General features: G+C 37.2%; 2 protein-coding genes and 1 pseudogene across 3 annotated transcripts; 1 reads left to right on the top strand and 2 right to left on the bottom strand.

Annotated features, from left to right (window-relative positions):
- Window positions 1-43,753: 43,753 nt before the first annotated feature.
- LOC308278884 (fatty-acid amide hydrolase 2-like) lies at window positions 43,754-105,266 on the bottom strand (the record flags this gene model as incomplete). The annotated part of the gene is made up of 7 exons (XM_080718881.1): window positions 43,754-43,929; window positions 50,272-50,466; window positions 52,710-52,821; window positions 58,870-58,989; window positions 60,790-60,907; window positions 62,989-63,124; window positions 105,248-105,266. The coding sequence occupies 7 exons, from the start codon at window positions 105,264-105,266 to the stop codon at window positions 43,754-43,756; spliced, it is 876 nt and encodes a 291-aa protein (XP_080575007.1).
- Window positions 105,267-116,634: 11,368 nt separating this feature from the next.
- Window positions 116,635-117,414, bottom strand: LOC308278883 (spindlin-2; the record flags this gene model as incomplete). Its single annotated transcript, XM_080718880.1, has 1 exon — window positions 116,635-117,414. The coding sequence occupies one exon, from the start codon at window positions 117,412-117,414 to the stop codon at window positions 116,635-116,637; it is 780 nt and encodes a 259-aa protein (XP_080575006.1).
- Window positions 117,415-119,563: 2,149 nt separating this feature from the next.
- On the top strand, window positions 119,564-122,254 carry LOC308278635 (general transcription factor 3C polypeptide 2-like; annotated as a pseudogene). Its single transcript has one exon. The product of its transcript is annotated as a general transcription factor 3C polypeptide 2-like (transcript).
- The last annotated feature ends 21,925 nt before the right edge of the window (window positions 122,255-144,179 follow it).

Genomic DNA, 144,179 nt, shown 5'->3' with positions numbered 1-144,179 from the left:
ATATATTAATCTCACTACAATGTATAATTATAATGCACCAATAAAATTAAAAATAAACATGGGTATACATGTGTCTCTAAAATGTGGTGACTTTAATTCTTCTGAATAAATGCAAAAACATAGTACATTTGGATCATATGATAGTTCTATTTTTAGATTCTTGAGGTACCCCATGGTGATTTCTATAGTGGCTGCATTAATTTATATTCTCACTAAGAGTTTATAAGTATTTATTTTCCTCCTTATCTTTTCTGACATTTATTTTTATTTGTATTCTTGATGATTACCATTCTGAATGTGGTTAAATAAAGTGTCAAAGTATTTTTCCAATATTTGAATTTCACCCATATCTAAAGACATTAAATTTTAATATATTGTTGGCCATTTGTAATTTCTCATTTGAGTACCTCTTATCAAACAGAGATTTTATTTTGTTTTGTTTTGTGGTGTTGGGGTTTTATTATTTATGTAGTCTGGATATTTTAATCTTTTGTTTGAAAAGTAGCTGGAAAATATTTTATGCCATTCTGTAGGCTATCTGCACAGTGCTCAGTTTTTCCTTTGTGGTGCAGAATGATAGTGTGTCACTTAGTAATTTTGTCTATTATTTGCTGAATTCTAGTAAATTAATATCTCAGGCAGCTACTATTCAGGCAATTACTTACTGTGTCTATATGTTAAAATGTTTCCCTGCATTTTCTTCTAGAAGTTTCAAGGATTCTGGTTTTATTCTTAGGTCTTTTATCCATTTAGAATTGATGCTTTTACAGGGTGCTAGAAAGGTATTCTAATTTCATCCTTCTACATATGTATATACAGGTTTCTCACCAAAGAGACTGATATTCTCCAAGGTATATATGTTTTGCAACTTTGTCAAGAATCAGATGGATATAGCTGTATGCATTTTTCTCTGTATCTTAGTCCATTTCACTAAAAAGCATGTCTGTTTTTATGCCAGTACCATTCTGTTTGTTACTATGGCTCTGTACTATAATTTCACATTGAGTAATGCGATGCTGCCACACAGACACGGTGAGCAGATGGAAAGGGGCAGTTCAGGGGACCACGCTCATAGGTGAAGGTCTCACTGATGCTTGTCCACAGCTTTTATTCTCATTAAAAGCAGGAAGGATACATTTGGACACTGCTGCATATGGGCAGAGAGTCCTGGGGATAATGCTTAACAAGTAAATTGCAGAGAGTCTTTGAGGTAATGATTAATGGATAAATTGCAGAATTAATGTTGAGAGTTCTAGAGATAATGGTGAACATTTAAACTGCTGAAGATGTGAAAAAGATCCTTGAGACAATGGTTAACAAGTGGAATATTCCGGAGTTTGTACCAGCAAGAAAGGAATGTTTACTTTAGAGAAACAGGCTACTTTCAGTAAGTTCAAAAGTTCAATCATGGTTTTCCATGACTCTTAGACCTTTTCAAGGCAAATGTTAACCAGCCTCTGGTACTCATGTTCTCTACATCATCTCTTCTCTTTTTCTTTTAGAAGTTGTTTTACCAGCCAAACTTTACATAGATGTTGTTAATTTAAGGTTTTGGAGAGGCATCATCGAACTGCACAAAGTAAACATAAAACAATGCTTAATAATATAGTGGTGCAATTAAAGTCCAAGGTAAGCCATTGTAAGACTTTATATAAATGTTTGAGCAAATCAGTGTTCTTATCTTGCTGCTGTATCATTGATAATGTTTTCAAATTTTGATTATGAAGACAGGCTATGTCTAAGTTACTATGGCTATGAGTAGTCATTAATAATGTTTTTAGTGTTTTTCCAAGTATGCTGTGTACTGTTCCATGGATCAGGAGTCACACAAATATTGAAAACTTTCAGTCACAGATGAGAATCTAATTTTTTAGTATTTAGATGCAGCCACACCTGATTTTTAGGTTATAAACAGTGAGAGTTATGGCCCATATACAGTGTAAGTATAGTAGCTTCAGAAGACACATTTTGTAGAGACAATTTTTGGGATAAATATTGGTCATTAGCTAAAATTTCTTCTGGTATTTTTAAGCCTCTTACCCCTGGTTTTGAAATATAGGGAACACAGCATGCCATGTAATAGGTCCCCATAATGGGAGTTCCATTACAAAAGCCAATGCACCTCAGCATTTACCCCAAGGCTGTCCAAGCAGGTGATAGCTGCCAGAATTGCTAAGAATAATGTTTCAGGACCTGAGCTTAGCCAGTCATAGCCATCACCATCTCAGCTCTAAGAGTCACCCTCTTAATCATTCCTCAGGTGAGTCTGGGGCATTCTGAATTCAGGGAAGCTCCAGGGGCACTCCCACTGTTGGAAGTGTGAATGTGGATGACTCCTTGGGGGCTTAGCTCCTTCAATTCCATTTGTTCCATTCTTGAAGCCAGGTCCCCAGCCATGGTAAGGTTTACATACACTCTTTCAGCAGCCAACAAGGTTGTTCCTATTACTAAAACACATCCATAAGCCCATCCCCATGCTAACAGTACCACTCCCATGATCCCCCCATAACATCTTTTTACCAAACCAGGGAAGTAGGCTGTATAGGTCACTTGTTTGCCAATGTCTTTGAATGGTCATGAATATATTCTCTGATAAACTAAAAAACAATGAAGTTTATAGGGGCAGTATTTATTCTATCAATAGGGGAATGTCTACCTCCTGGTATTTCCCCTTTGTTTTGTTTAATACCATAAATTTTAAAATGCCATGAGCTCACTTAATAATGCCTTGTCCTTGTGGTTTATAGGAAATTTCTATAACATGCTTTATGTTCCATGTACTATAGAAGAGTTGGAATGTTTTATTAATATACGCTGGCCAGTTATCTGTTTTTATAATGGTATATCCAAGTATATCCAAGGTAGCAAAAGCTTTTAAATAATGTTGAATGGCATGTTGAGCTGTTTTATTTTTTAAGGGGGTGGCATTTGAGTAAGTAAGAAAAGAAGACAAATATCCGTGAATAATATTTAAAGCCCAAGTATCATTAGTATTATTTATGATATAATTGGAGCTTAAGACTAATGCATAAGGCTGATGAACACATACCATAACACAGTCATTAATATTACATATAAAGGTTATGTTATAATTGACAGAATAATTTTTAAGAAAGGACAGATGACATGACATTTATTAAAGGACATGTTACAATGCTACACTTGTTAGGAAAAGAGATTAGAGTTCAAATAATAGCAAATATATAAATAAAAGGAAAATTAAGACTGTAGTTTACAAATGCTTGAATTAACCATGCACTATGCATTTAGAAAATGTTTTAATATTTTATCTTCTCTTTGCATTTATAATACAATTCACTTCAACCATCACAGAATTATTTTTTCAAATATCACAAATTATATTACAAATGACAGAACAATTTTTATGTGAAATATTTCTAGGAAACCATGGAAGTCCAAGCCTCCAAACCTATAGCGCCAGAGGCCTTTTTGTACTTTTCTGTTAATTTGAGTATGGGCCCTGTAAATCCACATATAAAGAAACTATAAATAAATTTTCTGATGTGTAGAGAGCTCTTGGTTTGTCGAGAGTCTCCTTGTTAGTGTGGTAATACATAAGTTGAACTGAGGCATTCATGGTAGCTGGTGGTTTCTAATCTGTAGGTACTGCATATGAGGGATCAGGTTGGCCCGTTGATTTTTTTTGGCTCATAGTGAGGTTTGACTCATTTGGCAGGCAGCCAGAGTATTCCATTTTCTGAGGAGAAATAAATATAGCTTCATTCTAAGGTTAGCAAGGAAGCAGGATAATGCTATTTTTTATCATGTGGATCTTTGTAAAGGACCTTAGGAAAAAGTCCTTGAAATAAATATTTTTTAAAATGTTTATAGATAGGGAATGTGATGGTACAAAGCAAAAATAAATTAATAGTATATAGAACCTTTTATATAATGTTTTTAGCTTATGACCCCTGACTCCCATCTTTTTAAATTATGGTAAGATATATCCTGTTTTTTGTAAAATTTGTAAGCTGAAAAGCAGTTTTAAAGATTGAGAGTCATGAACGTATTTAATTTGAGCTACTTTAATATTTTTAAAGTAGTTACCACAAATCTTAATTAGCCACTATATTTAATGATTGATTAGAGAGTTGTTGTGGGCAAAGGAATGGCTATAGCTGATTTTTGCTTTTGGGTAGAGGGATGAGTTTTGGAAGTTGGGAATTCCACTGGTCAGTAAACCAGGTCTTATATGACAGTAAAAACAAGAAATTATCTTAATAAAACATAATCCTTTTTAGCTATGTTTTAAGAAATGTTAAGAATGTAAATTCATATTGTTTTAACTATAAAGAACATAGGAAATTTTCTTAAGATGAAAAAAATTTTGTTCATTAAATTCTTTTTTGTAAAATTATGCCAATTGAGATTAATATTTTATAAAAACCTAATTGTTTCAATCATAGAGTTAACTCATTAAATGTGACCTTTAGAAAACCCTTTAAATAATTTTATAACTATTACACATACAAAAATTTGTATAAGCCTATCATTTAAAATCATTTGCAACTTCCTCAAACCCTCTGCAACTTGCTTAACCTTTTCATTTTTGTTCTTACCTTTCTTTTTCCTTATGGGATATCTCAGTCAGTCATTTAGGACAAAATATTGCCATATAAAAATCCTTTTAAATTTAAAAGTGCTTTCCTCTTCTAACTTTCTAATTAAAATACCTCCTCTTATCTATAAATATCTTCTATTATTTATTGGGTTTTCTTTTGTCTTATCAATTTTTAGACTTAAAACAATCCTTATAAAAATCTTCCAATTTAGATAAATTACTTTATTTAGGTCAGATAAAATATTTTATATTCTTAATAGTTATTTCTTAAAATACAGCCTAAATATTTAGCCTTATATATGTGAATATATATATATATGTATATATATAATATGTATTAAATGAAATTTAACTCTTAGTAATTAATGTTTAATGTACAAAAGAAGGTAATATTAAATTGATTTTGACATATATAAAAACAAATTTTATGGACTTCAGTATAATTTCTTTAGCTGATGTTAAGAAGTAAACAGAACTTTATATTTAGAAATTAAGTTTAGCTTTTTTGTGGGTCTGGAAATTGAACTTAGGGGCATTCAACCCCCAAGCTACACCTCCTGTCCTATTTTTTATTCTTTTATTTATACACAATTTAAAATTTTAAGACTAAGATTTTAAAAACCTTATGCCATTTATATTTATTTACCCATTTTAATAGTTATTTTAAAATATCCATGAAAATCAAGACACTAAACAATAATAATTAGCATTTTAAGCTATCTTTTCTGAAAGAAAAAGACTAAAGAAAAATGGTCATTATACTTTAAAAATCTAAGAAAAGTAGATATAATTCAGACTGGTAAGCATCTTGGAAAAGATACATGATAATAATTTTTAATAACATCTTTTACTATATTTTATTTTTGTGGTACTGAGGATGGAAACCAGGGGCATCCTAACTTCAAGCTACATCCCCAGCATTATTTTTTCATTCTTTTTAAAAAATTTTTTATTGGTGCATTCTATTCATACATTATATTGGGGTAAAAAACTTGTATCTACATACATGTAGACTTCACTGATTTAACCCCTACCCAATTCCCACACCATTCCCTCCCAGTCCCTCCTTCCCTTGCTTGGCTTAGTGGTTTACTTCGATATGTTTAAGTACATTGTGTGTTTTAGAGATTTTCCTCTTCCCCCCTCCTTTCTCCTCCTTTAGGTTGTCTTGTTTGCTCCTCTATAGGATTTCCTCTTTCCAGAGTTCCTCCTATGACCCATGTTTCCCTAACTCTCACATATTAGGGAAAGCATCAGATTTCTTATTTTTTGTGACTGACTAATCTCACTTAGCATAATGTCCTCCAGTTCCATCCATTTCCCTGAAAATGATGTAATTGAGTTTTTTTAATGGCTGAGTAAAATTCCATTGTGTACATATCCCACAGTTTTGTAATCCATTCATCTGTTGATGGACATCCTGGCTGTTTCCATAGTTTGGCTATGGTGAATTGTGCAGCTATGAACATAGATACACATGTATTAGTTTGGTAGTTTGGTTTACTTTCTTTTGGGTAGATACCCAGAAGTGGTATTGCTGCATCAAATGGTAGATTTGTTCCCATTCTTCTGAGGATTCTCCATACTGTTTTCCAAAGTGGTTGCACTAATTTGCAATCCCACCAACAATGTCTTAGAGTTCCCACTTCTCCACATCCTCACCAGCATCTGTTGTTGTTTGTGTTTTGAATGATTGCCATTCTAGTTGGAATTAAGTGAAACCTCAGGGTAGTTTTGATTTGCATCTCTCTGATTGCCAGTAATGTTGAGCATTTTTTCATGCATTTATTGGCCATTGAATTTCTTCTTTTCTGAAGTGTCTATTTAGATCGTTTGCCCATTTTGTTATTCGATGCTTTGTTTTCTTAGTGTTGAGTTTCTTGAGTTCTCTGTATATTCTATACATTAGTCCTGTATCAGAGGGGTAGGTGGCAAAAATCTCCCATTCTGTTGGCTCTCGGTTGAGGTTCTTGATAGTTTCCTTTGCTGAACAGAAGCTCTTCAGTTTCATGCAATCCCACGTATTGATTCACCTTTCAATTTGTTGTGCCTTTGGGGTCTTGTTGAAAAAGTGTTTATCTGTGCCTATGTGTTGCAGTGTTGGACCTATGCTCTCCTCAAGGAGCTTCAAGGTCTCTGGTTTGATTTCTAAGTCTTTGATCCATCTTGAATTGACATTTGTACAGGGTGAGAAAGTGGGATTAATTTCCAATTTTCTGCATATGGTTAACCAGTTTTGCCAACACCATTTGCTGAACAGGCTATCTTTTCTCCAGCATATGTTTTTGGCCCCTTTGTCAAAAATCAATTGGCTGAAAGTGTGTGGACTTGTTTCTGGGTCTTCTATTCTGCTCCATTGGTCTATGTATCTGTTTTTGTGCCAGTACCATGCTGTTTTTATTACAATTGCTTTATAGTATAGTTTAAAGGCAGATATTGTGATTCCCCCTGCATGGTTTTTGTTGCTGAGAACTACCTTGGCTATTCTGGGATTTTTGTTATTCCAGATAAATTTAAGGACTAATTTTTCTATGTCTGTGAGGAATGATCTTGGTAGTTTAATGGGCATCGCATTAAATCTGTAGATCACTTTTGGAAGGATGGCCATTTTAATGATATTTATTCTGCCAATCCATGAACATGGAAGATCTTTTCATCTTTTAAGATTTTTTCTATTTCTTTTTTCAGTGTTTTATAATTTTCTTTGTAAAGATATTTTTACCTCCTTGGTCAAGTTTATTCCTAAGTATTTTATTTTTTGTGGGAGATCCTGAGTGGAAGTGTTTTCTGAATTTCTTTTTCAGTGGATTTATGGTTGGTGTACAGAAAAGCTTCTGATCTTTTAAGATTAATTTTGTATCCAGATACTTTGCTGAATTTGTTGATCAGTTATATAAGTCTTTTGGTTGAGTTTGCTGGGTTTTCTAAATATAGTATCATGTCATCTGCAAATAGTGAAAGTTTGAGTTCTTCTTTTCCTATTTGTACTCCTTTGATTTCCTTTTCTTGCCTTATTGCTCTGGCTAGAGTCTCTAGTACTATATTGAAGAGAAGTGGTGATAATGGACATCCTTGTCTCGTTCCTGTTTTTAGGGGGAATTCTTGAAGTTTTTCCTCATTTAATATGATGTTGCTGGTGGGCTTTTTGTAGATTGTCTTAATACTGTTGTGATATGTTCCTTCTATTCCAATTCTCTGCAGTGTTTTTATCATAAATGGACATTGGATTTTATCAAATGCTTTTTCAGCATCTATTGAAATGATCATGTGATTTTTGTCCTTGATTCTGTTTATATGGTGAATTATATGGATTGATTTTTATATATTGAACCAGCCTTGCATCCCCGGGATGAACCCTACCTGGCTGGAAGTTGTTTTCTTTCAGAGTTTGGAATATGTTACTCCACACCCTTCTGGCTTTCATGACTTGGTTTGGGAAGTCTGGAGTGATTCTAATTGTTTTGCCTCTGAATGTCACTTGGCCTTTTGTTTTTGTTGCCTTTCAGATTCTCTCCTTGGCTTCCACATTAGTCATTTTGACAATTATGTGGCATGGGGATCCTCTTCTCTGATCCTGTCTAAAGGGAATTCTATAAGTTTTCTGGACCTGTGTATCGATCTCTTGTTCTATGTTTGGAAATTTTTCTGCTATTACTTCTTTGAAGAGATTATTGATCCCTTTGGTTTCACCTTCTTTTCCCTCCTCTATTCTAATTACTCTTAGGTTAGCTCTCTTAAAATGTGCCCGTATTTCTTCAATGTCAAATTCCTGCTGCCAGATTTTTTTTCTAAATTAGAGACTATGCATTCATTTTTGGAGTGATCATCTTCTAGGAGTGAGATTCTATTCTCCATGTGGTCTAATCGTTTTTTTTATACTTTGAATTGAGGCCTTTACTTCTATGATTGCATCCTTTATCTCTTTTTGACTCTTTCTGAATTATTTTCGAAGGTCCTGTTATTTCTACAGTTATTTTCCTGATTTGATCTTCTAGAGATCTCTGAATTTCTGTGTTATCAGGTTCTGATGTTGTGGGGTTGTGGGCATTCATTGCTCCATTATTATTCCTCTTTCCCATGATTTCAGAAGTTTGTGCCTTCTCTGGGTTCTTCCCTGGGTCACTACAACTTCACTTAAGGTGCTCCGGATCTCGAGTCTGTGGTATCTCAATCACCACTACTCCTTTACTGGTGTATCGCAAAGTCTCAGACCCAGGGAGTCAGTCGAGGCTGCTTTAGACCATGGGGGTGCCAGGCTGGTTGTTCTCCCATGGGGAGCTGCTACTATGGTGTGATATCTCTGGCACTGCCACTCCCCCTCTGGGTTGGACTGCACAAATCTCTGACCCAGGGAGACTATCTGCGCAAGTCCCTGGGAGTGCAGTACTGGGATTTCTCCTCTAGGGGTCAATTTTGACTCATGGTTGTTGAGTGCACTTATGGGGCTGTAGTGGACTTGGTGAATTTGCTGCTGCCGCCGCTGGCAATATGCCATTGCTGCCACGCCCTCAGCCGCGAGGATGGCGTATTTCTTCTCTGGTTTTGAGCTCTGTTCTGAGTCCCTGCAGGGTGTGCTGAGCCAGGCCCCTGGGAGCTTTAGACATTCCTTGCACCGAAAAAACTGCTGAATTACACCCGGCTGTTCTGCAGCTGCTCACCTCAGCTTGCTGTCTACCCCTCCTCTCTGGAGCCTGGTGGCTTGTTGCTGGAGCTGTCTGGTGAACTCGCTGCTTCCGCTGGCAGTATGGCACTGCTGCTGCATCCTCGGCCATGAGGCTGGCATATCTGCTCTCTGGTTTTGAGCTCTGTTCTGAGTCCCCCTCCTTTCTGGAGCCTGGTGCTGCGAGGGAAAATGGTGCAGGCTGGTTTCTTTCTGGTGTCTGGTTGTTCTTGCAGCCCTCTTTTTCTCTGTCACTTGTATTTACAGTTTTTATTTCTCTGCTGATGGTGTTTTCTGGCTATGAGAGGTGCTGATTTTGTGGTAATAGAGATCGATTGTTAGCGAAACTCGTAAGCACCACTTTTCTCTCTCATTCTTTATTTTAAAACAAAGTTTCACTTATTTACAGAGGGCCTTACTAAGTAGCTGAAGCTGTCCAAAAACCCTGTTCCTCCTATCTCAGTCTCCTATATTGGGATTACAAATTTAAATTAGCCTATTTATTAAAGATTTAAGTCAAATGTAGTAAGGGGTATTTGAATCCATCTTCGTTGTTGTTATCATTGTTTGTCTTATGATGGCTCATTAATTTATATAAGCCAATTTTGGTACCATATAGACAATAGACAATACACTTATGGATGAATACATAAAAATAAACAGCAAACAAATATACCTTTAATTTGTCAGGAATTGTATTTCCACAAATAGGGGACAAGAAAGTTATAGATATTTACTAAACATAGTGCCAGATTTAATGTTCTAAATATTAAAGCAACTTACTACAAACATCTGTTTTGTTACAATAAGTAATACATTATGAATAGAAAGTACAAATATGAAAGCCTATATACCGGAGGATATCTGAGACAGGGTACACTGATAGGAATGACAGTGAAATGAGCAATTTTAAGTGGCTACTTGTTACCATAAGGCAGAATCTACATCAGACCTTACCACTGTTTATTTTTTAGAGAGGAAAACCCAAATACTTAGGTCTCTGGTTGTTTTTTCATTCTATTTGTAGAACAAAACTTAAAAAAAATTAACATTAGGGCCAAGATGAGTAACAAAAATTACTGTTTTTTTTCTAACTTCTTTGTCCTTTGTTTAACATGTACCCAAGGGATATGTTTTTTAGGGATAGCATGATTTTAATTTTTTAAAATTTGAGGCATTCATCTCTCATTATATTTTAAAATCCATATACTATGTTGACTGTGAGTGAGCAGAGAGTGGGCAAAGGCTTTCAAATAAAAGGAGTTAATTTATAGCTGAATGACATAGTTTTAAGGATTTATATAATAAGCTATGAACCAAAAAAGCCATTTTTGCTATGTTTTGTTTTAACTCTGTAAATATGTGAAAGGGCAAAGACACATATCTTTGATTTTGCCTTTGAGCACTGATGACAAGAAATGTACATATGTATCCAGTGATAGCAGTATCTCATAAGAAAGTTTGTATCTTTCAGAAGTCTCTATATGGGAGAGTGGGTAGATGGCCAAGCCAGTGGAGGTGGCAAAAACATTTTCTACCTGGTCAAACAGGAGCCTGACTCTATAGGAGGAGGAGAGGAGGAGGAACAAGAGAAGAAGGAGAAGGAAGCAAATCACCCTCTAATGCACACTGTTGAGTTGGCAGCCATGCTGGGTGTGTAGAAAACTCCTCATTCTCTGAGTTTAACTCTAATAAAGCTCCATGGATCAGACCCCAAGTGATGATAGTTTACACTGGAACCTTTTAAAGTTCTTACTTTATCTCATATTTTTACATCTATGGTACCTCTGTCTGGAAACCAAGGATTTATGTCTAATACTACTTGTAATAATTTGAGCATCTGATCTTTGCTGACTGTGACACCTATTACTTTTATGATGTTTTGGAATATACTCCCTATGCTCTGTTGTCAAAGTTTGCTCTATTGTTACCCTAACCTGCAAAGTCCCAAGGACAAGCAAATCCCACATTTACTTACGGATCTTGTGGTGCAGGACTCCCAACCACTTTTGATCTTCCTCAGTTGCCATGACTTATTTTTACTGTCCCATTTCAAGGGTTCTTGTTCGTGCACCACTTGTCAATAACATTCAACACATCTGAGGGGAAAATAATGACACAGTCATGGTGAGCAGACTGAATGGGGCAAGCCAGGGGATCACACTCATAGGTGAAGGTCCCAGTGGATGCTTGCCCACATCTTTTAGTCTCATTCTAAACAGGAAGGTTATGTTTGGACACTGCTGCATATGTGCAGAAAGGTCTTGAGGTAATAGTTAGCAGGTAAATTGAAGAGTCCTTGAGGTATTATTTAATGGATAAATTGCAGAATATGTGCAGAATGTCCTTGAGATAATAATTATAACAATTAAACCACTGTGGATATGCAGAATATCTTGAGACAATGGTTGACAAGCAGAATATTCAGGAGTTTTCACCAGCAAGAAACACAGGAGCATTTACCTTGGAGGAGCAGGCTGATTTCTCAAGTTCAAAAGTCCAGCCATGACTTTCCATGACCCTTAGACTTTTCCAAGGTAAATGTTAATCTGCTTTTGTCAGTCATGTTCTCTACATGAGGCCTCCAAAATTGTTCTTTCTGCTCAGTATTTGGGGATAGTCTGGGTCTGTTATTATTCCACAGAAATATTTCTTCTAGCTATGTGAAGAATTCATTGATATTTTTATAGGGACTGCATTGAATCTGTACATTGCAGAGTAGAATGACCATTTTAGTGATCTTAAGTCTATCAAAAGATGAATGTGAAAGTTCTTTCCATATTTTGGTGTCTTCTTCAATTTCTTTTTTCAGTGTTCTTTAATTTGCTTGTAAAGATCTTTGACCTACTCAATTAATTTTTGTTTCTAGGATTGTTTAAGCTGTTGTGAAAGAAATTGATTTTTACTTTTCTCAGTGGTTTCAGTATTGATATATAAAAACTTGTTTTATTTCTACATGTTGACTTTGAATTCTGCTACTTTGATGAATTTGTTTATCAGATCTAGAAGGTTTTTGGTAGAACCTTATAATGGTTTGGATATGGGATGTCCCCCAGAAAAGCTCTGGTTTTGCCAATGCAATAGTATTCAGAGATAAAACAATTGAATAAGGACTCTAACCTCATCAGTGAATAAATCCATTAATGGATCAATAATTTGAATTTATTTAGGTTTAACCATTCTTCAATTCCTGAGTAGAAGTAATGTAATTATGATATGTTATCATTTTAGGGTGTTGTTGAATTAATTTGGATAGGAATTGTTTCATTAAGTAATTTGTACCCATGTATTGACTATTAAATTATATATAAAAATGTTAACATGACTAGAAGTCAGGAAAATGCAAATCAAAACTACATTGAGATTCCATATAACTCTAGTTAGAATGGTTTTATAGAGATACAAATAATAAATTCCAATACCCATTCATGTTAAAAAGCACTGCAAAAAATTTGAAATAGAAGGAACATATTTTAACATCACTAAGGCAATACACTAAACCCAAAGCCAATATCATATTGAATGGAGAAAAACTGCAAGAATTTCCTCTAAAATCAGGAACAAGATGAGGATGCCCACTATCACCACTCCTTTTCAATATAGTTCTTGAGACTCTTGCCACAGCAATAAGACAAGAGAAGGAAATAAAAGAAATTTATGTAGGAAGAGAGGAATTAAAGCTCTCCTTGTTTGCAGATGACATGATCCTTTATCTAGAAGACCCAAAGAAGTCCACCAAAAGACTACTGGAGCTTATATAAGATACCTAGGAATAAACCTAACCAAAGATATAAAGGACCTCTACAAGGTAAACTATAAAATATGAAAAAAAGAATTTTAAGAAAACCTTGGAAGATGGAAAGATCTCTTTTGCTCATGAATAGGCAGAATAAATATCATCAAAATGACCATTCTACCAAAAGTGATCTACAGATTCAGAACAATTTCTAACAGAATACAAAAGACATTCTCTATAGACCTAGGGAAAAAACAGTCATGAATTTTATAGGGAGAAAAGAAAGATCCAGAATAGCCAAAGCAGTCCTCAGCAATAAAAACCAGGAAGGAGATATCACAATCTCTGACTTCAACTTATACTATAGAGCAACAGTAGTAAAAAGAGCATGGCATTGTCACAACAACAGGCATAGAGACCAATGGAACAGAATAGAAGACACAGAAACAAACCCACACACTTATATCTTTGACAAAGGGGCTAAAATCACATGCTGGAGAAAAGACAGTCTTTTCAACAAATGCTGCTGGGAGAACTGGATATTTGTAGAAAGATGGAACTAAATCTTTACCCCTCAACGTGCACAAGAATCAATTTGAGATGGATCACAGACATAGAAATTAGACCAGAGACTTGAAGTTATTAGAGGAGGGCATAGGCTCAACACTCCAACATATAGGCACAGGCAGTAACTTTCACAACAAGACTTCCAAAGCACAGAAAATTAAAACAAGAATTAACAAGTGGGATGTCATCAAATTAAAAAGTTTCTGCTCATTAAAGGAAATCATCAACAACCTACAGAGAAAGCCTACAGAATGGGAGAAGATCTTTACCAGCCACCACTCTGATAGGGGGCTAATATCCAGAATATACAAAGAGCTCAAAAGACTCTACACTAGCAAAACAACTCAGTGAAGAAATGGGCAACTGAACTGAATAGACACTTCACAAAAGAAGAGATACAAATAGCCAATAGATACTTGAAAAGATGTTCAACATCATTAGGCATCAGGGAGATGCAAATCAAAACAGTGCTAAGATTTCATCTAACCCCAAACATATTGGCAAGCATAAAGAAATCAAATAACAACAAATGCTGGCAAGGATGTGGGGGGAAAGGAACTCTTTTACACTGTTGGTGGGAGTGCAAACTAGTTCAGTTGCTATGAAGATTAGTGGGGAGATTCAATTATACCACTCCTCAGTATCTTTCCAAAGGGGTTGAAATCAGAGAACTAGAGTAACATATGCATATCCATGTTCACAGCAGCACAATTCGTAATAGCTAAAATATGGAACCAACTTAGGTCTCCATCAACAGATTAATGGATTGCAAAATTATGGGAAATACATATAATGGAATTCTACTCAGCAATAACGAAGAACAAAATCATGTCATTCACAAGAAGTTGGAAAACCTGAAGAACATTATGTTAAGTAAAATCAGCCAAGCACAGAAAGAGAAGGGACATGTTTTCTATAATATGCCCAAACTAAGGAGTATTAGGAATGCCAGAGGGACTCCAGATAATGGAGGGGAAACCTCAGCAAAGCTAAAATGGAAGGATAGGAGAGGAAGAAGACCGAGGTTGATTAATGGAGGAGCTACATCCGAATATGTGTAAAAGTATGAATGTAGTATGATTAACCTGAACACTCATTGTTGGGAAGGGAGAACGGGAAGGGGAGAGGGCACCAAGAACAATCTGAATATGTATGCCATTTTCAATATGTTCCACATAAAAATTTAAAAATAAATTAAAAATAAATAAATATAATAGTCCCTAATTATTCTAATTATTTCAGTGGTGGCTGTTTTAATATCCCTTTTTTGTTTCTAATTTTATTAATTTGAGTCTTCTTCTTTTAGTTAGTTTGGAAAAGAATGTACCTATCTTGTTTGTTCTATTAAAGAACAAAGTGTTTAGTTATTTTACCCATTATATTGTTCTTTTATTCTCTGTTTCATTAATGTCAGTTCTGATATGTATTATTTCTTTCGTTTTCTTTTTTCAGGATTTATTTAAGCCAGGCATGGTGGTGCACTCTTTTAATCCCAGTGCTTGGGAGGCTGAGACAGGAGGATTGCGCAGATTTGAAGCCAGCCTCAGCTACTTAGTGAGGCTCTCAGCAACTTAGTGAGACCTGTTTCCAAATAAAATGGAAAATAGGTCTGTGAGTATAGCCCAGAGGTAGAAAGCCCCTGGATTCCACCCCCAGTACTACAAAAACAAATACATACATACATACATACATACATACATACATACATACATACTAAAAGTAATAGTCCTGGGGGTGTAGCTCAGAGGTACAATGCCCCTGGGTTCCATACACAATACCAAAAAAAAGATTTATTTATTCTTCATTTTCTATGAGTTTGAGCTGCATCATTGTTTTCTTCATGTGATATTTCTCTAAATTTCTTTCTTTTTTCCAGTGCTAGAGATTGAACCCAGGGGCATTCTACCTCTGAGCTACACCATCAACCCTATTTATTATTCTTTATTTTGAAACATGGTCTCACTAAGTTGCAAAAGTCCTCACTATTATCTGATTGTCTTTATGTAGGCATTCACAGCTATATATTTCAATCTTAAATATATACTTCATACATAACAGAGATTCTGGAATATTGTGTTTCTATATTTATTTAATTCTAAAATGTTTTTAAAAATCTCATCTTACCCATTCATGATAGACCCCAAAACAATAAAATACCCAGGAGTAATCCTAATCAAGTAGGTAAAACACCTCATACAATGAAAACTATAAAATACTAAAGAAAGAAATTTAAGGAAACCTTAGAAGATGGAGAGATTTTCCACACTCTTGGATGAGAAGAAATATAATAAAAATGGCCATTCTAACAAAAGTGATCTATAGATTGAATGCAATTCTTACTAAAGTACACTAGGCTTTCTTCACAGACCTTGAAGAATTAGTTCTAAAATTCATGTAGAATAACAAAAGACCCAGAATAACCAAAATAGTTCTCAGCAATAAGATCCATTCTGAAAGCATCACTGGTAAAGTCTGTTTCTTTTATTAATTTCTTATTATTCTAAAAATTAATATTTCTTGGTTTTGCCTGGTCATTGACTTTCAAGTTGCATGACAGTGCTTTCCTACACATCTATCTCATCATGTAGCCAAATGCATATTGATTTGATTCAATCTTGGCATAATCATATGATTTTTATCTTTCATTCTGTGTATGCATTGTATTACATTTATTGATTTGTTATTTATTATTTGTTATTTATTGATTTGTTATTGAATATGTTAAAACATTATTGCATCCTTAGAATAAAACCATCTAGACCTTAGTGTATAAACTTTTTATGTTCTAAGGAACTTGGTTTGGCAGTATTATAGTAAGTATTTTTGCATATATATTTATCAGGTATATGCATCTAAAGTCTTGTTTGTTGTGTCTTTGGAAAATTTTGGAAGCTGTAATGCTGGCCTCATAGAATGAGTTTGGAAAAGTTCTTTCACTTTCAAATATTTGTGAATGTACATCATGAGCATTAGGGTGCTTTCTTTTTCCCCTTCCCATGTCCCTCACTTAGGTCAACTTATTTACTCATCTAAGGATGCTCCTATTTGTCTAGAGTCTTTCCTATGTCCCATTTTCTACCTTCCAAATATTATGAGGAACATCCAAATTTGCATTTTTGTGAATGATTAATCTCATTTAGCACAATATTCTCCAGTTCCATCCATTTCCTTGAAAATGAAATAATTTTGTTCTTTGTAGCTGAGTAAAATTTCACTGTGTTTCTATGCCATAATTTTGTAATCCATTTATCTGTTGATGGACATCTGGACTGGTTCCATACATTGGCAATTGTAAATTTTGCAACTATAAACATAGGTCACATGCATTAATCTGGTAGTTTAGTTTATATTTTTTAGGGTGGATACCCAGAAATAATAGTGCTTAATCATATGGTAGGTTAATTTCCATTCTTCTGAGGATACTCTATACTGTTTTCCAAAGTAGTTGCAGTAACTTGCAATACCAACAACTATGTATTAGAGCTCCCACTTCTCCAGACTCTCAGTAGCATTTGTTGTTTGTGTTTTTAATGATTTCCTAAAATGGAAAAATCTCAGGGTAGTTTTGATTTGTATTTCTCTGATGGCTAAATATGTTGAACATTTTTTCACGTATTTATTGGCCATTGGTATTTTTGTGTGTGAAGTGTCTATTTAGTTCATTGCCCATTTTTTATTGGGTTATCTGCTTGCTTATGGATGAGTTTCTTGAGTTCTCTTTATATTCTAGATAGTCGTCCTCTATCATAGGAGTAGCTGGAAAAAATTTTCTCCTATTGGTTCTCTGTTGAGGTTCTTGATAGTTTTCTTTGCTGCACAGAAGCTTTTCAGTTCAATTCAATTCCACATATTGATTCCTCTTTTAATTTATTTTGCCTTTGGGTCTTGTTGAGAAAGTTTTTACCTGTGTCTTTGCGTGGAAGTGTTGAACGTATGCCCTCTTCAAGGAGCTGCAAATTCTCTGGTCTAATTTCCATTTCTTTGATACATCTTGAATTGACTCTTGTGCATGGTAAGAAAATGAGATTTATTTACATTTTTCTGCATATGGTTAAATAGTTTTATCAACACTGATTGTTGAAGCAGCTATGTTTTTTCCAATGTGTGTTTTGGCTTTTTTTGTCAAAAATCAAATGGCTGTATGTTTATGGATATGGTTTTGAGTCTTCTATTCTGCTACATTGGTCTATGTGCCTACTTTTGTTTTTGCAGGTCTGGGGATGGAAGCCAGGGGCATTTGACCTCTGAGCTACACCCCCTGCCCTATTTTTTTTACTCTTTATAGTTGCAGAGGCCCTAAGTAGCTGAGGTTGTCCAAAAACCACAATCCTCTGGTCTCAGCCTCACAAATGCTGGAATTACAAGTGTGTGCCACCACACCCGACTTAAGTGCCTACTTTTGTGTCAAAATAATTCCATTTTTATTACTGTGGCTTTTTTGTCTTCTTTTTTATTTTTTATTGGTGCATTATATTCATACATCATATTGGGGTAACAACTTGTGTCTACATACATGTACACATCACTGATTTAACCCCTACCCAATTCCCACACCATTCCCTCCCAGTCCCTCCTTCCCTTGCTTGGCTTAGTCGTTGACTTTGATATGTTTAAGTACATTGTGTGTTTTAGAGAATTTCCTTCTTCCCCTCTCTCATCCCCTCATTTAGATTGTCTTGTTTGCTCCTCTGTAGGATTTCCTTTTTCATCTAGAGTTCCTCCTATGACCCATTTCTCCCTAGCTCTCACATATTAGGGAAAGCATCTGATTTCTTATTTTTTGTGACTGATTAATGTCACTTAGCATAATGTCCACCAGTTCCATCCATTTCCCTGAAAATGATGTAATTGAGTTTTTTTAAATGGCTGAGTAAAATTCCATTGTGTATATATCCCACAGTGTTGTAATCCATTCATCTGTTGATGGACATCTTGACTGATTCCATAGTTTGGGTATCTACTGTGGCTTTTAGTATAGTTTGAAGTCACATATTGTGATGTCTTCTACATGGTTCTTGTTGAAAGAACTACTTTCATTATTCTGAGTTTTTTGTTGCTCCAAATGAATTGAAGTATTAATTTTTTCTATGCTTGTGAACAATGGCCTTGTTAATTTAGTGGGTATTGCATTTAATCTGTAGATCATGTTTGGAAGAATGGCCATTTTTATATTCATTCTGCCTATCCAAGAGCATGAAAGGTCTTTCCATCATCTTCTAAGATCTTATTTGATTTCTTGTTTCAATGTTTTATAATTTATCTTCTACATTTACTCCCTTGGTTTGATTTTTTCCTAAGTATCTTATTTTGGGGGGATATATTGTAAGTGGAGTGTTTTATGAGTTTCTTTTCCAGTGAATTTATGGTTTGTATATAGGAAAGCTTCTTATTTTGTATTTTCTTATTGGTGCACTGTATTCATACATCATAGTGGGATAAAAAAATATTTTGTAGACATACATGCACACATCGCCCAGTAAGCCTCTACCCGATTTTTAAGATTTATTTTGTATCTAGACACATTTTCTGAATTTATTGAACAGTTCTGTAAGCCTTAGCCCATAAAACTAACACTTAGTTTGTTGGTTTGTTGAGTCTTCTAAGTATAATAATTTTTTGAGTTGTCTAAGTATATTATCATGTATCCAAATAGGAAAATTATAGAGGATTGGAAGATGGTGGAGGCCGAGGTCACACTGGTGACCACAGCCACTAACAAGGACATGCATTCCTCGGAGAAGCCCTGGACACCAGATTTTGGTTTAATATCTGAGTGGGATGACTTAAAGAGACATTTCCAGCCATAACTTCCTATCTAGAATACAGAGAGGGAGTGGATAATGGCAGAATTAGAAGCAAGATGACAAGGAGGCACCTGCCACACAAGAAAAGTGATTTTTGGAAGAACATCCCAGAAGAGATTAGAAAAAGACCACTTCAGCCACACATGCTGGGGAACTCTTAACAACATACCTTGTAAGAAAAATTATCCGGGCACGGTGGAGGGAGCCCAGCAGTGCCAGGTGGAAAGCCCAGCCATGCATCTCAAGGAACTTAGTGCACCTGACTGCCACGCTCCTCTATCCTGTATTGGGGGCCATCATGCACTCAAAACAGCAGATCCTGCTCTACGTGGTGAGGCTGTGGGCCTCTACTCTTGGAGGGGAGAAAATTCATTGCTGCTGAGTGCTTGATCTTACAACCTCTTCAAAACACACATACTGTCTTCTCTTATTAAAAAAAATATTGGAGAGAGGCCAAGATGGTGGTGGCAGCAGCCAGGATTCAGGAGATGCAGGCAAATCCTATTCAATCCACCTTGAACTTTTGGAAAAAAATCTCTGCGAAGGGGGACTGCTCCTGCCACACATGGTTAAGAATTCTGGACATCATACCATTTAAAGAAGGAGCTCAGCGGAGAACCATGTGGAAGGCAGCAGCAGCAGAGGCAGAGGAGGCCAATATTTGGGAGAGACAGAGATCCAATCCACCTTGATTTTTCGAAGAAATTGCCCCACAGGTAGGCTGCTATGGCCACGCATGGTTAAGAATTCTGGACATCTTGCTGTATGGGAAAAGCGTTTGGAAGAGAACTGAGATGGTGGTAGTGGCAGCAGCGGTGGTGGTGGTAGCTAGTATTGGGGAGAGGCAGAGATCTGATCCAATCTGCCTTGATCTTTTGAGGAAATTGTCCCAAAGGTAGAATGCTACCACCTCACATGCTCGGGAATTTGGGAAAACATGCTGTGTAAATAAGGTGCTCAGAAGAGAAGTGAGATGGGTGTGGCAGCGGCAGCTGTGGTAAGTATTTGGTAGAGGCAGACAACCAATCCAACCCACGTTAAAATTTTAAAGAAATGTCCTCAAAGGTAGATTGCTACTGCCGCACATGCTCAGGAATTCTGGAAAACATACTGTGTGGGAAAAGTGTTCAGGAGAGAACTGAGATGGTGGTAGCAGCAGCTGCAGTGGTGGTGACCAGTATTTGGAGGGGTAGGCAGATCCAGTCGAATCTACCTTGAACTTTTGAGGAAATCACCCCAAATGTAGACTGCTCCTGCCACACATGCTCGGGAATTCTGGACAACAGGCTAAGTAAAAGGGTTTGGAGGGTATCAGAGGGAGCTCCGCATAGCTGGGGTGGCCTGCCATGCTGTGTGTTCTGGGAAACATCTGCCCTCATGGCCACCATGCTCCTCTGCACAGAGCTGGAGGCCAGGGTGCATGTGAAGCAGCAGAACCTGCTCTCTGAAGTGAAACTATGGACCTCTGCCTTTGGAGGGAAGATAAAATTCATTGCCCTAGGTATTTGTGGTCCCAGTTTTTGCAAAGGACATGTACTGCTTTCTCATATTAAAAAAAATGGAAGAACGCCAGGCATGGTGCCTCACACTTGTAATCCCTGTGCTTGGGAGGCAGAGACAGTAGGATAGCATAGGTTCAAAGCCAGCCTCGCTGGATTGATAGACTCTGTTTCCAAATAAAAATATAAAAAAATAGGTCCCCGGGAGTGTAGCCCGGAGGTAAAAGGGTTTCCAGGAACCCCAGTACCACCAAAAGAAATGGAAGATATAAAGTAACATCTGTAGACAACCTGCTCATAGTGACAGAGACCAGAGCCCGATGCATAGCAAGGCCAGTGCCCAGGCCTCTGAGGCCAGGATAGGAGCCTGCTGGGCAGCAAGGCCGGTGCCAGGGCCAGTGAGTCTGGGATAGAAGCCTGCCTTAAGGAAAGGCCGGTGCCAGGGCCAGCAAGGCCAGGATCAAAGCCTGCGGAGGGGTGAGGCCAATGCTGGGGCCAGCAAGGCAGGGAATGGAGCCTGCCATGAGGCAAGGCTGGTGCTTGGGCCTCCAAGGCAGGGATTGGAACATGCTGTGAGGCAAGGCCAGTGCTGGGGCCTCCAAGGCCAGGAATGTTGACTGCTAAAGGGTGAGGCCAGTGCCGGGGCCAGCGAGGCCAGGATCAGAGCCTGCCGTGAGGCAAGGCTAGTGCTTGGACTTCTAAGGCCGGTACTGGAGCCTGCCAAGGGGTGAGGCCGGTGCTGGGGCCAGCAAGGCCGTGAACAGAGCCTGCCGTCAGGCACGGTCGGTGTTGGGACCTTCGAGGCCAGGACCAGAGCCTTCCAAGGGGTGAGGCCTGTGTCGGAACCAGCGAGGCAAGGATCGGAGCCTGCCATGAGGCAAGACCAGTGCTGAGGCCTCTGGGCCAGGATCAGAGCCTGCCCTTTGGGGAGGCCGGTGCTGGGGTCAGCGAGGCCAGTATCGGAGCCTGCCATGTGATGTGGTCATTGCTGAAGCCAGCGAAGCCAGAATAGAAGCCTGCTGGGTGGCCAGGCCGGTACTAGGGCTTTCAAGAGTGTTATCAGAATCTGCAATGCAGCATACACAGAGAAATACCACAGAAAATAAAAAATCAGATGCTTTCCCTAATATGCAAAAAACTAGGAAGAAATGGGTAATAGGAGGAAATCTAGTTGAAGAAAGGGCCCTAGGGTGGAGCAATTAAGGTAACCTGTCAGAGGGGATTGGATGGGGGAAGATGGAATCTCTTTAAAGCATATGATATACTTGAGCCGGGCATGGTGGTGCACGCTTGTAATCCCAGCATTTGGGAGGCTGAGACCGGAGGATCGCGGTTCGCGGACAGCCTCAGCTACTTAGTGAGGCCCTCTGCAACTCAGTGAGAGCTGGTTTCAAAATAAAGAATAAAAAATAGGGCAGGGGCGTAGCTCAGAGGTCGAATGTCCCTGGATTCCATCCCCAGAACCACACATACAAAAAAAAGCACATGATGGACTTAAACAAATATATTAAAGTTAATCACTAAATCAAGCATGAGATAGAGGGTGGGGGAGGGAATGGGATGGGGAATGGATAAAGGCTAATTGGATGATGTGTGCTTGTATATCCTCACAAGTCTTGTATTCCATTGAGATGTTTGACTACAATGCACCAATAAAAATATTTTAAATTAAAAAAAAGAAAATTATAGTTCTTTTTTTCTATCTGTACTCCTTTTATTTCCTTCTCTTTCTTTGTTGCTCTGGCTAGAGTCTCAAGTACTATATTGAAAAGGAGTGATGATAATGAACATCCTTGCCTTGTTCCTATGTTTACAATGAACACTCACAGTTTTCTCCCAGTTAATATGATGTTGGCTATGGGCTTATTGTATACTACCTTTATGATGTTGAGGTATGATCCTTCTGTTCTGATTCTCTTCAGTGCTTTTAGCATTTATGGGTGTTGAATTTTGTCTAATTCTTTTACAGCATCTATTGTGATTTTTCTCTTTAGTTCTGCATATGTAATGAATTTATATATTGTTTTTTCTATGTTCTACCAGCCTTGTATCTTTGCGACGAACATATCTTGGTCATGGTGCATGATTTTCCTCATATGGTTTTGAATGCACATTGCTAGTATTTTGTTTAGCAGTTTTTCAACTAAGTTTATCAGTGGTATATGCAAATAATTTTATTTTCTTTTTTTGGTTTTGGTATTAATGTGATGTTAGTTTCATGTAATGTATTTGGGAGAGTCCCATTTCTTTCCACTTCATGGAATAAATTGAGGAATATTGGGATTAGGTTTTCTATAAAGACTATAAAATTCACTGGGGAAACCATCTTGTCCTGGGCTTTTTTTTACAGTAGACTCTTTTTTGTTGCTTTAATATCTTTGATTGCTATTGGTTGGCTTAAATTTTCTATTTTTTTTTACTCACTTTAGGAAGGTTGTATGTATCTAGAAAGTTGTCAATTTCTTCGACGTTTTCCATTTTGTTTTAATATAGTTTTCCAAAATGCTTCCTGATAATCCTCTGGAAATCAGTGCTGTCAATTGTAATGTCACCTTTTTCATCTCTTATCTTTGTAATTTGGGTTGATTATCTTTCTTTTGGTTAAGATGGCTACAGCATTTAGTTTCATTATTTTTTGTATTTATTTTATTCTCTACTTCATTGATTTACACTCTGATTTTAATAATTATTTGTCTTCTACTGGCTTTGGGGTTAGACTATTCCTAATTTTCAAAGGCTTTGAGGTGTGTCATTATTTATTTGGTGATTTTCTATTCTTCTTATGTAAGTACTCAATGCTATGAATTTTCTCTTACTATTGCTTTCAAGGTACATCAGAGATTTTGATATGCTGTGTCTCTGTTTTTATGTTTCTAGGAATTTCTTAACGTCTCCCTTTATTTCTTCTATGACACATACCTCATACAGCAGTGTGATGCTCTGTTTCCATGTTTTTATGTGGTTTCTCTGGGTATTCTCATAGTTGCTTTTTAGTTTCATTCCAATGTTATCTGAACTGACACAGGGGAATATGTCACTTTTTTTAATCTTCTAGAGCTCATTTTGTGGCCCAAGATGTGGTCTATTTTGGATAAGATTCCATGAGAAATTGAAAAAAGTAACTTTAGTTCTGTTTGGGTGGAATATTCTGTATGTATCTTACTGACCTATTTGGTTTATGGTGTTCTTTAGATTTGAGGTATCTTTACTGACCTTCTATATAGAATATCAGTTTAGTGGTGTGAGAAGAGTGTTAAAGTGTCCCAGTATTATTGTATTCCCATCTATGTGTGGTTTAATGTCATGAAGACTTTGTTTTATGAAAGTGGCTGCACATATGTTTGGGGCATAAATGTTGAGTATTGTTATATCCTCTTGCTGGATTGTTACTTTTACCTATAAAAAATGACCTGCCTTTTTCTTCTGATAAGTTTAGCCTTGAAGTCTAATTCTCCTGACATCATAGTTGCTACTGCTGCTTGTCTTTGAGCTTCATTAGCATGGGTTGCATTGCTCAGCTTTTCACATTTAGTTTGTGATTATCTTTACTTGTATGACATGTTTCTTGTAGGCAGAATATAGATTTTTCTTTTTTTTCTTTTCTATTTTTTTGCAGTACTGAGGATGGAACCCAGGCACATTTTACCTTTGAACTATACCCCCAGCCCATTTTTTATTGTTTATTTTGAAATAAGGTCTCACTAAGTTGTGGATGGCCTCAATAAGTATCTGAGGCTGTCTATGCACTGTGATCCTCCCATCTAAGCCTTCCAAATGCTGGTATTACAAGCATGCACCACCTCACCCGGCTAAATTCTGGTATTCAATTCATTTTGCCACCTTATGTCTTTTTATTTGGGAGTTGAGGCCATTTATATTCAACATGATTATTGAGAGATGATATTTAATTCTTAACATTTTGAGTTTTAATTTCTGTTTGAGGTAGTTTTTGTTCTTTGTTTAATTGTTTGATGGATATCATTGTTTCTTTTATTCTGGAATTTATTAATTTTTTGTTGTAATTAATAATCTCTGAGTATTTTTTCTAATGGTTGTTTGTAAAACATAAGTTCTTTCAGTTTCTGTTTGTCATGGAAGGTTTTTATTTTGCCATCAAAATTGAGGGATATTTTTCATGGGTAGAATAGTCTTGGCTGAAAGATTTTGTCTTTCAGAATTTGGAATATGTTGCTCCAGGTCCTCCTGGCTTTCATGACTTTGTTTGAGAAGTCTGAAGTGATTCTTATCTGTTTGCCTCTGAATATCATTTGGTCTTTTACTTTTGTTGCCTTTAAGATTTTCTTCTTGGCCTCCACATTAGTTGATTTGATTATTATATGATGTGGTGAACCTTTTTTCTGATCTTGTCTACTGGGAGTTCTATATGTCTCTTGTACCTGTGTGTTAGCCTATTTTTCTGTATTTGGAAATTTTTCTGATATAACTTCTCTAAAAAGATTATTGATTCCTTTGGTTCCTGACATCACTTATTTAAATGTTTTGTAAAATTCAACAGTGAAGCCATTAAATCCTGAGCTTTTCTCTCTTAGGAGAGTTTATATTACTTATTAAACCTCATTACTCATTACTGGTCTATTCACATTTTTATACTCTCTTGGGTAAATTTTGTTATGTCACATGTGCTATCAGTTTTTCCATTTTTTTCTGCATTGTACAAATGTGTTAGCATATAATTTTTCAAAATAATACTTAAAAATTTTTGCATTTCTCTGTTATTTGCTGTAAAGTCATCTTTCTCATATCTCGAGTCTTCTCTCTTTTTCCCTGATTAGTGTAACTAAATGTTAGTCAATTGTGTTTACCTTTTCAAGGAATCATCTGTTTCACAGAGCTTTTGAATAGCTTTTGTAGTTTCTATTTTATTTATTTCTGCCCTGATATTTATTACTTCTTTTTATGTGCTAATCTTGTATTCATATTCCTTGCTCTCTACGTTCTTGAAATACATTATAAGGTTGATATTTAAAATATTTCTACTTTTTATGTAGATATACCTTGCTATAAACTTCTCCCTATCACTGCTTTCATTACATTCCCCAGGTTTTATATGCTATGTTTTCATTTTCATTTTCTTTTGTTTTATTAATATTTTAAGTCTCATTTACACTTTCTCAATGACACAGTGTTTCTGTTTGACAAAAATTATTGTTCAATCTCCATGTATTTGCATATTTAAATTTTATTTTGTTGTAAACTTGTAGTTTTGCTCCATTGTAAGTAGGAAAGTTATGGAGCATATTTGAATTTTTAATAATTTGGTAAAACTCTTCTTGTGGCATAATATATGATCAATTTCAGAGAACATTTCATTGCAGGTATGGAAGTACATGCCTGTAATTTCAGTACTTGTAAGGCTGGGACAGGTGAATCACAGGTTTGAGGCCAGCTTCAGCAAATTAGCAAGACCCTCATCAGCCTAGGAGGACTCTGTTTCCAAATAAAAAATAAAAAGAGCTAGAGATGTATCTTGGAAGTAGAATTCCATGGTGTTATATCCAGAGTACCAAAAAAGAAAGAAAGAGAAAAAAGATCTATGATATAATAAATAGAATGTTATGTTTATTCTATAGCTGTTGGTTGGAATAGATATTTTGTAAATATCTATTCACTCAATTTGATTTATAGTATAGTTTAACTCTGATGCTCTGTTGATTTTGTATCTGGTGACAGTAGGGTAGAATTTTGGAAAGTTGGTGACTGAGGGTAGCAGCACATTTCAGTCCTGATGACACTGATTTTCTATAACCATAAAAACAGTATCTTGACAAGACAAAAAAACTAGGAATTAATGGAACAAAGCAACAAAATTTGAAAGGCAACAGAAAAAAAAGTTAGAAGACAGAATAAAGGGCAGAAAAGTACCCCACACACCTTCAATAGCTGCAGCCACAGGGGCCTGGTCAGTGCCTAACTGCACTGGGATTACTGGCACTGCAGTCTCCAGAGATCCACAGGAAAAAAAAAAAAAAAGCCAACAACTGAATGTGAAGTAAGTAGCTGCATCTCATCAGAATTGTAAGCAGTGGGATCCTTGTTCAACAGAGATCCTACTCACTGGCCAGCTGGATAGATCCTGTAGCAGCAGAGGCTAAAATCACTCATTCCTCTAGAATTACAGAGCAGGTTTAACAACAATATAAGTGAACCAGAGATCCATGCAGGATACTGTCCAGTACAGCCACAGGGACTCATACAGAAAGGGATAGACTCCCAAGATATGATACTTTGTAGTTCACCCTGGTGAAGGTGGGGGTGGATTCAGCTGTCAGACCCAGAAGAGACATGGATTAGCAGACAGCCCCCAGGGCCAAGTGGGCAAGGAGGCCTACAGGCCAACCTAATGAAAAGAAAAAGAGAATCAATCCAACACTGAAGCATGGCAATTCAGATTATTATCAGAAACTACTTTGAAAAACTATACTCCAACAAATGGAAAACTAGAAGAAATTGACAAGTTTTAGACACATACAACTTTTCTAAATTAAACCAAGAAGATAAAATTGAAACTGACCAATAACAAAGAGATTGAAGCAGCAATAGAAAGCATACCATCAAACAAAAACTCAGGATCACATGGTTTCCCAAGTGAGTTTTACAAAATCTTTATAGAAGAATACTATAATATTATTAGAATACTGTAACATTCCCAATACTCCTCAATTTTTCCATGAAATAAAAAGAAGATACTCCCAAATACATTCTATGAAGCAAATATCACATTAATATCAAAACCAAATAAAGATAACTCAAGAAAATAAAACTACATGCCTATATTATTGATGAACTTAAATGCAAAACTGCTAAATAAAATACTAGAAAAATGCATTCAAAATCACATCAAGAAAATCATTCATGATAACCAAGAAGGGTTCATCTAAGTGATGCAGGGCTGGTTCAACACACAGAAAACAATACATGAAATTCATCATATAAACAAAACTAAAGACAAAAATCACATGATCATTTCAATAAGTGCTTAAAATGCATTTGACAAAATCCGACACCCATTTAGGCTAAAGGACTGCAGAGAATCAAAACAGAACATACCTCAACATCATAAAGGTAATCTACAATAGGCCCACAGCCAAAATCATATTATGTGGGGAAAAACTGCAAAAATTCCCCCTAAAAACAGAAACAAGACAAGTATGTCCATTACCACCACTTATTTCAGTATACTACTTGAGACTCTATCAAAAACAGTAAGGCAAAAAAGGAAATCAAAGGAGTACAAATAAAAAGAAGAAGAACTAAAACTATTCCTACTTGCAGATGACATACTAACAAAAAGGCTAACATACTGATCAACAAATTTAGCAGTGTCCAGATACAAAATCAATCTTAAAAAATCAGAAGCTTTCCTGTATGCCAACCATATGTCTGCCAAAAAAGAAATCCAGAAAACACTTTCACTCAGAATATCTCACAAAAAGTATAAAATTCTTAGGAATAAACCTAACCTAGAAGGTAAAAGACCTCTACACAGAATATGATAAAACACTGAAAAAAAATCAAAGAAGACCATAGGAGATGGAAAGATCTTCCATGTTCTTGGATAGGCAGAATAAATATAATCAAAATGGCCATTCTTTCAAAAGTGATCTAAAATGCAATACCCATTAAATTAACAAGGTCATTCCTAATAGACATAGACAATACAGTCCTTCAGTTCATTTGGAACAACAAAAAAAAAAAAAAAACCAGAAAAGCCAAAGTAATTCTCAGCAAGAAGAACCACACAAGAGGCATCACAATGCCTGTCTTCAAACTATACTATAAAGCCATAGTAATAAGAACAGCATAGTACTGACACAAAAACAGATACATGGAACAGAAGACTGAAGCAGAAGAGAAAACACAAAAAAATCCACACATTTACAGTCAATTAATATTTGACAAAGGGATAATAAATATACACTAGAAAAATGATAGCCTCTTCAAAATATTGTGTTGGCAAAACTATTTAAACATATAAAAATAGAAACAAACCCCATTTTCTTACCTTGAACAAGAGTCAATTCAAGATGGATCAAAGACTTTGAAATCAGACCAGAGACCTGAGGCTCTTTGAAGAAGGCACAGGTAAAAACTTTCTCAACAAGAACCCAGAGGCACAGGGAACTAAAGGCAGATCAATATGTGGGATTTCATAAAATGAAGAGCTTCTGTATAGCAAAGAAAACTATCAAGAACCTTAACAGAGAGCCTACAGAATGAGATAACATATTTGCCAACTATTCCTCTGATAGAGGACTAATATATAGAATATACAGAGAACTCAAGAAACGCAGCACTAAGAAAACAAATAACCTAATAAAAATGGGCAAGTGAACGAAAGAGACACTTCACAAAAGAAGAAATTCAAGTGGCCAATAAATGTATGAAAAAATATCCAACATCATTAGCAATCAGTGAAATGCAAATCAAAACTACCTTGATTAGGATTTCTAGTTGGAATATTAATATACCTTCAGATATAGCATTTGGAAATATTTTATCCCATTCTATCAATAACTTTTAACTCTGTTTACATTGTCTTTGGATATACAATATTTTTTTATTTTTAGGGAGTTTGTTTACCCTTCTGTTTTCTGTGCCATTGAAATCATATCCAAGAAATCACTGCCAATTTCAATGTTGTGAGGTTTTATGACCCAGATTTTCTTCTAAAAGTTTATAGTCTTAAGATTTATATTTAGGTCTTTTATCTATTTTGAGTTAATATTTGTATATGGGATTAAGTAAGGGTCCAATTTTATTCTTTTTCATGTAATTATTATTTTTCAACAATATTTAGTTAAAAGATTAGTATTTCCTCCACCAAATGTTCGTAGAAACCTTGTCAAAATAACCTGACAATATATGGAAGAATTTAGCTCTAGGCTTTTATTTAACTCCACTGGTTTATATATATGCCTTTAGAACAGTACTACACTGTTTCAATTATTGTAGCTTTATATGGTTTGAAATCAGAAAATATACATCTTCTAGCTTTGTTCTTTTTCGAGATCATTTTGGGTATCTAGAGTCCATATTCCATATTAGGATAGATTTTTTTCTGAAAAATAAATATATAAATATATCATAGTTTCACCAAAAAAAAGAAAAAATATTCTCTGGTAAGAAAGAAAGCAAAAAGAAATATTGAAATGTTATATTTAAGTCATCAAAAGCTTGGTATCAGACAAATGAAACTGTTATGTGAGATTATCATTTTTAATTTTGGATAAATTGCTATAATACTAGATGTCAACCACTAAGCCAAGCATGGGAAGGAGGGATGGGGAGGGAATGGGGTGGGGGTCGGGTGGTGGTTGACTGGCGATGTGTGCATGTATGTCTACAAAAGATTTTTGTATCCCACTATGATGTATGAATACAGTGCACCAATAAAAAATTTAAAAATAAAAAAAAATAAAAAAAAAAACTACCTTGAGATTTCACCTAACTCCAACTAGAATGGCAATCACTAAACACACAAATAACAAATTCTGGAGAGGATATGGAGAAGTGGGAACTCTAAAACATTGTTGGTAGGATTGCAAGTTTATGCAACCACTTTGGAAAGCAGTATGGAGAATTCTCAGAAGGATGTGAATGAACCTACCATATGAGCCAAGAATAACACTTCTAGGATTCTACACAAAAGAATGGAAACAAAAATAGCAAACTAGTGCATACATATCTATGTTTATAGCTGCATAATTGACAATTGCCAAATTATGGAATAAGCCAAGATGTCCATCAACAGATAAAGGGATTATAAGGCTATGGGCTATGTACACAATGGCAATTTACTCAGCCATAAAGAAGAACAAAATGGAAGATGGCGACCAATAAAAGCAGCATTTACAAATCCTACTAACACACGATCTGTATTGCCACAAAATCAGGACTTTTCATAGCCAGAAAACACTATCAGCAGAGAAATAAAAAATGTAAACACAAGGGACAAAGAAAAAGAAGAATAGAAGAACAACCAGAGAACAGAAAAGAAACCAGTCCTCATTGTGGAGCCGCACTGGCGCCATCATGTCTCACAGCACCAGGCTCCAGAGAGGAAAGGTAAACAAGGAGCAGAAGTGAGCAGCTGCAGATCATTTGGGTGTAATTCAGCAGTTCTTTCAGCACAAAGAACGTCTAAAACTCCAAGTGGCCAAGCTCATAACGCCTTCCAGGGACTCAGAATGCAGCTCAAAATGAGAAAAGAAATATGCCAGCCTCACAGCCGAGGGCATAGCAGCAGCGCCATATTGCCAGCAACAGCAGCAAGTTCACCACACCCACAACAGCTCCAGTTCAGCGCGCACAATAACTGTAAGTGAAATTGCGGCCCCTACAGGAGAAATCCCAGCACTGCAACCCCAGGGACTTGTGCAGCTTTGATAATCTCCCTGGGTCTGAGATTTTGCAGTTCAACCAAGTGAAGGAGTAGTGGTGGCAAAGATATCACACCATAGTCACATCTCCCATGGGAAAAAGCCCAGCTCGGCACCTCTATGGTCTCACACAGCCTCGATTAACTCCCTGGGTCTGAGACTTTGTGATACAACCCAGTAAAGGAGTAGTGGCATCTGAGATTGCCACAAACTCGAGATCCAGAGCACCCTAAGTGAAGTAGTGGTGAGCCGGGGAAAAACCCAGAGAAGGCACAAACTTCTGAAATCATGGGGAAAAGGAACAACAATAGAGCAATGAACACCCACAACCCCATAATATCAGAACCTGATAACACAGAAATTCAGAGATCTCCAGAAGATCAACTCAGGAATATAACTGTAAAAATGATACAGGACTTTCAAAAAGAACTTAGAGAGAGTCTAAAAGACATTAAAGGATGCAATCATTGAAGTAAAGACATCAATTCAAACTATAAACAATCAATTAGACCACATGGAGAATAGAATCTCACTCCTAGAAGATGATCACTCCAAAAACAAATGCATAATTTATAACTTAGAAAAAATCAGACAGCAGAAATTTGATATTGAAGAAATATGGGTCCTTTTTAGAGCTAACCTAAGAATAATCAGAATATAGGAGGGAAAAGAAGGTGAAACCAAAGGGATCAATAATTTCTTCAAAGAAATAATAGCAGAAAATTTTCCAAACATACAGCATGAAGTCGATACACAGGTTCAGGAAACTTATAGAACTACCTTTAGACAGGATCAGAGAAAAGGTTCCCCACACCACATAATTGTCAAAATGACCAATGTAGAAGCCAAGCAGAGAATCTTAAAGGCAACAAAAGCAAAAGGCCAAGTGAATTTCAGAGGCAAACCAATTAGAATCACTCCAGACTTCCCAAACCAAGTCATAAAATCTAGAAGGGCTTGGAGCTACATATTCCAAACTCTGAAAGAAAACAACTTCCAGCCAAAAATTTCCTACCCAGCAAAACTATCTATCAAATTAGATGGGGAAATAAGAAGCTTCCATGACAAACAGAAACTGAAGGAATTTATGTCTTCAAAACCAGTGCTAGAGAAAAATACTCAAAGAGATTAACTACAAAGAAGAAATAGGTAATACACACCAGAACCAGAGAAACAAGATTTTCCATCCAGCAGACAACTAAGCAAAGAAGAATAAACAGTATTTCAAACAGAAATAAAATCTTAACATGTTAGGAATTAAAAAGTTATCTCTCAATAATCACACTGAATGTAAATGGCCTCAATTCCCCAATAAAAAGACATAAAGTGGCAAAATGGATTAAAAACCAGAATCCATCCATCTGCTGCTTACAAGAAACACACTTTTCAAGTAAAGATAGCAACAAACTCAAGGTAAAGGGCTGGAGCAAGGTAATTCATGTTAAGTAGCCATTCTAATAAATGTGAAGTAGTATTTAACTCTAGTTTTTATTTGTATTTCCTTAATGATTAGTTATATTATGATAATGATGAGTGATGTTCATGTGTTTATTGGTCATATAAAAAATCTTTGGACATTCATTATCTATTTTAGTCTTTTACCTATTTCTAAATTGTATTGTTTGCTTTTTTGTTGCTAATTTTTATGATTTCTATTTGGACTATTAATATACCTTCAGATATAGCATTTGGAAATATTTTGTCCCATTCTATCAGTAACTTTTAATTCTGTTTACATTGTCTTTGGATGTACAATATTTTTCTATTTTTTATGAAGTTTGTTTGTTTGTTTATTCTTTTGTTGCCTGTGGCTTTGGAATCATATCCAAGAAATCACTGCCAATTTCAATGTTGTGAAGTTTTATGACCCAGGTTTTCTTCTAAAACTTTATAGTCTTTAGCTTTACATTTAGGACTTTTATCTATTTTGAGTTAATATTTGCATATGGTGTTAGGTAAGGGCCCAATTTTATTATTTTCCATGTAGTTATTATTTTTAACAGTATTTAGTGAAAAGATTATTATTTCCTTCACCAAATGTTCTTAGAAACCTTGTCAAAAATAACTTGACCATATATGGAAGAAAAAAAAACAAACATACCAAAGTTAATCAGGAAACCAAGCAAGGGAAGGAGGGAGGGGGAAGGAAGAGTTAGAGATTGGGTAGGGGCTGATTGGGTGATGTATGCATGTATATCTCCACATGTTTTTTAATCCCATTAAGATGTATGATTACAATGCACCAATAAAATTTATTTAACAACAAAGAAGAACAAAATTATGTCATTTGAGGTGAAATGGATGGAACTAGAGAACATTATGCTAAGTGAGATTAATCAGTCACAAAAAAGTAAAAATATTAATCAGATGCTCTCTTAATATGAAGAAGCTAGGGAGAAAAAAGATCATAGGAGGAACTCTAGACAAAGAAGGAGGAGCCATGGATGAGCAAATAAGGTGACCTAACTGAGGAGGATGGGATTGGGGAAGAGGGAAATTCCCTAATGTGTGTGACATACTTTCATAAACATGTCATAGTCAATTACTAAAGCAAACACAAGAAAAAGCATGGGGGCAAAAAATAAAGTGGGAATTGGGGAAAGACTAAGTCATGTGTGTATGTATGCCTCTCCCATCTTGTACCCCGTTCAGATGTATTAGTACAAAGCACTAATAAAAAAACAGATGTATGACTACAATGTACCAATAAAAAAAATTTATTTTTGGTGGTACTGGGGATGGAACCCAGGGGCCCTCTACCTCTGGGCTACACTTCCAGACCTATTTTATATTTTATTTGGAAACAGGGTCTCTTAAGCCAGCTGAGGCTGGCTTCAAACCTGCACGATTTTCCTGTCTCAGCCTTCCAAGCGAGGGGATTACAAGTGTGTGCCACCACGCCCGGCGTCCAGTAAAAAAAATATAAAAATGAAATAATAATAAAAATAAAAGCATGATATTGAAATTTTGCAGAATTATTATGTTATATCCTATCCATCCCTTTAAGTCTAATAATTTTTATCTTATAAAATAGGGTCCATATATATGTATAATTATTATACCTTCTTTTTTTTTTGCAGTAGTGGGGATGGAACCCAGAGGTATTCTACCTTTGAGCTATACCTCCAGCCCTATTTTTTACTTTTTTGTTTTGAAACAGGATCTCATTGAGTTGCAAAGGGCCTCACTAAGTAGTCGCTGAGGCTGTATTCAAACTGAGATCCTCCTGTCTCAGCCTCCTGAATGTTGGGATTACAAGTGTGAGCCACCCCACCCATCTTATAATTATTATACCTTCTTGATGAATTGATATATTTATTACATCATATCCTTTATTTTGTCTTATTCATTTTGTCTTAAAATCCATTTTTTTATTTATAAGTATAGGTACTCCTGTTCAATTTAGGTTTCCAATTTGCTGAGATTACTTTAACTCAGTTTTGTGTGATCTTACTTTTAAAGTGACTTCCTTGTAGGCAGCATACTGTTACATCTTTTTTTCTTTTATCTATTCAACCATTCTCCTTATTTTAATTATAGAAATTCGTTCATTTACATTCAAGGATATTATTAAATATCAAGGACTTATTCCTTTTATTTTTTTACTTTCTCCTAGTTGTTTTGAATATTTTATTTTTTTCTTCCTCTCTTGGTCACTCTGTGCTTTTGATGGTTTAATATATTTATAATATTTGATTCTTTTATATTTCTTTTATGTATCTAATCTGCTAGTGGGATTCACATTTTTCCATAATACCATGTTTATCACCATGTTGTTATCACTGTCTTTCTTTTCCTTTTGCAGGAAGGACTCTCTTTAGTATGTTTTGTAAGGCTGTTCTAATAGTTACATATTACATCAAGTTTTCCTTATCTTAGAAGTTATTTATTTCTCCTTTATTTCTTTTGCATAATCTTGCTGGGTATATTCATCTTGGCTGATACGTTTTTTATTTTATTTTCATTCATATTCTCCTCTACTTTCTTAATATTTCACTGTCAGTATTTTTTTGGATGTCATTGAGCTTTTTCACAACCATTCTTTTGAGTTCTGTTAGGCATTTCATCCATTTTGCTATTTTTCCTCTATTGCTAAAGATTTATGATACTTTGGAGGTGTCATATTAGTTATCATATGTTGAAATTTGAATGTCACCAGGCGTGATGGCACACGCTTGTAATCCCCGCTCTTGGGAGGCAGAGACAGGAGGATCGCGCAGGTTTGAAGCCAGCCTCACTGGCTTTAGAGACCCTGTTTACAAATAAAAATACAAAATAGGTCTGAGAGTGTAGCCCGGAGGTAGAAGGGTTTCCAGGAACCCTAGTACCACACACACGCAAAAAAAGAAATCTAAATTATCTAGTGAATCAGATAGCTCTACCAATTTTATAATGCCTTCTTAGTAAGTGGATTTCTCCTGAAGATGTGTCTTGTGGTCTCTGTTATGTAATATTGGCTTTATTTCCAGCAGGACACACTAGAATATAGTCTCCCTGTAGCTTCTTTGGCTTTTATTGTGATTTGAGTGCAGTGCCAAACTATGTCGTAGTTGGAGAATACCACTGAATCTATAGGCCATGCAAGAATGGGAACACTCTAGCACTTTAGGCAGGTGTGGTATAGAGAAGAGGGTGTGTGGGTTGTACATTGTGTGGCTACTCCTACAAAGGAATCTGTAGACCTTATGAGGAAATGGGGTTACTCCTCAAGTACTGTTGATGTTGGTTCTGTTACTTGTGCCTCTAGCACTAGCTATACCAATAGTGATAAGGTGTCTGGTAACTTGTCATTCAACCAGAGGTGCCTGGATATTTACAGAAGCAATTACAGGAACTACTCATGAACTCTGCATTTCTCAAAACTAGTCCCATCATCACTGTGTAGTAAGTCAAGGTGCAGAGGTGGATAGTAATGTAAACTGCATAAATGTGATGGCAAATGGAGTTATGATAATCATTTTTTCTCATAATCTGGGAGTTCCTGTTCATGATTACATCTCACTCATCTTCCAGTTGTGTGGCCCTGGGAAAAGAATGGCCGGGGATTTTCTCCCTCCAACTCCTTCATCTGTGATGCCCACCCAGAACTGAAGAAAAGTAGTATATGGCTGGTGCCATAAAATGTTTCCCAGAATATCATTTGATCATGTGTACACCGGGTTGGGGCAATGAACAGAGCTTTTGTTCCCCTAATTCCTTCAGTTGCAGTAGCTGCTCAGGATCAAGTGGAAACAAAGTGACTAGGGCCACGTAGTTTCTTTCCAGGCCTCCTTTGGTCGTATGCCCCAGAGTCAGGGTGATATACAGAGCTGCAGCATTACTCAAGATCACCTCAGCATGTGCCAGTTGATGAGGGAAAACCAGAACCATTGTTGATCTTTCCTCAATTTGTCAGTAGCAGTCACTTGTGTATAGATCAGGGGGTAAGAGAAGTAGGAACTACATGAGAATATGTCTCCAGTTCTGAAACCAGTAAGAATCCACATGTGCTTTGTCATGTCTCTGGTATCAAATGATAAGATCCCTGCTTTCATGATTCATGAGAACATATCCCTCTGCTCACCTTTGTGTCACAACACCCACCATCTTTAGGGCACCAGCAGGTTTGAGTCATTCAAGGACAAGTTGATTTGAAAAGGAAGCCTCCCACAGAACCAGTGCAATGGGGTATCTGTTGTGTCCCATAGATGGGAATATACAGGAGTTTCTGACCCCGAGAGCAACCCAAATTAAGCCATTTCAAAACAGCTTCTGGCTACAAACTCTAGGAGTTAACTGGGAAATGATGTGAAATTGTTTCCCAAAACAGGGTTACCATGCAGATTTCAGGTTACTTGTCTAAGTAGCATGCAAGACTGTTTATTGCGAAACTTTCCAATAGCTAGTATTTCTGGTATGTTCACTGGGAGAGTTTCCTGGGAATGTTACCTTTATACCTGCAAAATGGAGACTTATCCTGTGCTAGCTGAAAGTCAGGGTCATAGGTTCCAAGATATTTTGTTTTTCTTACTTTTCTGCTGTTCCAGGTTTATGAATATTGCAAATTAACAGTCTCTCTCTTGCTGAGTTCCAGTGTTCTTTCATGGTCATTTTTCTCAAAATGTAGTAACACACTTTATTTTGATTCATAAAGAAAAAGTAGGGGAGCAGTGGGCATATCTTTTCAGCCATTTAAAAATTCTTCTATGTATTTTCAAATAAAGCTTATTTTTATTTTACTAATTATTTTTTCTGTTGATCTATCCTGGTATCAATGCCTTCTAACATGTTTTTAATTTCACTGAGTACATTTTCAGCTAAAAAAATTCTGTTTTACCTTTTAGTGGCCCACATTTCTTCATTAAGTTTCTTTGTTAGAGTCTTGAAATGTTTTTCTGTGTTGTCTTTAATCTTATTTAGTTTTCTTAAAAATTATATTTAAAAATCTCTGAGAAAGACAGCATATGGTAATTTAGAAAGACCCTGTTTTAAAATAAAAAGTTCTGCAGGTATAACTCAGTGATAGAATGTCCCAGGGTTCAATCCCTGGAGTTCCAAAAAAATTCTCTGAAAGTTGTCTCATACTAATTACTCTTTGGCCAGTTTCTGGAACCTCAGCTTGTGTATTAGATGAGGTCATGGTTTCCTGAGAGCTCTTCACACTTTTTGGTATATGACATAATTGAAGAATTAGGTATTCTGCTCTTCCTGGGATGTGTTTGTGCCTATCTTTCAAGAAATTCTAAGCAGGTTTCTTATTTTCTCTAAGCCTATACTAATTTTTTTCTATTTTATATACTTTTATTGGTCCATTGTAGTCTCACATCATGGTCACTGTATGGTGACCAGGTCCAGATTTGCTGGGTATCTACTATTGATATATTTTTACTGTTTCAGCACTAGAGGGCAATCTAGGGCCTTGATTGGCCCAAATACATTTAGTTCACTGTTCAGAAATAAACAGGAGTATACCTAGAAAGAGTATGTTATTCCAAAAAAGCCTCTCTCCAGGGCCAGTGTAGACCTAGATGCTTCATCTACAGTTACCAGCCTTTGATCAAACACTGAAGAATTCTGTCCACCACTGAGCAGACTCATCATGAATGCACAAGGCACAGGTTCCTATGTCACACTTGTGGCTACTAATGCTGCCAAACTCCATCAAACCTTTGTCCCACAGGTTGACAAAACCAACACAATGCTGGAAAATACCAAGATACACACTGCTATGTGATGTCTGTTGCTGAGGTGGACTTGTTTGGCCCAAAATCACTACAGCCAGCCATTGGTACAATTAGCTATAATTAAATCTGATAATTTAGGGCCAGGTATCTTCCCCTGGCACAAGAATCATTTCAAAGTTTCTATTCATAGGCAGGCCTAGAGATAGGAAGCCATTAGAAGAATCTGCCCAGCGTTAGGATTTACCAGCTCATCACTAAGTTAGAGAAAAAAGTCTTGTGCATACTGTGTCCTAGCCACAGTGAATGAGGTCCTGCAATATGCTATGCTGCCTGAGTTTGGAGCAGTGTTGTTAAAGGCATTTACTTGGTCACCTAGGCTGACACTAAGATGAGTTGTGCCTGTGCCTTAACCTAAACAGTTCCACCAAACCCTACTCCAGAGCTGACATTGGTATAGGCTAAAACACAAGTCCTACTGGGGCATGGGTCTCTGCCTGGTGCTGAGGTGTTTTAGAGCCCCTTCTGTGAGCACTGCCCTGGTTATTTTAGTTATGCTGCCTAGTATTAGGGGACGGTGAAGGAGATAATCCTTTTACCACCAAGGTTGACACTAAGTTGTGTCACATCTGAATCTCACAGCCACATAGAACTACACTGTCTAAAACAGAGGTTAGTTGTGTTCCATGCCTACTACCAGGCTAGAAATAACATAGTCCAAAACTCAGGTCTTTCTCATTGGAGCACTACCTGATGCTGGGGCTGAACTAGAGGTTTGTCTATGAGTTCTTACCTTTGTATAAGACCTTTCATTTCTACAGAGTTTTTAATCTAACCACATCAGACCTGGCATTGGCTTTCAACTGTGCTGTGCTTTCATGCCGTTTCCCAGCAAAAGAAGTCTTACTCCCTGCTCTACTATCTAAAAGTTAAGGAGTCAGTAGAGGTAGTCAGCCTTCACCATGGTGAGCCTGGTATACTAGGTTTCACATTAAACCTCTCTCTCTCTCTCTCTCTCTCTCTCTCTCTCTCTCTCTCTCTCTCTCTCTCTCTGTAACTGTCTTCACTCTCAGATACTTGGAGCTGAGAGAATGGTGAAATGGGGGCAACTGTTTCATCCCTCAATTCTTCAATAAACTTTTCATTTTGCTAAAAATAAAAAGACAGGCCTTATGTATGATCTCTCACAAGAACTTTGTTTAACTTGATGAGTTTGTTGAGAGGTGATCAGTGGACATTGTATTAAGCTGTCATCTTGCTCTGCTTTTTACAATAATGGCTCTTGGATCTTAAGCCTCATAGATTTCAGTCTATAATGCTATTGATTTTATAGGTATTATGCCTCTGAACTTGAATTGTAATGATACTGTTGGCTTTTCTGGGACTAGGGTTTACGAAATGCAAATCTTAGGACTGCTCTGCTTCTGTAATTTTGCACTAGCCAGTACTGCAGCATGTGTGTGTGGAGATTTCTCTCTGGGACTTGGGAGGGAGAGACCTGGAATGAAGGACACAGACAATTTCTCCTTTGGCAACTGACAATTTTATTCTCTAAAACCAGGTTTTTATACCCTTTTCCAGCTAGGTTAAGTATCATGTACTCATGGGAAAGAAAAAACACCGAAATACAATGGGGAATGTTAGGAATAGGGAAGGTGTCATAAATCACTAAGATACAATAATCAAAAAGGAACTAGCAAACACGAAGGAGGGCAAAGCTACCTAGTAAAGGACTACTGAAAATGTGATTAAGATCAGCCCCCTGCACCACCCCTCTCACTGGTGGAACTCAGAAGGCAAATTCAGGAGAGGACAGGAGTCACACCCAGAGTTTTGGAGAATTCTACCTTTCCTAAAACCTCCTTAACTCCTTTGGAAACTTTCGTCCCTCAGGCTTCCTCCATGTCCTCTGTCGTGTGTGTGTGTGTGTGTGTGTGTGTGTGTGTGTTGTGTGTGTGTGTGCATGAGTATTTTGTGTAGGATACTGCTGTTTTTGTTTATCTGTATAATCCTTAATAACCAAGAGTTTGGTAGTGAGAGTTGCTGCAGGGGAACAGAATTTAAAGGATGAGACTCTGTTGTTTCTGTAATTGGCTTTCTAGTATGATTAGATAAATATCCTAATGATTCTATTTCAAGAAGTAAAAAATGATATTTCATGTCATAATTTGGCAATAAAAATAAGTGGTATATCATCATTGGAAATTTGTAATAAAAATGTGTGAAATTTTTAATATCATAGGACTGGCTAATAGTGCTGAGCAAACTGAGAGAAGAAAAAAATGAGCTAAAGAATTCTAATTTTTAGTTCAAGACCACATAAAAACTCTGAAAGCTTCTATATTATCCTGAATGTGATCCTTCTATCTTATAGACACAGGGTAGTTATATAGAAAATTAAACCCATAATTTCATCCTGTGACTGCCTAATTGCAACACTAATTGAACTCAAAATCTCAAAAGTTATTTACTATTAAATTTAGATCAGGATCTCAATTCAAGGACAGCCTCAGCTACTTATTGAGGCCCTTTGCAACTCAGTGAGACCTGGTTTCAAAATATAAAGAATAAAAAATAGAGCTGGGGATGTAGCTTGGTGGTAGAATGCCCCTGGGTTCTATCCCCAGTACTCCACACACAACAAAAAAGAGTGCTAATTTTATTTTGCATTTGAAAAATCTTAAGAGAGAAGCTCTGCAAGTGGATCTGTGGAGAGCCTTGAGTGGGAGTGCACACTTAGAATCCTAGCTGTTTGGTTGCAAATCCAAGGCCAGCCTGGGCAGCTTAGTGAGGTCCTGTCTCAGAAAAATGAAAAGGCTTAGGGTTTATCTCAGTGATAAAGCACTTGTCTAGCCTGTGTGAGGCCTTGAATTACATTCCTGGCACTGCAGAAAAAAACTATGTAGAAATGCTTTTAATATCACTATCACCCCATTGCACATTAATAGAATTGGTCCTGGACTGGGAGGGTGCACAGATTTTATTTCAGTAAACAGTTCAGATTTTCTGTTCACAGATTTCTGCTGTAGTAATTTGGCCTGGGAACATTACTCACCAAGCCTTAAATGCTAGAATCTGGGAGGAACTGATAAGTAGGGGAGTTATTGAGTGATGATATAACTTCATTATTATTTTGGAAAGAAAAAGAAATGTGTGTGCCACTATAGAGAGAATTGTTGCTATAGTTGTTATACCAAGATTTAGAAAGTAATTGCAGCCAGTTAGTATGCTGCTATTTACTTGATTGTACTTGTCTTCTGGAAAATTTCATTTGTCATTTACAAACCATGTTTTGATTAGCAGAAAGGAAAATATACTATAAAACAAAAAAAAACAAAAAACAAAAAAAAATTTAGATCATAAAATAGACCAATAGAGTAGTGAAAGTGAAAACAAAAATTCTCCCCAAAAAAGAAAAGTCCAGGAAAGAATGGCCTCACTGCTGAATTCTACCAAATGTTCTTAATTATTTTACTGGTGCATTGTAATTATACATCATAGAGTCTCAAAGTGATACAAGCATACATGCCTAAATCACTTGGTGTTTTTCCTTCCAGATTCCCACCTCTATACACGTTAGTGAGATTGCTTGTGATACCTTTGTATCGGGACATATAATTATTTGAACTGTTTCCTTCATGAAGCCTCCTTTCCTTCATTTGATAAAATTTTGTGTAGTTACTTGCCCATTTATTAAATGGTATTTTGTGTTGGGGGGTTGAGATTTTCTGGCTCTTTATATAGTCTAGATATCAGTTCTTTGAAGAATAGATATTCTCCCATCCTGTTTAAGAATCTCCTGCATTTCATTTTCTTTTTTTCTCTTGCAGTTTGATAGCTTGGAAGATCTGGAATTGCCCTACCACCACCACCTTCCACCAAAAACGAATGTGTTAGGCAATGCAGTAATGTTCAAAGGTAAAATGATTATGACATCAGTGGATTAATCTATTTGATAAATGAATAAATACACTTACTGAGAAGTAGGGAAACCATAGGAAAATTGAGCTTGGCTAGAGGAAGTAAGTAGTTAACTGGGGGCATGGACTTGAGAACCATTCCTGTCCCTGGCCACTACCTGTTGAACTTTTTGTGTGCTTTCCAGCTACCATGAGGCATGAATATTTTGTCTGCCATGCCCTTCTGACATGATAAACCTAAACATGGCATGGCCCTAAACATCAGGGCCAGAGCAATGGAATCAGAAAAAATATATTAAGACTTCTGAAACCAAATAAACTTTGTGTTCTAAGTTCTTCTTGGCCAGTATTTTGGTCACAGTGACAAAAAGCTGACTATCATATTCTGCTTTCAAGATCATTTTTTTTCTTTTACTCTTAACTGTTTATTATATACCTAGTGATTTCTTAAAGTACAAACGAGTGTTGATCTTTGACCATTTTGTATTTGGATATTTATGTCTTTCTTTGGGGTTGTAGAGTTTTCTACTATTATTTCTTTAAATAAACTTTTTATCTCTTTGCCTTTCTCTACTCCCTCTTGAAAGCTAATAACTTGTACATTGTTCTTTTGATGTTGTACCATAGATCCCATAAGATTTATTCATTTCTTTTCCTTCTTTTTCTCCTCTGTGTATTTTCAAATAGATTGTCAATTCACTAATGATTCTATTTCTTCTGTTTCTGTCTCTTCCCTAAAACCAGCTTTTTCTTCAATAAGCTTTCATTCCTTTAATTGAAAATTGTTATTTGTAAACAGATATCTGGATGCTTTGTGTACTTGTTTTTACTCTGATGCCAGTTATTCTAGGCCTTATGTGAAGAAAACTATAAAAAATATTTTTTCTTTTAACACTGTAATCAATTTTTCTCTTGAGGTTTCATTGCTTCAATAACCCCCTCCAACTCCAACTAGCCTTACCAATTTACCGATGCAAAAAACACATTATGTAATCTCATGCCCTCCCTTTGTTACTATAGCTCCTTCCAACTAGAATTCCTTACTCCATAGCCTTATTAAGGAACACATATATATTCTTCAATTCTAAGCTTAAGCATCACCTTCTTTATAATTTTTTTTAAGATCCTCTAAGTTGAATTATGTATTTTCCCCTTTGATCTCCCAAGACAAAACATACACCATTACAGCATATAGAATTCTTTATTGCAATTATACATTTACATGTCTACCTTATACAGTACAGTGAAAGTGGAAATCAAATATTATCATTATAGTAAGACTAAAAGTTTGTTCAGAAAATGAAAGTGGAAAGAATACATGAAAATTTATCCATTTTTTAAATATATTTTCCTGCTTGTGCTTGATTCATGTTATTACTAGAAACACATACACATACACACACCTTGACCTTGGAGAATATCCTGCTAAAGTGTTCCAGGACATACCCAGCCTCCAAAACTTTTCTCCAAGTACTGGGCCACAGCCAGGGTTAGGTGATCATTAAGGGGTCCAGCTACAACCTGAATGCCTAAGGGAAGTCCTTTGGCATTCAAACCCAGTGGGCACTGAGTCACAGGCAGACCCAGGGCATTGAAGACACCTAAAGAAAACAAACAAGAAAAAAATCTGAGAAAGTAAACTTTATTTCTTCTTAATTTACTCAATAATGAGGATAATAGTTACAAAAATAGAGTTTATTATATACTGATAATTCATCTAGGGATTTTATGTATATTCTATACTATATATTTGAATTACCATAACAAACCCATGCTAGGAGTAAATAATTATCAATGTTTCGCTAATGAAATAATTGAACAGGGAAGTGGGATAACATGTCCAAAGTTATTTGGTCAGTAAAAGCTAGAATCAGCATGTGAGCACAAGAAAATGTGATACCAAACTAATGTATGCATATCAATGTTCATATCAGCACAATTCAAAATGGACAAACTATGGAACCAGCCAAGATGTCTATCAGCAGATAAATGGATTACAAAACTATGGAATATGTACACAATGGAATTCTTCTCAGCCATAAAGAAGAACAAAATGATGTCATTTGTGTGGAAATGGATTTATTTTATTATTTTATTATTTATTTATTTATTTATTTATTTATTTATTTATTTTTGTGGTACTGGGGTTCCTGGAAGCCCTTCTACTTCCGGGCTACACTCCCAGAACTATTTTTTTTTTACATTTTTATTTGGAAACAGGGTCTTCTAAGCCAGCGCACGTGGCTGGCTTCAAACCTGCGCGATCCTCCTGTCTCTGCCTCCCAAGCGCGGGGATGACAAGCGTGCGCCACCACACCTGGCTATGGAAATGGATTTAATTGGAGGACATTATGCTAAGTGAGATTAGTCAGCATAAAAAGTAAAAAATCAGATGTTCTTCCTAATATGTGGAAGCTAGGGAGAAAATGGGTCATAGGAGGAACTTTAGATGAAGAAGGAGTAACCATAGATGAGCAAATAAGGTGACCTAACTGAGGGGAATGGGAAGGGGGAAGAGGGACATTCTCTAATTTACAAGATATACATGGACAAACATATCAAAGTAAGTCAGTAAGCCAAACATAAGAAGAAGGAAGGGGGGAGGAAATGGGGTGGGAATTAGGGAAGGGCTAAATGAGTGATGTGTGCATATATGCCTCTACCATCTTGTACTCCATTAAAATGTACGACTACAATGCACCAATAAAAAAATGTGAGAGCCTGAGTGTCTTCTAGTATTCTCTTCCTAAATTATTCTTATAGCATTGTCAGAAAAATCAGAGTAAGTTAAGATTAAAAATGTCAGAATAGAGGAAGGCAGTGTCTTTTGGTTACTTCAATACCCTGAATATTTATTATTATTTGTATTCTTGATTATTGCCCCACTAACTGGATTGAGTTTTGATTTGCATTTCTCTGATTACTAAAATATGGAACATTTTTCATATATATATATATATATATATATATATATATATATATATATATTCCATTTCTGTTTTTTCTTTTGAGAAATGTCTAGTTCATTTTACCATTTAATCAGGTTATGTTTTCGGGTGGTATATTTTTTGAAATTTTTATATATTCTGGATATTAATCTCTATTGGAAGAGTAGCTAGTAAACATTTCCTTCCATTCTCTAGGCACTCTCTTCACAATATTGTTCTCTTTTCTGTGAAGAAGCTTATTGATTGGATTCTATCCCATTTATTAATTATTGATATTATTTTCTGAGCTTTAGGAGTCCTATTGAGGAAATTGTTGCCTGCACCTATATGTTGGAGTGTTAACTCTGTTTTCTTCTAGCAGTGACAAAAGTTTTTGTCTAGAAATGTTTAATTTTTAATGAAGTCCAAATTCTAATTTTTTCTTTTATTATCAATGCTTTTGGCTTTACACTAAAGAAATTTTTGACTAACTCAGGGCTACTAAAATTCTCTTCTAAAACTTTTTTTAGCTTTAGCTTTCATAGTTGAGTCCTTGATTCATTTTAAATCAATTTTTGTATATACTATGAGCCAGGAATCTCACTTCATTCTTTTATACAAAAATATACGGCTCTTCAAGCATTATTTTCTGAAGAGACTATTATTTCCTCTTCAAATTGTCTTCAAACCTTTGCCAGACATTAATTGTGAGGATATAAAGTTAATGAAAGATGGTGAAATAGGTGTCCTCAAGTTCCAGTACTCCTAACAAAATTCCAAGTAGCAGTTATACATGGATAAGAATGCTTTTTAAATATCACTAAATTTAGGAGAGGTTGCCACACATCGTTATATTACAGAACTGAGAAAAATCACATTTGAACAGTAAGAGGAATGTTTTCATTTTAATTGCACTGAACCTCCTACAAGCTGGCACAGTATAATGTACAGAGTATTCTTCTGGTCCCACATTTCAACAGGGAAAAGGGAGAAAGTTGGAAACAACTATTCAGTTTCCCTATAATTCTGGAACACTTCACAGAAAGGTTAATTATCTTACCCCCTTGGAAGTATTTGAAGTACTGGCAGGATTAGAAAATTTGGGATTAGTAACAATCAAAGAATGGAATTGGGAAATACAGAAGCTACCATGCAAACTTGGCAGTGGCTCTGCATTATAGCTAATGGAGGAGGCACACTAGAGAAAATACCCAATTTCATCAGTCTTCAAGAGTAGTCTACAAGTCTGCTATTATCAAGACCTTAGTTAGATGATCCACCCACCCCATGTCTTGTTAAGTATCAAAAAGGCTGGGGGGCAAATGAAAATTTTCTTTGTGGAGGGGGACATCTGGCCTCATCAAATTTCAGCAGCTAAATTAAGTTCACACCTAGATATGTTCCTCTCCTTTTGCCTTTCAATAGAGGAAGCAAATGTTGGTCCTGGAATTTCTGAGGAGGGGAGCATCTGGCCATGTTTGGCTTCAGTAGCCAAGCAGTAACTTCCCTATGGCCTTATCCATACAGAGGTGTACCTGATACAGGCCAGAACCAATGGCAAAGAAATAAGCCTTGGTGTTCCCCTTAAGCCTTCTTCAGTACAGAAGGCGACTGCAGTCCATAGAATATCTACAGAGAAGAGCATTTAGCCTTTCACAATATTAATGTCCAAGTGGAGATCCCATTCATCTTTAGTTCTTTATTTTATTTATCTCTTTAAAATTCCCCAGGAGAGTAAGCAAAGGCAGGACAAAGATAATCTATGGAGGAGAGCATTTGAAGTTATCCAACCTTCTCTTGGCTAGGCAGCAACAACACCAAGTCTCAGTTCTCTTATTTAGACTTTCTCAGGCTAGAAGGCAATTAGAAATCTGAAAATACCTAGACTATCCTATCCAACTTAGCTGAGAAACAACATCAGGGACCTTACCCATTTTTTATCCATAGTATTCAAACTTACCCCAATACTTATTTCTTTTTATTATTATTATTATTATTATTATTATTATTATTTTAAATTTTTTATTGGTGCACTGTATTCATACATCATAGCAGGATACAAAAAAAACTTTTGTAGACATATATGCACACATCGCCCAGTCAGCCCCCACCCAATCCCCACCCCGTTCCCTCCCCATCCCTCCTTCCCATGATTGGCTTAGTGGTTGACATCTAGTATTACAGCAATTTATCCAAAATTAAAAATGATAATCTCACATAACAGTTTTATTTGTCTGATACCAAGCTTTTGATAACTTAAAGATAACATTTCAATATTTCTGTTCGTTTTATTTCTTACCAGAGAATATTTTTTTCTTTTTTTTTAGGTGAAACTATCATATATTTATATATTTATTTTTCAGAAAAAAAATCTATCCTAATATGGAATATGGACTCTGGATACCCAAAACGATCTTGAAAAAGAACAAAGCTAGAAGATATATATTTTCTGATTTCAAACCATATAAAGCTACAATAATTGAAACAGTGTAGTACTATTCTAAAGGCAGATATATAAACCATTGGAGTTAAATAAAAGCCTAGAGATACATTCTTCCATATATTGTCAAGTTATTTTTGACAAGTTTTCCATGAACATTTGGTGGAGGAAATACTAATCTTTTAACTAAATATTGTTGAAAAATAATAATTACATGAAAAAGAATAAAATTGGACCCTTACCTAATCCCATATACAAATATTAACTCAACATAGATAAAAGACCTAAATATAAATCTTAGGACTATAAACTTTTAAAAGAAAATCTGGGTTATTAAACCTCACAACGTTGAAATTGGCAGTGATTTCTTGGATATGATTTCAATGGCACAGGCAACAGAAGGGTAAAAGGCATCCTTTAATTTGGCCTGATCAGAAGAAATCACAAAGCCCAGACAATGGCTGTATTGGACCACAGATACCAGCCAGTAGTCTCACTGGAGTATGAAGCACAGCTAACCATTCCGATGAATTGCAGAATGCAAGAAGTGACACAGACCAGCTAGAGTACCTAAAACTACCCCATTCAGAAACTCATACTAGGATAAATACTGAAATATTATCACTGCTAAACAACATCTGCAAAGTTTTGAAGAGATTGTGATTTCCTTAAAATCACAGACACTAAAGAAAAGGCATAAGGTTTATAAAGAATCAAATATATCAAGAAAATAAACTAACCAAATTCCATTTATGCATCTTAAATGATCAGCCAAGTATGGTGGCTCACACTTGTAATCCCTGTGCTTGGAAGGCTGAGACAGGAGGATTGCACAGGTTCAAAGCCAACCTCAGATACTAAGTGAGGCTCTCAGCAACTTAGTGAGACCATGTTTCCAAATAAAGTATAAAGTAGGTCTGGAAGTGTAGCCCAGAGGTACCATCCCAAGTACCACAAAAGAAAAGAAAAGAAAAGAAATGACCAATAATATTGCCAAAAGTATATAGAATAATACTCTCAAAATAATATAAGGAATACAAATACAATTATAGAATGCTGAAGAAAAAACTGAAGAAAAATTAGACAATGGAAAGACATTTCATGTTCTTGAATAGAAACAAAAAGTATTGTCAAATGGCCATAATACCTAAAGATTATATATATATATATATATATATATATATATATAATAAAATACTAATCTACTAATGTCATTATCAGAGAACTAAAAAAGTCCTAAAATGCCAGGCGTGGTGGCGCACGCTTGTAATCCCTGCACTTGGGAGGCGGAGACAGGAGGATCACGCAGATTTGAAGCCAGCCTCACTGGCTTAAGAGACCCTGTTTCCAAATAAAAATGTAAAAAAATAGGTCTGGGAGTGTATCCTGGAGGTAGAAGGGTTTCCAGGAACCCCAGTACCACCAAAAAAAGTCCTAAAATGTGTATAAAAGAACAATGCAATTCTCAGCAGTAAAAAAAACATGCTAAAGGAACGATAAAATCTGATTTCAAATTATACTACAGAGCTAGAGTAACAAAAACAGCATAATATTGGCACAAAAAAAGCACAGGATTGGCACAAAAACAAACTCATAGGCCAATAAAATGGAATAGAAGATAAAGATAAAACTAAATAGCTGTAGCAAGCTCACTATTTTTTTTCAAAGACACTAAATACATATGTTAGAGAAAAAGCCTTTTCAAGAAATAGTGCTAGAAAAACTGGCTATCCATGTGCAGAAGAATGAAAGTAGAGCCCTATCTCTCACATACCACAGAAATCAACTCAAAATGTATCTATAAATTGGATCAAACACTTTGCAATTACTTAAAGAAAATATAGGACCAACACTCCAATATATAGGCCTTAGCAGAGATTTTGTCAATATGCCCTTTTGTGGTAAGAAGGATTGAACTCAGGGGCATCTATCTCTGAGCTACATCCCCAACCCTGTTTAAATTTTTACTCTGAAACAGGGTCTCACAAGGTGGCTGAAAATCTTGCTAATTTCTGAGGCTAGTTTTGACCCTGGTATTTATACCCTTTTCTCCTATGCCAATATTTCATAAGCCTTATGCTAATTATTGTACATACATAACCATGATCTATCCACATTTTCCATACTCTTTGAAGCAAATGAATTAGCCAAATAATATAAAAAATAGAATTTAGAGGGAATGACAGCTAAGGCAAATAAAAGTTCCATTTATTGGGGGAACTGTTTTTGTTACTAGATTCTTTTAGGGAAAAAAATGAACTTAACTTTACCAGCGTGATCAACCAAGGCAGCCTTTGATTTGGTAAGATCATATTATGTGACTAAATACCAATCGCTGAAGCTCCCTAAGGCTCACTTCTGTAAAATATGCATACTAATACCCAAGTCTAGGTTTTTCTGTAGAGACCAGACACTAGCAATTTATCTTCCATGTAAGACATTAGCAACTGTTGTTTACAAATTGTTTTCAATTATATAGTATGTGTAAACTTTGTACAACAGCAAAATAATTTTATAATTTTTCTGACATTTCTATTTTTTTAAGATTACATAATGCAAGGAGCACAATTAGGTACCTGTGTAAGCAAAGTTGAAAGGCCTGGTTAGAGGAACATGATGTTTGGGAGCCACTGTGGGATGTGAGGGATATAAGAACACACCATCATCACCAAGCATCTCCACCAGTTCTTTATGCAGGCTTTCTTCCACTGCCTTAAATTTTTTGTATTTCTCATTGTTATATTTGAGTTTTTCCTCCAACAATGCCAATCCTACAGAATGATAAAAATGATCAATTTCCAGATTTCATTTAATTTCTAGTGTTATTAATCTTTTCTTATTCAAATGCTACATATTCATTATAGGATGTTAAGCTATACCACTCCTGGGTATCTTTTCAAAGGGGTTGAAATCAGAGAACCACAGTAACATATGCATGCCCATGTTCATAGCAGCACAATTCATAATAGCCATATCTGCACTTATTCACCTTATACTTGACTGGAACAAAACTGCATGGGGAAAAATATAACAGATAGCATTTTGTTTATTATCTAGTTTTAGTCTCTTGCTTACAATACTAGAGTCAGTTACTAAAAACTTCATGGTTACTTTAATTTTAACTTATTGCTGTAATTTATTATCACAACACCCAATATCTCAGCTATATTTCCAGCTCACAGGGGGCCCTTACTTTATTTACAATGATGGAATATAGTCTGGATTAAGCTAGCAACAGACAACTCAGGAGTCAAAGACTTGTAATCAAGATACTACTTTCATAGAGTTGTCATGGCTAAACACAAAAAGAGGATGTTAGTGACTAGAATAACATCAAGACAATTTTAAATTCAACTCTAACAAATATTTTACACAAAGGTGCTATGAGTGATCTTTGTCGTTAAGGAATTTTTCTATCAGAGTACCATTTTCATCCTAGGCACAATACAGCATTTTGTGATAACAGAGACATAATAAACAGAGTTGTGTGGTAATAACACCAATAACAAACAATAACAAAAATAGCTTTCAATTATTCAGCATTTACAATGTTCTAACATGACTCTAAGTAAATTGATAAATGGGTAAACCCTAGCATATGCAGCCTTGCATTGTATCTCACATGCTTTAGATGGGCAATTTCATTTAACTAGGAAAACAATGCAGTGAAGTACATATTAATCCCCTGGATTGCGTAGGCAGTGCATACTTTTATTCATTTCATTTTATAGATAAGAAAAATAAACCAATAAGGTTATATATAACTGAATGGAAGTTAAGCAAGCAAATAGGAAAAATCACAACTAGAAATCTGAGTGAAGTAATTCAACTAATTTGTATTAGCCTCAGTTTCCCAGTATAAAAGAATAACAGTGTCTATACTATTATCAGCCTCTCTTAAATTTTCAAAAATATGAGAAATATAAGGGTGCCAAAAGTCTCAGTGAGCATTTTTCTACATTAAGAGCAACTGTCAACTGTATAACAAGTGTGCATTAACCACACTAATTTTGTGAGCTGAAGAACAAACTTGCTGTACATTAGCAGTAATTACCATTTAGGTACTGAAATATAATATATGACACATATTTAAAAATCACAGGCTTTTTAGTTTGTAATACCAGTTTCTGAAGTGTGAGCCTTAACTTGGTAGTGAAGGAACCTTGCTGCACTATGAGTTCAAAACCTATAAAATGGACATCATAGTCTTACATCATAATGCAAATCATATTGACAATGATATAAATGCACACGTTTTTGGTGCCTCCCCAATTCCTTCCCTTCCAATACAGAGTACCCAGATTGACAGTGGTATATACTCACATGTATACAAATAGTCACTTCTATTAATAAACCTAAAGTCTTCCTCCACCCCTATCCTAATATCTCCCCCTGGCTACCCGAGGTTTCTCCTCATCACCTGGATGGAGTCTCTCTTGTATCCCAGTTACTACATAATGTGCCAATAAAAGCACAAAAAACTAACTGAATAAAAATAGTTTTTAAATGGTCATCATAATAGACTGCAATTGACTGGCATAAAGTGCATAGGACAGTGATTGGTACATAGTGAGAAATAAGCTGTGGTATATGCTGATTCATTTATTCATATGTTGTAGCTTCCCTCACACATGAGGACTGTTTCTCATTAGGGTATTTTTGAAAGAATGCATTTCCAAATCCCATATAATATCAAAACAGCTTGGAATAATCTCATTAACATAATGTTCTCGGGGAGGAGGTTTAAGGGAAGGGGAGGAAGAAGACTGATGTTCATTAGCGAAAATACTACATACATAGTCATCAACTATGTGTATATACTATATGAATATATCAATGTCAGTCTCAGTACTCTGTATTGGGAATGGGGGAGATAGAGAGGCAGGGAGGGGTCTACCAAGTGCTGTGTGCATGTATGTCAGTGTCAACATGATTTATATTATGATGGGAGACTATAATTCACCAATAAAAGCACATTAAAAACAAATTAATTTTGAAAAAAGGATTTACATACCAATGGAAGGGATGGTGTACTCTGACAGACCCAAACACCATTTAATCAGTTCCCACAGAGGACTGACAGGCTTTCCATGGTCACCAAGAAGATCTACAAATTTCACAGGTTCCTGAGTTTGAGACAAGAAAGCACAAGAATATATATTTTAAAAGACCTAGAATAGGAAAAATAATTTTGAGCAATAAAAATAATTCTGAATATATCATGATACCTGATTTCAAATTATATTACAGAGCTTGGTAACAACAAAAGCAAGGCTTTGGCATAAAAACAGACATATAGCTAAATGATATGGAATAGAACATATATAGATAAATCCACACAGATAACAGCCAGTGATCCTTAACTGGGCTATCGAAAACCTACATTATAGAAAAGACAGACTTTTCAACAAATGGTGTTGGAAAACTGAATCACCCTCTAAAAAAGTTAACTCAAAGTGAATCAATAACCTAGGAATTAGACCAGAAAGTTTTTAAATATTACAAAAAGTTGCCAGTAAATTAGAAGAAGGAGATTGGGGATGGAGACAGGAGGAGGGAAGAAGGGTGAGAAAGTGAGGAGACTGGGGAATTAAATTGATCAAAGTATATTATGTGCATGAACAAATATAACACATTTATGTATAATTATAATATACTAATAAAGTTTTAAATTAATGAAAATTATGGTTAATGAATAAGTGGCCAATATTATTAGATAATCTCACATACTGTTGGTTTAAATGCTAATTAGCAATCTATTATGAAGATTACTCAAAAATTAAAAATAGATCTACTGTATAAAACAATTGTCCCATTTCTAGATATATTGTCAAAGGAAATGAAAGGAGAAGCCTATATTTCCATGTTTACTGTGGCAGTATTCTTAGTAGCTCAGATATGGAATCAACCTGGTTTCCACCAGTGGATGAATGCAATATATATATATATATATATATATATATATATATATATATATTAAACCTTATCAATTGCAGGAAAATGGATGAAATAGGAGGACATTATGTTAATTAAAATACAGAAAATAGAAAGAGAAGTACTGCATGTTCTCTTTTTTACGTGGTAGTTTAGAAAGGACATGAAAGTAGAGTAGTGATAATTAGAAGTTGGGGAGGGTTTACTAGTGAGGTTTACTAGTCAAAGGAGGTTGAATTTCATCAATATATACTGCATGAATATGTTGAAATATTACAATGAGGTCCATTAATATGGAAAATTAATGCACATTAGTCATAAAGAAAGGATAACTTTAAAGACATAGTTAACATAGGAACAGGTACAGCAATTTTCATAGCAGGATTATTCATGATAGTCAAATGACCTGCAACTGATAAATGGGTAAATAAAATTCTTATCAACACTATAAGAGAGTATTATGCAGACACAAATAAGAATTAAGTATTGATATATGGTACAACATTATGCTAAGTGAAAGAAGCAACTAACAAAACATTACTCAATGTGTAATTCCATTCACATGAAATGTCCATAATAAGCAAATCCATAGAGACAGAAAGTAGATTTCATCAGGTGCTTAATGCTGAAAAATCTGGGACTGGAGCATGGCTGCTCATGAGTGTGGGATTTCTTTTTTTTGGGGGGGTGATGAAAATGTTCTAAAATTATGATGACAGTTGAACAATTCTGTGACTATAATACAAACAACTGAATTATAAGCTGCAAATGGAGAAGATGTATGCTATTTGAATTACAACTCAACAGCCTGCTATTAAGATGCAGCTACATTGCTATAACTAGATTTAATTCATAAAATGTCTACATCTCTTTTCCAGCTATCAACTATATAATCTACCTGTTCTTAGGAGATGAATCATTAGTGAGAGGTTATGACTATTGGCTCTGGGTCAGGCATTATAATTTAAGAGAATAGCTTTTATCGTATTTTTAGGTTTTAAGTTTAAGAACCAAATTTAACCACCAGAGTGTGTGTGTGTGTGTGTGTGTGTGTGTGTGTGTGTGTGTGTGTCTGTGTGAGTGTAATTGGGGAATGAACCCAGGTGCATTCTACCTTTGAGCTATACCCTACTCTTATTTTCTTATTTTGAAACAGGATCTCACTAAGTTGCAGAGGGCCTCACTAAGTAGCTGAGGCTAGCCACAAACCTGCGATCCTCCTATCTCAGCTTTCCAAATACTGGAATTACAAGTGTGTGCCACTATGTCCAGCTTCATTTTTTTTTACTAATCTTTGCTTCATTTTTGAACCAAAACTCTGATTAAGGATCTGAATCTCAGAGCCAAACATCCCCGCTTGTGGGTTTACATGAACTTGGGACATTTTCAATATGTTTATATAAAGGAAAGAAATTATTTCTCAAAATACAGGTTATTACTGATTATTTATTCTCCATAACATAGTAAGGATAATGTGTGTTCTTATTGAAAAGTCACCATATGCCAGGCATTTTACAAGAACTATTCTTTTAAAAATTTTTTATTAGTGCATTGTTGTATCACTATTAAGTTCAGAGTGATAGACATATCTGTGCAAAGCAATTGGTGAGCTTTCCCTGAAACTCACCCCATTCTCTCCCCTTCCCCATACATGATATTGAGACTGATATTGATAATTTCACATACATACATAGTGTCAATTGAAATGTTTCCTTTATCTAGTTTCACTACTTCTTTACTTCCCTCTTCTAAACCCCCTCCATCACTCCACTGGGGTTTCCCTTGCTTGTTTATGGAGTCTCTCTTATTGCAATTATTCCCTAGATTCCTACATATGAGAAAAACCATATGACCCTTACTCTCTGTGACTCACTTAACAGAATGTTCTCCAGGTCCATCCATTTTCCTGAAAATGACATAACTTCTTTTCTTTTTTACTGTGTAGTAGAATTCCATTGTGTGTATATCCCTGAGTTTTGTAATCCACTTATCTGTTGATGGACACCTATCTCGGTTCCATAATTTGGCTATTGTGAATTGTGCTGCTAGAAACATGGCTATGCATGTATCACTATATATATTCTCATTTCAGTCACTTTGGAAAGATATCGAGGAGGGGTATATAGCTGGTCATATGGTAGATCCATCCCAATGTTCTGAGGAGTCTCCACACTGATCTACACAGTAGTTGTACTACTTGCTAATCCTACTAAGAGTGTGTAAGAATTCTATTTTCCCACATCCTACCAAGAGTGTGAAAGAGTTCTATTTTCCCACATCCTCACCAATGTTTATTGTTAGTAATCTTAATGTTTGCCATTCTAATTAGGGTTAGATGGAATCTCAGTGTAGTTTTTTGTTTTATTTTTTATTTTTTGAAGTATGGGGGATGGGCCCCAGGGGCATCCTACCTCCAAGCTACACCCCCATCCCCAGCTCTATTTTTTACTCTTTATTTTGAAATAATGTCTCACTAAGTTGTGGAGGACCCAAGTCTGCAAACCGTGATCCTTCTGTCTCAGCCTCCCAAGTACTGGGATTTAAAAGCATGTGCCACCATGCTCTGCTCTCAATGTATCTCTCTGATTGCTAATGATGTTGAACATTTTTTCATATATATATTAGCCATTTGTATTTCTTTATTGTGAAGTGCCTATTTAGTTCACTTGCCCATTATATTGGGCTATTTATTTTTAGTGTTTAGTTTTTTAAGTTCTTTGTATACCCTAAATATTAATCCTCTATCAGAGGAGTAGCTGGCAAAGATCTCTCATCCTGTTGGCTCTCTTTTAAGACTCTTAAGGGTGTCATTTGCTGCAAAGAAGTGACTTAATTTAATGACATCCCACTTATTCTCATTTAAATTTCTTGTTCTTTGGGGTCTTATGGAGAAAATGTTTAGCAGTGTCCGTATGTTGTAGCATTGGTCCTATGCTCTCCTCTAGGAATTGAAAAGTCTCTGGTCTAATTTTCAGTTCTTTGACCCATCTTGAGTTGACTCTTGGGCAGCTTGAGAGATTTGTGTTTAAATTCGTTTTCCTACAAATGGATAACCAGTTTTCCAATACCATTTGTTGAAAAGTCATTTTTTTCTCCAGTGTATGATTTTGGCATCTCTGTCAAAAATCAACTGGCTCTAAGTGTGTGGATTTATTTCTTAATCCTCTATTCTGTTCAATTGGTCTATGTGTCTGTTTTGGGGTCAATATCATGTTGATTTTGTTACTATGGTTCTGTAGTACAATTTGAAGTCAGGTACTTTGATACCTCCTGCATGGTTCTTATTGCTGAGAATTGCTTTGGCTATTCTAGGTCTTTTTGTTCTCCATATGATGTATTTAACTGATTTTTCTAGTTCTGTGAAGAATGACATTGGTATTTTAATAGGGCTTGCATTAACTCTAGATCACTTTGGTAGAACTGTCATTTTACTCATATTTATTCTGCCTGTCTAAGGGCATAGGAGGTATTTCCATCTTCTCAGATTTTTTTCTTAAGTGTTTTATAGTTTGCATTGCAGAGTTCTTTTACCTATTTAATTAGTTTTATTCCTAGGTATTTCATTGTATTTGAGACCATTGTGAATGGAATTGTTTTTCAGATTTCTATTTTAACAGATTCATTATTCTTATATAGGAAAGATATTGATTTTTATAGCTTTATTTTGTATCCTACTACTTTGCCAGATTTGTTCATCTACTTCATAAGTTTTTGGTTTAGTTTTTAGGATATACTTAGTATAGGATCATGTCATAGTTCTCTTTTGCGTATTTGCATTTCTTATAATTTCTTTTCTTGTCTTATTGTTCTTGCTAGAGTTTCAAGTACTATATTGAAAGGAGTGTTGATAGTGGGTATCCTTGTTTTATTATTGATTTTAAAGAAAGTTCTTGTTTTACCCCACTCAGGGATTTATTGTATGTTGTTTTTATGATGCTGAGGCAAGTTCCTTCCATTCTTTTTTTTTTTTTTTTTTTTTTTTTTTTTTTGCAGGCCTAGGGATGAAACCCAGAAGCATTCTATCTCCAAGATGCACCTCCTACCCTATTTTTTTATTCTTTATTTTGAACAGAGACTCACTAAGTTACAGAGGGCCTCACTAAGTAGCTGAGGCTGTCTGTGAACTGTGATCTTCTGGTTTCAGCCTCCTGAATACTGGGATTACAAGCATGTGCCACCATGTCCGGCTAAGTTCCTTCTATTCTTATCTGCAGTGTTTTAACCCTTAATGGGTGATGGATTTTGTCAACTGTCTTTCAGCATTTATAACATGATCATGTGATTTTTTTGTTCTTACTTTGATTTATATGGTGAATTAAATTAGTTTATTTGTTTATATTGAACCAGCCTTACATTCTTGGAATGAAATCAACTTGGTCATGGGTTGGTCATGTGAGTCTTGTTAAAAAGTTACTACATGTCAGCCACTTTAGAAAAACTATTTTTATTCCACATAATAATCTTATAAGGTCAATACCTGATTGGTACTTGTTGGGGTATCATACTAAAACTAACAATTGACCTGTGATTTGAATTTGAGTCTGTCATACTCCACATATAAATTTCTATTAGCCAGTATGTGTAATAAAGTTAGAAGATTGAAAATTTTATTCCTTAAAATGTCAATTTTAACTTTTTAAAAATATTCATATTTAAAATTGTCAACAAGCCTAAAGAAAGTGTCTATAAGGAAAGCTTTCTTCACAAATACCTACCTTAGCTTCAAATCTTAGCAAATATAAGCATAAGAGGAAAATCACAAAAGAATGGCAAATAAATACATGTGTGTATCCCTCCCTTCTAGAAAACTTCAGTGGGATTGTAAAGGTGGAGATTGATTATTAGAGTTATCTAATAACTTTATATTATGTTGAAAATGAAACACTGAGTATCCAGAATGTACCATATTGAGATAAACTGTATTCCGCTTATTCTCCTTTCATCCCTGTGTCCATGTCACAATTTGCCCTTTGTCTGGAATATCCTTTATCACTTTTCTGCCTGACTATGGACTCCAACTCTATAAAGACTCAGTGTATATCAATTTCTGTGTAGGAGCCCACCCTCTAATCATATAACCATACATGCTCATACCAGTATAGCACTCCCTGTCCTAAATTCTGCTTTCCTTAATTATTTTGCTTTTCCTTATTTTTCTCATTTCTTTTCTCTATGTCTCTAATGCACAGTTCACAATAGAAGCACAATAATAGAAAAAGGAAGGAAAGAATTGAACATACCTTTCCATCAGGTCCTTTTGCTGACATCATTGCGATCCACAACTGAAAAGAATATTTCATTTGCCTCAGATTAACATGCTGAACCGAAGCTCCTAGCACAGTTTCAAGGTGAGTCACAACCTTATGAGATGAAAATATAAAAATAGACCCATATGATGAGAAAAATTCCACTGGAAAGTGATGACAGCAGACTAGATGTCTCTGAACACTCATTCCCCTTGTAGAAATAAAAAAGGTGAAATTACAACAGATAGGCCCAAATACTTGGGAACTCTAAAATAAGTTAATAAATTATAGCAATCAAGAAAATACCTACTAAAGAAAGACCACACTCAAAGTTTCAGAAAATTTTGCTGGGCCTGGTGGCGCACGATTTTAATCCCCGTGCTTGGGAGGTGGAGACAGGAGGATTGCGCAGGTTCGAAGCCAGCCGCACTGGCTTAAGAGACCCTGTTTCAAAAAAAAAAGTATAAAAATTGAGCTGGGAGTGTATCCCAGGGTAGAAGGGTTTCCAGGAACCCCAGTACCACCAAAAAAAAAAAAAAATGTTAATTGAGATCAGCCAAGCACAGAAGGAGAAGGTACACATGTTCCCTCTAATATGCCCAAACTAGGGAACACAGAGGATACCAATGGGACTCCATATAATGGAGGGGAAATATCATCAAAGTTGGAATGGAAAGATAGGAGAGGAGGAAGGCTGATCTTGATTAATGAGGGTCTACATCTGAACATGCGTAAAATTATGAACATGACATGGTTAACCTGGTCAACCATTGGTGGGAGAAGGGAAGGGAAAACGGGGGGGGGGGGGAAGGGCACCAAATATAGTTTAAATGTATACTATTTATGTTCAATAAAAAATTGTTAAAAAATAAAAATTAAAAAAAAATTTTTTTAAAGTTTCAGAAAATCTTATAGCATTTTTGCTCACCCTAATTTCACACCCTGTCAGACAGAGCAGTCGGGAAGAAGCCAGAGTTATTGGCTTCTGCCTCAAGATGAAAGTAAGAGTCGAACTTGCTTGGAAAATTTAAACTTGTCTGGAAGCAGCTCAAGGAACTGGCTACTGTCTTGTCTGACTTGGAGTACTGATAAGCAATAATTTAGATATAAATGGTGGTACATGTTGAAATACTGTGGATTTTTAAAAGTATTTCAAAATTTGATACCGGTCTTCTTATTTTGTTATTTGGCCAGGCGTGGTGGCACACGCTTGTAATCTCAGCATATGGGAGGCTGAGACCGGAGGATTGCAGTTCAAGGACAGCTTCAGCTACTAAGTGAGGCCCTCCACAAATTAGCGAGTCCCTGTTTCAAAAACAAAGAATAAAAAGTAGGGCAGAAGGTGTAGGTTGGTGGTCAAATGCCCCTGGGTTCCATCCCCAAACCTGAAAAATAATAATAACAACAACAACAACAACAATAATAATAATAATAATAATAATAATATTTTGTTATTTGGAGTAAGCTTTTGCTTATTTAATATTTGGAGTAAGCTTTTGCTTATTTAAAAAGGACAATTTTATTTTATTCTTTTACCTGATTATGAAAGTATTCAAAATAAAAATTAGTACTATAACACACATAATGCTGTTTCAGTCTTATAAATATTCTATCTACATATTGACATAGAAGAACCACTGGATATAAATATGCTAAATGACTAATAATGAATACCTCTGAGCAATTATTTTCTTTGTTTTATCTTACTTTCAAAATACCTTTTGTTAGTACTAAAAACCAAAAAACATTAAATAGCTAAAAAAAATTTACACTGGATTACTTAATACAACTATTCTTATCACCTTAATTCTGTATCCTGACACTGAAGTAACCAACAGGCAACAAAGAAAAGGGGTAAGAATATAAACTCTTACTAAATATTAATTTTATTGAGTAAATTCTATTTACAATTACCTTTTTCTGAGCCAGAATGAGATCTTGGTCTACCTTAGACATTAAAAATGAGCCTCCATCATGTTCCATCCAGTAAAATTTCAAGTGCTTTAAATGTACTTTCGCATCAAGCTTCAATCTGTGGAGAATTATAAAGAAATTAATATCAATAAATCATTTATATATGCTTAATAGTTTAATCTTAACAACTGAGCTTCAGGTATAATGGAGTTTTCCCCTTAGAACTGTGTGATATGCCCTTTGAATGCATATTTGCATGTAAGAATATTATTTTAGCTTTAAGGGAGAGAAGAGTAATGTGTCAAGATTAGAGACAGAGGGAAAACCAGAATTTGGTGGTAGTTGTCTAGATGAGAAATGATTTTGCCTAAACTAGAATGAGAACCATAATGATTGATGAGAAATGTAAAAATGTAAAAAATAATTAGGATGTAATTTTAATAAGATTCAGCACTGACTGTATGTGAGAAGTAATAGAGATAGAAAATCAGGCTTTACTATCTGGATTGTAGTCCAGCAACTGAAATTTGGTAAGAAAATAGATAGCAGATAGAGATTTTAACTTTTGTAGAAAGAATGAGATCAATTTTAGATATGAGGAGTTTCAGGTATCTAAGATGACCATGATGCCAGTGAATACACAGTTCTGTAGATTAGGTAAATAGCATGAGATGGACATGCACATTTGAGAGTCATATGTATAGGAAACAGGTATAGATGGAGTTATCCTGGGAAGATGAATAGAAAGAATAGAGAAGTAAGCCAGGTTTCTCTAGAGTATATAAGGACACATAGAATTATAAGAACCAGAAACGGAGATAAAAATGGAAAACTATATGTATAAAAGCTATATCAGAAAAATGTGAGTCACAAAAGCCAAGAGTAGAGATTGTTTCAAGATGGAATAGTTAATAATGTTACTAGTTACAATGAGGTTATGTAAGATAAAATGTTAACTAATTTACTTAGCAAAGAAGAAAAATCAAAGACTTTGAGAAGGACAGTTTCAATGGTAAAAATCAACATATCAAGTGGATTGAGAAATTAGATGGCAATGTGAAGATTTGATTTAATTAGTATAAGTGATTAAATATGAGGAATTTTGCTAGGAAGGCAAAAGGTGACATAGATGAAGGAGAATGTAAGACTAATAAAAAGTGTTTTCTTGTTTTTAAGATGAAATAAACTAAGGCATATTTAATAATACTGAAGAGGAATGTATGTACACACACACACACACACAAAGTGTATATACAGGTTTGTTTCTTTGTGGTACTGGGGATGGAACTCAGGGGTCTTCTGCCTCCGAGCTACACTCCCAGCCCAATTTTTATTCTTTATTTTAAAACAGGGTCTCAGTAAGTTATGGAAGGCCTCACTTAGTAGCTGAGGTTGTCCATGAACAACCTCCTTCTGTTTCAGCTTCCCAAGTACCAGGATTACAAGTGTGAGCCACCACACCCAGCTGTGCACGTGTTTTTAGAAAGGTTGATGTTTTAGTGATATGAGATAATAATGGAACAAAGATCTGAGAGACTAAGAAAAAAATGAAATTCAGGACAAAGGTGAAAATATTTACATATCAAACCAAAAGAAAAGACGTGTTCACTACCGAAAGTGAAAAAAAGGAATGAATGACTGGAGATCTAGGAAATTTGATAGTAAAAAATTCATATAAATTCCACATAAATGACATTTTCTTGGGGTTTATTTAAATGAGTGTAAAGGTGATGTGGAGATCACAGGTCTGTTGGACATACTTTTAAGTCAGTGCTCTAGAGAATGTCATTAAGATCTGTCCTGGTAGAGAATGTCATTAAGATCTGTCCTGGGAAACAGATTTATAGGCAATGCTGATGGTCCAGATCAGATTGGAATATACATACATGTGACAGATGGAAGAACCAGAAAAGTACAATTTAAAGTGAGTTAAGTCATTATAATCAAATTGCCCAATGGACACAAAGATTCACTGTTTCCATCCCAAATCAAGGCTTCCCTTTGCTTATAGTTTGTTGCTAAGACATTTTAAGCATTATCTTCCCAAATTGTGAAATATGAAATATGAAGGGGTCTCATTTAAAAATACAGTAATTCTTTGCTTGAAGACTAGAAGTTTGCCTTTCTGTCACTAATAATACAAAGGAAGAAAAATTTCAGAACAGGAAACAGAGGAAATAAGGAAAGAACTAAACATACTTTTTGATCCCAGATCCTGCCATGACTCTCAGCATGGGAATAAGATCTTCAGCATAGCGACACATTGGTCCAGTGCACTGAAAGATATCCTGGGCTTCTGCAGCTGTAGGAAACTGACCCTTGTTGGGAACTACACCTGAAAGGTTAGATACTCAGGTTAGATGCCAAAAAAATGACCTCTGTACATTGTATTTAATCATAATATTTAATATATCTATCATTCTCCTACTTAAAATGTTTTGGAGCCTAGTTTTTGATAAATTGTTTATAATACATATATAAGACAAAATATGCATATATGTGGAGTACAATGTGGTATTTTGATGCATTTATATATTACGTAGTATTTAAATAATGTTAAACATACCTAGCTTATCAAATATTTATCATTTCTTTATGGTAAAAGCATTCAAAATCCTTTTTAGTATTTTGCAAACTACAAAACATTATTGTTATCTATAACAATGCTACTGGCAAGAAAACACCAAAAATTATTTTTCTTACTATAACTTTCTTATGGTTTAGGCTTAAAATGTCATTCCCAAAGATCATGGCTGAAAACATGGTCCCCAATTCAGGAAGGTTCAGAGATGGGATGTGAGTGGAGGAGGTGTGTTGCTGAGGGTGTGGTCTTGAGGACTATACAGGTCCATAGTCCCATCCTCTCATTCTCCCTGCTTCTAGCCACCATAACTGAGTGTAGCTTTTGTCATCATCATTTCTTCCTGGAAGCCAGCCAACCATGGAATAAATCTCTAAATCTATGAGCCAAATAAACATTTCTTCCTCTAAGTTGAGTTTTTAAGTACTTTGGTTAAAGCAATGAAAAATATGACTAAAATAAAATTAATACAAATTGATCAAATTTTCACCATCCTCTCCTCCCACCAAATCTCCCAAGAGTCATAAGTACCATGCTGTTCTCAACTTCTGAGAGATTAACATTTCTTGATTGCACAAATGAATGAGATCATGTGATACTTATATTCCTCTTCCAGGTTTATTTCATGTAAAATAATGATGACCATTTCTACCACTGTTTTTGTAAATAGAATTTCATATCTACAACCCACCCCTTAATCCCTTCTTTCTTTCCAATGCATATAATGACATCAATATTGACACCTTCATATATTAGGTTAATATTACTTGGTCTGTTTCCTTCTTCAAGCCTCACCTTCTCCCTACCCTGATACCCTCCCACTATTCTACTGATATCATACCATGTGTTCATGAATTCTCTTTTCTTTTCTAGTTTCTCTCTAGCTTCCACATATGAGAAAAATGTGACAGTTGACTTTCTGAGAATGATTGATTTCCCTTAGCATGATATTCTCTAGCCCATCCATTTTGCTGCAAATTACATAGTTTTATTTTTCTTTATGGCTGAGTAAAATTTCATTGTGTATATACCACATTTTCTTTAACCATTCATCTGTTGACAGACACCTAGGTTAGTTTCATAATTTGGCTATTATGAATTATGCTGTTATAAGCATGGATATGCATGTATCACTGTTGAATATCAACTTTAATTCTCTTGGAAAGATGCAGAGGAGTGGTATAGCTGGCTCATATGGTGGTTCCATCCTTAGTCTTTTGAGGAATTTCTATACTGATATTTACAGTGGTTGTACTAATTCACAGTTCCACCAGTAGTATATAAGAGTTCCTATTTCCCAAACCCTCACTAGTATTTACTAATGTTTGTATTTTTTTTGCGGGTCTGGGGATGGAACCCAGGGGCATTCGACCTCTGAGCTATACCCCAGCTCTATTTTTATTCTTTATTTTTGAAGCAGGGTCTCACTGAGTCGCAAAGGGCCTCACTAAGTAGCTGAGGCTGTCCGCGAACCGTGATCCTCCTGTCTCAGCCTCCCAAATCCTGGGATTACAAGTGTGCGCCACCACATCCAGCTGTTGTTTGTATTCTTAAGGACTGCTATTTTAATAGGAATTAGACGAAATCTCAGGGAAATTTTGATTTGCATTTTCCTGATTGCTAGTAATATTGAACCTTTTTTCATATATTTGTTTTTGGATTTCTCATAAAAGCAAGTGTTCTTATATTGTTAAATCTGTGTCTCTGTGAAGAAAGGAAATATTGAGGTTTCCTATTCAGTCATTTTGCTGACCATAAGGTCATTCTTATACAGTTTTGCATATCTATTTAATGTTTTATTTTAAAATAACAACCAGATTCTCTAATATATTTATCCATGCAACATGTTATTTTCATTGAAATATGCAAATAAAATTGACCTTAGGCATTTCTGAACTTGAAGATATATCCTTTCAAATAACAAAGAGGGAACAGTGAGAAGAAAAAGTAAAGACACCTGAGAAAACAAACATTCGCATGGTGGAAGTTCCAAAGCAAGAAGAAATGGAAGAGTGGTGGCGCATGCTTGTAATCCCAGCATTCAGGAGGCTGAAACCAGAGGATTGCGGTTCGTGCACAGCCTCAGCTACTTAGTGAGGCCCTCTGCAACTCAGTGAGCCTAGTTTCAAAATAAAGCATAAAAAATAGGGCAGGGGCTGTCGAATGCCCCTGGGTTCCATCCCCAGACCCAAAAATAAAAAAAATAAAAAATAATAAAATAGCTGAAGCCAGGTGCAGTGGAGTATGCCAGTAATTCAAGTACTTAGGAGGCTGAGACAGGAGAAACACAGGTTCGTGGCCAGCCTCAGCAGTTTAACGAGGCCCTTCATAACTTCTTGAAACACTGTTTCAAAGTAAAAAAGTAAAATCATGCTGGGAGTGTAGCTTGGAGGTAGAATGCCCCTGGGTTCAATCACCAGTACTACATACATACACAGATTTAAAAAAAAAAGATGAAAACCTCTCAATTCTTAGGAAAGATATAGACATTCAAATACATACATTAAAGAACTCCAATAACATTTGACCCAAAAGGTCCTCTTTGAGGCATATTATAATAAAAGAGTGAAAGACAAAGTCAAAGAGAGAAGCCTAAATAGAGCAAGACAAAAACATCAAGTCATGTATAAGGGCATGTTAATTAGATAATCAGCAGATTTTTTAGTAGAAAGCTTGTAGCCCAGGGAAGAGTGTGATAATATACTTTAGGTATAAGAAGAAAAAGTGTCAACCTAAAATACTACATCTGTGAAAGCTAACCTTTGGAAATGGAGAAATAAATAAAAGCAAACTCTAAGAAAAATTATTCCTACAAGAGATTTCTAAGGAAGCATTCAAACAAACAAAAGAATATCTAGAATATACAGAAAACTCAATAAACTTACCGCTAAAAATACAAATAACCCGATCTTAATATGTGGAAGCTAGGGAGAAAATGGGTCATTTCCCCATTTCTAGAGTTTTAGAGGAACTCTAGATGAAGGAGATTCTATACATGAGCAAATAAGGCCACCTAACTGTGGGGAATGGGAAGAGGGAAAAGGGAAACATATCAAAGTCAATCACTAAACCAAACATGAGAAGAAGGGAGGTGGGAGAAAATAGGGCTGGAATTGGGTAAGGGCTAATTGGGTGATGTGTCCATATATGCCTCTATCATCTTGTATTCCATTAAGTTGTATGACTACAATGCACCAATAAAATATTTAAAAATAAAATATTGAAAATGGGCAAGTGAAATAGGCACTTCACAAAAGAAGAAATTCAAATGGCCAATAAATGTATAAAATTTTCAATATTATTAAGAATTAGAGAGATGCAAATCAAAACTACCCTGAGATTTCACCTAACTCCAATTAGAATGACAATCTTTCAAAACACAAACAACAAATGGAGCGAGGATGTGGAGAAGTGGGAACTCTAACACATTGTTGGTGGGATTGAAAAATAGTGCAACCACTTTGGAAAACAGTATGGAGGATTCTCAGAAGAATAGGAACAAACCTACCATATGTTCTGGCAATACCACTTATGGGCATCTACCCCAAAAAATGGAAACCAAACTACTAAACTAATGCATTTGTATCTATGTTCATAGACACACAATTCACCATTGCCAAACTATGGAACCAGCCAAGATGTCTATCAACAGATGAATGGATTACAATACTATGGGATATGTACACAACAGAATTTTACTCAGCCATAAAGAAGAACAAAATTATGTCATTTGCAGGGAAATAGATGGAACTGGAGAACATTATGCTAAATGAGTTTAGCCAGTCACAAAAAGTAAAAAAATGGATGTTCTCCCTAATATATGTAAACTAGAGAGACAAGGGGTCAGAAGAGGAACTTTAAATGAGGAAGGAGAAACCATAGATGAGATAATAAGACAACTTAACTGAGGGTGATGGGAGAGGGAAAAGGGAAATTCCCTAATGTATATGATGTACAGTCACAAACATATCAAAGTCAATCACTAAGCCAAACATGAGAAGGAGGGAGGGGGAGGGAATGGGGTGGGAACTCGATAAAGGCTAACTGGGTGATGTGTGCATGTATGCTTCCACCATCTTGTACTCCATTAAGATGTATGACTACAAAGCACCAATAAAAAGTTAAAAATATGGATCCTAGGCAGAATTCTACCAATTATTATTTTCATAATTACTACCAGTGCTCCTCAAATTATTCCAAGTAACAGAAATAGAGCAGTAACATACTCAAATTCATTCTATAATGCCAGATACCCTAATACCAAAGCCAGATAAGGACACATAAAAGAAAGAAAACTGTATCAATATCCTTTATGAATATAGACATAAAATTCCTAAAAATATTATCAATTCATATTCAAATACACATTAATATTGTGCATCATTAACAAGTTAGTTTTATTTCAAGGATACAAGGGTGGTTAGCATATCCAAGCAATAAAGATAATTCATTACATACATAAAATAAGAAAAAAGCTATATGATCATTTCACTAAATGCAAAAAATGCCTTCAATAAAATCTAGCACCTTTCATGTTTAAAATGCTGCAGAAATTAGGGACAGAATAATTTATCTTCAAAACTACAAAGGTTATATATCATAAACATAAAACCAACACTCTACTAAATGGGAAAAAAACTGAAAGCATTTTCTCTATCAGGCACAAGACGAGGATGTGCGTTCTCACCACTCCTACTTGATATACTACTTGAAATTCTGGCCAGAGAAATTAGGCAACAGAAAGGAAGTAACAATGAATACAAATAGGAAAGGAAGAAGTCAAACTATAACTATTTGCAGATGATATCCTATACTTATAATCCAAAAAAAATTCCACCAAAAGATTTCTAGAGCTGATAAACAAATTCAGAAAAGTAGAAGAATAAAAAAATGCAAAAATGGATGGCTTTTTCTTACAAAAATAATAAATGCAATAAAATAGAAATGAGGAAAACAATTTCAATTACAGTAGCCTCAAGAATTAAATATGTATATATAGAGCCAACCAATTATGTAAAAGGCTTATAAAAGTAAAATGATAGGACAATGAAGAAAGAAATTGAAAAAATTACTAGAAGATGAAAATATCTATATTCTTAGATATGCAGAATTAATATTGTTAAAGTAGACATATTGTCAAGTGATTTATAGATTCAATGCACTATCCATTAGCATACCAATGACATTCTTCATAGAACAAGGAAGAAAAAGTCCTAAAATTCATATGAAGATAAAAAGACCCAGAATAGCCAAAACAATTATGAACAATAAAAACTATGTTGGAAGCATTACAATTCCTGATTTCAAATTATATTACAGAGCTGTAGTAACAAAAGCTGCATGGTACTAGCATAAAAACAGGCATGTAATACATGATTGGTTTTAAACCAACAAAATAGACTAGAAGTTATAGAGACAAAACTAACCAATAGCAATTGAGATTGAAACAGCAATAAATTTTTTTTAAAAAGCTTACCATAAAGAAAAGCCCAGGTCTGGATGGCTTCCCAAATGAATTTTACAAAACCTTTATAGAAGAGCTAACCCCAATACTCCTCAAACTATTTCATGAAATAGAAAAAAAGGACTCTCCCAAATACATTCTATGAAGCCAACATCACACTAATACCAAAACCGAATAAAGACAGTTCAAGGAAGGAAAACTACAGGCCCGTATCTTTGATGAACTTGTATGCAAAAAATATTAAACAAAATACTAGCAACAGTCATTCAAAAACCACATCAAGAAAACCATATCAGGTAGGGTTCATCCCAGGGATGCAAGGCTGGTTCAACATATGAAAATCAATCCATGTAATTCACCATATAAAAAGAACCAAAGACAAAAATCACATGATCATTTCAATAGATGCTGAAAAAGCATTTGATAAATTCCAACATCCATTTATGATAAAAGACACGGCAGAGAATTGGAGTAGAAGGAACATATCTCAACATCATAAAGGCAATCTACAATGAGCCCACAGCCAACATCATATTAAATGGGGAAAAAACTTCAAGAATTCACCCCCAAAACAGGAACAAGACAAGGATGTCCATTATCACCACTTCTCTTTAATATAGTACAATAAGGCAAGAAAAAGAAATCAAAGGAGTACAAATAGGAAAAGAAGAACTCAAACTTTCACTATTTGCAGATGACATGATACTATATTTAGAAAAACCAAAAAATTCAACCAAAAGGTTTGAAGAACTGATCAACAAATTCAGCAAAAGTCTGGATACAAAATCAATCTCAAAATATCAGAAGCTTTTCTGTACACCAACCATAAATCCACTGAAAAACAAATTCAGAAGACACTTCCACTGAGAATCTCCCCCGCAAAAATAAAATACTTAGGAACAAACTTAACCAAGGAGGTAAAAGATCTCTACAAATAAAATTATAAAACATTGAAAAAAATTGAAGATCTTAGATTATGGAAAGATCTGCCATGTTCATGGATAGGCAGAATAAATATCATTAGAATGGCCATCCTTCCAAAAGTGATCTAAAGATTCAACACAATTCCCATTGAACAACCAAGATCATTCCTCACAGACATAGAAAAATCAGTCCTTAAATTTATTTGGAATAACAAATGGCCCAGAATAGCCAAAGTAGTTCTCAGCAACAAAAACCATGCAGGAGGGATCATAATACCTGACTTTAAACTATACTACAAAGCCATTGTAATAAAAAAAAAACAGCATGATACTGGCAAAAGAACAGATATATAGACCAATGGAGCAGAATAGAAGAGCCAGAAACAATTTCACACACTTTCAGACAATTGATTTTTGACAAAGGGGCCAAAAACATACACTAGAAAAAAGATATCCTGTTCAACAAATGGTGTTGGCAAAACTGGTTAACCATATTGAGAAAATTGGAAATAAATCTCACTTTCTCACCCTGCACATGAGTCAATTCAAGATGGATCAAACACTTGGAAATCAAACCAGAGACCTTGAAGCTCCTTGAAGCTGCAACACACAGATAAACACTTTCTCAACAAGACCCCAAAGGCACAACAAATTAAAAGGTGAATCAATACGTGGGATTGCATGAAATATAAAAGCTTCTGTTCAGCAAAGGAAACTGTCAAGAACCTCAACAGAGAGCCAACATAATGGGAGAAGATTTTTGCCACCTACCCTTCTGATACAGGACTAATATATAGAATATACAGAGAACTCAAGAAACTCAACACTAAAAAACAAATAATCCAATAAAAAATGGGCATGCCAACTAAATAGACACTTCACAAAAAAAGAAATTCAGGTGGCCAATAAATGCATGAAAAAATGCTTAACATCATTGGCAATCAGAGAGATGCAAATCAAAACTACCCTGAGATGTCACCTAACTCCAACTAGAATGGCAATCATTCAAAACACAAAAAACAACAGATGCTGGTGAGGATGTGGAGAAGTGGGAACTCCAAAACATTGTTGGTGGGATTGCAAATTAGTGCAATCACATTGGAAAACAGTATGGAGAAACCTCAGAAAAATGGGAACAAATCTACCATTCGATCCAGCAATACCACTTCTGGGTATCTACCCAAAAGATAGGAAACCAAACTACCAAACTAATGCATGTGTATCTATGTTCATAGCTGCACAATTCACCATAGCCAAACTATGGAACCAGCCAAGATGTCCATCAACAGATGAGTGGAGTACAAAACTGTGGAAAATGTACACAATGGAATTTTACTCAGCCATTAAAAAAAACCTCAATTACATCATTTTCAGGGAAATGGATGGAACTTGAGGACATTATGATAAGTGAGATTATTCAGTCACAAAAAATAAGAAATCAGATGATTTTTTAAATATGTGAAAGCTAAGGAGAAATGGGTCATAGTCGTAACTCTAGATGAAAAAGGAAATCCTATAGAGGAGCAAACAATACAATCTAAATGAGGGGATGGGAGGGGGAAGAAGGAAATTCTCTAAAACACACAGTGTATTTAAACATATCGAAGTCAACCACTAAGCCAAACATGGGAAGGAGGGATGGGGAGGGAATGGGGTGGGAATTAGGTAGGGGCTAAATGGGTGATGTGTACATGTATGTCCCCACAAGTTTTTTACCCCAATATGATATATGAATATAATGCACCAATAAAAAATTTAAAAAAAGAAAAAAGAAATCAAAGAAGACCTTAGAAGATGAAAGATCTTCCATGTTAATGGATAGGCACAATAAATATCATCAAAATAGCCATACTTTCAAAAGTGATCTAGAGATTCAATGCAATACTCATTAAATTACCAAGGTAATTCCTTACAGCCATGGAAAAAATCAGTCTTTAAAGTCATTTGGAACAACAAAAAGCCCAGAATAGCCAAGGTAGTTCTCCACAACAAAAATCATGCAGGAGGAATTACAATACCCTTTAAACTCAACTAAAAAAATCATAGTAATAAAAACATAATGGTACTGGCACAAAAACAGATACATAGACAAACGGTGCAGAATAGAAGACTCACAAACAAATCCACACACTTATATCCAATTGATTTTTTTACAAAGGAGCCAAAAACATATACTGAAAAAAAAGATAGTATGTTCAAAACATGGTGTTGGCAAAACTGGTGAACCATATGCAGAAAATTGGAAATTAATCCCACTTTCTCACCCTGCACAATAATCAATTCAAAATGGATCAAAGCCTTGGAAATTAGACTTGAGACCTTGAGGCTTCTTGAAGTGGGCATAGTTCCAACACTGCAACACATTGGCACAGATAAAAACTTTCTCAACAAGACCCAAAGGTACAATAAACTAAAAGGCAAATTGATATGTGGGATTGCATAAAAGTGAAGAGCTTCTGTACAACAAAGAAAACTCTCAAGAACCTCAATTGAGAGCCAACAGAATGAGAGAAGATTTTTGCAACCTACTCCTTGATAGAGTAGTCATATATTGAATATACAGAGAACTCAAGAAACTTAGCAATGAGAAAATAAATAACCCAATCAAAAAATGGGGAAGTGACTTAATGAACAAAAAAATGCTTGTAAATTATTATTTTTGTTTTTAGTGGTACTGGGGTTCCTGGAAGCCCTTCTACATCTGGGCTACACTCCCAGACCTATTTTATACTTTTTTATTTTTGGAAACAGGGTCTCTTAAGCCAGCAGGGCTGGCTGCGATCCTCCTGTCTCCGCCTCCCAAGCGCAGGGATTACAAGCGTGCACCACCACGCCCAGTGTAAAATGCTTGTAAATTAGACCAGAGACCTTGAGGTACCTTGAAGAGGGCAACAGAATGGGAGATTTTTGCCACCTACTCCTCCGATAGAGGACTAATGTCTAAACTATACAGAGAATTCAAAAAACTCAGTGCTAAGTGAACTAAAGAGACCCTTCATGAAAGAAGAAATTCAAATAGTGAAGAAATGTATGAAAAAATACTTAACATCATTAGCAATCAGAGAAATGCAAATCAAAACTACCTTGATATTTCACCTAACTCCAACTAAAATGTCAATCACTAAACACACAAATAACAACAAATGCTGGAGAGGATGTGGAGAAGTTGGAACTCTAATACATTGTTGGTGGGATTGCAAGTTAGTGCAACCACTTTGGAAAACAGTATGGAGAATTCTCAGAAATGGAACTAACCTATCATATCCAGGAATAACACTTCTGGGTATCTACACAAAGAATGGGAACAAAACTAGCAAATTAATGCATGCATATCTATGTTCATAGCGGCATAATTGACTATTGCCAAACTATGGAACCAGCCAAGATGTCCATCAACAGATGAGTGCATTAAAAAAATTATGGGGTATGTACACAATGGAATTTTACTCAGCCATAAAGAACAAAATTACAACATTGGGGGGAAATGGATGGAACTGAAAACATTATGCTAAGTGAAATTAGTCACAAAAAGTAAAAAATCAAATGCTCTCTCTAATATGCAGAAGCTAGGTAGAAAAAGGGTCATAGGAAAAACTCTAGACAAAGAAGGAGAAACCATAGATGAGCAAATAAGGTGACCTAACTGAAGGTCATGGGGGGGAGAAGAGAAAATTTTTCTAATGTACATGATGTACATTCACAGGTATATAAAAAATAATCACTATGCCAAACACGAGAAAAAGAAAGGGTTGAGAGAATGGTTTGCACAATGTGCAGGTGCAATACCTTCCACCCAGTCAGCCAGGAACACTGTGATAACCACATTGAGTTCCTAGCAACTTGAGGAATATAATCGTTTGCACCTGAGGCTGAAAACTTACAGCTTTTTCTACCTAGGAGCCTTGACATCTTGTCATTCTTACCATTGATAATGAGATTAAGTCTGGCTCAGCTAGAGGCCTTTGTCATAGATAGCTGCCTGGCAGTTAAGAACTGGTTAAGGTCAGGCCTGAAGACCAGGATGAGTCTCAAAACTGACCCAAACCTGAGATACAGCCAGCTGATCTCTATGGGAAATAGACTTCCCAACCTGATTTCCAGGTTGAACTAATCTTTCTCTACCCTAAAATATCAAATGTGTATGTGAAGTACTATAATTGTGTGGAATATTAATGAATAAGGAATATTGCAATAAACATTTTTAAAATGGCAGAAGCTGTGTGTTTTGGTTGTCTTTCATGATACAAATCTGCTCAGAACAAGATCCATTTGATTTATAATATTCTTTAGGCCTGAAAAGTCTAATGATCTTTTGTATATTTGACTGATCTAATGGTGAAAAATGTGTGTTGAAGAAATCCCCAAGAATTATTATTTTGAGGTCTACCTGAGTCAATAGTTTGTTTTATATAAGTGGATACACTGATGTTGAAGCATAAAAGTTTAATGCCTATTATAGTTTGGATATAAAATGTTCCCCAAACCTCATGTTCTGGAGACCACCATATTGGAGGTAGGACTTGGATGCTGGAGAAGTATCCCTGGGGGCATGGCCAAGGACAGGTTTTACCCAGGCTGGCTGCTGCATCTCCCATCTCTTTTCTCTTCTCTGCTGTCATCAGTTGATAACAAGCTATCTCCTCTCTCTCTGCTTCCTGCCATTATGATCTAAGGACTTATAGCCCTGGTCACTACTTGGCAGCCAACATAACATGAGCTATATATGCATGAACTGAAATCTTTAGAACTTGAAGGAAATAAACATTCTTTCCTCTAAGTTGTGGTCATCAGGTATTTTGGGTCAAAGTAGTGAGAAATCGATTGAAACACTACCATTATATTCTCTTGCTGGATTGTTCTCTTATCAGTTAGATGTCTTCATCTTTTCTGAGAAGTCTGCCAATAGATAAATAGATAAAGAAAATATGGTAGATACACAAAGTGAAGTTTATCTTAACCATAAATAAAAATGAAATTATGTCATTTGCAAGAAAATGGATGAAACTAGAGAATATTATGTTCATTGAGATCAGTCAGTCTCAGAAAGTCAAGGTTTTACATTTACTCTCATATATGGAAGCCAGAGAGAAAATAGTAAACAAAAGAAACTTCATTTTTTAATTTTTTTTGTGGTACGGGGGATGGAACCCAGGGGCATTCTATCCCTGAGCTACAACCCCTGCCCTATTTTTTTATTCTTTATTTTGAAACAGGGTCTCACTAAGTTGCAGAGGGTCTCACTAAGTAGCTGAGGCTGTCCGCGAACTGCGATCCTCCAGGTCTCAGCCTCTCGAATGCTGTGATTATAAGCATGTGCCACCATGTTCAGCTAAGAAACTTCAGATAACAGTAGAATAATAGAAGGGGATTGGGGAGGAGATAGGGAGGAGCTGGGGAGAATAAAAACGATAACAGATGAAGGAAAACATTCTAATAACGCTATGGCTATATATGAAGATGTCACTAACAGTCTCACTAACATGTACAGAGAGTTGGTGAGCAGTGTGAGATCTGGAAGGAAACACAAATGCTGTGTGCATGCATATTTGTATCACTTTGAACCTCACTATAAAGTATAATTATATTCATGAAAAAGTATAAAAATGTTTTAAAAGACAATTAATGGAGAATTCAGGACTGGAAGTTGTTCTAATGTGATAAAGAATGAGAGTGAATTTAAAGAATTTTAGAACATTACAGCACTACAGACTTTATAAACTCTAATTAGGCTATGCCAGATTTATAACAAAAGCTTTTTTTCTTTAATAAGTTAACTTTAGATTACTTTAAATTTTTTAATTGTTCATTTTTTTACTCTTTTATAATACCATCTGGCTTAAGACAAGACACATTCACAGATATACAAAATTTTCTTTTTTTTAATTTTTAATTGGTGCACTGTATTCATACATCATAGTGGGATACATACTTTTGTAGACATACATGCACACATTGCCCAGTCAGCCCCCACCCGATCCCCACCCCATTCTCTCCCTATCCCTCCCTCCCATGCTTGGCTTAGTGGTTGACATCTAGTATTATAGCAATTTATCCAAAATTAAAAATGATAATCTCACATAACAGTTTCATTTGTCTGATACCAAGCTTTTGATGACTTAAAGATAACATTTCAATATTTCTTTTTGCTTTCTTTCTTACCAGAGAATCTATTTTTTCTATTTTTTAGGTGAAACTATCATATATATATATATTTATTTTTCAGAAAAAATCTATCCTAATATGGAATATGGACTCTAGGTACCCACAACGATCTTGAAAAAGAACAAAGCTAGAAGATGTATATTTTCTGATTTCAAACCATATAAAGCTACAATAATTGAAACAGTGTAGTACTATTCTAAAGGCAGATATATAAACCATTGGAGTTAAATAAAAGCCTAGAGCTAAATTCTTCCCTATATTGTCAAGTTATTTTTGACAAGGTTTCCACGAACATTTGGTGGTGGGAATAATAATCTTTTAACTAAATATTGTTGAAAAATCATAATTACATGGAAAAGAATAAAATTGGACCCTTACCTAATCCCATATACAAGTATTAACTCAAAATAGATAAAAGACCTAATATAAATCTTGAGACTATAAACTTTTAGGAGAAAATCTGGGTCATAAAACCTCACAACATTGAAATTGGCAGTGATTTCTTGGTTATGATTTCAATGGCACAGGCAACAGAAGAGTATACAAACTCCCTAAAAAATAAAAAACATATTGTATATCCAAAGACAATGTAAACAGAGTTAACAGTTACTAATAGAATGGGATAAAATATTTCCAAATGCTATATCTGAAGGTATATTAATATTCCAACTAGAAATCCTAAAAATTAACAACAATAAAGGCAAACAATACCCTTTAGAGATAGGTAAAAGACTAATATAAATAATGAATCTCCACAGATAACCAATCTTAGTTGTCTGTTGGATGGAAAGTCATGTTTCTCTAGTTCTGATGTGTTTTACCTATTTCTTCTTTGTAGTTAATCTCTTTGAGTATTTTCTCTAGCGCTGGTTTTGAAGACATAAATTCCTTCAGTTTCTGTTTGTCATGGAAGCTTCTTATTTCTCCATCTAATTTGATAGAAAGTTTTGCTGGGTAGAAAATTTTTGGCTGGAAGTTGTTTTCTTTCAGAGTTTGGAATATGTTACTCCAAGCACTTCTGGCTCTCATGACTTGGTTTGGGAAGTCTGGAGTGATTCTAATTGGTTTGCCTCTGAATGTCACTTGGCCCTTTGTTTTTGTTGCCTTTAAGATTCTCTGCTTGGCTTCCACATTGGTCATTTTGACAATTATGTGGCATGGGGATCCTCTTCTCCGATCCTGTCTAAAGGGAGTTCTATAAGTTTCCTGGACCTGCGTATCGACCTCTTGTTCTATGTCTGGAAAATTTTCTGCTATTACTTCCTTGAAGAGATTGTTGATCCCTTTGGTTTCACTTTCTTTTCCCTCCTCTATTCCAATTATTCTTAGGTTAGCTCTCTTAAAATGGGCCCATATTTCTTCAATATCAGATTCCTGCTGTCGGATATTTTTTTCTAGATTAGAAACTATGCGTTCATTTTTGGAATGATCATCTTCTAAGAGCGAGATTCTGTTCTCCATGTGTTCTAATCGGTTGTTTGTGCTTTGAATTGAGGCCTTTACTTCATTAATTGCATCCTTTATCTCTTTTTGGCTCTCTCTGAGTTCTTTTCGAAGCACTTCTATTATTTCTACAGTTATTTTCCTGATTTGATCTTCTAGAAATCTCTGATTTTCTGTTTTAGCGGGTTCTGATGTTGTGGGGTTGTGAGCATTCATTGCTCCAGTATTATTCCTCTTTCCCATGATTTCAGAAGTTTGTGCCTTCTCTGGGTTCTTCCCTTGGGTCACTATGACTTCACTTAAGGTGCTCTGGATCTCGAGTCAGTAGTATCTCAGACCCCACTACTCCTTTACTGGGTTGTATCACAGAGTCTCCGACCCAGAGAGTCAAGAGGCTGCTTTAGACTGTGGGGGATGCCAGGTTGCACGTTCTCCTATGGTGTGATATCACTGCCACCGCCCCTCTCCCACTGGGTCAAGTCCCAGTGAGTACAGTACTGGGATTTCTCCGCTGTGGCCCGCAATTTGACTCACTGTTCTTGAGTACGCAGATGTAGCTGTATTGAATTCGGTGAATTCGGTGCTGCTGCCGCCGGTGGCAATATGGCGCCGCTGCTACGCCCTCGGCTATGGGGCTGGCGTTTTTTTCTTGGTTTTTATTTCCACTCTGAATCCCTGCAGCGTGTGCTGAGCTCAGCCACTGGGAGCTTTAGATGCCCTCTGCGCCGAGAAATCCTGCCTGGCTGTTCCGTAGGGGCCCCCCTCGGCTTGCTGTGGCCGTTCCGTGAATTCGCTGGTGCCGCCGGCAGTATGGCGCTCCAAAATTTTCTATCATTGCATTTTATGAGCATTTTTTGTACTGGAGATTGAAGTCAATGGTGTTCTATCACTGAGCTAGACTTCTAGTCCTATTTTATTGTTTATTTTGAAATAGGTCTCATTTTAGTGAGGTTGGCTGAGAACTTGTGATCCTCCTGTCTCAGCCTCCCAAGTACTGGGATTACAGGCATGCAGTACCACACCTGGCATTTTATAAGCTTTTCATTTAAAAATTATTGTCTTTTTACTTTTAAATGTCTGTTAAAAATTAAGACACAAGCTGGGCCTGATGGAACATGTCTGTAATCCCAATAATTAAAAGGCTAAAACAGGAGAATTAGAGGTTCAAGGAGGAGAGTCTCAGCAAATAGTGAGACTCAACAACCTAGTGAGACTCTGTTTCAAAGTAAAAAATTAAGCCAGGCGTGGTATTGCATGCTTGTAATCCCAGCATTCGTGAGGCTGAGACCAGAGGATCGTGGTTCGCTGACAGCCTCAACTACTTAGCAAGGCCCTTCACAACTCAGCGAGACCCTACTTCAAAATAAAAAATAAAAAAATAGGGCTGGGGGTGTAACTCAGAGGTAGAATGCCCCTGGTTTCCATCCCCAGTACTGCAAAAATAAATAAATAAAATAAAAAGATTTTTAAAATAGGGCTGGGGCTTTAGCTCAGAGGTAGAATGCCCCTGGGTTCCATTCTCAGTACCACAAGTAAATAAACAATTAATTAATTAATTAATTAATTAAAATATGACTGTGAGTATAGCTTGAAGGTCAAATGCCTCTGGGTTCAATCCCCAGTACCACACACACACACCAAAAAAAAATTAAGACACAATACACATAAGCTGAGGCTTTTATGTATACAGAATCATCAATATCAATGTTGATGGGACAACTCCCACTAGAAAGTCTTTAGGTTAATAAAGTGCATGGAACTCTAAATGCCTTCTTTTGGAATACCTCCTAAAGTACTGCCCGAAATTTTTTCAATTAATGATTTTTATAATTATAAATCTACTTTAAAATATAAATGAAAGGTATAATATAATAAATACACAAACCAATAACACAGTCACTAATAGCATCATGTATTATGAATGCAGGAAAATTTATTTATTTTTATTTTTATTGGTGCATTGTAGTCATACATCATAGTGGAGTACAAGATGGTATAGACATACATAGCACACATCACCCAATTAGTCCTTACCCAATTCCCACCCCATTCTAAGCATAATTTTATATGCTACACTTTTAAGTGACTAGAAGCACAGTAGATCTGTTTACACCAGCATTGTCACAAATATATGACTAATGTGTTGGGTGACATTACTTCAGCTATGATGTCAATAGGTAATAGGAATTTTTCAGTTCCATTATAAGACAACCATAATATATGTGGTTCATTGTTGACCAAAAAATCATTATTCAGTACATGACTATATTAGGTATTATATGCAATCTAGTGCTGATTTAAAACATACTGGAGGCTGTGGGTAAGTTATACACAAATACTATATCATTTTTATTAAAGGACTTAAGCATGTGTGGAGTGTTGGATTTTGTTGTCTTGAGGGGGGGTCTTAGAATAAATCCTCTCTCTGGACAATAAAATATATATAGTATATTATATATAATATTACTGCTTTTAACTTTCCTTATAGGTCTCTTGGCAGAGGTTACAATTTTCTTACTGAAACATTCTAACAGTCTCATCCTACCCAGGTATGGGATAGGGATTAAAATTTTTGACATTGTCATTTTTCATTCTTGCAGCTATGTTAAAATAAATGTAACAAATTACTGTATGGAGTTCTTAATTCTACCTTGGGCAATTAAATCTGATTTATAATTCTACAAACACACTGAGAATTCCCACAGGATGTTTCTTCTGAGCGCAATATAGTATAGTGCTGAGATACACTGTGAGTTTGCTTTTTAAAGAATTTAGTTCACTTTAGGTGATTTGTTAAACAAATCACTTTGTAGAAGAAATTTTTTCTTTCCCAAACCACTTGAGTGACTTGTTTCATTATGCAAATATAACATGAGTCCCCCTTTCCTATGCTGAAATGGAACATTTGTTTCCTACACAATTTGGGGAAAATATCTTCTTTTGGTTAGCCTTTCCCCTGACAAAAAGGTAGTAGACAGATTTGCATTAGGAGCAGAGAAAACAGCAGTATAACTAACTTCTAACCAGAAGAAGTTACAGAACTGAACATAGTTCATGATGATTTTGGTTAAATTCTACTTGTAGGAGAAAATACTGTAAGTCTCAAATGAAAATTTACCAGTAGGGAAGGGGCAATTAAATCTGGTGATTGAGATTTTAAAAATAGTGAGCTCAGGAGTTCTTTGGGGTTTTTTTGTGTTTTGTTTTTGGGGGTTCTTTTTGTGGTACTGGAAATTGAACTCAGGAGTATTATACCTCTGAGCTACATCACCAGCCCTAGTTTTTTATTTTGAAACAGGGTCTCACTAAGTTTCAGAGGGACTGACAAGTTGCTGAAGCTAGTCAAAACCCTGCCATTCTGTCTCAACCTCCTAAATACAGGGATTACAAGCTTGCGTGCCACCATGCCCAGCCTAGGTATGGTTTTTATACAGCATGTGACAAGGAACAGAAGGCTTTTAGGATTCAGTGACTCTGCTAAGAAAAAAAGAAAACTTTATTAGAAAAAAACTCGTCTACTTATTTGAAAATAAATAAGAAATGCAGAAGTTTTTTTTCAAAATATGAAAGCTCTCCTTGTATATTCATTTTTTGTGTGTGGTACTGGGGTTCCTGAAAGCCCTTCTACCTCCGGGCTACACTTCCAGGCCTATTTTTTATATTTTTATTTGGAAACAGGGTCTCTTAAGCCAGCATGGCTGGCTTTGAACATGTGCAATCCTCCTGTCTCTGTCTCCCAAGCGCGGGGATTACAAGCGTATGCCACCACGCCTGGCATCTCCTTGTATATTCTTTTATTTAATTTCCAAAGAAAAAAAAAGAGCAATCAAATAAATAATGTGTAAAACAGTTGTGATATTGCTTATACATAGTTTATCATATAAGGTGGCAAGAGTACAGGCTATGGAAGTTTTATAGGATTTATTCTAAATGCCAGAATAGCCAACAAAGTCACCTGGTAAATATTTTCTCTCAGCATAACTGTATAAGAAAACTTGATGGAAAAAAATAAATCATCCTACAATTTATGTGAATCATCCTTCTGTGAGAATATATTTTCTGTGCTGGTAATGGAAAATTGATCCAGTATTAATTTCCAAAATATATAAAGCAGACAAAGCCTGAGAGTTGTGTAGGTACTCATGTGAGGCAGGGGGGGTAAGCAGCTGTTAGACTATAGAGTCTCTCTCTCTCTCTCTCTCTCTCTCTCTCTCTCTCTCTCTCTCTCTCTCTCTCTCTCTCTCTCCTCCCCCCCCTTTTCTTCTAATGACTAACCTATGGTAAGAATGTAAAGGATACCAAGACATTTAGCCTAGAAACAATTGAAGCCTTTAGCCCTAAAAAATATGTAGAGGCAATTAGTGCATTTGTTTGCCTCCTTTCCTTTGTGACCTGGTCTGCGTATAGGAAAGGTAAACTCCATGTGCTTCTTTGAAGCACCCTCAGTTGATGAGCAACCAATACTGCCCAATATCATAAACAAGGTAGATTATTGACCCTGCACTTAATAAGTGCACTGTCCAGAGAAAAAGGCACCATCTACCTCTTATTAAGAAATGAGTTACTTGCCCAATTGCCTTGGTAATACTGATAAAAACACACAAACACAAAACTTATTTAAAGGCTGGGAATGGAAAGGGGTCAGAGTTCCACTTTTGGGCCCTCTAAGCTACTGGGTTTCATCCTGCTGTGAAGAAATAAGCAATGTAGGGGTCAGTATACAGGGACCATCTTTGGCTCATTTTTTCTTCTCTTTCCTTTCTATTTCCTACTGATTTTTAATTTTTTTCTTTCTATTGGTGCACTGTAGTCATACATCTTAATGGAGCACAAGATGGTAGAGGCATACATGCACACATTACTCAATTAACCATTCCCCAATTCCCACCCCATTCCCTCCCCCCCCTCCTTCTCTGAGGGAGGCTTACTGATCAACTTTGATATCTTTGTGTACATCATGTACATTAAAGAATTTCCCTCTTCCCCCCTTCTATCCCCTCAGTTGGGTCACCTTATTTTCTCATCTATAGTTTCTCCTTCTTCGTCTAGAATTCCTCCTATGATCAATTTTCTCTCTAGCTTTCACATATTAGGGAGAACATACAATTTTTCACAAAAAATACTTGTTTTTTGTGACTGACTAATCTCACTTAGCATAATGTTCTCCAGTTCCATCTATTTCCCCACATATGATGTAAGTTTGTTCTTCTTTATTGCTGAGTAAAATTTCATTGTGCACATATCCCATAGTTTAGTAATCCATTCATCTGTTGATGAAAATACTCAGAGATTAACTGAAAAGAAGAAATAATACATGCCAGTACCAACAAAACAAGAATTTTCATCAAGCAAACAACTAAGCAAAGAAGAACAAACACTACCTCAAACAGAAGTTAAAACTTAAAATGTTAGGAGTTTAAAATCATTTCTCAATAATCACTGAACATAAATGGCCTCAATTCCCCAATAAAAAGACATAAGATGGCAAAATGGATTAAAACTCAGAATACATCTATCTGCTCCCTGCAAGAAACACACCTTAATGTAAAGATAGTAACAAACTAAAGGTAAAGGGTTGGAGCATGCCAAAGGAACTCAAAGACAAGCAGGAATAGCAGCTATGATATCAGACAAGTTAGACTTCAAGCCTACTGATTTTGCAATAAAGATTTGTTGAGGCTTTACCAAGCTATTAGTTTTAATTTTCCTATTCAACAAATTCTAGTTGAATAGAGAAAAAAGAGCCCACAGTGCTATTACAACTGTAAAAATCCACAATTGTTCTAAAGATGAGCCAAACATGGTCCCTGTATACTGACCCCTAGGTTGCTTATTTCTTCACAACAGGATGAAGCCCATTATCTTAGAAATCCATCAGCAACAAGCTCAGAAATTTACATATCTAGTTCTTTTTTTTTTTTTTTTCGGGTCTGGGGATGGAACCCAGGGGCATTTGACCTCCAAGCTACACTCCTTGCCCTATTTTTCCTATTTTTTAATTTTAATTTTGAAACTGGGTCTTACTAAGTTGTGGAGGGCCTCACTGAGTAGCTGAGGCTGTCAGTGAACCACGATCTTCTGGTCTTAGCCTCCCGAATGCTGGGATAACAAGTGTGTGCCACCATGCCCGGCTACATCTCTAATTATTTTAAAGATAGCCCAAATAAACAGATTTTCACCCCTTTAGAGCCTGCCTGTTTTGCTGTACCACAAAATAGCACCCAATGTCGGCTACTCATAGAAAAGATAGGCCCCAATGCTAAAAAGACCCTCTAAGTTGCTGTTGTTGCTCTGCTATCTCTTGAATGCAGAATGTCCCTCTTGAATGCAGAATGTCCCCACTGGATTGCTGTGTTGACATCACATAAACACTCCTCTCCAACTACCCTCTTCTCAGGGAGTTCCCTTTCCCTCTTCCCCTGCTTAGTGGTGTCACCCTCTCCTCATAAGGGATTTCTTCCCAAGTAAACCTGAGTCACCTAAATAAAACCTTTGTGTGCTACTGCCACCTTGTGGTCATATTTTTATGTGCACAGCACCAAAATCCCTTGGACTCCCTATAGCAGTTTTTCAATGTAATTATTGTCATGGTAATTGTGCTTTGAATGATATTTAGCATTTTTTTTTTGCGGGTCTGGGGATGGAACCCAGGGATGTTCGACCTCCGAGATACACCCCCTACCCTATTTTTTATTCTTTATTTTGAAACAGAGTCTCACTAAATTGGAGTGGGCCTCACTAAGTAGTAGCTGATGCTGTCCTTGAACTGTGATCCTCTGGTCTCAGCCTCCCAAATGCTGGCATAACAAGCTTGTGCCACCACGCCCCGCTGATATTTAGCATTTACCTCCCTCACAAAACTAATTTACAAATAAAACTCAAAAGAATATGCTATAGAGAAACAAAATCACCAGGAAATAGATAAGATGTGTAGATCTGGAATTCTGTGTACAGATAAATGCGAGTTAAGATCCCCTGGATGATTTTAAAATGTAAATGTGCATTTGATTTAGTTGCTGCTATTGATAATATATAAAACCAAGAATATTAGCTGGTGTTTTCAGGTTCAGAGACTCAGTTTCAAGATTCAGAATTATGTAGCCTTGGATATGATTTTTGTAAAGTCCTATAGTTCTCCTTTTTATAGAATCAGGGTAAAATTAGAAATTACCTGATAGAGATATACTGGAATTTGAATTGTGTCTCCTCAAAAGATAGATTGAAATCCTTGGCATCTGTGAATGAGAGGAAATAGATAAAATAAGAAATGAACAGTTAAGTGGATAATCACTAAATAATTTGGAAAATTCTCAGCATATTTAGATAGCATGCTCAGAAAATAAGGCCAAATGTGTAGATAGCCAAATGCTTACTAAAGATATAACATATGACATATGAATTCTATCATATATGAATCCAATAAACCATCTGAACGGAAGTAAGGAATAGATATGGGGTGGGGGACCATGAAGGATTTCTCAAATATTTTCATGTTTAATGGTGTGTATCCCCTTAATATTCACAAAAAATAAGATTTTTTTACATTTTAAACCACCAAAAGAAACACTTTCCTGGAATAAATGGGACATAGATAAAAACAAATAAAGGAAGAATGACTCTGAGGGCCAAACCTTGAGTTGGTAGGCCAGAAAGTATAGGATGCTTCCATGTAGGACTGAGAGCAGAGTCACCCTGAAGGGCCCAGAAGAAAGAGTATTAACCTACAAAGGGCTATTCTCTGGCCTTAAAATTTAGTAGAATTTTTACTTGTGAGTTTCAGACTTGTTTGAGAACCATGGTTCCTTTTTTTCTTCTAATTTATTTCTTTTTGAATGAGAATGACTGTCCTTTGACTCTCCCATCATTGTATTTGACAAAAATATAATTTTTCTAGTTTTCATAGGTTGACAGAATACAGGAATTTTACCACAGGATAAAACTTATCTAAAGTCTACACCACACCTAATTTAGATAATTTGGATGAGACTTAAGATTTTTTTATTTATTAAATTTAGATTATATTAGCTAGCCCATGTGGTGTACACCTATAATCCCACTACTTGGGAAGTTGAGACAGGAGGATTGCAAGTTTGAAGCCAGCAACTTAGTGAGAGCCTGCATAAAAAATAAAAATAAAAACAGTGAGCCAGGCATGGCGGTGCACACTTGTAATCCCAATACTTAGGAGGCTGAAGGAGGAGGATTGCAGTTTCACGGCCAGCCTCATCTACTTAGTAACAACACTCTGCAACTTAGTGAGACCCTGTTTCAAAATAACAAACAAAAATAAGGCTGGGAATGTAACTCAGAGGTAGAATGTCCCTGGGTTCCATCTCCAGTGCTGAAGAAAGAAAGAAAGAAAGAAAGAAAGAAAGAAAGAAAGAAAGAAAGATGGATGAAGGAAGAGAGAGAAAGAAAGAAAGGAGAGAAAGAAAGAAAGAATCTCAGAAGTAGAGTGCCTCTGGGTTCAATCCCTTGTTTCAAAAAAAATTAGATAATATGTTGAGTTTAGAGTTGATTCAGGAATGGATTAAGAGTAATCAAGATGTTAGAATTGAATGAGTATATTTTGCACATGAGAAAAACATAAATTCTTGGGGGGAAGAAGGCAGATTTTTATAGGCTAAATTGTGTTATGCAAAAAGATATATTGATGTGTGAACACTCAGTACCTATGTATATGACCTTAGTTAGAAATAGTTATTGCATATGTAATCAAGTTAAAATGAGGTCATATTGGATTAGGCTGAGTGCTAAATCCAGTGACTGTCATAAAAAATTTCATGTGAAGACACAGAGACAGTGGCAAGTAGTAATCCATATATATCTATAAGCCACAAGATAACAAGGATTGCAAGAAACAACAAGAAACGGAGAGATTATTGGGACAGATTCTTTCTCAGATCTTTCAGAATAAAATGACCTTGGTTTTGTATTACTTTTTTCTATTTAGAATGGGTTTATTGGGATATAACTTCATTATCAATAAAGGAATATCTGTATATGTGCATATATATCTAACTTATTTGTACATGTATGCATGTTTTTATATTTACATATTATTGCTTCTCTATGACTATGAGAAAACAAATTTGTCTTACTCTAAGCCACTCAGCTTGTGGAACTTTGTCATGGCAGCAATATAATACTCATACTGGGTGTTATAAATATTATGTGGCTGAATATGTGTAAGATGTTTATAGATGTCTAAAATATAATTAGAACACAAAATGTTATATATTATTTTGCATAAACCTAGATTTCCACTTTTAATTTGGAAACTATCCAACAGTAAGGTTTCTCAGTTGCTTAAGCTCCTTATTCCCAGTGACCTCCTTTCTTTCTCCCACAAGCACCTGTCATTACCTAAAAGTGATTCACACTTCAAAAATTGAAAATTGCTCATGGTCTAATGTGACCTTTAAGAAGACAAACCTGAGAAGTGGGAGTTAGAAGAAGAGAGTCATTGTACTGATATTTCTGTGGCACAGGGACAGGTGGGAGGGCTTGGAGAGGACAATCCCATTTCCTTTCTAGCATCCATGTGTTTTGATGCAATGGGCTGTCAATGGGTTCCCATTATTTTCTTTTGATTCCTGAATCATCTCTTGGCTAAGCTGAAATCCTGTCCTCCTGCCTGATTTGTTCTTCATAATAACAGGCAGATCGCCTTTCTATAACGAAGTTTTATTTTATGGATGCATGAGAACAAAAAAAAATAAAGGAAATTGTCTAATTAGCATCCAAGTTACACCGTATTTCAGTATTTCAACTGGGGCTGTCTAGGAGTGGGGAAGAATCCAGGGACTCTCATTGGCCTCATCAATGAAACAGAAGGAGTCATGGTAACACTTTTGAAACCAGAGCTTCATACCTGGCTCCCTATGTCTTCAAGGATTGTATTTTCTTCCATAATTTAATCTCCTTGTCCAATCTATGTCCCCTTTGTTTATTTTCTGTATTTTTTCCAAATAGACATGTCTTTATTTTTATTCTGACAACATATTCTTGTTTTATGAATGTACATTTGTGTTAGCTATCAATAACAATTATGGTACATGATACATAAAGTTAAAATTCTCTCTACTTCTAATCTCCACACAATCACTTGTGTTAACTATTACCAACAATTAGATTTTAATTCTCACTGACTTACAACTAAGTGGAAGAACACTCTACATATTTTCTATAATCTTTTATTTTCTTTTTATTCTTTATTTTGATGCTTTTACTTTTTTCACAGCTAGAAGACATACATTTTCTGATTCCAAACCTTATAAAGAAACAATAATCTAAACAGTGTAGTACTGCTATAAAGGCAGATATATAAACCAGTGGAGTAAAATAAAAAGCCTAGAAATAAATTCTTCCATATATGGTCAAGTTATTTTTGACAAGGTTTCCAAGAATATTTGGTGAAGGAAATAATAATCTTTTCACTAAATATTGCTGAAAAATAATAATTACATGAAAAAATAAATTTTGACCCTTACTTAACACCATATACAAATATTAACTCAAAATAGATAAAAGTCCTAAATGTAAATCTTAAGACTATAAAGTTTTAGAAGAAAACCTGGGTCATAAAACTTCACAACATTAAAATTGGCAGTGATTTTTTGGATATGATTCCAAAGGCACAGGCAACAAAAGAATAAACAAACTTCATAAAAAATATAAAAATATTGTACATCCAAAGACAATGTAAACAGAATTAAAAGTTATTGATAGATTGGGATAAAATATTTCCAAATGCTATATCTGAAGGTATATTAATATTCATATAGAAATCCTAAAAATTAGCAACAATAAAAGCAAACAATACAATTTAGAAATAGGTAAAAGACTAAAATAATGAATCTCCAAAGATTTTATATGACAAATAAACACATGAATATCACTCATCATTATCATAATATCATTAAGGAAATACAATCATTAAGGAAATATATAATAAAAAGACATAATTAAGGAAATATACAATAAATCATTAAGGAAACACAAATAAAAACTAGAGTGAAATACTACTTCACATTTGTTAGAATGGCTACTTAACATGAATTACCTTGCTCCAGCCCTTTACCTTGAGTTTGTTACTATCTTGTAAAGTGTGTTTCTTGTAAGCAGCAGATGGATGGATTCTGGTTTTTAATCCATTTTGCCACTTTATGTCTTTTTATTGGGGACTTGAGGCTATTTACATTCAGTGTGATTATTGAGAGATAATTTTTAATTCCTAACATGTTAAGATTTTACTTCTGTTTGAAATACTGTTTATTCTTCTTTGCTTAGTTGTCTGCAGGATGGATAATCTTGTTTCTCTGGTTCTGGTGTGTATTACCTATTTCTTCTTTGTAGCTAATCTCTTTGAATATTTTCTCTAGTGCTGGTTTTTGTTTTTGTTTTTGTTTTGTTTTGTTTTGTTTTGTTTTGGTGGTACTGGAGTTCCTGGAAACCCTTCTACCTCCTTGCTATACTCCTACACCTATTTTATATTTTTATTTGGAAACAGGGTCTCTTAAGCCAGCACGGCTGGCTTCGAACCTGTGCAGTCCTCCTGACTCCACCTCCCAAGTGCTAGGATTACAAGCGTGCATCACCAAGCTGGCGTCTAGCTCTGGTTTTGAAGACAAATTCCTTGAGTTTCTGTTTGTCATGGAAGCTTCTTATTTCCCCATCTAATTTGATAGATAGTTTTGCTGGTCAGGAAATTTTTGGCTGGAAATTGTTTTCTTTCAGAGTATGGAATATGTTATTCCAAGCTCTAATAGCTTTCATGACTTGATTTGGGAAGTCTGGAGTTATTCTAATTGTTTTGCCATTACCAGGTAAGGCAACTGCTAGAGAAGAGCCTATGTCTTGGCCCCTCTGGCCTTTGACAGGTAGGGCACAGACTAAAGAGTGATATGTATGCCAAAGAGGGCAGTGACAAAAGTGAGGGACACATATCTGACACCAGCAACTGCAGTGAGTGAGCATCTCAGAAAGGAAAGACCAAGCCTAAAAAGCTGCATGCATCTGCCCCCAAGATCCTTGCTAAGAAGGGCAGAAACTACAGAGCACCGTGTGTGTGTGTGTGTGTGTGTGTGTGTGTGTGTGTGTGTGTGTATCTGTGGGGTGGAGGAGAAGGGGAGAGAGAGAGAGAGAGAGAGAGAGAGAGAGAGAGAGAGAGAGAGAGAGAGAGAGAGAGAAGAGAGAGGGAGTTTCAGTACTGGGTTTGAATCCAGAAATGTTCTGCCTCTGAGCTATACCCCCAGCCCTATTTTATATTACTTTATATTGAAACAGAACTTCATTAAGTTTCTGAGGGCCTAAGTTTCTAAGGCTAGCCTTGAACCTACAATCCTCCTGAATGAGGATTCCAAGTGTGAGCCTCCACACCTGGCTTAGCATGCAACTTTGACTCTGCCAGCAACCTAGCACTCTGGGCAGGTAATATGGGGAGCAGCACATCCTTTTCCCACCAGCTGCTGCTGGATCCTCCTCTGTCAGTGATCTCACGTACCCCTACTACAGCCCTAAGCTCTGCCTGCTGGCCCCAGTCCTTTGCCCTGACTGCCACTCTGCATCTCAACTGCTGGGTTATTCCATGCCTATACCACTTGCCACCTAGCCCAAAACTCAAATCTCCATAAGGGTGAGTGTTATTGAAATAGTGTTACTAAATCCCAATAAGTTCTTCAATTTTATGAATCATATAATTAGGATAAGACTTTTGGAGAAGGAACAAAAATTATTGATTTGATAGCAAATCAGAGAATCCAGTAGACATTAGCATTCAGGAACAAGCCCTGAATTTTTTCAGAACAAAGAAATCAAGTTGTTTTTGTTTATTTTGTTTTGTGTAGTTTTGGGTATTGGACCCAGGGGTGTTCTACCTACACACTAGTCCTCCAGCCATATTTTATTTTTTATTTTGAAGCAGGGTCTAAGTTGCTGAAGGCTTCACTATTTTGCTTACTATGTTGAAGCAGGCCTCAAATTTGCAATCGCCCTGTCTCAGTCTCCCAAGTACTGCGATTACAAGTGTGCACCACCATGCTATCAAGCCCCTTTTAAGAGTTAGCACTTAGCTGGGCATGGTGGCGCATGCTTGTAATACCCGCGCTTGGGAGGCAGAGACAGGAGGATCGTGTTGGTTCAAAGCCAGCCTCGCTGGCTTAAGAGACCCTGTTTCCAAATTATAAAATAGGTCTGGGAGTGTAGCCCAGTGGTAGAAGGGCTTCCAGGAACCAGTCAGCACTTGAGTGTCATGCTGGTGTCTTATCAGAAGGGATGCAATCAGATTTTGAGTATTTTTTTAATCAGTTCTTATTCGGCTCCTCAGGCCAGGGTCATGCTACAGTGTTTATCAGAAGGGACACAGTTTATGTCTAAGTCTTCCTTGAGTCAGGCTAGGGTCATGCTTGTGCTAGTGTGCTTTTCAGAAAGGATAGAGTTCATGTTTAAATCTTCCTTGAGTCAGATCTTCTGTACATCCACAGACACCAGGTCATGCTGGTGTATTTATCAGAAGGGATACAATTAATGCTTAAATCTTTTTTGAGTCAGTTTTTATTGAGATCTGCTGATTCCAGGTGCCTTTGTATCAATAAACAAACAAGAATGAGTTATTTGTTAACAAGGGGTAAAGGACAAAGTGAGAGAACAAAGAAGAAAAAATGTCAGCTTTGGAAGAGGCTGTCTGTTAGCTGCCAGAGTCAGAAGCAGGCCCCCATTACAGTAGAATAAAAATAAATAAACATAGGTAGAAAAAATAAATAAAATAGACATAAAATATAAAAATAGATATAAAAGAAGAAAAACATAACTTTAATATAAAAGCCTGTGGGGAAATTCCCCGATACTTACTGGTCAAGCCCAGTTTACCATCTTTCCTCCAGCCAAGTTTATCAGTCTCAAATGTCTGAAGAATTTAAGTCTTTAATAATTATCTGAGCATTGTTGACTCTCCTCAAAGAGAGAGAGATTGATCACACAGCAGAAATCACACAAAGATTCAAAAAGATGACTGAACATCATGTTGAAAATTCACTCACTTGCAAAAACCCTGAACTGGTAATTATCCAATCTAGGAATAGTTAAGCAGAGAGAACTCTGTTGGCCAAAAAAACAGAGGTCACATAAAAGAGTAATCTTGGACACTGTTAGTCATCACACTTGCAAATGGTTTAAACAAAAAAGCAATCTTTTGGGTCACTGTTAGTAGTTATTGAATAGTTTAAACAAAAGAGATACCTATTAAGAAGATAGTGAAAGCCACATCAAGACCCCATGTTCCATACAGAGGTCTCTCACTTCTTTGGTTAAATGTACACCTAAGTGTTTTATTTTTGAAGGGACTGTGAGTGGTTTTATTACTGATTTATTTCTTAGCAGATTCATTATTAGTATATAGAAAAGCAATTGAATTTTGTATGTTGATTTTTTTTTTTTTTTGCGGGTCTGGGAATAGAACTCAGGGGCATTGACCTCCGAGCTACACCCCCTGCCCTAATTTTTATTCTTTATTTTGAAATCAGGTCTCACTGAGTTGCAGAGGGCCTCACTAAGTAGCTGAGGCTGTCTGCGAACTGCGATCCTCCAGGTCTCAGCCTCCGGAATGCTGGGATTACAAGCATGCACCACCACGCCCGGTTTGTATGCTGATTTTTCTTGTTACACTGCTTTGTTGAATTTGTCAGCTTCAGAAGTCTTCTGGTGGACTCTTTATGTTCTTATATATAGAGAAATATATCATCTCTCTATTGCAATAATCTGACTTCTTCCCTATTTGCATCTCTTTTATTGCCTTATATTGCCTAGTTGCCCTGACTAAAATTTCAATTACTATATATAATAAGAGTAGTGAAAATAGACATGTTTGCATTCTTGCTGATTTTAGAGGAAATATCTTCTCATTTTTCCTAATCAATATGATTTTTGGCTTTGGGGTTATAATATATAGTCTGTATTAAATTTATGCAATTTCCTTCTGTTCCTAGCTTCTTCAGAGTTCTTAACTGGAAGACTGTTGAATTTTTTTTAAGTACTGAGGATGGAAACCTGGGGCATTCTACCTCCGAGCTACACCCACAGCCCTATTTTTCATTCTTTCTTTTGAAACAAGATCTCAATAAGTTTCAGAAAGTCTCACCAAATAGCTGAGGTTGTCCATGAACCAAGATACTCCTGTCTCAGCCTCCCAAGTACTGAGATTACAAGTATGGGCCACCATGCCCTGCTAAGATTGTTGAATTTATTGAAAGCTTTTCTGCATGTAATGAAATTTTCATGTGATTTTTGTCCTTAGATCTATTTATGCGGTATATTACATTAATTAATTTGGCAATGTGAGCCAGCCTTGAATGACTAGGATGAAACCAACTTGATCGTGATATAATTAGTGTGTTGTTGAATTTGGTTTCAATATTAATCTTACTAAGTATTTTTGCATCTATGTTCTGAAGGGTCCAAGAATCACCCACCAACCCAAATAACGAAGGACTCACAAGAGATGTAAAATGCAAGTGAGGTTTATTGTGCTGCAGCTCTGTCCCGGCAAGCCAGGGGTCGAGACACAGACACTATGGTCAAGTTTCGACCCCGAGCTCACTCCACGCTCTGAATTTATAGTCCCACGAGGGAGTGGTTACACACGTCAGAGCCTGTCAAAAGTCTGAGCCCGCCAACCTTAGAATACAACCAATCAGATACAAGGACAAACAAGTACACCAATAATTTTAAAACATGCATCCACACATGTCAGAGCCTGCTAAGGACTGCTTATCTCCCTTATGGTATGTGTTCATTCCCTAGGGCTGCCTTTCCCACCCACCTCGGCTGAGCCAGGCTTATCTCTGCACTGAGGAATCTGCCTGAAGAGCAGATTAGCATGGCCTTGTTCCCCAGGCCGGAGGGGGAGTGCTGATCTGTCTCAGAGATATGGGGATCAGGTCCCATGTACAAAGACCTTGGCCGGCAAGCTGGAGATTAGAGGTTTTGACCTGGTGGGTCCCCTAGCCTGGTCCTTGAATCCTGCAACCTGGGCAGCTGGGCTTAGTTAACTTCTCATGCTAGGGGGGGAAAGCGCTTCTTCCAGTCTGCTTTCCAGCACCCCTACATGTTCATCAAGGATATTGAATTCAGAGATGTTCTATCTTTTAGATAAATCCCCAGTACTTTTATTTTTATTTTGAAATATGATTTCATTAAGCTAGCATATGGACTGGACTTAAACCTATGATCCTCCAGTCTCAGCCTCTCAAGTACTAGGAAAACAGGTATGCACCACCAAATTTGTTTTTCTTTATAATTAAATCTTCATTTTATGAATATACCACCTTTTCTTTATTCATCTATTAATGGACACTTGGGTTGGTTTCATAATTTGGACATTGTGAATTATGCTCCTGTAAACATAAATACTCATGTATTACTATAGTATTCTAACATCCTTTTGAAAAAATATTGAGGAATGATGTAACTGGGTTGTATGGTGATTCTATTCTTAGTCTTTGGAGGAAACTTTATATTGATTTCTGTAGTGGTTCTACAAATTTACAGTTCCACCAAAAATGTATCACTGTTCCTTTTTCCCTACATCCTTGCCAGCATTCATTATTGTTTGTATTCTTGATGATTGCCATTATTTTTATATTTTTATTGGTGCATTATGTTAGGGTTTAATATGATGTTGCGGTGAAAGATGAATGTTACCATTTGGGGATGACCGTTACTGTTTAGGGGAACAGTATCCGGGGACCTTTGTCAGACCTCCGGAAACAATTCCCCTCAAAAGGGAAAAAACACAGGTTCTTGTCCTGAGCTAAGGATAAATATGCAATAGCCCAGACTCTTGCTGAAGATTTAAAGGAGTTTATTTAAAAGATAGAAATACAGAAGACAGTCACAGCCCCATGCCATTCAGGAGTGGCATGGGGGTGGTTCGAACGAATTCACCGAAATACAAAACACAGAACAGACTTTTATACACATGAAATTGTCCATCTTGTTTCACATAATTCTGATGTAGTAAAAGTCCCTGTAAAGTTCCTCCCCTTACTTTTCCAGCTGAACCCTTAGTTTATGCCCAGGTTTCTCCTTTCCCAAAGGTCAAAACTCCTCCCATTTAAACTAGATTATCTAATTATTATGTAAACCTGTCTTTAGAATGAGGAAGTCCTAGCTTTGCTCTCCTAATTACCTTTGCTAATTACCTTTAGCTAGGTTAATTTACATTAGAATAGTTGCCTGCTTCTTGGCAGAAACCAAGTCCATTCACAGATCTGCCCCTCACCCAAGTTTTGAAATATATTTATTAAAAATCAGAGCTTTCTCAAATCTTTCTAGGCCATTCCCAAAACTGGTACACATTATATTCTCACATCATAATGTAGTTCAAGTGGTACTTATGCACACAGCACTTGGTGGACTTTCCCTGGCTTTGTCCCCATTCCTGCTCTCTTCTCAATACAAGGTATAGAGATTGACATTGGTATTCTTGCATATGTAGATAATGGGGTTTTTTTGTTTTTTTATTTATTTTTTTATTGGTGCACTGTATTAATACATCATACTGGGATACAAACTTTTGTAGACATACATACACACATCGCCCAGTCAGCCCCCACCCGATTCCCACCCCATTCTCTCCCCTTCCCTCCCTCCCATGCTTGGCTTAGTGGTTGACATCTAGTATTATAGCAATTTATCCAAAATTAAAAATGATAATCTCACATAACAGTTTCATTTGAATGATACCAAGCTTTTGATGACTTAAAGATAACATTTCAATATTTCTTTTTGCTTTTGTTCTTACCAGAGAATATTTTTTTCTATTTTTTTAGGTGAAACTATCATATATTTATATATTTATTTTTCAGAAAAAAATCTATCCTAATATGGAATATGGACTCTAGATACCCAAAACGATCTTGAAAAAAAACAAAGCTAGAAGATATATATTTTCTGATTTCAAACCATATAAAGCTACAATAATTGAAACAGTTTAGTACTATTCTAAAGGCAAATATATGAACCATTGGAGTTAAATAAAAGCCTAGAGCTAAATTCTTCCCTATATTGTCAAGTTATTTTTGACAAGGTTTCCACGAACATTTGGTGGTGGGAATAATAATCTTTTAACTAAATATTGTTGAAAAATAATAATTACATGAAAAAGAATAAAATTGGACCCTTACCTAACACCATATACAAATATTAACTCAAAATAGATAAAAGACCTAAATATAAATCTTAAGACTATAAACTTTTAGAAGAAATTCTGGGTCATAAAACCTCACAACATTGAAATTGGCAGTGATTTCTTGGATATGATTTCAATGGCACAGGCAACAGAAGAGTATACAAACTCCCTAAAAATAAAAAAAATATTGTATATCCAAAGACAATGTAAACAGAGTTAAAAATTACTGATAGAATGGGATAAAATATTTCCAAATGCTATATCTGAAGGTATATTAATATTCCAACTAGAAATCCTAAAAATTAATAACTATAAAGGCAAACTATACAATTTAGAGATAGGTAAAAGACTAACATAAATAATGAATCTCCACAGATAACTAATCTTAGTTGTCTGTTGAATAGAAAATCTTGTTTCTCTGGTTCTGGTGTGTGTTACCTATTTCTTCTTTGTAGTTAATCTCTTTGAGTATTTTCTCTAGTGCTGGTTTTGAAGACATAAATTCCTTCAGTTTCTGTTTGTCATGGAAGCTTCTTATTTCCCCATCTAATTTGATAGAAAGTTTTGCTGGGTAGGAAATTTTTGGCTGGAAGTTGTTTTCTTTCAGAGTTTGGCATATGTTACTCCAAGCCCTTCTGACTCTCATGACTTGGTTTGGGAAGTATGGAGTGATTCTAATCGGTTTGCCTCTGAATGTCACTTGGCCCTTTGTTTTTGTTGCCTTTAAGATTCTCTGGTGGCTTCCACATTGGTCATTTTGACAATTATGTGGCGTGGGTATCCTCTTCTCCGGTCCTGTCTAAAGGGAGTTCTATAAGTTTCCTGGACCTGTGTATTAACCTCTTGCTCTATGTTTGGAAAATTTTCTGCTATTACTTCTTTGAAGAGATTGTTGATCCCTTTGGTTTCACTTTTTTTTCCCTCCTCTATTCCAATTATTCTTAGGTTAGCTCTCTTAAAATGGGCCCATATTTCTTCAATGTCAGATTCCTGCTGTCGGATATTTTTTTCTAGATTAGAAACTATGCGTTCATTTTTGGAATGATCATCTTCTAAGAGCGAGATTCTGTTCTCCATGTGGTCTAATCGGTTGTTTGTGCTTTGAATTGAGGCCTTTACTTCATTGATTGCATCCTTTATCTCTTTTTGGCTCTCTCTGAATTCTTTTCGAAGCACCTCTATTATTTCTGCAGTTATTTTCCTGATTTGATCTTCTAGAAATCTCTGATTTTCTGTTTTATCGGGTTCTGATGTTGTGGGGTTGTGGGCATTCATTGCTCCAGTATTATTCCTCTTTCCCATGATTTTGGAAGTTTGTGCCTTTTCTGGGTTCTTCCCTTGGGTCACTATGACTTCACTAAGGTGTTCTGGATCTCGAGTCAGTAGTATCTCAGACCCCACTACTCCTTTACTGGGTTGTATTACAGAGTCTCCAACCCAGAGAGTTGGTAGAGGCTGCTTTAGACTGTGGGGGGTGCCAGGTTGCACGTTCTCCTATGGTGTGATATCTCTGCCACCGCCACTCCCCCACTGGGTCAAGTCCCAGGGAGTACAGTACTGGGATTTCTCCTCCGTGGCCTGCAATTTGACTCACTGTTCTTGAGTACGCAGATATAGCTGTACTGGACTCGGTGAATTCACTGCTGCTGCCGCTGGTGGCAATATGGCGCCGCTGCTAAGGCCTCGGCCGTGAGGCTGGAGTATTTCTTCTTGGTTTTGAGTTCCACTCTGAATCCCTGCAGCGTGTGCTGAGATCAGCCACTGGGAGCTTTAGATGCTCCCTGCGCTGAAAAATCCCGCCTGGTTGTTCCGTAGCAGCTCACCTCAGCTTGCTGTAGCCGCCCGATGAATTCGCCGCTGCCGCCGGCAGTAAAGCGCTGCTGCCGCGTCCTTAGGCGTGAGGCCGGTGTATCTCCTCTGTGGCTCTGAGCTCTGTTCTCAGTCAGCTTTCTCTCTGGTGCCTGGTGATTTTTTTGTTTCTCTGGCGATGGTGTTTTCTGGCTATGAAAGGCGCTAATTTTGTGGTAATGGAGATTGGTTGTTAGCGGGGCTCTTAAGCCCCGCTTTTCTCGGTCGCCATCTTCCCGGAAGTTCCATATGTAGATAATGTTAATGTAAGTGATTCCTTCATTGATCCTTCCTCTGTTCCCTCCCTTCCCCTAGACCACCTAACTAGAATTAGTTGGAATCTCAGTATAGTTTTGATTTGCATTTTCCTGATTGCTAATGGTGTTGAACATTTTTTGTATATCTGTTGACCATTTGCATTTCTTCTTTTGAGAAGTATATGTTCAGGTAGAGTGCCCATTTTTATTGGGCTATTTGTTTAGTATTAAGATTTTTGAGTTCTTTAAGTATTCTAGATATTAGTCCTCTATCAGAGGAATAACTGGAAAATATTTTCTCTAAATCTATAGATTCTCTCTTAGACCTTTGATTGTTTTGTTTGCTGTGTAGGAGGTTTTAATTTCATGCCAACCCATTAATGTTTTTTCTCAGGTTTATTTCCTGAATTTAAGGGTCTTATTGGGAAAGTCACTACTAGTGCCTATATGTTAAAGAGGAGATCCTATGCTTTCTTCTAGTATTTTCAAGTCTTCTAATCTAATTTACAGGTCTTTGATACATTTTAGTTTTTGTTCAGAGTGAGACATGTGTCCAGCATCATTCTGCATATCAATATTCAGTCTTTCTAGCACCATTTGTTAATTAAGATGGTCTTTTTTTTCCCCTAGAATGTATGTTTTGTGTGACTTGGTAAAATATCAAATAATAATCTCTGTGTGGGTTTGTTGTACCAGTATTGGGAATGGCTTAGGAAGATTTGAGAAAGCTCTGATTATATATATTTCAGAAATAATTGTCAAAATGGCAGACCTGGAGAGAGAAAGGCTTGGCTTTTGTCAGGAAGCAAACAGCTATTAAAACTTAGATTGACTTAGCTAAAAGTAATTAGCAAGTCAATAGGAGAGGGGAACTAGGCCTTTCTCTGTCTAAAGACAGATCTACATGATTAGATAATCTAGCTAGGATAGACCATCAACCTTCCTGAAAGGAGACACCTTAACACACCTTGCTGGGGGAGGTACCTTACAGGGTAAGGGGAGGTACCTTACAGGGCTGACAGGAATATTTACTACTTCAGAATTACGTAAATAAGGTGGAGGTCATGGGTATAAGTCCGGTCCATGTGCTGTATCTTGGGGTGGTGAATTGGCTCAGACCACCCCCCCCATGCCATTCTGGCATGTGGTTGTAACTATCTTCTGTATTTCTATCTTTTTAATAAACTTCTTTAAATCTTCAGCAAGTGTCTGAGCTATGTATACTTATCCTTAGCTCGGGACAAGAACCCGCGGTTTTTCTATTTTTCTGTTTTTTGTGGGTTTTGTTGTGGTTTGAGGGAAATTGTTTCTGGGACCCTAACAGAGGTCCCTGGGGACAGTTTCCCCACAACCATAACTTTCCCAAACCTCAACCATCTCCCACCATAACATTTGTTTCTGTGTCTTCTATTCTATTTCATTGGTCTATGTGTCTACTTTTATGCTGTACTAAGCAGTTTTGTTATTATAGCTCTAATGTACATTTTTAAATCAAGTATTGTAGCCGGGCATGGTGGTGCACACTTGTAATCCCCACACTTGGGAGACAGAGTCAGGAGGATCGTGCTGGTTCAAAGCCAGCCTTGCTGGTGTAAGAAACCATGTTTCCAAATAAAAAATATAAAAATAGGTTTGGGAGTGTAACCCGGAGGTAGAAGTGTTTCCAGGAACCCCAGTACCACCACCAAAAAAAAAAAAAAATCAAGTATTGTGATTCCTCAAGCATTGCTCTTTCTCTTTAAAGTTGCTTTGGCTATTCCAGGTACTTTATCCTTCCATAGAAAATTTATTTTATTTTTGTTGTACTGGATATTCAACGCGGATGCATTCAACATCTAAACTACACCCCCAGCCTTTTTAAATTTTGAAACAGGGTCTTGCTAAGTTATTGAAGGTTACAATAAACTGCCGAGGCTGCACGTAATCTGTGATCCTCCTACATCAGCCTCCCATTTACTAGGATTAGGGATGTGTGCCAATGCATCCAACTCTATGTTATTTTTAGAACTTTTTTCCTAGCTTTTGATGGGGATTGCATTGAATCTGAAATCACTTTTTGTACTATGACTATTGTGCAATACTAGTACTGACTACACATGAGTATGAAAGGTGTTTCCATCTTCTAGTATCTCCTTCAATTTCTTTCCTCAGTGTTCTATAATTACATTGTAGAGATGATCCACCTCTTTAGTTTAGATGTATTCCTAGGTATTTAATTGTTTTTGAGGGTATTGCAATTGAAATTGTTTCCATGAATCCTTTTTCAGTTCATTTATCATTGACATAGAGAAAACCCACTGATTTTTTTTGTTTATTTGTATCCTGCTATTTTTCTAAATTTTATTTACTGTAGAAGTCTTCTAATGGAGCTTTTAGAATATTTTAAATAAAGAATAATATTGTCTGGAAATCATGATAATTTTATTTTTTTCTTTTCTGTTTATATTTCTTTTATCTCCTCTTGTTTAATTATCCTTGGAAATTTTCAAGTACTATATTTTATAAGAGGATTGAAAGTGGACATTTTTTCTTGTTCCTTATTTTAGAAAAAAATGCTTCAATTTTTTCCATTCTCTATTATGTTAGTCGTACATAACCTTTATGAATTTGAAGTAAATTACTTCTATCCCTAGTTTCTTCAGTACTTTTGTTATGAACAAGCTCTGTTTTATGTTGAAATTTTTTTCTACATCTATTGAGATAATATGTGATTTTATTCTTAATTCTATAGACTGCATTGAGTTACATTTGCTGATTTGCATATGTTGAACCATTTTTGCACTCTTGGAATAAACTGAACTTGATCATAATGTACAAACTTCTAAATTTTTTTAATTTTTATTGGTGCATTTTAATGTGTTCTTAATGTAATAATACTTTTAAGAATTTTATGTTAATGTTCATCAAGGATATTGGTCTCTAGTTTTATTTCCTAGATATATACTTATCTGGTTTATGAATCAAAGTGATACTGGTTTGATAAATTGAATTTGGAAGTTTTACTCCCCCTTTTCTTTCTTGGAATAATTAGAAGATCATTGAAAATACTTCTTTAAATGTTTGGTAAAATTCATCTGAGAATCCATCTGGATCTGGGCTTTTCATTACTTCAAGCTCATTATTTTTATTGGTCCACTTATACTTTTCATATCTCTTGGCTTTAATTATGTCATACATGCCTTGAAATGTTTGCATTTCCTTCATATTTTCCAAATTATTTGGAAATAAGTTGTCACAAAGGTCCTTAAAGAGAGAGAAAGAGAGAGAAATCACAAGATACTTGGCTATTAGATAGAGAAAAAAGGTATAAATTCTTTGCCAAAGAGAATCAGGCAACACTTTTCTCCCATTTTGTAAGTCCTTTCTTTATATAATTGATTGCTTCTTTTGTTATGCAGAAGAAATAGAATTTAATGCCATCTCATTTATTAATTCTTGATTTTATTTTATCAGCTTATTAATTAATTCTTGGTTTTATTTTCTAAGATTTAAGAGTCTTATTGAAGAAGTTATTGACTATACCTATATGTTAGAGAGTTAATCCTTATTCTAGAAATTGTAATATCTTTCTAGGTCTCCACTCCACTTTGAGTAGTGAGGGTTCTTGTACTCCAAACAGACAGTGTTATGGACCCAGGTGGTTCACAGAGACAGGTGGTGACAAGAAATACAGCATTCCTTGTGTAGTACTAACAGTCAGTAGTGTGTGATCAGAAAAGGGTTGGAAGTGGCCAGCAGTGGAAACTGTGTAGGTGTAGTTGCACTAGGAACTGTGGTGTTCCTGTCTGTTGATATTGGGGTCATCTACACTCAGGAGTGGGGCTTCAGGACCCCTAGCTCTGCATGACTGGGGACTGGACAACAGCTGGGGCTATTTTCCCCAAAACTGTCTCAGTTGTAGTGCCTTCCAGGAAGTGATCAGAAGTGGGTCACACCAGATCTGGGAAAAATCTTATTTTAGGGTTTCTTTTGGCTGTGTATACTTAGGACTGGGGTGATAATTTGGGCTATTCTCCCTCCAACTCTTTCAGCTGAATTTCACATAAGAGTATGCAAAACAGTGAAGCAGCCGGCGTGGTGGTGCACCCTTGTAATCCCTGCACTTGGGAGGTGGAGACAGGAGGATGGCTCAGGTTTGAAGCCAGCGCGCTAGCTTAAGAGACTCTGTTTCCAATTAAAAATATAAAAATAGGTCTGGGAGTGAAGCCCGGAGGTAGAACAGCTTCCAAGAACCCCAGTACCACAAAAACAAAACAAAAAACAGTGAAGCACCTGCAGATGGGCAAAAATTCTCTTCAGAACCCCTTGAGCTGTGTGTTTCAGGGATAATTCTATAAATGAAAAGAGGCATTGCTTAGGGCCACCCCAAGGATTCCTGTGGGGACAACAACAATATCAGGGAGTTCTTTCCCAAACTTCTTAATGACAGATATTTCTTCATAAACTGAGAGAACCATATACACGACAGCCTTTTGTCCTATCACCAATGTGAACCCACTCATGAGTGACTACAACCATGGTCTCAGAGGGTAGAATTCCCAATCTCCAGGATCTTGAGGGTGGTATCTGAAGTTCCCTCACTGTTTCACAACAATTTCCTCCTTCAGTGCAGAGTATTCAACAGGTTTGAGTTGCAGTCACTCTACTGGGAAACATTTGGTACACGAAGTAACAATCCACTGAACCAGTAAAGTGGAATGTATATGGAACTTCATGGATGGGAATATGCAAGAAATTTTGACTCCAGAGCAGTCTAAATTCAGATGCTAGCTCCCTAATCAAGATGGCTCTGAGTGGGTCACACCAGATCTGGGAAAAATCTTATTTTAGGGCTTCTCTTGGCTGTACATACTCAGGACTGGGGTGATGGTTTGGGCTATTCTCCCTCCAACTCCTTCAGCTGAATTTCACATAAGAGTATGCAAGACAGTGAAGCACCTGCAGATGAGCAAAATTTCTCTCCAGAACCCCTTGAGCTGTGTGTTTCAGGGATAATTCTATAATTAATAATTATATTTTAATTATAATTATATATAATTATAATTATATTTATAATTATAATTATATCTATAATTATTAATAGATAATTCTATTCTATTGTCTATAATAGACTGAAAGTTCACTGGGAAATGATGAAAAACCCTTTTCCAATGCATGGCTATGATGTATATTTCAGATTTCTAATTAGGTTACAAGTCTGTGAGGTTTGAGAAAATTTTGAATAGATAGGATTGCTAGCAGCCTTGCTGTCAGTTTTCTGGGACTCTCTTTCATTATTACCCCTACAGAGGGGAGGCTATCAAGTCAGGCTGGCATTGTTTTTCTTACTATGCTGATGTCTTAGGTTTTTGAATCATACAAGATTTCTGTTTTTCCCTTTCTGATTTCATGTTCTCCCATGGTAACCGTCTCAAAATGCATCTAATATACCCATTGCTTTTGGGAAGAGGGGGAATAAAGGCGAGTGTCGTGCCCATTTTGAAAAAATCTCTATCATGAACGTTTTGAAAATCAAAGTGTAGAAAAATTGTGCTAAATGCTAACCTATATAATTTCAAAAAATTACAGTGGATTTTAGGTAACTCAGGGGGCTGTATTTAATAGAGGCCTCATGACTTGAATTTATATAGGTCTTGATCCTTGAGTGCCAACAGGTGGAAAAGAAGTTGTGAATGTTCAAAGCAGTGTTTTAGGTTCCCTTAGCCTATGTAATGACTTCAGTTAGAGTTGCGGTGTCTATAATAGAACTGTAAGAGAAGCAGCTGAAATTATTTGACAATAATTCAGTAGAAATCAGCAGCATCTCCTATGTTTTTTCATATGGCTATTATATAGACATCTTGTTTCTTATCATGCTTACTTTAAATCTTTACTCACAATAGCAATTTTATTTTTTACTTGGGATTAAATATACACAGGAGGGGAAAGGGAGGCTGGTGGGGAAAAATCGTCTCTACCAATGCTTTTTACATGTGGCCAAATTTTATCACATTTGAGGAAGACATATAAACATTGCTTCTTAGTATGCATTTATATTTATAGGTAACATCAAGAATATGCAGAATTGACCCAAAGGTTTCATTCACAAGATCATATTGGCTTCCTTTCTCTACTGTAAACCCAGGCCAAACCCCATGAGCTGATCCCGGGTCCATTTCTTTTCATGGGCCCAGGTAGAATTGTGACTTGGGCTTTCATAGAAAACAGGGCCATCAAAGTTTGAATCTCTCCTTCCACCAAAAGTTCCCATCTACTCACACAGATGATTATGGCCTGTAATCTTCAGTGAGGTTGGGAGGACATCAGTTCTCATCTTGAAACCACATCCTAATTCCTCCCTATCAATGATGGGGATAATTTATTGCATTATTGATCATACACTATAGTCTGTACATCTACAACAATTGCCATAAATTTTATTAATTGACTAGCGAAGTCTTCATTATTCCTCTCACAGAAGCCCTATCTCTAAGAATTTCATCATTATTACTACAAATATGAATTATGAAGATTTTATCTCCTGGACATGGTTACAAAAACCTGTAATCCCAATAGTGTTTCGGAGGTTAATATAGGTTTGAGGCCAGAGCACAGTAACTTGGCAAAAGCCTATTTTTATTTATTTTTTATTTTATTTATTTATTTATTTATTTATTTATTTATTTATTTATTTATTTATTGTGTGGTACTGGGGGTGGAACTCAGAGGCTTTCTACATCCTGGCGATACTCCCAGACCTATTTTATATTTTGATTGGAAACAGGGTCTCACTAAGTTGCTGAAAGCCTCACTAAGTAGCTGAGGCTGACTTCGAACCTGTACGATCCTCCTGTCTCAGCCTCCCAAGCACGGGGATTAGAAGCATTCATCACCATACCCGGAAAAAGCCTATTTTTTTTTAAAAAAAAAAAAGACCTGGGAATGTAGCTCAGTGGTAAAGTGCCCTTATATTCAATCCCCAGTATGTCACACACACACACACACACACACACACACACACACATACACACACACACAAATGATTTTATCCTATATATAAGCTAACAAATTAAACTATCAGTTTTGGGGGGTGCTACCACAGGCAATGCAAATACTTGTTCAGAGACCAAAGACATTTATTCATAGCAGTAGCAACAACATGAATACCAGCATTTTTATACTAGATATCTAAACTCCACTTCCCACAGCATGATGCAAAGTGGCCATTGGACAACAATATACACAGTAGCATACATTACAGGAAAGGAAACCTCAGTTTTGGGAATATCAGTCTTCTAAATGGATAGTAAACATATCTTCTCTGTACTCACTTTTCATATTTATTTTATAGGTTGTTTTGGGTTTTTTTCATTTTATTTTAAATTTTATTGAGTTTCTCTTTCCTACTGAAGAACATAATTTTTATTGTATTGGATTAAGGATCCCTGTCTTTTGTTGTAGATAGAACCACTTTAATAATCCCAAATGCTCTATACAAAACTGCTCATTACTAGGTCATGTTGTGGTCAGAGAACACAGAGGACCTTGATTACTGCCCAAAAGTTATTAGCATACCAGTATAATGAAGAGTGTGATGAGAATAAAAATACTTACCAAAAACAATGCTGGACATGGTGGAACATGCCTAGTACTTGAGACAGGAGGATCACCGGTTCATGGCTAGTTTCAGCAACTTAGACCCTGTTTTAAAATAAAAAATAGCCGGGCATAGTGGCTCATGCTTGTAATCTCAGCATTTGGGAGGCTGAGACAGGAGGATCACGATTCATAGCCTTAGCTACTTAGTGAGGACCTTTGCAACTCAGTGAGAACTTGTTTCAAAATTTAAAAAATAGGGACTTCCGGGAAGATGGTGATGGAGGAAAGCGGCACTTACAAGTCCCGCTAACAATCGAACTCTATTACCACAAAACCAGTGCCTTTCAGAGCCAGAAAACACCACCAGCAAAGAAATAAAAACTGTAAATACAATGGACAGAGAAAAAGAGGGCTGGAAAAACAAGACACCAGAAAGAAAGCAGCCCGAAGTGCTGTGGCCACCACGGCACGGAGCAGCCAGAGCAGCCTACATCTTCTTAGCAGCACCAGGCTCCAGAGAGAAGGGAAACTCAGAACGGAGCTCAAATCCAGAAAGGAGGTACGCCGGCCTCGCAGCGCCTTACTGCTGGTGGCAGCGGCGAGTTCATCAGACGGCTCTAGACCAATGCACTCAACCAGCCACCAGGCGCCAGAGAGGAGGGATGGACAGCAAGCCGAGGTGAGCTGCTGCTGAACAGCCGGGTGGCAGTCAGCAGTTTTTTCGGCGCAAGGAATGTCTAAAGCTCCCAAGGGCCAGGATCAGCACACCCCACAGGGACTCACTGGAGCTCAAAACCAGAGAAGAACTACGCCAATCTCACGGCCTAGGACGCGACAGCAGCGCCTTACTGCCGGTAGCAGCGGCGAGTTCACGAGACAGCTGAAGACCAACGCACTCAACCAGCTACAAGGCTCCAGAGAGGAGGGGTAGACAGCAAGCCGAGGTGAGCAGGTGTTGAACAGCTGGGCGGCAGTCAGCAGTTTATTCAGCGCAAGGAGTGTCTAAAGCTCCCAAGGGCCGGGATCAGCACACCCTGCAGGGACTCAGCAGAGCTCAAAACCAGAGAAGAACTACACCAACCTCACGGCGGAGGACACGACATCAGCACCTTACTGCCAACAGCAGTGGCGAGTTCACCGAACATCTGAAGACCAATGCACTCAACCAGCCACCAGGCTCCAGAGAGGAGGGGTGGACAGCGAGCTGAAGTGAGCAGGTGCTGAAGAGCCGGGCAGCAGTCAGCATTTTTGTCAGCGCAGGGAACATCTAAAGCTCCCAAGGGCCAGGCACAGCACACCTGGCATGGACTCAGAGCAGAGCTCAAAACCAGAGAGAAGAAATATGCCACATCACACCCAAGGGCGTGGCAGTGGTGCCATATTGCCAGTGGCGGCAGCAGCGAATCCACCGAGTTCACTACAGCTCCATCAGCACACTCAAAAACCGTGAGTCAAATTGCAGCCCCTAGGGGAGAAATCCCAGTACTGCACTCCCAGGGACTTGCACAGATAGTCTCCCTGGGACAGAGATTTTAGCAGTGCAACCCAGTGGGGGAGTGGCAGTGGCAGAGATATCATACCATAGTCAAAACTCCCCGCTGGAGAACGCCCAACTTGGCACCCCCCACGGTCTAAGCAGCCTCGATTGACTCCCTGGGTCTGAGACTTTGTGATACAACCCAGTAAAGGAGTAGTGGCAACTAAGATACCACAGACTTGATCCAGAGCATCTTAAGTGAACTCGTAGTGACCCAGGGAAGAACGCAGAGAAGGCACAAACTTCCAAAACCATGGGAAAGAGAAATAACAATGGAGCAGTGAATGCCCACAAGCCCACAACATCATAATCTGATAACACAGAAATCCAAAGATCTCTAGAAGATCAAATCAGGAAAATAACTTTAGAAATAATAGAGGCCTTTCAAAAAGAATTCAGAGAGAGTCAAAAAGAGATAAAGGATGCAATCATTGAAATAAAGGCTAAATTCAAAGTATAAACAACAGATTAGACCACATGGAGAATAGAATCTGGCTTCTTGAAGATGATCATTCCAAAAATGAACGCATAGTTTCTAATTTACAAAAAAAAAAAAAAAAAAAACCCGACAGCAATAATCTGACACTGAGGAAATGTGGGCCCATTTCAAGAGAGCTAACCTAAGAATAATTGGAATAGAGGAGGGAAAAGAAAGTGAAACCAAAGGGATCAACAATCTCTTCAAAGAAGTAATAGCAGAAAATTTTCCAGAAATAGAGAAAGAGGTCGATACACAGGTCCAGGAAACTTATAGAACTCCCTTTAGACAGGACTGGAGAAGAGGATCCCAACGCCACATAATTGTCAAAATGACCAATGTGGAAGCCAAGCAGAGAATCTTAAAGGCAACAAAAACAAAAGGCCACGTGACATTCAGAGGCAAACCAATTAGAATCACTCCAGACTTCCCAAACCAAGTTATGAAAGCCAAAAGGGCATGGAGTAACATATTCCAAACTCTGAAAGAAAACAACTTCCAGCCAAAAATTTCTTACCCAGCAAAACTATCCATCAAATTAGATAGGGAAATAAGAAGCTTCCATGACAAACAGCAACTGAAGGAATTTATGTCTTCAAAACCAGCGCTAGAGAAAATACTCAAGGAGATTAACTGCAAAGAGGAAATGGGTAATACACACCAGAACCAAAGAGACAATAATTCCCATCCAGCAGACAAGTAAGCAAAGAAGAATAAACAGTATCTCAAACAGAAATAAGATCTTAACATGTTGGGAATTAAAAATTATCTCTCTATAATCACACTGAATGTAAACGGCCTCACCTCCCCAATAAAAAGACATAAAAGTGGCAAAATGGATTAAAAGCCAGAATCCATCCATCTGCTGCTTACAAGAAACACACCTTACAAGTAAAGATAGGAAAAAACTCAAGGTAAAGGGCTGGAGCAAGGTAATCCATGCTAATGGTACTCGAAGACAAGCAGGATTAGCAACTATGATATCAGACAAGTTAGACTTCAAACCCAAACTTATTAGAAGAGACAAAGAAGGTCACATTTTACTGGTAAAAGGAATAGTCCAGCAAGAGGAAATAACAATAATCAACATCTATGCCCCAAACATAGGGGCAGCTACTTTCATAAATCAAGCCCTTCGTGACATGAAGTCACACATAAATCCCAACACAATAATACTGGGAGACTTCAACACACCTCTCACAATACTAGACCGATCTTCCAGACAAAGGGTCAGTAAAGATGTCTCAGAACTAAAGAACACCATTAACCAAATGGACCTGTTGGACACATATAGAATATTTCACCCAACTACATCGAAGTTTACATTTTTCTCAGCTGCTCACGGAACATTCTCCAAAATAGATCACATCCTGGGACACAAAATGAGCACTAGCAAATTTAAAAAATGTTACATACTTCCTGTGTCATTTCAGACCATAATGGAATGAAACTAGAAATCAACTATGAGAATACCCAGAGCAACAACATAAACATGTGGAGACTGAACACCACACTTCTGAATGAAGAATGGGTCATAGAAGATGTAAGAGGTGAAATCAAGAAATTTCTAGAAACAAATGAAAATAAAGATACAACATATCAAAACCTCTGGGACACTTTGAAGGCAGTATTAAGAGGAAAATTTATAGCACTGAGTGCTCACTTAAGAAAAACAGAAAATTTTCAAATAAATAGCCTTAGGACACACCTCAAATCCATTGAAAAGCAGGAACAATTGAAAAGCAGGAACAAGCCAGCAGAAGACGGGAAATTATTAAAATTAGAGCAGGAATTAATGAAATAGAGAATAAAAAAACAATAGAGAAAATCAACAAAACCAAAAGTTGGTTTCTTGAAAAAATTAACAAGATTGATAAACCACTAGCCAACCTAACTTAAAAAAAAAAGAGAGAACCAACCCAAATTATGAAGATAAGGGATGAAAAAGGAGACATTACTACTGACAGCGTAGAAATCCAGAGTATTATAAGAAACTACTTTGAAAAACTATACTCCAACAAAATGGAAAACTTGAGGAAATCGACAACTTCCTAGATAAATACAACCTTCCTAAACTGAGTCAAGAAGATATAGAACACTTAAACCAACCAATAACAATCAAAGAGATTGAAATAGCAATAAAGAGCTTACCATCAAAGAAAAGCCCAGGAACAGATGGTTTCCCAAGTGAATTCTGTAAAACCTTTATAGAAGAGCTAACCCCAATACTACTCAAACTATTTCGCGAAATAGAAAAAACCAGGGCTCTCCCAAATGCATTCTATGAAGGCAACATCACACTAATACCCAAACCGAATAAAGACAGTTCAAGGAAGGAAAACTACAGGCCTATATCTCTGATGAGCTTGGATACAAAACTATTAAACAAAATACTAGCAACACGCATTCAAAACCACATCAAGAAAATCATTCACCATGACCAGGTAGGGTTCAACCCAGGGATGCAAGGCTGGTTCAATATACGAAAATCAATCCATGTAATTCATCATATAAACAGAATCAAAGACAAAAACCACATGATCATCTCAATAGATGCTGAAAAAGCATTTGATAAAATTCAACATCCATTTATGATTAAAACACTGCAGAGAATTGGAATAAAAGGAACATATCTCAATCTTATTAAGGCAATATACAATAAGCCCACTGCCAACATCATATTAAATGGGGAAGAACTTCAAGAATTCCCCTTAAAAACTGGAATGAGACAAGGATGTCCACTATCACCACTTCTCTTCAATATAGTACTAGAGACTCTAGCCAGAGCAATAAGGCAAGAAAAGGAAATCAAAGGAGTAAAAATAGGAAAAGAAGAACTTAAGCTTTCACTATTTGCAGATGACATGATACTATATTTAGAAAACCCAACAAACTCAACCAAAAGCCTTATAGAACTGATCAACAAATTCAGCAATGTATCTGGATACAAAATCAATTTTTAAAAAATCAGAAGTTTTCCTGGACACCAACCATAAATCCACTGAAAAAGAAATTCAGAAAACACTTCCACTCAGGATCTCCCACAAGAAAATAAAATACCTAGGAATAAACTTGACCAAGGAGGTAAAAGATCTCTACAAAGAAAATTATAAAAGACTGAAAAAAGAAATCGAAGAAGATCTTAGAAGATGGAAAGACCTTAGATGTACATGGATTGGCAGAATAAATATCATTAAAATGGCCATTCTCCCAAAAGTGATCTACAGATTTAATGCAATGCCCATTAAACTACTAAGATCATTCCTCAGAGACATAGAAAAATCAGTCCTTAAATTTATCTGGAATAACAAAAAGCCCAGAATAGCCAAGGTAGTTCTCAGCAACAAAAACCATGCAGGAGAAATTACAATACCTGACTTTAAACTATCCTACAAAGCCATTGTAATAAAAACAGCATGATACTGGCAAAAGAACAGATATATAGACCAATGGAGCAGAATAGAAGACCCAGAAACAAGTCCAAACACTTTCAGCCAATTGATTTTTGACAAAGGGGCCAAAAACATACACTGGAAAAAAGATAGCCTCTTCAACAAATAGTGTTGGCAAAACTGGTTAACCATATGCAGAAAATTGGATATTAATCCCACTTTTTCACCCTGTACAAAAGTCAACTCACGATGGATCAAAGACTTGGAAATTAAACCAGAGACCTTGAAAGCTCCTTGAAGAGGGCATAGGTCCAACACTACAACACATAGGCACAGATAAACACTTTTTCAACAAGACCCCAAAGGCACAACAAATTGAAAGGCGAATCAATACGTGGGATTGCATGAAACTGAAGAGCTTCTGTTCAGCAAAGGAAACTATCAAGAACCTCAACCGAGAGCCAACAGAATGGGAGAAGATTTTTGCCACCTACACCACCGATAGAGGACTAATATCTAGAATATACAGAGAACTCAAGAAACTCAACAATAAGAAAACAAAGCATCCAATAACAAAATGGGCAAATGAACTAAATAGACACTTCAGAAAAGAAGAAATTCAAATGGCCAATAAATGCATGAAAAAATGCTCAACATCACTGGTGATCAGAGAGATGCAAATCAAAACTACCCTGAGATTTCACCTAACTCCAACTAGAATGGCAATCATTCAAAACACAAACAACAACAGATGCTGGCGAGGATGTGGAGAAGTGGGAACTCTAAGACATTGTTGGTGGGACTGCAAATTAGTGCAACCACTTTGGAAAACAGTATGGAGAATCCTCAGATGAATGGGAACAAATCTACCATTTGATCCAGCAATATCACTGTTGGGTATCTACCCAAAAGAAAAAAACCAAACTACCAAACTAATGCATGTGTATCTATGTTCATAGCTGCACAATTCACCATAGCCAAACTATGGAACCAGCCAAGATGTTCATCAACAGATGAATGGATTACAAAACTGTGGGATATGTACACAATGCAATTTTACTCAGCCATCAAAAAAACTCAATTACATCATTTTCAGGGAAATGGATGGAACTGGAGGACATTATGCTAAGTGAGATTATTCAGTCACAAAAAATAAGAAATCAGATGCTTTCCCTAATATGTGAGAGTTAGGGAGAAATGGGTCATAGGAGGAACTCTTGAAAGAGGAAATCCTATAGAGGAGCAAACAAGACAATCTAAAGGAGGAGAAAGGAGAGGGAAAAGAGGAAAATCTCTAAAACACACAATGTACTTAAACATATCAAAGTCAATCACTAAGCCAAGCAAGGGAGGGAGGGATGGGGAGGGAATGGAGTGGGAATGGGTAGGGGTTAAATCAGCGATGCGTACATGTTTGTACACACAAGTTTTTTACCCCAATATGTTGTATGAATATAATGCACCAATAAAAAAATTTTAAAAATAGGGTTGGGGGTATAGCTTGGAGGTAGAATGCCACTGGGTTTCATCCCTAGTACTGCAAAATAAAATATAAAATAAAATAAAATAAAATATGGTGTCAAGATACAAAGAAACATGAGTTATGAATAAAATTACTGCTAAAATTCCATTTTAAAATATAATAGATAATGCAAATTTCTATACAACTTGAAATCCCACTGAAATTCTATAGGATCTCTTCCATTTATAAGCATATTTTCAAATTTTATACATGCTACTAAGCATATTTTCAAATTTTATACATGCTACTGACCTAATATCTACAAAATCTTATGTAATTTTAATTTCCATTTTCCTAATTTCTGGTGAGATTCACAGTGAAAAACTACTTGTTTTACACCAATTCTATTTCAGGTACTCTGTTTAAGGACTTGGGATGCCTTGGTGAACATAAAGGAAGAAAAACAATGCATTTTTAGTAACATATTCTGGCATGAGAAATAATAACATATTAAGTGTATTATATAATATGTTATAAGATGACAATTACTATGGAAAAGAGTAAGATAATGACAGGAATGTTAAAGCAGTGAATGTTTCTTGATCATGTACTCAACTGCATTTCTGAATTTCCTATTTTAGGATTTGTACAGTTTTCTATAGGTTGTTTTTATCTCATTGGTTATATTAATTCTACAATTTATTGTACCTATACTATTTTGTGCCAAATGTTATTTTCCCCTGCTTTACAATAAATTTTGTATTTAGGGAATTCTGCATTATATTTTTTGCAGTATTGCGAATGGAACCTAGGAGCATTCTACCTATGAGCTATACCCCCAGCCCTATTTGTTAGTCTTTATTTGTTGAGTTGCAAAGGGCCTCACTAAGTAGCTGAGGCTGGCTGAGAAGGCTGGCTGTTTCAGCCTCCCAAGTACTGGGATTATAATTGTGTACCATCATGTCTGGCTTAAAATTCTGCATTTTATTATAATCACATTTATCATAATTTTTTGTTATCTATACATTTTATAGTTTTAAATCTTCTCTACTTCATTAACTCAAATTAGATATCATCTTACATTTGCTTCTAAATATTGCACAAATGTTGCCTTTCTTATTTTGGTACTAACAATATTCATTTCAAATTTATTTTGTGTCTAAAGTATAAAGAAATTAATTTTTATTTTTATTATATAGATAACCAAGTAATCTAATGCCACTTACAGAATAAAATATCTATCAATAATTTCAAATGCCAATTAATTATGATTCTAATTTTCTATGTGCAGATTTACTCTGAAGTCACTCCTATGTTACACTGACAGATTTGGTTTTTCTGTCTTAATCTACAAACCTTTGCGGACTATCCTCTGGAACTTCCAGAGTGATCCTGATAAAATATAAAACATGTCACTCTTTCACTACAAATACCTGAATGGCTCCCCATCACATTAAGGTCAAATTCAAATTCCATTTTATAGATTCCAGCCTGCAGGGCACAAAGCTGTCTGACTCTCCTTTCCTGTAGACCTCTCTAAAATCATTTCCTGCTCTTCTCTACCTTAATCACTGAGTTCCAGCCATGATGCTGCCCTGCTTGCTTCTGCTCAAAGAAGCCAAGCATTCTCCTACCTTGGGGCCTCAGCATGTCCCTACTTGGAATACTCCTTCACCCAGACAGCTACAGAGCCAGTTCTCAACTTACCTTCAGGTCTTTACTAAAAGCCAAGTTCTCAGTGAGGCCTTCCCTAGCCACCCTATGTCTCTAATTGCAGCCTTCTAACTGAAATTTGTCTCTTTAGCATTGTCAATCAGTATTAAAATACCTTACATTTACTTACTTATCTTGGCTACTGTTTGTCTCTCACATTAAAAGAAAAGCTACAGGAGGGTAAGAACTTTTTTATTTGCTTCGATTCACTACTCTATCATCAATAGCTATGCCTAGGAGATTGCCTGGCAAAGGGGCCACCCGAAGTAAGCATTTGTGTGAATATAAAAAAATAAGAAGTTAATGGGGTCAAAACAAGTAAAAGGGGGGCCAAATTCCCTGGATCTCACCCCAAAATTGCAAATGTAAATGCCTGCCAGGGACAAATGTGCATTTTTATTAGAGTGAGGGCTTCCTGAGCCTAAAACGGGCTGAGTCCTACCTCCAACCCAGCTACTTGCATCTTTTTTCAGTGTGGGCCAACATTTGTTTGTTTTGTTTGCTTTTCAGGAAAAGACACAAATGGATTTATTCTATGTGAACACTTCCAAATTTCTAAAGTACCTAATGTAAAACAGAAAGCAATAAAAACACAAAGGTCAAACAAAACATGGCAGCTGGCTGAAATTGGTCCCTGGGAAGCCTACTGGGGTTGACTGGATAAAATTCTGTGATGTTTGAAGGAAAATTATTCCTTTAGAGTGAGGCGGGATTGCCTTTTGCAAACCTTGAGACAATCAGCTTTGGGTCAATGCTGGATGAAGAGAATAAATTGGATTTACTACTTTGCCTCTCTGCACTATGCATAGAGTATGGAAGCCTCCAGAGGAGGGACTGACCAGCACTCTATATTTGGAGGCAAAAGTATAGTTTAGTGAAGAGTGAGGGAAACAGAAACCATAGTTTTGAGAAGTACTTTAGAAAAGACTGGGCAAAGACAGGACAAAGAGGAAGAAAACGACAGACCCATGCACTGGACAACATAACTCTGAAGGACTTTATTGGAGTTGCCACTCCTTTTCTACACCAACCACAGTCACTGTTTGTGGTATTTTATAGCCAAATGAATTATACATGCACAGCTCCCAGACTGACTTCCATGGCTTCTACATGGCCTGCAGACAAAGAGCTGTTCTACCTTCCATGACAGCTCCCTCCGAAACTTAAGGGGATCAAGACTGGCCAAGAGATCATCAGTGAGGAGTCAGTAGCCCTTGGCTTTGTGGTAGATCTAGTCAGAATAGGACTCTAGGGGGTATATGGCCTGCCTTTGTTGGATCACTGATTGGCGCACATGTGGCTTCAGGAAGCATAGTCAAGATCTCCTCATGCTGTGGAGATATATTAAATTGCATTCCTTGAAGCATCTCTTCTCTATAAAGGTGAGGAACATTTCAACAGTAGAAATAACAGTGATAAGACTGGTGAACCAGAGTTAAGAGATTCCATCTTCTCAAATGAAATATATTAAAATCCAAGATAAGCCAGGAGTGGTGGCACACACTTGCAATCCCAGCATTCGGGAGGCTGATACCTGAGGATCGTGGTTTGCAGACAACCTCAGCTCCTTAGTGAGGCCCCCTGCAACTTAGTGAGACCCTGTTTCAAAATAAAGTATAAAAAATAGGGCAAGGGGTGTATCTCAGAGGTAGAATGCCCCTGGGTTTCATTCGAAGATCCACCAAAAAATCTAAGATGGCACATCTTTTTAAGTTCTAAGAACCACACTAATTCTTTTCCACAAGTACTGGCTATCCAGCATAAGGAAATTGAATTATGACATTAGGTCCTAGATTTGCTGCATTCTGGTTCTCTGTAAAATGGAAAGAATCAGCCCATATCCCAGAGTTTATATAGCACTAAGCGTGTATAGGCTGAGGGGTGAGGTTCTGCTTGACAGGTGTTATACAAACTCACTGAAACAAAATAAAAGCTTCTTGGTATAAAGTGGGATCTTCTTTAACTTTTTTGAGTCATCTCTTATCAAATACCCTTTTAGAAAACCTCTACTGTACCCACCATCTTTGACAATTGACCTTCTTTTGTATACAGAGACAAAAAGGGCAATGTGGATACTGTCAAGCGTCCTTTTTTTAAAATTTGACCTTGAAGGTCCCACTCCCTATACCTCTTTTTTTTTGTATTCCCTCTGCTTTATTCAGTCTTTCTAGAATTTTTCTTGATGTTCCTTTCTCTGGACCCCTGCTCATGCATAGACTATCCTTTTTGTATGGTCTTTAGCCCCCTACCTTTGATCTCTACCAACCTGTTCTTTCTCCCCCAGAGTCTAGGCCTTTACTAAGCTTGTGTCCTTCTTGGACTTATTCTGTTTGTTTTCCTCTAAACCCCCAAATCAGACTGTTATTCTTCATTCCTCTCTCAGTTGGATGCTACCCTGTCATAGCTCATCTCTTCTCCATGGAGCCTGCCACTTTTTGGCCTCCTTTTACCTCCTGCCAAGCAGTAACCTCCTCTTTTCCCATTCCCCACAGCACATCAGTAGTTCTATCCCCTCACCCCAGAACAACCACTAAGTCCCATTCCATTTTTAGATGACTGATACTAGATGAAATTTATTCAGTTTCAATTGACAGCTACTCTTTTCAACACCCCATCCACTAAACACTCAATCTTTCAACAAGACAAAGTGCTTATACATAGCACATCAGGTCCACATAAATTTATATTTTTGAGAAAAACAGCAGCAGTTATGCTGGTAGAAATGTTGGGTTATCAGGGACTCTTAGACTTCTAATACACTGAAAAGTTAACATTGTTTGCACATCTACATTTGCCTCCTCACACTTGGCAATTTTTACCCTAATAGGGCTTTTTCACTAAATCATAGACATAGATATGGAAATCATCATCAAACTTGATGAAATACACGGAGGGCTTGGCTTCCACTTGGTGAATGACCTTGCCTGTCCTTTTGGAGCCATCTTCTTTGGTATATTCCACATGTTTACCTATCAGGTCATCCATGACTCCTCCCGGCTCCCTCTCTGTTGGAGGAGACTCACTAGACTCTGGCATGATATGGAGGTCACCTTCTTTATAATCATCTAGAAGCTGGTACATGTACAAGACAGGATCTTTCTCATAGGTAATATAGAACCAGGCTTTCATGATAGGTGCTTGGGCCAGGACCATCCCCCTCCATTCATCCTTAGAACCGTGCTCGCCCTCAAACATGTGTTCCACGGCTTTGCCAATTATGGTACTTGCAAGATGCATATCTCTGACTTTAGCAAATGACACCTTATCAGGGAGGATTTTAAGCTTTAAAATCCTTTCATCTCTGTGAAGTTCCAGTCCATAGACACAGTCAATTCCATCATATTTCACCAAATAAAGAGAGGGGTTTATAGGCACCTGATCCAAAACAGTTCCTTTCCACTGGGTGATGGGCTCATCACCTTCCTTCCACCCATGAGAAATTCTGCAACCCACGATGTTCCTCTGGGGCTCAGAAGAAGACCTGCCCCTCTGCTTCCTTTGAGAGATCTTTTTCTTCTTCATGTATGAAGATCTGGTGTGGTGACCTACAGGTTCCCTGGTTCGCTGCGTTGCAGCTGTCTTTTTGTGGGGGGTTTTCATACCTGAAAGGGGAGGAGAGAGTCTAGGGAAAATGTTCTATGTAATATAAAGTGAGGGTTCTCTTCTCTCTCTCTCTCTCTCTCTCTCTCTCTCTCTCTCTCTCTCTCTCTCTCTCTCTCCAAATCCCTGTGCACCAAGTATATAGCTGCTCAAGTAATAGTTTTCCACTAGCAATATTAGATATTAAGTCATTCTAACATGCCTCCTTGTAATTCCTTCATTCTAGGTTTGTTTGGCTGCACAGGAGAGCTAGAGAAATGGTGCCTGTTTTGGTGGTTGAGACCCCAGCAAGGAGGAGTGGCTGTTTTATTTCTTGATCCCTGCCCTTATTCTAATCCTGCATGCAAACACAGTCACCATTTCTAACCCAAACCTCATCTCCCCTTTCTATGTACGCAGTTCCCTGTCTCCTGCATGAGTCCTCTGCTATTCATCCCTCCTTCCACGGCTGCGGTCGGGTGCACATTTCTTTTTCATATCTCTTCCTGGATATATCCGTTTTCCCACTGGGCTCCCACCACAAACCTATTTCCCTTTCTAGCCACGTTTGTATACCATCCTGTTATTCTCCAGCCACCAACCACCCCCAAATCAACATTCCCGATTCCCCACATCTCAAATCTTAGCACCCACGTCAATTTCCCTGCCAATTCTCCCCCAACCCCCATCCTCTGTTCACGCAGTCCAGCGCCCACCTCCCCACGGTCCGGGATCCCGGTCCTCAAGAGCCCAAATTGGACACCTCACTGCTGCCTCTGCTGCGGGCCTGTGGTGAATGAAGATCGGCAGACAGCCAGCTGAATGAGTGCTTGCAAGAGCTAGGAGGGAAGATTCTGATGCTAGGAGCTTGTCTGGGAGGGTGGCAGTTGGAGTCCCCAAAGCTGGGCTGGCTCGCCTTCCTCCTCCAGTGTCCGCAGCTGCAGCGACAGCGGCACCTCTGCCTCCTAGGGTTTTACCAGTGGCAGTCACAGTCTCCTCCCTCTTTTCGTAGTGCAGCTTCCTGCCAGAAGGGAGGCCTCCTCTTCCTGCCAAACACAGCGCGACATCCCCTCCCCCAACCCCACACCCCTCTCTGAGCGGGAAAGGCACTGCTGGCCTCTAAGTCCTGCTTCCTTCCTCCCAAAACAGAGCTGGAATCCTCAGATCTGGATCCTCAGATCCTCCCTCACTGCATAAGGTCCCCTCCTCCAGTTCAGGTTACCCAGGCTCCCCACCCCCACTTCCAGTTCCACCCACTCAGAGCTCCTCATTTGTTTCCCATCTTCCAGAAATTCACCCTTTCCCTTACCCCTATCCCCTTCTGGACTTATTCTTTCTATACAAAACATGGCTTTTCTGTCATCTAAAGGGATTTGGAGTAGGATGAGAGAAATTCACTGGTGCTCCTGGCTGTCTGCCACTTGGATCCAATCTGTTAAGTTTTCCTGAATGTTCATTCCTGGTCTCAACATTTTAAGGATACTTTTCCTTTTTTTCCTAATTCTCTGATTGCAGAAGAAGTGTATGCATAATGTGAGAAATGTGCACAATTCAGAAAATTTACCTGAAGAAGATCAACTTGGCCTGCTTCCCATTTCCAGAGCTCAAGTGAAACATTAGCATTCATTATTTCCTATTCTCTTTTTCCTGTGCTCTTAGAAAGCTTGGATCATTTATACAAATTGAGTTGTTAAAATTTTTTGTAAAACAAATTTCAGTTGATATTTTGTAAAATACAGTTGTATATAGCAATATTGGAAGTACTAAATACTCTCTATTCAGAAGTAACATCTTTTATCAAACTTTTAAAGTAGGAATAAAATATTACCAAAATATCTAATTATTTTTTTAATTTTTCATTGGTGCATTGTAATTATACACTATAGTGAAATTTATAGAGATACATTCATATACGCACACAGTATCACTTGATCTGTTTCCCTCCCCACATGTATCCCCTCCCCATATCCTCCCTTCCCATACATAATAGTGAGATTTGTAGTGTTAATTTCATATATGCATAAAACATTATTTTGTATATTCATATATACTGAGGTTCTTTTTCCCTGTTTTCTCTCTAACTTCCAAATATGAGTTTTAGAAAATTGCCCTTGGAACTTGAACGTCCGGAAGGACTTGGTGGGGGGGGCATCCATTTGGGGGGATGCTGATGGATAACTACAGGGTTGGCTGTGTTGCCCTGGGGGAGGCCGACCTTGTGGCAAACATGATTGTGGTAGACTTTCCTGGACAAGAAATGCTGAACCAGCTTGATGTTAAGGGCTCCTCAGAATCTGCTGGTATGGAGTCTTCCATAGAGATGGCATTGCCCACCCTTTTGCCTGAATTTGAGGATTCTCCTGATGAGAGGATGCTTCCTTCAGAGCCAGAAAACCTCTCCAGACTGGAGCAGCAAGATCTTTCTTCAGAGATGTCAAAGATTTCAAACCTAGGGTCTCAAAGCCTGCCCAGAAGAGAGGTAGTAGGACACGAAAAGGTCCCAAAAGGCCCCAATAGTGTAAACTTCCATCATCCTCTCTGGTTCCTGGTCTTTTAGATCAATCCAACACTCTGTCCACCCCCATGCCTAAGAAACAAAGTCAAAAGTCCAAGGGAGACCTGCTCCTGCTGAAGTTGTCAAAAGGCCTAGATCAGCCAGAGTCTCCACCTCCATAGAGGCCCCCTGAGGATTTTGAGACCCCTCCTGGGGAACAATCCTGCCAAAGGGCTGCCCAAGTGGCACTTCTGTATCTTCAGGAACTGGCTGAAGAGCTCTTTTAAGCCCTTCCTGATCCAGTGTCTGGTCCTAAGAGCCCCAAGGTGAGCAGCCCCACCAAACCGAAGAGGAGCAAGCAGCAGGCGGCCTGTCAAGGTGGAGAAGAAAATGCTGCTGCACAGGACGAAGACTTTGTTCTCCAAGTTGAGGCTGAAAATAAGGAAGAAAGTGAGATCCCAAGTGAGAACTCATCAGAACCTGAGCCTGGAGCACCTCATGAGGACCCACTGTAGGGAAGCAGAAGCCATACTGCCAGGGTTTGGCTCCCAATGGCTTACCCATTTACATCATGGCTCCTGTTTAGAAGTGCCTTCATCTCACCAAGGACCTCCGAGAACAGAAGCATTCATTCTGGGAGTTTGCTGAATGGATTCCTTTAGCCTGGATGTGGCAGTTATTATCTGAATTTGAGGCAGTGTCCTACCTGCCCCACTGTTTTCTGTACAACATGAAGAGCTTACTGAGGATGGCATACTTATCAAATAAACAGATTTAGCTCAATCACAGCACACCCAGAGTGCTGGGATGTGTCCTTCTTCACGGGAAGAACACTCTGAGCTCTGGACTGGTGCCCAGTGCCGGAAGGATCAGGAGCGTTGCAGTATGTGGCCCTTTTCTCCAGTTATGACATGAATGAGACATACCCACTGAGCCAGTTTCACTCAGGACCTGGGCTGCTGCAGCTCTGGAGCCTTGGGACCTGGCAGCAGGAAAGCTGTCCTGGCACAGGATTGCTTGTGACAATAGCTGTATCTGAAACCTCAAGTTCTGCACCAGTGGAGCATGGGAACTTCCAGGCACCCTTCAGAAGGATCCTCTCCTGCCCCAATTGTGTCTCTTGGCTCTTGCATGCTCAGATGGGCAGGTGCTGCTGTTCATTCTGCCGCATCCTGAGGCCCTGCTGGCTCAACAACCCCCAGATAGGATGAAGCCTGCCATCTATAAGGTACAATATGTGGCGACCCTTCAGGTGGGATCCATGCAAACTTCAGACCCCTCTGAGTGTGGTCAGTGACTTAGCCTGGCCTGGATGCCTACCAGGTCTCACCATCACCTGGCTGCTGGGTACTATAATGGCATTGTAGTATTCTGGAACCTTCCCACTAACTCATCCCTGCAGTGGATATGACACTCTCTGATGGCTCTTTAAACCTCTAATGCTTCCGTTGTTTCCTGGCCCATGACCAGGCTATGCGTACAAATACAGTGGTACAAAGCTAACAGTCATTTCCTGGTCTCTGTGGGAAGCGACTGGAAAATCAAATTCTGGGATCTTTGATGACCTTATGAACCAATAAACTCTACCAATCACTTCCTGAGTACAGTACTACCCTGGCTGCTCCCCTACAATGGTGTCACTGTGGCTCAGGACAAATGCTATGCCTCTTATGGACTGTGTAGAATTCATTATATTGATGCTGGTTACCTTGGCTTCAAGGCCTACTTCACTGTTCCTTGAAAAGGCACTGTTGCGGGGTCTTTCAGAATCTGACTGGCTTGGGACAATAGCTGCAGGAGATAAATCTGGGGAACTTATTGCAGCTAAACTGCCTGATATGGCCTCAAACCCAATAAACATCAAGAGACCTGCAGAGCAAAAATTCCCTATATATAAAGCAGATCTGATACCATACCAGGATAGTCCTGAAGCTCAAGACCACTCTTCTGCTGTGTCTGTGGTCCCCAATCCTCCCAAGGCTCGAACTTATACTGAAACTGTCAACCATCACTACCTGCTCTTTCAAGACACAGATTTGGGTTCCTTCCACAATCTGCTCTGTATTAGAACCGACGATGCACATGCAGGAGGGAGAAGGATATTCTCAGCTCTACCTGGATAGGCTGCAGCTCAAGGCTATTCATAAAGTATGTTTCAGCACAAACCTGGACTCCTATGGATGGCTGGTATCTGGGAGGCAGTCAGGGCTGGTTCAGAGCCATTTGATCCATGGACTCACCTCCCCACTGGGCCACCATATGCAGATTGAAAGCCGAGCACACTTCAATGCCATGTTTCAACCATCCTCCCCAGCTAAAGGTCTCAGCTTCTCTACAACCAGCCATCACCTTCTGTTCAATCCCTAGACTTAGTCCACACAGGACCCTTTGAATGAAGTCTGCCAAGAACAAATGGCCCCTGTGTACAGAGCTTTAGGAACTGGGGCCTTCCTGGACAGTGATGGTACCAGGATTGGACCTTTAGACCTGCCTCCCCAGGACTCCTTAGATTCCTCTCCTTTCACATATTTCTATGGTCACAGGCCCCTGTGGGGAAGGGGATGCTTTTTCCACAAAGGCTCCTCAGCCTAAAACTATGGCTCACAATAAACATAGGCCTGACCTAGGCTTGGGGATCAAATTGTTCATATTGAAGATGTTGTGAAGTGGGTAATGTACCAGTATTGGGAATGGCCTAGGAAGATTTGAGAAAGCTCTGATTATTAATAGATATATTTCAAAAATAATTGTGTCAAAATGGCGGCAGACCTGGGGAAAGAAAAACTTGGTTTCAGTTTCAACAAGAAAGCAAACAGCTATTGAAACTTAAATTAACCTAGCTAAAAGTAATTAGCAAGTCTATGAGAGAGGGGAACTAGGACTTCCTCATTCTAAAGACAGGTTTACATAATAACTGGATAATCTAGCTAGGATGGGAGGAGGGGTCGACCTTACTGAAAGGAGGCACCTTGCTGGGGAGGAAACTTACAGGGACATTTACTAAGTCAGAATTATGTAAACAAGATGGAGGTCATGGGTATAAAAGGTCTGGTCCACATGTTGTATCTTTGGTGGGGCATTCACTTGAACCACCCCCCATGCCATTTGGCATGGTGCTATAACTATCTTCTGTATTTCTATCCTTTTAATAAACTTCTTTAAATCTTCAGCAAGAGTCCGGGCAATTGTATACTTATCCTTAGCTCAGGACAAGACCCCACGGTTTTTCAGTTGTTTTTGTTTTGTTGTGGTTTGAGGGAAATTGTGTCTGGGGCCCTAACAGGGGTCCCTGGGAACAGTTTCCCCAAACCATAACATCTTCCTTCAAGCCATAACAGGTAACAATAAGTAAAGGTACTGGGTGTTTTTGTGACCACTTGTGAGTGGGTGTTTGGAGAATCAGAGCATCCACAAGAAGGCTCCTGTCTGACTATTCCAGGATCACTGTTACTGCCTTCACAAGCTATAGAGTAACCAAAACACAGGTCCAAGAGGACTGACAATAATTTATTGGAATGAAGCTGCCTATAATAATTCTTTAGCTGATAAACACCACAAACACCCTACCAATAGAACAGTGGCTTAGCTCTTACTTGCTCCTGCATATGAAATACTCCCAATCACTGGTCATTTGACCCTACTTTAACACTCCTTGACAGTCATGTTTTCAAAATATTCCTTTATGCCAGGTGTGGTGGTACAGCCTTGTAATGCAGCATTTGGGAGGCTGAGACTGGAGCATCGTGGTTCGCTGACAGCCTCAGCTACTTAGTGAGTCACTCTGCAACTTAATGAGACCCTGTTTCAAAAACAAAGAATAAAAAATATGGCAGGGTATAGCTCTGAGGTCGAATGCCCCTGGGTTCCATCCCCATACCCACAAAAAATAAAAATAAATAAATAAATAAATAGACTTCTGGGAAGATGGAGACTGAGAAAAGCAGCTTTTACGAGTCCTGCTAAAACTCGATCTCTTTTGCCACAAAATCAGCACTTTTCATAGCCAGAAAACACCATCAGCAGAGAAATAAAAAATGTAAACACAAGAGACAGAGAAAAAAAGTCTAGAAAAACAACCAGAGACCAGAATCAATTCTGCAATGTGGCAGCAGAGCCACATCGGCGCCATCTTCCCTCACAGCACCAGGCTCCATAGAGGAAAGGTAAACAAGGAGCTGAAGTGAGCAGCTGCAAATCATTCGGGTGTAATTCAGCAGTTATTTCAGCACAATGAACGTCTAAAACTCCCAGTGGCCAAGCTCATCACGACTTCCAGGGACTCAGAATGGAGCTCAAATCCAGAAAAGAAATATGCCAGCCTCACAGCCGAGGGCATGGCAGCGGCACCATATTGCCAGCAGCTACAGTGAGTTCACTGCGCCCCGCCACAGCTCCAGATCTGCGCACACAATAACCATGAGTATAATTGCGGCCCCTAAAGGAGAAATCCCTGTACTCCACTCCCAGGGACTTGCGAAGCTTTGATAATCTCATCGGGTCGGATATTTTGTAGTCCAACCAAGTGAAGGAGTAGTGGTGGCAGAGATACCACACCCTAGTCACAGCTCCCTATGGGAAAATGCCCAGCCCGGCACCCCCATGGTCTTGCGCAGCCTCGATTAACTTCCTGGGTATGAGACTTTGAGATACAACCCAGTACAGGGGTAGTGGTGGCTGAGATTACAACAGATTCAAGATACAGAGCACCCTAAGTGAAGTCGTAGTGACACAGGGAAGGCACAAATTTCTGAAATCATGGGAAAGAGGAACAACAATAGAGCAATGAATGCACACAACCCCATATTATCAGAACCTGAAACACAGAAATTCAGAGATCTCAAGAAGAGCAAATCAGGAATATAACTGTAGAAATAATACAGGACTTTCGAAAAGAATTTAGAGATAGTCTAAAAGAAATAAAGGAAGCAATCATTGAGGTAAGGGCCTCAATTCAAAGTATAAACAACTGATTAGACCACACGGAGAATAGAATCTCGCTCTTAGAAGATGATCATTCCAAAAATGAACGCATAGTTTCTAATCTAGAAAAAAATATCCGACAGCAGGAATCTGACATTGAAGAAATATGGGCCCATTTTAAGAGAGCTAACCTAAGAATAATTGGAATAGAGGAGGGAAAAGAAAGTGAAACCAAAGGGATCAACAATCTCTTCAAGGAAGTAATAGCAGAAAATTTTCCAAACATAGAGCAAGAGGTTGATACACAGGTCCAGGAAAGTTATAGAACTCCCTTTAGACAGGACCGGAGAAGAGGATCCCCACACCACATTGCCAAGACATCCTGCTGCCTCGGCATCTATGTGTTGAGACCCCCCACTCCACAGAGCTAATCGGCAGAACGCCCCGAGAAAGAGGGTCATCTCTGGCCAAAGTACCCCCCACTTTTAGATACCCTTCACTATTATTTCCTTTAACTTTCTACACGAATTGCTCCAGTGATGTGAAATTAGGACTATAAATAGAAACTGAGTCCGTGGAAATAAACTCTCTAATAATTTGCCTAAACGTCCTTGGCTCTGCTCAATAACAATAAAAACTGGCCAGAATTCAGATGCTGTGATAAGCATTCCAGCTGCAGCAATTACAAAGGGTCTCTGACCCTCACTATCACTAACTTAGGTTAAGCTATTAACTCAGGTAAGGTAGTTCAGTTTAAGGTAACTTTGTTTACCCTTGAGATCCTGCCTAGAGACAGAAAAGATAAAAAGCTTGTGTGTGACCTTAAAGCAATTTAGTTGATAAACAAGTTAGTTGCCCAAATACAATAGACTCAAGGAGAAAGATTGGTGACTTTTACGCCCAGTGTAAATAATCCTGAAGACAGAGAGGCTGACCGCATGGTTAATGAATATGACAAAATAAAGGACAGACGTTCTAAATATATATGTATGAAGGAAAGGAAATACCGTGTAAGAGTAAGAAAAGCATTTTTGCATGAAGAAGAGCTTATCATAAGAAAGTCCCAACTGGGAAAGAAAGGAATTAGAAAGTTAGAAGCAGGTTGCAGAGGGTTTGTGACAGAGAAATGGATTATTAAAGATGGTTAGACTTTTAATAGGCTTATTGTCTAAAGAAGAGTGCTCAGCAGTTAAGGAAATACATCTGACAATTAAAACCAAGAACTTTGTGGTGTTGTTTGTGGTATTTTGTCTGCAAAACTGTGTTGTGAGTTTGCTTAAGCTTTCAGATTCAGAAGGTAAAATGCCAACACCTGGAGAAACTCTATCACATCCACCTGAATCACCACATCTCCCCACACTTGCTATATGAACTGAGCCCAAAAGATGGAAAGTTCCAAGAAAGCCAAAGAAGATTCCCCGAGAAACCCCCAAGCCTTGGCCATGCTTGTTTATTTTGGGAAGTGGCCCCCTGGGACTGCTTATCTGCAAAGACCTTGGAAAAGAATCAGGAGTCAGGAGTCAATCTCTCGAAGATCAACAGCCAGCTGAAGGACTAGTTTTATTACCTTTGTTTACATGTCATTCATTATTACTTCACAATGATTACACCCACCTCCCTCTCCTCTTACTATTAACTTTACTGGTGAAAGGTATAAATTTCTTGGAGTTTTTGTAATAAAGTGTCATTGGCTCAAGAAGCCTTTGTCCACCTCAGATTCTTTCCCAAGCGTCGTACCTAAAAACTTAAGGAATTCATAGAGGGGAAGAATCGCTGCAGATAAGTTTCTGCAGAACTCCACCTGCCTTTTGCCCCATCTTTCTGAGGATTTGACCGGGAGCTGACAATAACGACCCAACTGAGATTAGTCGGCGACACCACATAATTGTCAAAATGACTAATGTGGAAGCCAAGCAGAGAATCTTAAAGGCAACAAAAACAAAGGGCCAAGTGACATTCAGAGGCAAACCAATTAGAATCACCGCAGACTTCCCAAACCAAGTCATAAAATCTAGAAGGACTTGGAGTAACATATTCCAAACTCTGAAAGAAAACAACTTCCAGCCAAAAATTTCCTACCCAGCAAAACTATCTATCAAATTAGATGGGGAAATTAGAAGCTTCCATGACAAACAGAAATGGAAGGAATTTATGTCTTCAAAACCAGCACTAGAGAAAATACTCAAAGAGATTGACTACAAAGAAGAAATAGGTAATACACACCAGAACCAGAGAAACAAGATTTTCCATCCAGCAGACACCTAAGCAAAGAAGAATATATTCATGTGTTTATATGTTAAAATCTTTGGAGATTCATTTATTTCAGTCTTTTACCTATTTCTAAATTGTATTTCTAAATTGTATTGTTTGCTCTTATTGTTGCTAATTTTAGGATTCCAAATATTCTATTTGTAATACTAATATACCTTCAGATATAGCATTTGGAAATATTTTATCCCATTCTATTAGTAACTTTTAACTCTGTTTACATTGTACAACATTTTTTAGGAAGTTTGTTTATTTTTTTTGTTGCCTGTGCCTTTGAAATCATGTCCAAGAAATCACTGCCAATTTCAGTGTTGTGAAGTGTTATGACTCAGGTTTTCTTCTAAAAGTTTATAGTCTTAAGATTTACATTTAGGTCTTTTATCTAGTTTGAGTTAATATTTGTATATGGTGATAGGTAAGGGTCCAATCTTATTATTTTTTATGTAATTATTATTTTTAACAATACTTAGTGAAAACATTACTTCCTTCACCAAATGTTCTTGGGAACTTTGTCAAGAATAACTTGACCATATATGGAAGAATTTATTTCTAGTCTTTTTATTTTACTCCACTGGTTTATATATCTGCCTTTATAGCAGTAGTACACTGTTTCAGTTATTGTAGCTCTATAACGTTTGTAGTCAGAAAATGTTCATCTTCTAGCTCTATTCTTTTTTGAGATTGTTTTGAGTATTTAGAGCTCATATTTCATGGTAGGATAGACTTTTTCTGAAAATAAATTAATGCACGATAGTTTTACCTTAAATAAAAGAAAAAAATATCCTCTGGTAAGAAAGAAAGCAAAAAAAATACTGAAATGTTATCTCTAAGTGATCAAAAGTTTGATATCAGACAGATGAACCTCTTATGTGAGGTTATCATTGTTAATTTTGGATATATTGCTATAATATTAGATGTCAACCACTAAGCCAAGCATGGGAAGGACGCATGTGGAGGGAATGGGGTGAGGATTGGGTAGGGTCTAACTGGGTGATGTGTATATGTATGTCTACACAAGTTTGTATCCCGTTATGATATATGAATAAAGTGCACCAATAAAACAATTTAAAAATAAATAAATAAATAAATAAAATCTTTATATAAAAAGTCAGAGTATACCTCTTAATTTTACTCATGGGTGTTAGGAAATTTATTCATTCTTCCCTGTGATTGCCTTTTCAAGTATTTTTTTATTGGCGCATTATATTCATACATCATATTGGGGTAAAAACTTGTGTGTACATACATGTACACATCACTGATTTACCCCCTACCCAATTCCCACCCCATTCCCTCCCCATCCCTCCTTCCCTTGCTTGGCTTAGTGGTTGGCTTCGATATGTTTAAGTACATTGTGTGTTTTAGAGGATTTCCTTCTTTCCCCCTCCCATCTCCTCATTTAGGTTGTCTTATTCCTTCCCCTATAGAATTTCCTTTTCCATCTAGAGTTCCTCCTATGACCCATTTCTCCTTAGCTTTCACATATTAGGGAACGTATCTGATTTCTTATTTTTTGTGACTGACTAATCTCACCTAGCATAATGTCCTCCAGTTCCATTCATTTCCCTGAAAATTATGTCATTGAATTTTTTTTAATGGCTGATTAAAATTCCATTGTGTACATATCCCACAGTTTTGTAATCCATTGTTGGTGGGATTGCAAATTAGTGCAACCACTTTGGAAAACAGTATGGAGAATCCTCAGAAGAATGGGAATAAATCTACTTTTTGATCCAGCAATACCACTTCTGGGTATCTACCCAAAAGAAAGGAAACCAAACTAATGTATATGTATCTATGTTCATAGCTCCACAATTCACCATAGCCAAACTATGGAATCTTTCAAGTATTTAATGGTAGCTATCATTTGTTTCATAAGTCTTTTTCCTGTCGATAAAATATTTTCAGTTATTTCAAAAATTTTTTTTAATTAAAACTGCCTTTGATTTTCTGAGTGTGGCTGACCTGACATAGCATGATTTTCTCCAGTTCCATCTATTTTCCTGCATATGCTATTGTAATGCCAAAAGTAAAAGGAGGAAAACTGGAAAAAAAGGAGAAAAAATATTGTTTTAAAATTTATAAACTTCATTACTTATACCCTGCAAAGTCTGTTCTTTCTTAGATAAAAGGCCCTTAAACATCCTATCTCTTCACCTGAAATTCCTGTGATTTGTGCTAAAGAATTCCTCCCAAAAGTCTGACCTTGGGTGTAGCCCAGGCCTCACCCAGCACCTGACCAGAACAGCAGGACCTTGCATACCAGATAAGCTAACCGCCAACTTCTGCTTCTGTAAACCTGCTTGCTTAATAGATGGCTCACCCCCTTGTGTTTTTCTACCTTACAAACCCTACCCCTGGCCAGTCAGCATGCCCCTCCAGTCAGATTTCTGGACTGAGGGTACCGCTGCTGGCCAGCTAATAAAGGCTTCAATTGGCACATTCCCGTGGACTCTCAAGTCTCTCATTTCTCACTAAACCTGCATACAACATTTGGAAGCCCCAGGAAGATGTTTGAGAAAAGTTCTGAGTTCTCAGGGGGAACCAAATTTTGCCTCTGCTTGTGGTCCTTTGGACTGGCTGAGGGGGTAGAGGGGAGCTCCTGAAATAATGTTCCTCAGCCTCACTCTCTGATGTAACCCAAATCCATGATCAGATGCCCTCCAGAGAAGCCACCTGGATTTCTGTTAGGTTGACCATCTGCAAGTTTGGACTGGCTGGATGCAGCCGCTCACTCTGACTCCAGGGTCTGGACGAGATGTCATTCCCGCCCTCCTGTCAGGTTTTTTCTGTTCTGTATTTTTGTTTCTGTGTATGCTCTTGTGTTGCTTTGTGTATGCGTGGGCTGGCTGACAGAGTAGAAGGGAGCTCCTGAGAAGATGTTCCTCAGCCTCACTTTCTGATGCTACCCAAATCCACCTGTTCTGGCCTCCAGTCAGGTTTTGTAATACTGTCTGTGTTAAAGCTGTGGAACCCTCTTAATCTTTCCTTTGTTCAGAAAGACCACTGAGAATGGACCCCACTCAGATCTTGGACAATGATTTGGAGCAGGAGAGCTGAACTCCCCTTTAGGGTCAGCCACTGAAAGGTTTCTTCCAGCCCTGAAGGAGGAAAACAGGTCCTCCTTCAGGGCTGGAAGAAGGTCCAACATTGGCAGAAGGTCTGGTACCCTCCAGAGGGATTCATTTGGTGAGTTGACTCATTTGGGGAGATTTGTCCTGTAGTATTTCAGCATATCTGTCTTATTTTCTGTTTGGTATGCATATGTTTAAATTTTTACACACCCCCACCCCAGGGTTGGATGGGGAAATAAATGGAAAGATTCTGCCAGACAAGCACACATAGGAGCTGGGCACGCTCATGCTTTGAATCAGCCTTTCCGCTGAGCTGGGATGAGGCTTGTCTGGGCTTTGGAGGCTGAATGCTGACTTGGCTTGGGAAAGGGCAGCTCCTTATGGGTCCTCACCGAAGGTCCTCCCAGGGCCATAAAACTGTAGTAGACCTCCAAAATCATTAGAATAAAAGGGTCTAAATTTTCCCTTACTAGAAGAGTGTTTCCCAGCCAGATTTCAGAGACAAAGAAAACTCCAGAAGTTGATAAACAGGAGAGAGAGTGAGTCTCTTGAGACATTTTAACCTTATTTGGCCAAGTAACTCAGAGAGGAGTAAAAGGAAATTTAAACCTATCAGGCCTGTGTTGTAAAACCAGAAAAATGTAGAAAGGGACTCCCTACTGGAACAATCTCCTGGTGCCTTAGGACTGACCCTTTTGACTTTAAACATCAATTCCCTGGACTGGGGGAGGAAGCAAACTTCCCCTGGCCAACTCCATTCCCCCTAAAGGGAGTGCTTTTAAAAGCACTGTGGCTAAACAGCACATATTTAGATGTGGCATATTTTAGCGGCTAATCTGTTGACTCCTTAAGCCTTTTGTTATAAATATAAGCTCTAAATTATTTTTAGTCTTATGTTCTAGGCATTGTCAGTCGACCTCTTAGTTATGGGGGGCACTCAAGAACAGTGCCACCTACCTAAAAAAAACTGTTTAAATTGTACTTTAAATTCTGTTTCAGTTGGAAAATATCCTGAAAGTTACAAAAGAGAACTCTGCAAATTATATAAAAATTGTTCATTCTGCTTCTTAGGTTATTTGCTTGCGTATTTTACATGTACGAGGTTATACATTCAACTTAAAAAAATAAAATGAGATGGGGCTTTTTTTTAACAGTTTGAGATGTTGATGTGGGTTCTTGTTCTTAGCTAGTTATCGCCCCTCTCCCATCCTGCTTGACAAGTAGTTTTCCTTTCCCAAATGCAGCTTCAGGAAGACCCGATAATTATTTTTGCCTCTTGTGTTGGATTAATAATAAAAATATGGTACTTGGTTAGTAAGATCAGGGGTTACATGGTACATGCCCACTTTGAAGTTTGGGGCATATACTGTCCACCTGCGTCCTTGGAGAGTTTGTGGCCATTTTCTATCTCTATCTGCTAAAAGTTGTTTGTTGTGGCAGAAGCCTGACTTATAATGATGAGGAAAATACAGGGATATAGTCTTTTAAGGTATGGAGGCTTTGGGCTATAACTCTTTTGTGTAATTGGTAATTGATATTGGCTTAATATAGCTTACTTTTTACCTTTCAATTTTGGCCTAAACTATTGTAAAAATATATATGATATTTTTTCTAAGTGCAGGTGTTTGTGTTTTAACACTTGATGTCCAATATTGGCTGCAACTCTTGGCTGACAGCTTAGAGACAGAGAGAAGGATTTTATTGTTTGGCCTAAGTATGAAGGCTTATTCTTGTTACAGACTCAATCCCCAGCAGCTTTTGTTTTTAAAGAAAAACTTTTTGTTTTGTGTTTGTTAAATAAGTAAAAAGGCAAAAATAAGAGGACATCTTAGTTCATGTGGCCTAAGTTTTTAAAAGGTTTAAGTTTGCCGGGCGTGGTGGCGCACGCTTGTAATCCCCGCGCTTGGGAGGCAGAGACAGGAGGATCACGCAGGTTCGAAGCCAGCCGCGCGCGCTGGCTTAGGAGACCCTGTTTCCAAGTAAAAATGTAAAAATAGGTATGGGAGTGTAGCCCGGAGGTAGAAGGGCTTCCGGGAACCCCAGTACCACCAAAAAAAAAAAAAAAGGTTTAAGTTTGTTGGTAATTTCAAAAAAAGTCACTAAAATTAACATATTTTGTTTTCCTCGGGCTAAGACAATTACTATTATATCGTCTTCCTAGTAAGTTTTTAAATTGTAATGTTCATTTTGAAGATTTATTTTGTTAAAATGATGGTTTAAGCTAATGACTGGCTATTAAAATGTTATAAATTAGGTAAATGTAAAAAAGACCAAATTGTGTTTAAAATATATACCTATGACCATAGATGTATCTATATCTGAGAACTAAATGTGTTGTGTATCTAGATTCACCTAAATGTGTCAAGAGTTTATAAGTTAAAGTTGTATGGGTTTTATATTTGTATGTGAGCTGACCAATAAGATTTTTTCTTTGTCCCGACTGAGTAAATGTCTTATTATTGTATAAAAAGAGTACACTTGTCTGTCATGTAACAAGTTTTTCTGTTATTATTAATACCATTCTCTAAAATTATAAAAATCTAGAACTATCAGATTTTTGTCAATACTATTAGCTTACATACACTTATAGTTACCAGTGTAGTCCAGTATAAGAATGGGTAATGTACTACCAGAGCTAGGCTAGTGTAAAAAATGGGTCAATGTTCAAAACACCCTGATGGATATATTAATGGGTTTTAAAACCTGACTATTATGTTTGGTCTAACAAAAATGAGATGCATATCCTGTTGTGTCACTGGGATGCAGACTCCAATTAACCAGCTTTTAAGTTTGGTTTTTGGGGTTGCTCAACAACAGAGATGAGGTAGACAAAATTAAGCACCAGAGGAGACACATGCAGACAAGGAACAAGCCCATTTAATAGCCCTGGCATTGGGTAATAAATCCTTGCCCCCTCAGAGATACCAAAGGCTTCCTCTAGAGAAAGGGCAAGGAGCTAGAGGCCTGACACCTGTCATTATTGAAAAGCACCTGGGCACTGTGTCAAAGACTGCCCTGAGTGGAGTCCATCTGCACCTGAGCTATGCCACCTCTGCAAAGAGAAAACATTGGGAAGCATGTTGACCTCCCCTCTGAAGGGAAGTGAGGTCATCTGCCCCATCATGGCTTTCCTCAAAGACTGAAGACTGAGGATGCCCAAGCCTCGCCAAGGCCCCCTCTGATCAGCCCCCTAACCAGCTGGATATTGCAATAAAAAAGCCTGGGTGACTCTTGAGGTGACATGCAAAATATTGACTTTTTCAGATAAAGGGCTTAGTTCTCTGTTCACTTTGTCTCTCCTAGAGTTCTTTTCTAAAGAGACCTATATTTTACTTGGGGTTGACAGCACCCCAAGGCCAAATAAATTTGTAATGTCTTAAACCTGTAAAAAGGTAATTTAAAAAGGTAATTTAAAAAGGTAATCTACTCTTGTATGCTAGCAGGCCTGATCCTGATGTAAAGTGGGTTGCTGATAAGAGCAGCTTCATGAGTAAGGAAACTCAGAAATCAGGCTATGTAGTAGTAAGCCTTCAGGAGGTAATAAATAAAAAAGAAAGGCTACTTCCTCCAAATAGTTTGGGAACCTGGTTAAGCGTACTCCCCATTAACCTATGTGGCAAAAGCACAACCAAGTGATTGTATCACTGAAAACCTAAAATGGGATTCTCCCCTGGATTAGCTTCTTCCAAAGTGGAAGAGTCCTTTCTAAGTTCTTAGCACTCCTGCACCTTTTAACTATAGAGAAAATATCCCTGGATTCATATGTCTAAAATTAAACCTGTCTTTTTTGGAGACTGTGCAAGAATAAGGCCCTAAATTCAGGAGTAAGCCTTCAGATGCTGACAAGCCCCATGAACACTATTCCTTTGAGCCTTTAAAAGATATAAAAGCATTCAGGATAAGTTTAAAAGTGCCTGTTAAATTTGTACACTAGTATCCACTTCCAGTTCATCCAAATTACCTTAATGAAAATGATTGGTTAACATCTTGGTGGGATAAAAATTTATTTTCTTGACCAGTATAATTTGCATCAGTATATTCTTATGTTGTTTAACTCTTGTCTAAGGCTAAAAATATTACATGTGATAAAGATGGTTATATTAAAAATATTCAAAAGACTTACAGTGAGGTTCTATTAAGATAACTTTCTGTGTTTTCTATGATTACCTTTTCTACAGTTTCACTTCTAAAGTAAAAGTTAATTCTTGTGTAACCTTAGTGCTGTATTTGTGTTTTCCAAATGTATAAATCGGTATTGAGACAAAACACTAGCCAGTTTAGCTATCCCAGTTTATAAACAACTGCCTGAGGTCAGCAGCCTCAGAGCCAACTGTCCCAGAAACAAACCACCAGATTGCTCATGAAAAATCTATATGGTTCCTCATGGGTGACATGGCTCCTACTTTTGGGGCCATGTCTGCTAAACTGTATTGTGAGTTTCATTTCTCACAAACTTAAAGCTGTAAAGCTCCAGATGATGCTCCAGATAAATCCCAGATAAACATCTGCAGGAGCCATGCACACTTCAAACATCAGCTGATCTAACCCCCACAAGTGACTTCCTGGGACCCCACTTTGCCCATCCCCTTGGCCTGATGGGCATCAAAAAGATTTGATTAGAGCTTGGTGTGTTGACGCATGCTTGTAATCCCAGCATTCCAGAGGCTGAGACAGAAGAATCATGGTTCGCAGACAGCCTCAGCTACTTAGTGAGGTCTTCCACAACTTAGTGAGACCCTGTTTCAAAATAAAGAGTAAAAAATAGGGCAGGGGATTGTAGCTCAGATATCGAATGCCCCTGGACCCACAAAAAAAAAAAAAAAAAAAAAAAGATTTGCTTAGTTCATGACAGGCTCTGAAATACAGACCGTGGTGGTTGTGGCTGCTAGCAGAGAAGATGGGGAGCCTACGCAATTGCTCCATGCCTTCCAACCTGGAGACCAGGTGTAAACTGCCTTCCTCGTCTTTGGAGCCAACGGTGGACCTGTCCTTGGGTGGTGGTCCTTGTCATACCCACCTCTGTTAAAGTCACTGAAAAATCAGCCTGAATACATTGGACACATGTAAAGCCAGCACCAGAATAAGATCCTGCAAAAGATGAGACATGGAAGATGACCCAGCAAGCAGACCCACTAAAGATAAGATTCTTAAAATCTTGACTCTGGTCATTTTCAGCCACCTCATACATCCAGCTAAATGTTGTACATGTAGCAAATGTCTGTATTGGGTCTACCCCTCTCTATTTTTCTTTGTCAGAAAAAATTGTTATTATTCAAAGACCTCCTACTCTGCTGGGGGTATTACATAGTATACAGCTAACCTTATTATGGACAATACAGAGGGCTTGCCAGGGAGAATGTACCAGACATTCTTACCTCCCCCGCCTTCTAATTCATGGCCGACACTATGCAAGTGTAGTAACACTAGTAATACATATGGCCTTATAAAAGTAGGCTGCTATGAAGCACCCCAAAAGTGTGTAAGTGTGTTAGCAACTGGAGCAGGGATCAGGGTAGCAGAAATAGGCACCTCTTTACATTGTAAATAAGACCCTGTCTAATCAGATAGGAAAAAAAAAAAAACTACAAGCCCAGCTAGATTCTCTCACCCAGGTGGTTACAAAATGGGCTTGAATCTTCTTATTGCTAAAAAAAAAAAGAAGGAGGAGGAGGAGGAGGAGGAGGAGGAGGAGGAGGAAGAATTTGCTTGTTTTTAGAGGAGGAATGCTGCTTTTATGCCAATAAGTCAGGTATTATACAGGGTATTCTGTGGAAAAGATTACATGGATGGATGGTTTCCATAACTTTTGCTCTTTTTAGGCCCTGTGGTAGTAGTCTGCCTAATTGCATTAATTGGATCTTGTCTCATCAACTGTCTGACTGGGTATATATTTAAAAAGTTCATACAGGCAATAAAATATAGTAATCTGGCCATCATGGAAGACCAAGATATGGTAAAAACCAAAGATTTGTTTTATGAGTAACAAAAACCAGTGGGGAATGTAATGGCAAAAGTAAAAAAAGAGGAAAACTGGAAAGAAAGGAGAAAAAATAGAGTTTTAAAATTTAGAAACTTCATTATGTATACCCTGCAAGGTCTGTTCTTTCTTAGATAAAAGGCCCTTAATAGGCCACACTTGTAATCACAATAGCCTATCTCCTCACCTGAAATTTCTGTGATTTGTGCTGAATAATTCCTCCTAAAAGCCCAGGCCTCATATTCTAAAAACAGGTTTATATAATAAATGACATCTAGCAGAAGAGCTAAGAATTCCCCAAGAGTGCAGGGGAGGGTTCAAAGTGTGGGAGGAGGGTACTGGCCTCTGTGAAAGGGGAGCATATACCATGTGGCCCCTGACTTTGTTAATCATTCTGATCCTAACAAAGAAACCTAGGCTTACACTTGCAGTAAGGCAGGAAGGATTTTTGGCTAAGCTAGAAGTCCTCATAATCATAATCCCCATTATCATAATCTGCATGATCATAAAAGGGGGCCTGCACAGAATTAATGGGCAGACTTACACCTAGGTCAGAAGATTACTTGGTAGAACAAGATGAAAGACTAAAAGAATGCTCTGGATACAAAAACTTTCGGTGACTTCTTTTGTCAGTCTCACCATATTTGCAGATAAAATGGCCAGTAGTGGTGGACTTGCTCAAATGTGCATGTCCAGTGAGAACAATGTTGATATTTAATGGGGAAAAACTGCAAGAATTTTCTCTAAAATAAGGAACAAGACAAGGATGCCTACTATCACCACTCCCTTTTAAGATAGTCCTTGAGACTCTTGCCAGAGCAATAAGAAAATAGATATCAAAGGAATTCAAATTGCAAAAGAGGAATTAGAATTATCTTTGTTTGCAGATGACATGATATATGTCTAGAAGACCCTAAAACTCAACCAAAAGACAACTGGAGCTGATTAACCAATTCAGCAAAGTAGCATGATAGAAAATTAACCTAAAGTAACTTCTCTATATTCTAACAATGAATCCATGAAGAAAAAATACAGAAAACATTTCCACTTACAATAACCTCAAAACCAATAAAACACCTAGGAAAAAACCTAACCAAAGATCTAAAAGACCTCTACAATTAAAATTGTAAAACTTTAAATAAAGAAATTGAAGAAGATCTTGGAAGATGGAAAGATCTCCCTTGCTCATGGATAGGCAGAATAAATATCATCAAATGGCCATTATGCCAAAATAAAATAAGTAGGCTATTTCATTCCAAAATCTAAATTATTTTTCAGATTATCTATGTAATCCAAGAAAAGAATTAAACAATAATATGAGTATGTATAACCTAAATTATTTTATTTCCTATACAATTTCTCTTTATCCTCTAATTAAATGATTGAGTTAAAATGTAGACTTTTTTTCATCCAGGCACAGTTTGCCACACACCTATAATCCCAGTTACTCAGGAGATTGAGATAGGAGGATTATAAATGCAAGCCCAACCTGGGCAACTTAGCAAGACCCTGTCTCAAAATCATTTGCAGGGAAATGGATAGTGTTACGATGGGACAGCAAAACTGGTGAGACGTAGCCACAGGTTCTTGTTCTAAGCTACTTTTTAGAAAAAGAATAGCCCAAACTCTTGCTGTAAGCTTAAGCAATTTTTAGTATTACAAAGGCAGAAAAAAAGGGACAGGAAGCACTGTTTTTGAGGGGCAGTGGAATGACTTGAAAATAAGTCACTGAAGTTTTGAACCTTAGAACAGGTTTCTTTTTTGAGGGTCTGGGGATAGAACCCAGGTGCATTTGACCTCCGAGCTACACCCCCTTGCCCTATTTTTTATTCTTTATTTTGAGACAGGGTCTCACTGAGTTGCAGAGGGACTCGCTAAGTAGCTGAGGCTGTTCGCGAACCGTGATCTTCCAGTTCTCAGCCTCCCGAATGCTGGGATTACAAGCATGTGCCACCATGCCCGGCAGAACAGTTTTATAAGGATTCATTATGTTCTTTTTCCCATCCTGCTTAGCCAATAGTCTTTGTACCTCCCCCGACCTAATGCAGGCACAGGCCCACCAATTATCTCCACGGTACTAGTCTTTCTTGTTAGGTTTATGACCAAGATGTGCAAGATGTGTTACTTGGTTAACAAAGTTAGGGGTTACAATGGCATGTGCCCACTTTGGAGAAGGCCTGTACCATCCACCTGTGTCCTTGGGGAGTTTTCAGCCTTTTGCAATCTCTACTGATAGAAATTATTTATTATGTTGAAAACTTGCCTTTAAAGTATGGAGACTCTGAGCTAAAACTCTTTTGTGTACTTCGTAATTAGTATAGGTTCTCTTAATATTAATTTAAAATAATGTGAGAATTTAGTGTTTGCTTTAATATTCCATGTATAGGTGGGCTAACAGCTTTTAGCTGACCAAGGTCAGTATTGGCTGCAACTCTTGGCTGACAGCTTAGAGACAAAGAAAAGGATTTTATTGTTTTGCTTAAGTATGAAAGCTTATTCTTATTAGCAATTAATACAGCTCTTATTAACAATCAATATAATGCCGGGTGTGGTGGCACATACTTGTAATCGCAGTATTTGGAAGGCTGAGACAGGAGGATCATGGTTCACTGACAGCCTCAGCTACTTAGTGAGGCCCTCTGCAACTCAGTGAGACCCTGTTTCAAAATAAAGAATAAAAAATAGGGCAGGGGTGTAGCTTGGAGCTCGAACGCCTCTGGGTTCCATCCCCAGACCTGAAAAAAAAAAAAAAAAGTAAAGTCATTGATTGGAAAAGGATAGAATCCTTCAAATTAAAATGGGAAAGTATTGGAAGAATTTCATGAAGATGAGAATGTTGAGTTCCTAAATTCTTTTTTGTTTGTTTGTTTGTTTTTAGTTCACAGTGATAGTGACATATATGCACACGACACTTATGGAATTAGGCTTAACTCAGAGAGTGGTATTGGCTTTTCACTTGTCTAAAGTAATTAAATCTGCATTACCTGAAGAAGAGGTTATGCCCCCCCCCTCAAATAAATATCAAGCAATGCAATTTTGGTTCTCCTTAGCACCTATCCCCCCACCCAAATTTTTTCTAGATCTATAATTACACTCAAGTCTCAGTAATCCCCTAAATTTATTTTTTTTTATTTTTATTGGTGCATTGTAATCATACATCACATTGGAGTACAAGACTTAAGAGGATATACAAGCACACATCATCCAATTAGCCCTCATCCAAACCCCATCCTATTCCCTCCCCCTCCCTCGATCCCATGCTTGATTGGTGATTATCTTTGATACATTTGTTTATGTACCTCCTGCTTTTGAAATAGGTTCCATCCTCCCCTATCCCATCCCCTCTGATTGGTCACCTTAATTGCTTTGCAATAGGGCCCTTTCTATAACTCGACCTCTTCCTGTTGCCCCTTTCCTCCTAGTTATTGCTAATTAGGGGAAGCATCTGGTTTTTATTTTCTGTGATATTTCTCTGTGCATGCCACATTTCAAGTTCTGATCCCACTCTTGATGGCCCCGGTAGTGGCCTGGCCACCCGGAGGACTCTGATCCCAAACTCGCTGGCTCCAGCACTGGCCTTGCCTCATGGGAGGCCCCAATTCTGGCCTCGCTGGCCCCCGCACCAGCCTAACCCCTCGGCAGGCTCCTATCCTGGCCTCGGAGGCCCCAGCACCGGCCTTGCCTCATGGCAGGCTCTGATTCCAGCCTCTAAGCCCCTAAATTTAGATGAAATACAAAGTGCAGTGAAGAAGTATGCTGCACTATAAAATAATTGCTTATATTCTCTCATTTATACAAATAGGAATTCAGGGAACACATATAAGAATAGATATCATAGGTGTGGGATGAGGACAACAGAGATATGAAGCTGTATCTATAAATATAAAGCTGAACTTATTAGTATGAATTAGCTACATAGATATTCTGCATTAAATGTTGCAGAACAAGGAACTAGCAAGGTCTCTGGTATTTTCCTTCTTTTTTGCTTGGTTAGTTGGTTGGTTGGTTGAATGAAACATGTATCAAAAGATGGCCCATTCTGAACAAGTTGGACACAACTGATATTTCTTGGTTTAATAAAGAGAAAGTAATTCAATGGCTTAAAGTGATTAAAATCCCTGAGTAGACTTCACCTACATTTCAACATATTTTGCCAATACATTGAAAATTTAATTCATGAGGAAAGCTCCAGCATCCTTGAATTTCTTCATGATTATTCTTCATAGGCCAGAACTTATAGTGGAAACTATACTTATTTGAAAATGTAAATGAAGTAGTTATAATTGGATTCATGAATAATAAAATCCAAGTGGTGGTACACAACCAACAAAGATAAGGGAAAGGACAAAATACCATAAATTATGGAAGAAAAAAAATGAGCAAGTGACAAGTGGGTGTAGTTACTGTATTAAACAGCATATTAAATGAACAATCAAATAATTCAGACTCACAGAAATCTATAACATGAACTAGTCTACCATGATTCTAGAAATGGATAGGAAGCCTACTAAATTCTTACTTAGAGTTTATAAGGAGAAATCTTTCAGATAAAGTAAAAAAAAAGGCTAACTTGAATAATAAATACAATGAGTCACAACTCCTCAAATAATGCCAGTTTGCAGTTACTGAAACAAGTAAATAAATAGGAAGTCGAGTTCCCTAAATAAAAGACCCTAGTGCACTACTGAAATTTTATACTGTTATTCTTTCCCTCAGCCTTCCTCAATAGCCTTTTACCAGAATAACTGTGCATTGAGAAAAACAAAGTAATCTTTGGGGGACTACTAGATACTGGCTTTGAACTGGCTCTGGAAGACCTAAAACATGACTATAGTTCTTCAGGCTGATGAATAGCTTATAAAGGTTAGATAGATAATCAATGGAGTTTTAACTTACATCCAATTCACAATGAATCCAGGGGATTGTTGAACTCATACTTTTATTTTTTACCCAGTTACAAAATGCATAATCAGAACAGACGTACTTATCAGTTAGCATAATCTCTGTATTTGGTTCCATAATCAATGGAGTAGGGCAATAGTGGTGGGAAAGGCAAAATAGAAATTATTTTATTTTGTTGTTATTTTAAGAAATATACTTTTATTAGAAACAATGCATGTAATAGGAATTAGAGTAATACTTTGAGGGGACATATTTATACTTAGAAGAAATTATTTTAATTAAGAAATACCACCGAGCAGGCATAGTGGCACACACCTATATAGGATGATGACAGGTTCAAGGCTAGCCTCAGCAATTTAGCAAAGTACCACACAATTTAGTGAAATGATGTTTCAAAATAAGCAATAAAATAGGGCTGAGTATGTATCACAGAGATAAAATGTCCCTGCATTCAACCCCAGGAAGAAAGGAAGGGAAGGGAGGGAGGGAGGGAGGAAGGAAGGAAGGAAGGATGGAAGGAAGGAAGGAAGGAAGGAAAGGGAAATATCCACAAGAAGCAAATGTCTTAGATATCTTTAATTCCATTTGGGTCATTTTTAAGAAATTAAAGTAGGAAACTGGGAAGCAGTAGTGATATGTAGAGAATGTAACACTCTAGAGTTTGTGACAGCATTTCCTGCCATGGAGATGAGGGTGACAATTTCAGTTTACATGTTGTTTTAAACATGATTAAAACATTTAGATTAAAGCCTGCAATTAGACAAATGTCAGCTTAAGAGAGGATATAAGATCTGTCACTAATTAGAGTTGTGTTTGGGCTTTTTAATTGAAAAAGAAATGCCGTGCCTTTGTAAAAACTCTATAAAATATATGACCTAAGAAATAGGACTCTGCAAAGAAATGTAAAGACTGGCATTATTCATGCACAAATACACGCATAAAATTCCAATACATTATTCAGATTACTGAAATCAACTTAAAAGACGTTGGTTTAGACAAGCTGCCAGGCTTTGTTATTAAAGGGTGTAATAATAAACTTTAATTAATGTGATGCAGTCCTTATTTTTAATTTTTTATGGTGGTACTGGGGATGGAACTCAGGGTCTTTCTACCTCCAGGTTATACTCCCAGACTTATTTTTTTATATTTTGTTTGGAAACAGGGTCTCACTAAGTTGCTGAGTGCCTCACTCGGAAGCTGAGGCTGGCTTTGAACCTGCATGATCCTCCTGTCTCAGCCTCCCAAGCACTGGGATTACAAGAGTGCGGCACGACACCCAGCTTATTTTTAATTCAGAAATCATTTTAGCTGCCTCTAGTAGGAAAATAGTGAATTAATAGCAACACTGCATCCTTGGAAGGATTTCAGAGATTTTTGCTACCATGAAGGACTTGAGCGACACAAAAGTAATGATTTCTACCACATCCTCATTCAACTGTATTTGGCTTGTTTATTATTTTTTTTTTTGTGGGTCTGGGGATGGAACCCAGGGGCATTTGACCTCCAAGCCACACCCCCTGCCTTATTTTTATTCTTTATTTTGAAACCGGGTCTCACTAAGTTGCAGAGGGCCTCACTAAGTAGCTGAGGCTGTCCGCGAACCGTGATCCTCCGGTTTCAGCCTCCCAAATGCTGGGAATACAAGCATGTGCCACCACGCCCGGGTTTATTTGGCTTCTTTAAAAGACAGATGAATCTTAGAGAATGATGAAATACTATTATAAATTTATCCAAGTGGTGACTGTAATCACAGCTGCTGTACCAGATTTTATCACTGGAGCAGGTTAATCATTGTATATGATAGGCAGTTATTAATCTGGAAAAAGATATTTTATTCATACTTTCCCATAAGACCCCCCAAAAGGAATTTGCTTTTAGCTGGCAAAGTCAGAAATGCACCATCCCATCACTTTTCTATCTGAAGATTATATAAATTCTCTAGCACTACGTCATAGTTTTGCTTGCAGAGAACTTCATTGCATTTCCTTCCCACAAGAGACCACACTGGAGACACTATCATATTGATCATATCATGCTGATTGTACTTAGAGAGAAGTAGAAAATATTCTGTTTTTATCCAGAGGTAAAACATTTGTGCATCAGAAGATGGGAAATAAACCTAAAACTCAAAGACCTTCAAACTCAGTGAAATTTCTAGAGACCAATTGATGTGAACCCTGTTAAGATATTCCTAGCTGGGCATGGGGGCACTCACTTGTAATCCCAGTGCTTGGGAGGCTGAGACAGGAGGATCACACAGGTTCAAAGCCAGCCTCAGCTACTTAGTGAGGCTCTCAGCAGCTTAGTGAGACCCTGTTTCCAAATAAAATATAAAATAGGTCTGGGAGTATAGCCCAGAGGTAGAAAGCCTTTGGGTTCCACCTCCAGTACCACCAAAAAAAAAAAAAGATATTCCTACTAGTATAAAGAAAATTTTCTTTTATCTGGCTCTTCCAAGAACCAATAAAGATGCACAATGCCTAAATGGGACTATGTATTAAAGGTGACATATTTCTTAGTTGTTTATGCTCCTCTGCTCCATTTACCAAGAAGCCCAAGTAGCTCCAAGTTTTCAGTGGGACCCAAAAAAGAAGATTCTGCAATAGGTCTAAACTGCTATGCAAGCTGTTCTGCCATTTGGACCATATGATTCAGCAGTACTAATAGTGCTTGAGTGTCAGTGGCAGGCAGGAATACTATTTGAAACCTTTGGCAGACTCTTACAGGTGAGGTGAATCATAGTGGAAATACTTAAAGTTTTGGAGTGAGATTTGTTATTAGGTTGCATTGTGTTTGAGTGGTACTGGGGATTGAGCCCAGAGGCATTCTACCTCTGAGCTACCATACCCCAGCCCTATTTGTTTTGTTTTGTTTTTTTTTTTTTTTTTTTTGGTGGTACTGGGGTCCCTGAAAGTCCTTCTACCTCTGGGCTATACTCCCAGATCTATTTTATATTTTTATTTGGAAACAGGGTCTCTTAAGCCAGCGAGGCTGGCTTTGAACCCCAGCCCTATTTTATTATTTATTTGGAAATGGAGAAATAATCTCACTAAGTTGCTGAGGGCCTCACTACATTTTTGAAGCTGGTCTTTGACCTGTGATTTCCTGTTTCAGCCTCCCAAATACTGGTATTACACACACGTACCACCAC

The sequence above is a fragment of the Muscardinus avellanarius genome (genome assembly GCF_963383645.1).
Source record: "Muscardinus avellanarius genome assembly, chromosome: X".
NCBI classification, from domain to species: Eukaryota; Metazoa; Chordata; class Mammalia; order Rodentia; family Gliridae; genus Muscardinus; species Muscardinus avellanarius.
This window is presented reverse-complemented; position numbering and strand designations above follow the sequence as displayed.